This window comes from Ranitomeya variabilis, chromosome 4, assembly GCF_051348905.1.
Source record: "Ranitomeya variabilis isolate aRanVar5 chromosome 4, aRanVar5.hap1, whole genome shotgun sequence".
Lineage (NCBI taxonomy): Eukaryota > Metazoa > Chordata > Amphibia > Anura > Dendrobatidae > Ranitomeya > Ranitomeya variabilis.
In genome coordinates this window covers 6,818,981-6,963,159 of record NC_135235.1, presented here as the reverse complement: position 1 = coordinate 6,963,159, position 144,179 = coordinate 6,818,981, and the positions used below count along the sequence as shown (strand labels likewise).

Genomic DNA, 144,179 nt, shown 5'->3' with positions numbered 1-144,179 from the left:
GCCTTCCAGTCCAGGACTGGATTATGGGTCTGTAACCATGGCAGCCCTAAAACAACCAAATCATGCATTTTATGTAAAACCAGGAAACGTATCACCTCGCGGTGTTCAGGAGTCATGCACATGGTAACCTGTGTCCAATACTGCGGTTTATTTGCTGCCAATGGTGTAGCATCAATACCCCTAAGAGGAATAGGATTTTCTAATGGTTCAAGAGTAAAACCACAGCGCTTAGCAAATGAGAGATCCATGAGACTCAGGGCAGCACCTGAATCTACAAACGCCATGACAGGATAAGATGACAGTGAGCAAATCAAAGTTACAGACAGAATAAATTTAGGTTGCAAATTACCAACGGTGACAGGACTAACAACCTTAGCTATACGTTTAGAGCATGCTGAGATAACATGTGTAGAATCACCACAGTAGTAGCACAAGCCATTCCGGCGTCTATGAATTTTCCGCTCATTTCTAGTCAGGATTCTATCACATTGCATTAAATCAGGTGTCTGTTCAGACAACACCATGAGGGAATTTGCGGTTTTTCTATCACATTGCACCGAATTAGGTGTCTGTTCAGACAACACCATGAGGGAATTTGCGGTTTTGCGCTCCCGCAACCGCCGGTCAATTTGAATAGCCAGTGCCATAGTATCATTCAGACCTGTGGGAATGGGAAAACCCACCATAACATTCTTAATGGCTTCAGAAAGGCCATTTCTAAAATTAGCGGCCAGTGCACACTCGTTCCAATGTGTCAGCACGGACCATTTCCGAAATTTTTGGCAATACACTTCAGCCTCGTCCTGCCCCTGAGACATAGCCAGCAAGGCCTTTTCTGCCTGAATCTCAAGATTGGGTTCCTCATAAAGTAAACCGAGCGCCAGAAAAAACGCATCAAGATCAGCCAATGCCGGATCTCCTGGCGCCAGCGAAAAAGCCCAATCCTGAGGGTCGCCCCGTAAGAACGAAATAACAATTTTTACTTGCTGAGCAGAATCTCCAGATGAACAGGGTCTCAGGGACAAAAACAATTTACAATTATTCACGAAATTCCTAAACTTAAACCTGTCTCCGGAAAACAGTTCAGGAATCGGTATTTTAGGTTCTGACCTAGGATTTCTGATAACATAGTCTTGTATGCCCTGCACACGAGTAGCCAGCTGGTCCACACTTGTAATCAAGGTCTGGACATTCATGTCTGCAGCAAGCATAGCCACTCTGAGGTAAAGGGGAAGAAGAAAAAAAAAAAAAAAAAACTCAGAATCTTCTTTCTTATAATCCCTCTTCTGCAATGCATTAAACATTTAATACTGGCCTGGCAAACTGTTATGACCCCAATGGCGAGGGTCTCAGAGGAACGTGGAAGTCTGCAGAATACAAAAATCCAGCTCATAGGGCAGTGGTAACTGGGTTGACCATATATCTACTCCTAACGCCAACACTAGAAGTAGCCGGGGATCATTCCTACGTTGATTCTAGATGACACGCGCCAGCCGGAGAATCTAGCTACCCCTAGTAGAGGAAAACAAAGACCTTTCTTGCCTCCAGAGAAGGGGACCCCAAAGCTGGATAGAAGCCCCCCACAAATAATGACGGTGAGGTAAGAGGAAATGACAAACACAGAAATGAATCAGGTTTAGCACAGAGAGGCCCGCTTACTGATAGCAGAATAAAGAAAGGTAACTTATATGGTCAACAAAAACCCTATCAAAATCCACACTGGAAATTCAAGAACCCCCGAACCGTCTAACGGTCCGGGGGGAGAACACCAGCCCCCCTAGAGCTTCCAGCAAAGGTCAGGATATAGATTTGGAACAAGCTGGACAAAAATACAAAACCAAAACAAATAGCAAAAAGCAAAAGGCAGACTTAGCTGATATAACTGGAACCAGGATCAGTAGACAAGAGCACAGCAGACTAGCTCTGATAACTACGTTGCCAGGCATAGAACTGAAGGTCCAGGGAGCTTATATAGCAACACCCCTAACTAACGACCCAGGTGCGGATAAAAGGAATGACAGAAAAACCAGAGTCAAAAAACTAGTAACCACTAGAGGGAGCAAAAAGCAAATTCACAACAGCAACGGTACCGGTAAGGTACATTCGCATTATAAGACACACCCCCATTTTCCCCCCAAATTTTTGGGGAAAAAAGTGTGTCTTATAATCCGAAAAATACGGTGGGTGTGGAGGCACAGCATTGTATCTTAATTAACCATACAACTGTTTTTAGCAAACAAAGAATGGTTGGTTAAGAAAGCAGACTTGCTTGTGTAAGGCTGTAATATTGACACTTCATTTAACATATTGTGCTAATATATGCTTATTATACATTGTGTAGGCCAGATAGTTTGGTGACTTCGAAAACAGAGTTCGAAAAACTATGCAAATAGATTAAATAATCAAGTAATGCTACTTCATATCATCTCCATTCTTACCCTTTATGTCAATACTGAATGGACACTTATTAACCCTGCTGTTCTGTTAGGTCAAAAATGACCGTTTTTGAAATTCTATAATGTTATAAAAATTCAGCGTGTGATTCTGAGACTTGAGGCTCCCTGACTTTTCGTCATTAGGGGGGTACTCTCTGTGGGAATTTTTTTTTTTTTAAATTTTTGTTTACTTTATTTGGTACAATTTTACAGTACAAGTGTATGTGAAATCTAAACAGAACAGCAGGGTTAAGTATAGAGAAAGACAGAGAGCTAGAGATTCAGCCAAGGCATTCACACATCCAGGGGACTCTATAGGACTGCTGCCCATACATCATAGCTCCATCACGAGGGACCTGGATCTATCATTCTACAGGAAACAATGTAGGTGACCTTGGCCCCAGTTGGAAGAATACAGATCTGCTCCATTGACCATCGTTGAACCATGGATACGTTTGGAGAAAGCCAGGCTTGGGACCCACCAGATGCCTGGCTCCATGGAGATGTTCGGAGAAGCCAGGTTGTGACTCTCCGGTCAACTGGCCTTGTACCTGAATGGACTGTCATCTCCCTAAGCTTGTCGATACCTCCTCTCTGTGTGCGTGCAACAAGTGGGGTAGTCGACCCTGGGAACTCTGAAGTAACAGCTTCCATTATCCTAGGGAGTCAGCAGAAGGGTGAGACTCTGTAATGTGCACCATTTTGGGGTATTTTACTGGGACTGTTCTACGTGTTATCTGCCTGTTTTGTGGTTCAATAAAGCATTGTCAGACTGCTTTACCCTCACCCTTTGTTGTCTGACTAGTGTTATGCCCACGTTAAAGAGAGAGCGGGCATTCAGCGGGACGATCCCTGGTCCATGCGGTTTCAGCTAGCGGACTGGGTTGCCCGCTGACCCCTGTGTCTCCACAATAGGTGATATTGCAAATGCTGTATATACAATATATAGGTGCTCTTTTGATATTGACCCCGAAATGTCTGACTTCGCTAACTCACAGCCTGTCCGTGGGTTGTGACTAGAGTCACAGTATACATCAGTTGCATCAGTTGTATAATATATAGGTGATACTGCAACTGATGTGTATAGGCACAGTGTCACCTATATAATGTATATATAGCAGTTTCAATGTGATATATATTCAGCAGTTGTGGTGTCTCCTATGTGATGTATGTACATCAGCCTCAGTGTCTCCTATGTGATATATGCATCATAATATAGTATGTAGCATAATGCTGTCTTAATTATCATGTAGAGTTGTGTGTATATAGTATATAGTGTAGAGATGTTTCTATAGTATGGTGCCGTATATATAGTGTGTAATCCACACTATACGCACTGGTACATCTCTACAATATATAGTATATACACCGCTGCACTCTATATTCATTACCACGGTATATAATATGGAGTTGTGTATTTAATTGATTGTAGCATATATTGTGGAGCTGTGTATACGTCTCCTGTCCTGTATACATACGGTAATGTCATTCTCTGTATTTATATATTTGTATATTATATACAACTCTGGCAAAAATTAAGAGACCACTGCAAAATGTCCAGTTTGTCTGATATTTCCCTTTATAAGTATATTTTTGAGTAAAATGTAAATTGTTCTTTTATTCTATAAACTTCTGACAACATGTCTCCGAAGTTCCAAGCAATACATTTTGTATTTTTTTTCTGAAAATGAAAAATGGTCAAATTAAAAAAACAGAAAACAGTGCTTGCAGACCTAAAATAATGCACAGAAAACAAGTTCCTAATCATTTAGAAAAAACAATACTAATGTTTTAGCTCAGGAAGAGTTCAGAAATCCATATTTGGTGGAATAACCATGATTGTCAATCCCAGCTTTCCTGCGTCTTGGCAGCTTTCCACCAGTCTCTCACACGGCTCCTAGGTGACCTTATGCCACTCCTGGTACAATAATGTCAGCAGCTCTTCTTTGTTTGACGGCTTGTGACTATCCATCAACCTACTGATTACATTCCAGAGGTTTTCAGTGGGGTTCAGGTCTGGAGATTGGGCGGCCATGACAGGGATTTGATGTGGTGGTCTCACAAAGAATTTGAATGATAACACCAAAACTTTTTCTCCACTCATGGTTAGTGGTTGGGTGAAGCCATTTATTGTCACACTCCTGTGTTTTCTCTTTTTACATCATAATAACAACCCAAAACATCCAAATGACCCTGATCTAAAGTTCGCATACCCCATGTCTCAATCACGTGTATTGCCCCCTCTAACATCAATGACAGCTTGAAGTCTTTTGTGGTAGTTGTGGATGAGGTTCTTTATTTTCTCAAATGGTAAAGCTGCCCACTCTTCTTGGCATAAAGCCTCCAGTTTCTGTAAATTCCGGGGCTGTCTAGCATGAACTGCGCTTGAGATCTCCCCAGAGTGGCTCAATGATATTGAGGTCAGGAGACTGAGATGGCCACTCCAGAAACTTCACTTTATTCTGCTGTAGCCAATGGCAGGTTGACTTGGCCTTGTGTTTTGGATCATTGTCATGTTGGAACGACCAAGTACGTCCTATGTGCAGCTTCCGGGCAGATGACTGCAAATTTGCCTCCGGTATTTGCTGATAACGTTCTGCATTCATCTTTCCTTCAAGTTTGACCAAGTTTCCTGTGCCTTTGTATCTCACACATCTTCACATCAGAGATCCACCTCCGTGCTTTACAGTAGGAATGGTGTTCCTTTCATCATAGGCGTTGTTGACCTCTCTCCAAATGTAACTCCAGATTACCCTGTTCCAGAAGTTTTGAGGCTTGTCTCTGTGCTGTTTTGCATATTGTAGGTGAGATACTTTGTGGCATTTGCGCAGTAATGGCTTTCTTCTGGCGACTCGACCATGCAGCCCATTTTTCTTCACATGCCTCCTTATTGTGCATTTTGAAACAGCCACAACACTAGTTTTCATAGAGTCCAGTATTTCAGCTGACGTTATTTGTGGGTTTTTCTTTGCATCATGAACAATTTTCCTGGCAGTTGTGGATTACATTTTTGTTGGTCTACCTGACCGTGGTTTTATTTTTACAGAGCCCCTGATTTTCCATTTGTTAATCACAGTGTGAACTCTGCTGACTGGCATTATCCATTCCTTTGATATCTTTTTGTATCCCTTTCCTGTTTTATACAGTTCAACTACCTTTTCCCATAGATCCATTGACAATTCTTTTGCTTTCCCCAAGACTCACAATCCAGAAATATCAGTGGCTGGATGAAAGATGCAAGAGTCTGTCTGGATCCCAGAAACTCACTCAGCTTTTATGCACACACTGATTACAAGCAAACAGGTCACAGGTGAGGATGTTACCTTTAGTAGCCATTCAAACCCATTTGTGTCAACTTCTGTACATGTTATCAGCCAAAATCACCAGGGTATGTGAACTTTTGATCAGGGTCATTTGGGTATTTTTGGTTGTCATTATGATTTAAAAAGAGAAAACACAGGAGTCTGACAATAAATGGCTTCACCCAACCACTGACCATGAGTGGAGGAAAAGGTTTGGTGTCATCATTCATATTCTCTGAAGAATGGCCAAGAAAGCAAAAATTCTGCCGGGGTATGGAAACGTTTGAGCACAACTGTGTGTATATATACGGTATATACATAATATATATATTGCAGTAGTTCAACTCATGGCGGTATACGGAGGTAGAAAATAGGAACACAGTCTTTTTATATCTCCAGTTGGTTTATTATTATGCGGCATAAACCAACAAGAGGAGAAAACAAACAGCCCTTCCAGCTGAAACAGGGCAAACAACAAAGAAAAACAAAACACTGCAACACAGTCCATATTTATGCGAGTAACATCCCGCTGTGGAGCAACATGGGTTCAGTCTTTCCTCCACAAGACACAAACCACTGGAGTATCCTCCCTTCAGTCTTGCTGACCACGGACTGCCTCTAGAGCCCGGTTATTTAAACTCCAGACCATGTGACTCCTCCATCATGTGACTGACCACATGATCCTGACATCACACAGGTCCTGTCAGGACTCTGCATGCGAAGATATGATGGACCTCGTCCCTCACACTCTATGGAGGTCCACTAAAACCAGCTCATAACAGAACTTAACCTAATCACAACACGTAGTGTGCTGGAGGAAAACACTCTGGTTTCACATCACTGAAGCCATTAAGCACAGTGACACATATCTCCCCCTATTACTTTGTCACATATCCCCCCTCTCTACCCAAAGCCGGGGGTTTGTACCTTCACTCGCTAGGCAGGGGAGCCTGGACAGGGCATCTGCGTTCCAGTGAAACTTTCCTGGCCTATGTTCGACGTGAAGAGTGAAATCTTGGAGGCCTAAAAACCACCTAGTTACCCTAGCATTTTTACCCTTCTCTTCCCTAAACCACCTCAGATGGGCATGGTCAGATACTGGAAAAAGATGAGATATTCCAGCTTCTGGCAAAATTTTCAGAGCAATCTTCATTCTATCAAAAAGCAATTAAAAATATAGTGGACAGGAACAGGAGCAAGCACTATAGCACTTTGGCCACTATATTTTTAATTGTTTTTGATGGAATAAAGATTGCTCTGAAAATCTTGAAAGAAGCTGGAACATCTCTTCTTTTTCCTGCGATTGCTATACATGAGTGGTCGGCTCGTGGTTCTGTGCACGCTGGACTCCTATAAACTTCAACCGTGAGCTGGCTACTATCCTTTTCTGTTTTCTGCATGGTCAGATACCAGATTAAACCTACGGCCTATCAGGTAGTACCTCAGGGTATCCACGGCCCATTTTATGGCTAAGCACTCTTTCCCAACTATGGCACAGTTTCTCTCGCATGAAGAGAGCTTCCGGCTCAGATACGGGATGGGATGCTCCTCCCCACTCACTTCATGAGATAGCACGGCTCCCAAGCCGATTTCTGAAGCATCTGTCTGGACCACTAACTCCTTGCTAAAGTCTGGTACGACCAGAACCGGATGACTACACAGAACCCGCTTCAGCTCTTGGAAGGCATCTCAGTCTCAGCAGACCATTTAATCAATGATGATCTTGTGCCTTAAAGGAGGTCAGTTAACGGCATGACAATCATGGCCAACCTTGGGATAAACCGCCGGCAGTAACTCGCAATTCCAAGAAACGCCCTCACTTGCTTTTTGGAAAGTGGTTGTGGCCATTTCTGGATCACCTCAATTTTTTTTTATCTGGGATTTGATTTCGCCCCTCCAGACTACATAACCTAGGTATTTGGCCTCTTCCTTTCCTATGGCACATTTTTTGGGGTCTATGGTGAACCCCGCATTCCTCAACACATCCAGGACTGCCTGTACCTTTGGTAGATGACTACTCCAGTCAGGGCTGAAGACCACAATGTCATCTAGGTAGGTGGCGGCATACTACTTATGCGGAGCCAGGACCCGATCCATAGCCTTCTGGAAGGTTGCTGGATCCCCCTGTAGTCCGAAGGGCATTCTAGTGTATAGGAAACACCCATCAGAGGTCGAGAAGGCCGTCTTCTCCTTAGCACTCCAGGACATGGGGATCTGTGAGTAGGCATTTGTCAGATCGAAGGTGGTAATGTACCTCGTGGTTCCCAGTCTCTCAATGATTTCATCCACACGGGGCATCGGATATGCATCACATTTGGAGACCTCATTCAGTTTCCGGTAATCATTGCAAAACTGCCACTCACCGTCGGGCTTCAGCACAAGGATGATGGGACTCGACCATCCACTTTTTGACTCCTCAATCAACCCAATCTCTAACATCCTCTTCACCTCATGGGCTATTACCTTCAACGTGTTTCGGGAATTCTATGGGCCTGAGGTTCACCCTTATGTCTGGCTTTGTCAACACGTCATGCTCGACCACCTACGTCCAGGCAACTCCAAGAACAGGTCACAGTTCTGTTGCAACAGTTCCCGACACTGTTGTCTCTGGGCCGGCGTTAGAGACGCTGCAACGGAAACATCGTCCGCTGTGGCTTTAGGATTGGCTCCCAGGCAAGGGGTTTCCAGCAACTCCCAATGTCACCATGGCTTGAGCAAGTTCACATGGTATATTTGGTGCGGCTTCCTTCGGCCTGGCTGGTGTACCTTGTAATTTACCTCGCTCAGTTTCTTCACCACCACGTATGGGCCTTGCCCATACCTCCCAACCATCCCTGATCCAGCGGCACTGTCCCGATTTTGACAGTCAGCCCCGCGATCCCGGGCGGGACATTAGTTGTCCCGCACTGGTTGGAAGGTTTATATATCACCCGGTCAGCTCCCTGAGCCCCTGCACCCGCACACCACATATTGGCTGCTCTGTGCACACAGGACCTGTGATGAAGTCACAGGATGGGAGGAGTCAGGGGGTCACATGATCGGGAGGACCTCCGTGTACAGGACTCTGCTGGTTGTCATGGCACTGGAGGAAGGTATTGGTAAGCGTATGTGTGAGGTCAGGAGGTGTTTACAGTGTGGATGTAGCAGAGCCGTGTGTGTACGAGGTGTATGGATCGGAGCAGCATGTGAAAGGTGTATGGAGCGGAGTCGTGTGTGTAAGAGGTGTACAGAGCGGAGCCATGTGTGTACGAGGTGTGCGGAGCAGAGCCATGTGTGTACAAGGTATACGGAGTGGAGCAGCGTGTGCAATGTGTATGGAGCGGAGCCGTGTGTGTACGAGGTGTATGGAGCGGAGCCGTGTGTGTACAAGGTGTATGGAGCAGAGCCGTGTGTGTATAAGGTGTATGGAGCAGAGCCGTGTGTGTGCGAGGTGTACGGAGTGGAGCCGTGTGTGTACGAGATGTATGGAGCGGAGTCGTGTGTGTATAAGGTGTATGGAGCAGAGCCGTGTGTGTACGAAGTGTACGGAGCGGAGCCGTGTGTGTGCAAGGTATACTGAGCGGAGCAGCATGTGCAATGTGTATGGAGCAGAGCCGTGAGTGTACGAGGTGTACGGAGTGGTGCCGTGTGTGTTCGAGATGTATGGAGCGGAGCCGTGTGTGTATGAGGTGTACGGAGTGGAGCCGTGTGTGTACGAGGTGTATGGAGCGGAGCCGTGTGTGTACGAGGTGTATGGAGCGGAGCCGTGTGTGTACGAGGTGTATGGAATGGTGCCGTGTGTGTACGAGATGTATGGAGAGGAGCCGTATGTGTATGAGGTGTACGGAACGGAGCCGTGTGTGTGCAAGGTATACTGAGCGGAGCAGCGTGTGCAATGTGTATGGAGTGGAGCCGTGAGTGTACGAGGTGTACTGAGTGGTGCTGTGTGTGTTCAAGGTCTATGGAGCGGAGCCATGTGTGTATGAAGTGTACGGAGCGGAGCCATGTGTGCAAGGTATACGAAGCGGAGCAGCGTGTGCAATGTGTACGGAGTGGAGCAGTGTGTGTACGAGATGTATGGAGCGGAGCCGTATGTGTATGAGGTGTACGGAGAAGAGCCGTGTGTGTGCAAGGTATACATAGCGGAGCAGCGTGTGCAATGTGTACGGAGTGGAGCCGTGTGTGTGTGAGGTGTACGGAGTGGAGCCGTGTGTGCAATGTGTACGGAGCGGAGCCGTGTGTGTACGAGGTGTATGGAGTGGAGCCGTGTGTGTGCGAGGTGTACGGAGTGGAGCCATGTGTGTATGAGGTGTATGGAGTGGAGCAGTGTGTGTACGAGATGTATGGAGCGGAGCCGTGTGTGTGCGAGGTGTATGGAGCGGAGCCGTGTGTGTACGAAGTGTATGGAGCGGAGCCGTGTGTGTACGAGGTGTACGGAGCGGAGCCGCATCTGCAAGATGTATGGAGCGGAGTCGTGTGTGTACGAGGTGTATTGTTGTGAATTTGGATTCTGGGCTCCCCCGGTGGCTACTGGTGGAATTGAACTGGTGTCTTCATCTTCTCTGTTCACCTGTTCCCATCAAGATGTGGGAGTCGCTATATAACCTTGCTGCTCTGTTAGTTGCTTGCCGGTCAACAATGTTATCAGAAGCCTCTCTGTGCTTGTTCCTGCTCCTAGACAACTACTAGATAAGTTGGACTCTTGTCCATGTTTGTTTTTGCATTTTTGTTCCAGTTCACAGCTGTAGTTTCGTTACTGTGTCTGGAAAGCTCTTGTGTACAGGAATTGCCACTCTGGTGTTATGAGTTAATGCCAGAGTTTTAAAGTAATTTCTGGATGGTGTTTTTGATAGTGTTTTCAGCTGACCATGAAAGTGTCCTTTCTGTCTTCTGCTATGTAGTAAGTGGACCTCAAATTTGCTAAACCTATTTTCATACTACGTTTGTTATTTCATCTCAACTCACCGCCAATACATGTGGGGGGCCTCTGTCTCCTTTCGGGGTATTTCTCTAGAGGTGAGCTAGGACTAATATTTTCCTCTGCTAGCTTTATTTAGTCCTCCGGCTGGTGCTGGGCATCTAGAATCAACGTAGGCATGCTACCCGGCCACTGCTAGTTGTGCGTTAGGTTTAGTTCATGGTCAGCTCAGTTCCCATCTTCCAAGAGCTAGTTCCTATATCTGCTTATGCTATGTTCTCTTGCCATTGAGATCATGACAGTTTGACCGGCCCTCAAAGTGTTAATTGTTTGGGCTGAAGCAGGAGAAAAAGAAGTGTTGAAGGGAAATTTTTTTTTTTTTTTTTTCCCCTCAGAGTTTTGCTGCCTAGCCCTTAATTGCTGTCTAGCTGCTTCTTACCTCCTCTTAACCCTTGAATGGCTCTGTGTCCACCTGTTTGTAATGGATCTTCAGAGTGTAACTGCAGGTTTGAATAATCTCGCCACGAAGGTACAAAATTTGCAAGATTTTGTTTGTCATGCACCTGTATCTGAGCCGAGAATTCCTTTGCCGGAATTTTTCTCGGGGAATAGATCCGGGTTTCAGAATTTTCGAAATAATTGCAAATTATTTTTGTCCCTGAAATCTCGCTCTGCCGGAGACCCTGCACAGCAGGTCAGGATTGTGATTTCCTTGCTCCGGGGCGACCCTCAAGACTGGGCTTTTTCATTGACACCAGGGGATCCTGCGTTGCTCAATGTGGATGCGTTTTTTCTGGCCTTGGGGTTGCTTTATGACGAACCTCATTTGGAGCTTCAGGCAGAAAAAACTTTGATGTCCCTATCTCAGGGGCAAGATGAAGCGGAAATTTACTGCCAAAGATTCCGTAAATGGTCTGTGCTTACTCAGTGGAATGAGTGCGCCCTGGCGGCGACTTTCAGAGAGGGTCTCTCTGATGCCATTAAGGATGTTATGGTGGGGTTCCCTGTGCCTGCGGGTCTGAATGAGTCCATGACAATGGCTATTCAGATCGATAGGCGTTTGCGGGAGCGCAAACCAGTGCACCATCTGGCGGTGTCCACTGAGAAGTCGCCAGAGAGTATGCAGTGTGATAGAATTCTGTCCCGAAGCGAGCGGCAGAATTTTAGACGGAAAAATGGGTTGTGTTTCTATTGTGGTGATTCTACTCATGTTATATCAGCATGCTCTAAGCGCACTAAAAAGCTTGGTAAATCTGTTTCCATTTGCACCTTACCGTCTAAATTTATTCTATCTGTGACCCTGATTTGCTCTTTGTCATCTATTACCACGGACGCCTATGTCGACTCTGGCGCCGCTTTGAGTCTTATGGATTGGTCCTTTGCCAAACGCTGTGGGTATGATTTAGAGCCTTTGGAGACTCTTATTCCTCTGAAGGGGATTGACTCCACCCCATTGGCTAATAATAAACCACAATACTGGACACAAGTAACTATGCGTATTAATCCGGGTCACCAGGAGATTATTCGCTTTCTGGTGCTGTATGATCTACATGATGATTTGGTGCTAGGATTGCCTTGGCTGCAATCTCACAACCCAGTCCTCGACTGGAGAGCTATGTCTGTGTTGAGCTGGGGATGTAAGGGGGCTCATGGGGATGTACCTGTGGTTTCCATTTCATCATCTATTCCCTCTGAAATTCCTGAGTTCCTGTCTGACTATCGTGACGTCTTTGAAGAATCCAAGCTTGGTTCATTACCTCCGCACCGAGAGTGCGATTGTGCCATAGATTTAATCCCGGGTAGTAAATACCCAAAGGGTCGTTTATTTAATCTGTCTGTGCCTGAACATGCTGCTATGCGAGAATATATAAAGGAGTCCTTGGAAAAGGGACATATTCGTCCATCGTCATCTCCCTTAGGAGCCGGTTTTTTCTTTGTGTCAAAAAAAGACGGCTCTTTGAGACCATGTATTGATTATCGGCTTTTGAATAAAATCACTGTTAAATATCAATACCCATTGCCGTTGCTGACTGATTTGTTTGCTCGCATAAAGGGGGCCAAGTGGTTCTCTAAGATTGACCTTCGTGGGGCGTATAATTTGGTGCGAATCAGGCAGGGGGATGAGTGGAAAACCGCATTTAATACGCCCGAGGGCCACTTTGAGTATTTGGTGATGCCTTTTGGTCTTTCTAATGCTCCGTCAGTTTTCCAGTCCTTTATGCATGATATTTTTCGCGATTATTTGGATAAATTTATGATTGTGTATCTGGATGATATTCTGATTTTTTCGGATGACTGGGACTCTCATGTCCAGCAAGTCAGGAGGGGTTTTCAGGTTTTGCGGTCTAATTCTTTGTGTGTGAAGGGTTCTAAGTGTGTTTTTGGGGTACAGAGGATTTCCTTTTTGGGATATATTTTTTCCCCCTCTTCCATTGAAATGGATCCTGTCAAGGTTCAAGCTATTTGTGATTGGACGCAGCCCTCTTCTCTTAAGAGTCTTCAGAAATTTTTGGGCTTTGCTAACTTTTATCGTCGATTTATTGCTGGTTTTTCGGATATTGCTAAGCCATTGACCGATTTGACTAAGAAGGGTGCTGATGTTGCTGATTGGTCCCCTGATGCTGTGGAGGCCTTTCGGGAGCTTAAGCGCCGTTTTTCCTCTGCCCCTGTGTTGCGTCAGCCTGATGTTGCTCTACCTTTTCAGGTTGAGGTCGACGCTTCTGAGATCGGAGCTGGGGCAGTGTTGTCGCAGAAAAGTTCTGACTGCTCCGTGATGAGGCCTTGTGCCTTCTTTTCCCGTAAATTTTCGCCCGCTGAGCGGAATTATGATGTTGGGAATCGGGAGCTTTTGGCCATGAAGTGGGCTTTTGAGGAGTGGCGCCATTGGCTTGAGGGGGCCAGACATCAGGTGGTGGTATTGACTGACCACAAAAATTTGATTTATCTTGAGACCGCCAGGCGCCTGAATCCTAGACAGGCGCGCTGGTCATTATTTTTCTCTCGGTTTAATTTTGTGGTGTCATACCTACCGGGTTCTAAGAATGTTAAGGCGGATGCCCTTTCTAGGAGTTTTGAGCCTGACTCGCCTGGTAACTCTGAGCCCACAGGTATCCTTAAGGATGGAGTGGTATTGTCAGCCGTTTCTCCAGACCTGCGGCGGGCCTTGCAGGAGTTTCAGGCGGATAGACCTGATCGTTGCCCACCTGATAAACTGTTTGTTCCTGATGATTGGACCAGTAGAGTCATCTCTGAGGTTCATTCTTCTGCGTTGGCAGGTCATCCTGGCATTTTTGGTACCAGGGATTTGGTGGCAAGGTCCTTCTGGTGGCCTTCCCTGTCACGAGATGTGCGAGGCTTTGTGCAGTCTTGTGACGTTTGTGCTCGGGCCAAGCCTTGTTGTTCTCGGGCTAGTGGATTGTTGTTGCCCTTGCCTATTCCTAAGAGGCCTTGGACGCACATCTCGATGGATTTTATTTCAGATCTGCCTGTTTCTCAGAAGATGTCTGTCATCTGGGTGGTGTGTGACCGTTTTTCTAAGATGGTCCATTTGGTTCCTCTGCCCAAGTTGCCTTCTTCTTCCGAGTTGGTTCCTCTGTTTTTTCAAAATGTTGTTCGTTTGCATGGTATTCCTGAGAATATCGTTTCTGACAGAGGGACCCAATTCGTGTCTAGATTTTGGCGGGCATTCTGTGCTAGGATGGGCATAGATTTATCTTTTTCGTCCGCTTTCCATCCTCAGACGAATGGCCAGACCGAGCGGATTAATCAGACCCTGGAGACATATCTGAGGTGTTTTGTGTCTGCTGACCAGGATGATTGGGTTGCTTTTTTGCCATTGGCGGAGTTCGCTCTCAATAATCGGGCCAGCTCTGCCACTTTGGTGTCCCCGTTTTTCTGTAATTCGGGGTTTCATCCTCGATTTTCCTCTGGTCAGGTGGAATCTTCGGATTGTCCTGGAGTGGATGCTGTGGTGGAGAGATTGCATCAGATCTGGGGGCAGGTGGTGGACAATTTGAGGTTGTCCCAGGAGAAGACTCAGCTTTTTGCCAACCGCCACCGTCGTGTTGGTCCTCGGCTTTCTGTTGGGGATTTGGTGTGGTTGTCTTCTCGTTTTGTCCCTATGAGGGTCTCTTCTCCTAAGTTTAAGCCTCGGTTTATCGGCCCGTATAAGATATTGGAGATTCTTAACCCTGTTTCCTTCCGTTTGGACCTCCCTGCATCCTTTTCTATTCATAACGTTTTTCATCGGTCATTATTGCGCAGGTATGAGGTACCGGTTGTGCCTTCCGTTGAGCCTCCTGCTCCGGTGTTGGTTGAGGGTGAGTTGGAGTACGTTGTGGAGAAAATCTTAGACTCTCGTGTTTCCAGACGGAGACTCCAGTATCTGGTCAAGTGGAAGGGATACGGCCAGGAGGATAATTCTTGGGTGAATGCATCTGATGTTCATGCCTCCGATCTGGTTCGTGCCTTTCATAGGGCCCGTCCTGATCGCCCTGGTGGTTCTGGTGAGGGTTCGGTGCCCCCTCCTTGAGGGGGGGGTACTGTTGTGAATTTGGATTCTGGGCTCCCCCGGTGGCTACTGGTGGAATTGAACTGGTGTCTTCATCTTCTCTGTTCACCTGTTCCCATCAAGATGTGGGAGTCGCTATATAACCTTGCTGCTCTGTTAGTTGCTTGCCGGTCAACAATGTTATCAGAAGCCTCTCTGTGCTTGTTCCTGCTCCTAGACAACTACTAGATAAGTTGGACTCTTGTCCATGTTTGTTTTTGCATTTTTGTTCCAGTTCACAGCTGTAGTTTCGTTACTGTGTCTGGAAAGCTCTTGTGTACAGGAATTGCCACTCTGGTGTTATGAGTTAATGCCAGAGTTTTAAAGTAATTTCTGGATGGTGTTTTTGATAGTGTTTTCAGCTGACCATGAAAGTGTCCTTTCTGTCTTCTGCTATGTAGTAAGTGGACCTCAAATTTGCTAAACCTATTTTCATACTACGTTTGTTATTTCATCTCAACTCACCGCCAATACATGTGGGGGGCCTCTGTCTCCTTTCGGGGTATTTCTCTAGAGGTGAGCTAGGACTAATATTTTCCTCTGCTAGCTTTATTTAGTCCTCCGGCTGGTGCTGGGCATCTAGAATCAACGTAGGCATGCTACCCGGCCACTGCTAGTTGTGCGTTAGGTTTAGTTCATGGTCAGCTCAGTTCCCATCTTCCAAGAGCTAGTTCCTATATCTGCTTATGCTATGTTCTCTTGCCATTGAGATCATGACAGTGTATGGAGCGGAGTCACATGTGTACGAGGTGTACGGAGTGGACACTGGCTGTGTCGGATCGGAGCAGATATTGCTCCTCGCCCTGACACTGACTGGCACAGGAGACACAGGAGGTCTTTATCAGTGGCGTATCACAGCTGCAGCGACGTGAGCAGTCAGCGGCGCAGCAGGATGACACCATTCAGCGCCGTGGGAGTGGAAACTGCTGGCTGCTGCGAGGGAGCGCGGTGAAAGGTGTGTGTGTGTAGTGATGGAGAAGGCAATGATGGGGGTGGGGTAACCATGTGTGGCCATTATACTGCACCCAGCATTGTGTGGGGCCATTATACTGTACCCAGCATTATGTGTGGCCATTATACTGTACCCAGCATCACGTGGGGCAAGTATACTGTACGCAGCATCATGTGGGGCCATTATACAGTATGGAGCATAATGTGGCCATTATACAGTATGGAGCATCATGTGTGGCCATTATACAGTATGGAGCGTCATGTGTGGCCATCTTTTTTTTTTGTTTAGAATTATTGTTTATGAAACATTGTGATCAGAAGTGCTAAATTGGTGTGGTTGGGGCGTGACTAGTTGTGAAATGGGTGTGGTCAGAGGTGCGGCCTAAAATTTGCCGCGGTGCGCCGCACGCGCCGCTGACTTTGTCCCTCTTTCCCTTCCTCGAAAGTTGGGAGGTATGGCCTTGCCACTTGGGTAGGAACTTGCTCTCCACCATGAGGATAACCACTAGCATGCGGTCCCCGGGCCGGAACTGCCTCACTCTCACTGAACGGTTATACACCCTTGCCTGTGCCTGGAGAAGATGCTCTATCACGATAGGCATCACTTTTACCATCCTCTCCTGTAACTGGGTAACATGCTCTATGATGCTCCAGTGTGGCGTGATCTCAGCTTCCCAGGTTATCTTGGCAATGTCCAGGCGCCCTCGCGAACGTTGACCATACAGGGGCTCGAACGGCGAGAAGCCAGTAGAGGCCTGGGGAACTTCTCTGATGAAGAGCAGAAATGGAAGCAAATAGTCCCAGTCTCGACCGTCCTTCTCAATTACCTTCTTGAGCATCCCCTTCAATATCTTATTGAAGCGCTCTACTAGTCTTTCTGCAGATGGTAGGCTGAGGTTCGCAGCTGGGCAATCTGAAGGACCTTACACAGCTCCCTCAATTCCTTGCTCATGAAAGGGGTTCCCTGGTCTGTCAAAATCTCCTTCGACAGACCTGTCCGTGCAAAAATATGAACTAGTCCCCGAGAAACACTCTTGGCCGAGGAGTTTCTTAGTGGTGCTGCTTTAGGGTATTGCTGCCCTCTAGAGGACCCATTAGATCCATGGCAATCATCTCAAATGGGACCTCTATCACCGGTAACGGTTCTAGGGGACTTTGGAAGTGAGTAGAGGGAGCGGTTATCTGGCAAGTGGGGCCAGACCTACAATAATTTAGGATCTTCTGGAAACACCCCAGCCAATAGAACCTCTGCATTATTCTCGTTTGTTTTCTCTACCCCCAGATGTCCCCCCAAAACATGTGAATGTGCCAAGTCTAACCAGGAACCAAGATCTGCTCCACTATTTCTCCTCCCTCAGTGTGGTCACCCAATACATCAGCCTCTTATGCCATTTCTAAAAGGGTGAGGTCTCAAAGAAAAATGTAAAATAAATAAGACATGTCCGGATGTCACCATCACATAGAACACCTGGGAGAAGAGCTTACATTTAAAACTTTTTTAAGCAGACCTCACACTGAACATATAGAAAAGAAGGGGAAACTAAGTATAGCTAGGAAGTGAAAGTAATTAAAACAAGGGAAATAGGCAGACAGATAAAGCTTTAACCTCTTCTGAAGCAGATGATCCCTGCAGTGTACAGGTAATTAAACAGGAAAGGTCTTCTCTGGGAAAATAACTAGGTTGAAATGTGTTTATTGTAGGAGGAGAACTGCCCTTCATCCCAGTTGGAAGCTTCATATGATGAAAGGAAAGAATCTGGTGTAGACAGCCTGGCTCCAGGGTCCAGAATGGAATATTGGGGTTTGCATCAATCCAATATTTATGAGATATAGATTTTTGGCATTGTAGCGAAGGAACGGACATGACGCATTCACTGACATCACCGTAGAGCCACTAGAATCCCTCCAACTGAATAACCATCTGGTAGATGAAGTCATACTTGTCATATTTGGTCTCTATGTAATGGCAAACTCATGGTAATAAAATATGACATCAATATCTAACACCTGGGACCTGCAGAGGCGAAGGCATTTTGTAAGTTGGGGATCTCAAAATTCTAACAGACCCAGCACATCCCACAATCAGCCCACATGAGATCATCAAGGCGTTAAAAAAAATCAGAAACTGTCTGTGTTAAATGTCAGTACTTGGAAGGCATAGTTCGCTGTAGGTTCTACCTGTTTTCTAATCGGAGTGCGTCCCTCAGCCAAGTTCCGTGTTCCCTTGACAAATAGGCAGCGGGTGGATCTGCATCCTTAACACTGTAACATCGGGTTTTATTTCCCAGTTACCTCCAGAGCTGCACTCACAATTCTGCTAGTACACTGATTAGGTCCAGTCATATGCCTCATGATAGCCAAATGCTGGAGGAGGTGATGCTGAGTGGACGCTCATAGATGTGTCCAAGGTGCGGTGGCTGTTGGACACACAGATACAGCTAGAGACCCAGTAGAGGCTGCAGTAGCATGCGGGGAGTAACAGGACATCAGGGCGCAGTGACGGGCACGGTGCTGAAAAAAGTGAAGCCAGATGGAGCCTTTAACCAGATGGAGACATTTCAGTTTATTTCAGATGTAGACGTCCAGGAGTCGCTCGGATCCATCTCCTCCTTTACAAATAAGAATCTGCCGTTTAAATAGAATGTGAAAAATACAGAACTCTGCTCTCATATATATACGGCCTCCTATATATACAGACACATCATATATATACATATAAGGCCTCCTATATATACAGACACATCATATATATACATATAAGGCCTCCTATATATACAGACACATCACATATATATATATATATATATATATATATATATATATATATATATATATATATATATACAGTGCCTACAAGTAGTATTCAACCCCCTGCAGATTTAGCAGGTTTACACATTTGGAATTATCTTGGCATTGTGACATTTGGACTGTAGATCAGCCTGGAAGTGTGAAATGCACTGCAGCAAAAAAGAATGTTATTTCTTTGTTTATTTTTTTTTTAAATTGTGAAAAGTTTTATCGGAGGGTCATTTATTATTCAACCCCTCAACCCCCCATAATTCTGTTTGGTTCCCCTAAAGTATTAAGAAGTAGTTCAGGCACAAAGAACAATGAGCTTCACATGTTTGGATTAATTATCTCTTTTTCCAGCCTTTTCTGACTATTTAAGACCCTCCCCAAACTTGTGAACAGCACTCAAACATGGTCAACATGGGAAAGACAAAGGAGCATTCCAAGGCCATCAGAGACAAAATCGTGGAGGGTCACAAGGCTGGCAAGTGGTACAAAACCCTTTCCAAGGAGTTGGGCCTACCTGTCTCCACTGTTGGGAGCTTCATCCGGAAGTGGAAGGCTTATGGAACTACTGTTAGCCTTCCACGGCCTGGACAGCCTTTGAAAGTTTCCTCCCGTGCCGAGGCCAGGCTTGTCCGAAGAGTCAAGGCTAACCCAAGGACAACAAGGAAGGAGCTCCGGGAAGATCTCATGGCAGTGGGGACATTGGTTTCAGTCAATACCATAAGTAACATACTCCACCGCAATGGTCTCCGTTCCAGACGAGCCCGTAAGGTACCTTTACTTTCAAAGCGTCATGTCAAGGCTCGTCTACAGTTTGCTCATGATCACTTGGAGGACTCTGAGACTGACTGGTTCAAGGTTCTCTGGTCTGATGAGACCAAGATCGAGATCTTTGGTGCCAACCACACACGTGACGTTTGGAGACTGGATGGCACTGCATACGACCCCAAGAATACCATCCCTACAGTCAAGCATGGTGGTGGCAGCATCATGCTGTGGGGCTGTTTCTCAGCCAAGGGGCCTGGCCATCTGGTCCGCATCCATGGGAAGATAAATAGCACGGCCTACCTGGAGATTTTGGCCAAGAACCTCCGCTCCTCCATCAAGGATCTTAAGATGGGTCGTCATTTCATCTTCCAACAAGACAACGACCCAAAGCACACAGCCAAGAAAACCAAGGCCTGGTTCAAGAGGCAAAAAATCAAGGTGTTGCAGTGGCCTAGTCAGTCTCCTGACCTTAACCCAATTGAAAACTTGTGGAAGGAGCTCAAGATTAGAGTCCACATGAGACACCCAAAGAACCTAGATAACTTGGAGAAGATCTGCATGGAGGAGTGGGCCAAGATAACTCCAGAAGACCTGTGCCGGCCTGATCAGGTCTTATAAAAGATGATTATTAGCTGTAATTGCAAACAAAGGTTATTCCACAAAATATTAAACCTAGGGGTTGAAGAATAATTGACCCACACTTTTATGTTTAAAATTTATAAAAATTTAACTGAGCAACAAAACTTTTTGGTTTGTAAGATTTATGCATCTGTTAATAAATCCTGCTCTTGTTTGAAGTTTGAAGGCTCTAACTTATTTGCATCTTATTAAACCTGCTAAATCTGCAGGGGGTTGAATACTACTTGTAGGCACTGTATATATATATATATATATATACACGGCCCCCTATATATAAAGACACAGGTTATATATACTGTATATATATATATATATATATATATATATACATATACGGCCGCCTATATATACAGACACATCATATATATACATATACGGCCTCCTATATATACAGATACGGCTCATATATATACATACAGTGGGTGCGGAAAGTATTCAGACACCTTTAAAATTTTCACTCTTTGCTTCATTGCAGCCATTTGATAAATTCAAAAAAGTTCATTTTCTTCTCATTAATGTACACTCTGCTCTCCATCTTCACTGAAAAAAACAGGAATGTAGACATTTTTGCAAATTTATTAAAAAAGAAAAACTGAAATGTCCCATGGTCATAAGTCTTCAGCTCCTTTGCTCAGACACTCATATGCAAGTCCCGTGCTGTCCATTTCCTTGTGATCCTCCCTGAGATGGTTCTACTCCTTCATTGGAGGCCAGCTGTGTTTAATTAAACTGATAGGACTTGATTTGGAGAGGCGCACACCTGTCTATATAAGACCTCACAGCTCACAATGCATGTCAGACCAAAGGAGAATCATGAGGTCAAAGAAACTGGCCAAGGAGCTCAGAGACAGAATTGTGGCAAGGCACAGATCTGGCCAAGGGTACAACAGAATTTCTGCAGCACTCAAGGTTCCTAAGAGCACAGTGGCCTTCATAATCCTTAAATGGAAGAAGTTTGGGACCACCAGAAGTCTTCCTAGACCTGGCCATCCAGAAAACTGAGCAATCGTGGGAGAAGCGCCTTGGTGAGAGAGGTAAAGAAGAACCTCAAGATCACTGTGGCTGAGCTCCAGAGATGCAGTAGGGAGATGGGAGAAAGTTCCACAAAGTCAACTATCACTGCAGCCATCCACCAGTCAAGTCTTTATGGCAGAGTGGCCACATGGAAGCCTCTCCTCAGTGCAAGACATATGAAAGCCCGCATAGAGTTTACTAAAAAACACATGAAGGACTCCCAGACTATGAGAAATAAGATTCTCTGGTCTGATGAGATGAAGATAGACCTTTTTGGTGATAATTCTAAGCGGTATGTGTGGAGAAAACCAGGCACTGCTCATCACCTGCCCAATACAATCCCCACAGTGAAACATGGTGGAGGCAGCATCATGCTATGGGGGTGTTGTTCAGCTGCAGGGACAGGAAGACTGGTTGTCATTGAAGGAAACATGAATGTGGCCAAGTACAGAGATATCCTGGATGACAACCTCTTCCAGAGTGCTCTGGACCTCAGACTTGGCCGAAGGTTCACCTTCCAACAAGACAATGACCCTAAGCACACAGCTAAAATAACAAAGGAGTGGCCTCAGAACAACTCTGTGACCATTCCTGACCGGCCCAGCCAGAGCCCTGACCTAAACCCAACTGAGCATCTCTGGAGAGGCCTGAAAACGGCGTCCACCAATGTTCACCATCCAACCTGACGGAACTGGAGAGGATCTGCAAGGAAGAATGGCCGAGGATCCCAAAATCCAGGGGTCAAGAACTGGTTGTATCATTCCCAGGAAGACTCATGGCTGTACTAGCTCAAAAGGGGCTTCTCCTCAATACTGAGCAAAGGGTCTGAAGACTTATGACCATGGGATATTTCAGGTTTTATTTTTTAATAAATTCGCAACAATTTCTACATTTCTGTTTTTTTTTTCAGACAAGATGGAGTGCAGAGTGTACCGTATTTTCCGGCGCATAAGATGACTTTTTAACCCCTGAAAATCATCTCAAAAGTCGGGGGACGTCTTATACGCCGGGTACGGCATGTGCGGAGCTCTGAGGTCGCCGCATATGGTGCAGGGAGCGGTCCCGGATGGTTCCCAGGGTCTGGGGTAGAGGAGACTCTCCTTCAGGCCCTGGGATCCATATTTGTGTAAAAAAAAAAGAATAAAAGTAAAAAATATACATATACTTACCTTCCGATGGCCCCCGGAGTTCTCCCGGCTCTCAGCAGTGCATGCGGTGGCTTCCGTTCCCAGGGATGCATTGCGCGCCACGAAGGACCTTTGTGACTCCGCTGCTTGCACCGCTGAGAACCGGGACAACTCTGGGGGGCCATCGGAAGGTAAGTATATCTATATATTTTTTTCAATTCTTTTTTTTTTACACAAATATGGATCCCAGGGCATGAAGGAGAGTCTCCTCTCCTCCAGACCCTGGGAACCATCCGGGACCGCTCCCTGCACACGCCGTATAAGACGACACCCGGTGTATAAGATGACCCCCGAAAAGTTGGGTGTCTTATATGCCAAAAAATATGGTACATTAATGAGAAAAAAATGAACCTTACTGAATTTACCAAATGGCTGCAATGAAACAAAGAGTGAAAAATGTACAGGGGTCTGAATACTTTCCGTACCCGCTGTATATACACTGCCCCTATACTGTATATACAGACAAGTCTTCTATATATATATATATATATATACGGCTCTATATATACACTGTGTTCCAAATTATTATGCAAATTGGATTTAAGTGTCTTAAAGATTTAATTGTTTTGTTTTTCAAATAAACTCGTGGATGGTATTGTGTCTCAGGGCTCAATGGATCACTGAAATCAATCTTAAACACATGTGATAATTAGTTTTCCAGGTGATTATAATTAAAGGAAAACTACTCAAAAATGATGTTCCACATTGTTATGCAGGTCACAGGTTTCAAGCAATATGGGAAATAAAAAGGATCTCTCTGCTGCTGAAAAGCGTTAAATAGTGCAATGCCTTGGACAAGGTATGAAAAAATTAGATATTTCACGAAAACTTAAGAGTGATCATCATACTCTGATGAGATTTGTGACTGAAACAGAGCACAGACAGAGTTCATGCAAATAAAGGCATAATGAGGAAGTTTTCTGGCAGACAAATTCATTGGATTAAGAGAGCAGTTGCCAAAGTACCATTACAAAGCAGCAAACAGTTATTTGAAGCTGCTGGTGCCTCTGGAGTCCCTCGAACCTCAAGGTGTAGGATCCTTCAAAGGCTTGCTGTGGTGCATAAACCTACTATTCGGCCACTCCTAAACAGTGTTCACAAGCAGAAAAGTGCCTTCAGGAGCAAAACCATCTTCATGCTGACAATGCCCCATCTCATGCTGCAAAGAAAACCTCTAAGTCATTGGCTGCTATGAGCATAAAAGGAGATAAACTCATGGTGTGGCCACCATCTTCCCCTGACCTCAACCCTGTAGAGAACCTTTGGAGAATCATCAAGCAAAAGATCTATGAGGGTGGGAGGCCGATCACATCACAACAGCAGCTCTGGGAGGGAAGAAATACAAGCAGAAACTCTCCAAAAACTCACAAGTTCAATGGATGCAAGAATTGTGAAGGTGATATCAAAGAAGGCTCCTATGTTAACATGTAACTTGGCCTGTTAGGAGGTTTTGGAGTTAAATAGCTTTTTTGTTCGGTGAATGTGACCTCCGAATGCTGCAAATTCCACAAATGAGACTTTTCAGTTCTTTATATCAAATGTTTAGAAATTCTACTGTGCCTAATAATTTGGAACAGTGCATTGTGGGGTTTTATTCATTGTGGAGATTATACTGTTATCATTGGGAGGTTTATTCAATAAAATTCGATGTATAATCTAACGGGTGATGACTTTTATTAGACTGACTGCCATTTACACCGACCATTTAGGAAAATCCGAGAAAAATGTCATTTGCATAATAATTTGGAACATAGAGTACATACACGGCTTCTATATATATATATATATTTATATATATACGGCCCCTATATAGAGACACGTCTTATATATATACGGCCCCTATATACAGATACGGCTTATATATATACGGCCCCTATATACAGACGCGGCTTATATATATATACACGGCCCCTATATACAGACACGGCTTATATATATATACGGCCCCTATATACAGACACGGCTTATATATATATACGGCCCCTATATACAGACACGGCTTATATACATACGGCCCCTATATACAGACGTGGCTTCTATATATATATATACACGGCCCCTATATACAGACACGGCTTATATATATACACGGCCCCTATATACAGACACGGCTTATATATACGGCCCCTATATACAGACACGGTTTCTATATATATACGGCCCCTATATACAGACACGGCTTATATATATATATATACGGCCCCTATATACAGACACGGCTTCTATATATATACACGGCCCCTATATACAGACACGGCTTATATATATACGGCCCCTATATACAGACACGGCTTATATATACGGCCCCTATATACAGACATGGCTTCTATATATATACGGCCCCTATATACAGACGCGGCTTATATATATATACGGCCCCTATATACAGACGCGGCTTCTATATATATATAAATGTATACACGGCCCCTATATACAGACACGGCTTATATATATATATACGGCCACTATATACAGACACGGCTTATATATATATACGGCCCCTATATACAGACACGGCATATATATATACGGCCCCTATATACAGACACGGCTTATATATACGGCCCCTATATACAGACACGGCTTTTATATATACGGCCCCTATATACAGACACGGCATATATATATACGGCCCCTATATACAGGCACGGCTTATATATATACGGCCCCTATATACAGACACGGCATATATATATACGGCCCCTATATACAGACACGGCTTATATATATACGGCCCCTATATACAGACACGGCTTATATATATATACGGCCCCTATATACAGACACGGCATATATATACGGCCCCTATATACAGGCACGGCTTATATATATACGGCCCCTATATACAGGCACGGCTTATATATATACGGCCCCTATATACAGGCACGGCTTATATATATATATACGGCCCCTATATACAGACACGGCTTATATATATACGGCCCCTATATACAGACACGGCTTATATATATATACGGCCCCTATATACAGACACGGCATATATATATATATACGGCCCCTATATACAGACGCGGCTTATATATATATACGGCCCCTATATACAGACAAGTCTTCTATATATATATATATACGGCCCCTATATACAGACGCAGCTTATATATATACGGCCCCTATATACAGACGCGGCTTATATATATACGGCCCCTATATACAGGCACGGCTTATATATATACGGCCCCTATATACAGGCACGGCTTATATATATATACGGCCCCTATATACAGACACGGCTTATATATATGGCCCCTATATACAGACACGGCTTATATATATATACGGCCCCTATATACAGACACGGCTTATATATATATACGGCCCCTATATACAGACACGGCATATATATATACGGCCCCTATATACAGACGCGGCTTATATATATATACGGCCCCTATATACAGACACGGCTTATATATATATACGGCCCCTATATACAGACACGGCTTATATATATATATACGGCCCCTATATACAGACACGGCATATATATATGGCCCCTATATACAGACGCGGCTTATATATATATATATACGGCCCCTATATACAGACACGGCTTATATATATATACGGCCCCTATATACAGACACGGCTTATATATATATACGGCCCCTATATACAGACGCGGCTTATATATATATACGGCCCCTATATACAGACAAGTCTTCTATATATATATTGTATATATCGGCCAAGTCACTCGCACGACACCAACACAAGACGCCACTGAACGACACCTCGCAGGAAGTCTCGCTCCCATTTTTCCCGCTTTCCCTTCATTAAATAATTTACAATTAAATGACTATAATTACACTGAGGCGTCGAGCGCGGCTCCTGATTGGTCGGTCACATGGCGTGATCTCCGCATCAGCCAATCAGGAGGCGCCAAAACCTGCAACACATTCAAGTACAACTGACAAATCGCTGGTGGTATAATCATCCAAACAGGCCACAAATAACGTGAGCGCTGCGCGGCACTGATGACGGGGGCACAGGACGCGTCTGATGCCGGGGTCTGCCCCACCGGTAAGTGTCTGAGAGCGGCATACACTGCGGGACTATCCAGACCTGCACAACTCTGTGAGCAATTCCCTGACGTAAGGGGCCCAGCTCCGGGGCCCCTGGGGTCAGTGCCGGGACATTGAGCAATTGCTATACTAGTAATTTCCCGCCGTGTGTGGGCGTCACAGGGGAGCAGTTCCGGGGCCCCTGGGGTCAGTGCCGGGACATTGAGCAATTGCTATACTAGTAATTTCCCGCCGTGTGTGGGCGTCACAGGGGAGCAGCTCCGGGGCCCCTGGGGTCAGTGCAGGGACTTTGAGCAATTGCTATACTAGTAATTTCCCGCCGTGTGTGGGCGTCACAGGGGAGCAGCTCCGGGGCCCCTGGGGTCAGTGCAGGGACATTGAGCAATTGCTATACTAGTAATTTCCCGCCGTGTGTGGGCGTCACAGGGGAGCAGTTCCGGGGCCCCTGGGGTCAGTGCAGGGACATTGAGCAATTGCTATACTAGTAATTTCCCGCTGTGTGTGGGCGTCACAGGGGAGCAGCTCCGGGGCCCCTGGGGTCAGTGCAGGGACATTGAGCAATTGCTATACTAGTAATTTCCCGCTGTGTGTGGGCGTCACAGGGGAGCAGCTCCGGGGCCACTGGGGTCAGTGCAGGGACATTGAGTAATTGCTATACTAGTAATTTCCCGCCTCCACGGCCACATTCATCACATCAGAATGCAGCAGTTTGGAGTTAAAAAAAACCAGGAAAGTGGGTGTGGTTTACTTGTGAGGGGCGGAGTCAGCAACTTTTCAAGTGTTACGCCCATCTCTGCCTTTCATGGCGACTTCCCACAGAAATAACAGGAGCTGTGGATACAACACCATGAAGTGAGCAATGCTGCGGCTCCTCAGAGGCGGATCCCCCGCACTGCAGTTATCTGTAGCCCCGCCTCTAGTGGGAGGGACCTACAGTCACAACTCACCAATCAAAGGTAGCCATGGAACGACACTTGAAAAAGAGAAAATGGCACAAAATTTACAACAAAGCTCTACCTCCTCATAGCGCTGAAACCAGGAGAGGATTTCATTTTCTGACTTTAGGAAAACACCAAATTTATTAGGAGTTCGCTGCTAAGTAATTATGCGAAATTGTAAGTCTGAGTCACCGTGTAACCAACAGAAATAACTGATCTAGTGTTATGCTCCAGAGCTGCAATCAGAATTCTGCTATCATCATATCTTATCCTCCAGAACTGCACTCACTATTCTGCTGTTACATTGTCTTATCCTCCAGTCACCTCCAGAGCTGCAGTCACTATTCTGCTGTTACATCATGTCTTATCCTCCAGTCACTTCCAGAGCTGCACTCACTATTCTGCTGTTATATCATGTCTTATCCTCCACTCACCTCCAGAGCTGCAAATTTCAAAAAACTGACCGTCACATCCAAACATAGACTAAGGGTGAACAGGTGCTGAACCTAGAGTCACCAACTCGTATACAGTCAAATAAATAAGGCAGCACACTGCGGCACTAAAACCTGCAAACATGAAACATGAAAATTGAACTGCATTACTGCACTAGAAATATGAGAGCGTTTAGCACATAAATTGGCCAATTCATGTGTACCTGGTAGCCACATTAAGGCATCTCTCGTATACCAGGTCCTACGCTTTCCTTTCCTCGCTGAGAATAAACGTCTTCATCTGAATGGGAACCTGTGACTCCTCTTCTTAGGCCGGGGTCACACTGGCGTTTTAAACGGCTGAGTGCAATGCGATAAAAAATCGCATTGCACTCGGACCAATGTTACGCTATGGGGCAGCTCCCAGAAGAATTTTTTGTCGGCCGTTATCCTCAGTCCGAGACAATTGCAGCATGGTCACTCGGCCGACTGTCGGCTCACTCACTCCCATATAAGCCTATGGGTGCGAGTGAGACAGCGCACATCACTTGGATATCATCCGAGTGCTGTGCGTTATAAGCGGACCCCAGCAATGGAGGAGATGGAGAAATTAATTTCTCCGCCTCCTCCGCAGTTGTGCTCCGATCCTCCCTGTGCGAGAGAACACTCGGCTCCTGCTGACAGCACAGCAGGAGCCGAGGGTCATTAGCATATCGCATCGGATGCAATACGCCAGTGTGACGCCGGCCTTAGACTAAGTTTCTCGCTCTCTGTGGAGCGCGCCGCAGTGTGCTGCCTTATTTATTTGACTGTATACGAGTTGGTGACTCTAGGTTCAGCACCGGTTCACACTAAAGCTATGTGCACACGTTGCAGATTTGACTGTGGAATTTTCTGTGCAGATTCTGAATTTCTTGGCAGAAACCGCAGGTCAGAATCTGCGCCTTTTGTGACGGTCAGTTTTTTAAATTTGTATTCATTAGCCTTCTGACTGAGCACTCCGCCTCTTAGCCGCAGGTGTTTTAATCGCAGCAGGTCCATTACCCCTCCACAAAGAGAGAGAGAAATTTAGTCTAAGAAGAGGAGTCACAGGTTCCCATTCAGATGAAGACGTTTATTCTCAGCGAGTAAAGGAAAGTGTAGGACCTGGTATACGAGAGATGCCTTAATGTGGCTACCAGGTACACATGAATTGGCCATTTTATACGCTAAACGCTCTCATTTTTCATATTTCTAGTGCAGTAATGCAGTTCAATTTTCATGTTTCATGTTTGCATGCTTTAGCGCCGCAGTGTGCTGCCTTATTTATTTGACCTCCAGAGCTGCAGTCACTGTTCTGCTGTTACATTGTCTTATCCTCCATTCACCTCCAGAGCTGCAGTCACTATTCTGCTGTTACATCGTTTCTTATCCTGTAGCAGCATAGTGAGTGCGGCTCTAGATGTCACTGGAGGATAAAACGTGATGTAACAGCAGGATAGTGAGTGCAGTTCTGGAGGTGACTGGAGGATAAGACATGATGTAACAGCAGAATACTGAGTGCAGCTCTGGAGGTGACTGGAGGATAAGACACGATGTAACAGCAGAATAGTGAGTGCAGCTCTGGAGGTGACTGGAGGATAAGACACGATGTAACAGCAGAATAGTGAGTGCAGCTCTGGAGCAGCTGTGGAGGTGACTGGAGGATAGGACAGGACTCGGTGAGTACAGGGTTACACGCTGACTCCTCACTCCTGCAGTGTTCTGGGTCAGCACATATCGGAGGCAGCAGTCTGCATTCTGCAGATCAGTGGGTGCAGAGGGCTGTGGATGATTGATGACTCCGCGCCGGCTGCTACTTGCTGCCTCCCCATTATGTGGGACAGTAGGGCCAGCAGCACCTTTCCCTCTGGGGCGCCAGGTGCAGGGCAGCACTGAGCGGGTTGTTGGACTCTACCTGTCACTATTCATATGCTCTAGGTCTTGCTTTCTGTTTGTGGCCCCTTGGGCTCCTCAGCACCCCATTGGCGCTCTAGCTGTACCCTGCTGCTTTCAGGGATGTGGGACACCGGGCAGCAGCTGCAGGTGACTATTGGGAGGCAGGAGGGTCCGGTCCAGTGGAATCCCGGAGCCGGGCAGAGATGTGCGGGAATGTGTGGAGCCATCTATGATGTCAGTGGATACTTTGACTCCCTTACTGACCCTGGATCGGACGCCTGGCTCCTGCATTCTGTCCCCTCCTCCCCGGCCGCTGTGGTTTGGGGTGCAGTAAGGTCCGGGTACAGGTACACCTATCACACAGACACACACAAGCTGCAGGTCAGTCCAGAGACTTCTTGTCTAACGTCTCCTTGGAGGAGCTTCTAGAATACGGCTCAAAAGCGGAGGAGCTGAGGTAGCGGGCGGACAGTTCCTGCAGGTTTCCCGCCATTGTCAGGGGGTTGGATGTGAGCCGGTTGGCGACTGTGCCCAGGAGAGATGGCACTGGCATGCTGAAGATGCTGTGTCCAGTGGGAGAGGTGTGGAGTCCAGACTGGTGAGCAGGGGAGCTGGTAACATCAGGATGGGAGGGGGCCCCAGGACCAGAACTGCTTGGGGTCCTTAAAGCACTGGTAGCACAAGCAGGTATTAGTCCAGGCAAGCCAGGAGGCGACAGGAGGCGGCCTTGTTCTAAAAGTCTGAGGACACTGCAGGTGGCGGCCGTCTCTGACACCACTGACCGCAGCTCAGAGTCCTTTCCCTGGTCCTTCTTCTGCTTAGTCCTACGGTTCTGAAACCAAACCTTCACCTGAAAGAGAAGAGAACAGGCCATGAGCTTGTGAAAGGGAGAGATGGATGCAAGATCACGGCCGACCTGCCCATCCGCGAGATGGGCCAATCCGGAGGTGGCTTGTCTGGCCGACAGCACATATAACAGTATCCGCACCCTCAGGATGCAGATGTATGACTTCTGGACATGGGATGGACCCTCACTTATTAGCACATGACCCAAACTTCATGGCACAAGAAAATAAAACACACAACACGATATTTTTGGTGTAAAAAAAGGCCACAGCTTTTATTAAAGACCACTTGAGTATCGCAAGAGTCAGGAGATGCATTGGGCAAGTCTTTATTTCACTCAGTTATACAGCGCCATTAATTCCACAGCACTGTACAGGAATCATCATCGCTGTCCCCATTGGAGCTCACAATCTAAATTCCTTATCAATCTGTGGAAGGAATCTAGAGAACCTGGAGGAAACCCACACAAGCACGGGGAGAACATACAAACTCCTACCAGATTTTGTCCTTCGTGGGATCAAGTATATTCTGTGATTCACAGATACTATGCAACCCCTAAACTGCCTGCCATACGGCAATTGGCAAGCAGCAATCCAGGTGCGGCACGATCTGATTTGCCACAGAAGCAAAGCCAGTCCACCACAAGGGCTCCAATCACCCAAGGGCCCTAATTCCTGTAGGTAACAACTGAGCCACCCCTGGATGATGTTACCATGATCACATCCTCCAGGCTGTACAACAAAGCTCAACCTATCCACCACCGTTGTGTAACAGCTGAGCTGCCCCTGGATTGAGGTCACCATGATCACATCCTCCAGGCTGTACAACAAAGCTCAGCCTATCCACCACCGTTGTGTAACAGCTGAGCTGCCCCTGGATTGAGATCACCATGATCACATCCTCCAGGCTGGACACCGAATCTCGGCCCATCCACCACCGTTGTGTAACAGCTGAGCGACCCCTGGATTGAGGTTACCATGATCACATCCTCCAGGCTGGACCCCAAAGCTCGACCTATCCACCACCATTGTGCAACAGCTGAGCTGCCCCTGGATGATGTCACCATGATCACATCCTCCAGGCTGGACACCGAATCTCGGCCCATCCACCATCATTGTGTAACAGCTGAGCTGCCCCTGGATTGAGGTTACCATGATCACATCCTCCAGGCTGGACACCGAATCTCGGCCCATCCACCATCATTGTGTAACAGCTGAGCTGCCCCTGGATTGAGGTTACCATGATCACATCCTCCAGGCTGGACCCCAAAGCTTGGCTTATCCACCACCATTGTGCAACAGCTGAGCTGCCCCTGGATGATGTCACCATAATCACATCCTCCAGGCTGGACACCGAATCTCGGCCCATCCACCATCATTGTGTAACAGCTGAGCGACCCCTGGATTGAGGTTACCATGATCACATCCTCCAGGCTGGACACCGAATCTCGGCCCATCCACCACCGTTGTGCAACAGCTGAGCTGCCCCTGGATGATGTCACCATGATCACATCCTCCAGGCTGGACACCGAATCTCGGCCCATCCACCATCATTGTGTAACAGCTGAGCTGCCCCTGGATTGAGGTTACCATGATCACATCCTCCAGGCTGGACACCGAATCTCGGCCCATCCACCACCGTTGTGCAACAGCTGAGCTGCCCCTGGATGATGTCACCATGATCACATCCTCCAGGCTGGACACCGAATCTCGGCCCATCTACCATCATTGTGTAACAGCTGAGCTGCCCCTGGATTGAGGTTACCATGACCACATCCTCCAGGCTGGACACCGAATCTCGGCCCATCCACCATCATTGTGTAACAGCTGAGCTGCCCCTGGATTGAGGTTACCATGATCACATCCTCCAGGCTGGACCCCAAAGCTTGGCCTATCCACCACCATTGTGCAACAGCTGAGCGACCCCTGGATTGAGGTTACCATGATCACATCCTCCAGGCTGGACACCGAATCTCGGCCCATCCACCACCATTGTGCAACAGCTGAGCGACCCCTGGATTGAGGTTACCATGATCACATCCTCCAGGCTGGACACCGAATCTCGGCCCATCCACCACCATTGTGCAACAGCTGAGCGACCCCTGGATTGAGGTTACCATGATCACATCCTCCAGGCTGGACACCGAATCTCGGCCCATCTACCATCATTGTGTAACAGCTGAGCGACCCCTGGATTATTATTGTATACTGTATGTTGCAGCAACTCCTATTTACTACTGTTTAATGGTACATGAGTGTCTGTCTTCAGTAATAGTGTTATATTGTCAATGATGCATTGTTAATAAAAGAAACCATGAAGTTCCTGCTCACACTGTGTGTAGCTGGAGCACATTTTACTTTCACTTTACAAGCTGACAGACAAGATGCTAAGATCCTAAGCTAAGAAATACCAGTTGTAAGCTGTTATCTCTGTTCCCGAATAAATATATATTCACTGTGAACGTCTGGGCAGTACACAGATTAATCTGCTGCCAGTAGGTTATGGGCCCAGAGATCTAAAGAACAGCCCAGAGGAGAGTGAATAACCATGTACTAAGAAGAAGAAGGTGCAAACATGGCCGCCAGCAGCAACTCTGGGAAGTTCACAGTGCCAAATCTGACTAATCAGAAATGCCAATCCTGGAAATTCAAGGGAAAGATGCTGCTGATAAGAGAAGATAAGTGGAAATACACACAGGAGTCTATACCTGATGCACTACCAGGAGACTGCATAGAGAAGGATCTTAAAGCACACAGCACCATCTCCCTCTATATACAGTACAGAGCAAAAGTTTGGACACACCTTCTCATTTAAATATTTTTTTGTATTTTCATGACTATGAAAATTGTACATTCACACTGGAGGCATCAAAACGATGAATTAACACATGTGGAATTATATACTTAACAAAAAAGTGTGAAACCACTGAAATTATGTCTTATATTCTAGGTTCTTCACAGTAACCACCTTTTGCTTTGATGACTGCTTTGCACACTCTTGGCATTCTCTTGAGGAGCTTCAAGAGGTAGTCACTGGGAATGGTTTTCACTTCACAGGTGTGCCCTGTCAGGTTTAATAAGTGGGATTTCTTGCCTTATAAATGGGGTTGGGACCATCAGTTGTGTTGTGCAGAAGTCAGTTGCAAAAACCATCAAGCGCTACAAAGAAACTGGCTCACATGAGGACCGCCCCAGGAAAGGAAGACCAAGAGTCATCTCTGCTTCTGAGGATAAGTTTATCCGAGTCACCAGCCTCAGAAATCGCAGGTTAACAGCAGCTCAGATTAGAGACCAGGTCAATGCCACACAGAGTTCTAGCAGCAGACACATCTCTACAACAACTGTTAAGAGGAGACTTTGTGCAGCAGGCCTTCATGGTAAAATAGCTGCTAGGAAACCACTGCTAAGGACAGGCAACAAGCAGAAGAGACTTGTTTGGGCTAAAGAACACAAGGAATGGACATTAGACCAGTGGAAATCTGTGCTTTGGTCTGATGAGTCCAAATTTGAGACCTTTGGTTCCAACCACCGTGTCTTTGTGCGAAGCAGAAAAGGTGAATGGATGGACTCTACATGCCTGGTTCCCACCGTGAAGCATGGAGGAGGAGGTGTGATGGTGTGTGGGGGGGGGGGCTTTGCTGGTGACACCTTTGAAGGCATACTGAACCAGCATGGCTACCACAGCATCTTGCAGAGGCATGCTATTCCATCCGGTTTGTGTTTAGTTGGACCATCATTTATTTTTCAACAGGACAATGACCCCAAACACACCTCCAGGCTGTGTAAGGGCTATTTGACCAAGAAGGAGAGTGATGGGGTGCTACGCCAGATGACCTGGCCTCCACAGTCACCAGACCTGAACCCAATCGAGATGGTTTGGGGTGAGCTGGACCGCAGAGTGAAGGCAAAAGGGCCAACAAGTGCTAAGCATCTCTGGGAACCCCTTCAAGATTGTTGGAAGACCATTCCCGGTGACTACCTCTTGATGCTCATCAAGAGAATGCCAAGAGTGTGCAAAGCAGTCATCAAAGCAAAAGGTGGCTACTTTGAAGAACCTAGAATATAAGACATAATTTCAGTTGTTTCACACTTTTTTTGTTAAGTATATAATTCCACACGTGTTAATTCATAGTTTTGATGCCTTCAGTGTGAATTTACAATTTTCATAGTCATGAAAACACAGAAAAACCTTTAAATGAGAAGGTGTGTCCAAACTTTTGGTCTTTACTGTATGTGATGATCAGATTCTGCATGTATTTAAATGTGAAACTGCAAAAGAAATGTGGGAACAGCTGCAGAAAGTGCATGAAAGGATAAATCTCAGCAATTAACTCTATTTAATGTGAAAGCTGTATCAGTCTAAGATAAATAAGGGCCAGGATATGCAGGATTACATAAGACACACTCTAGAAATTGTGGAGCACCTGTGGGGCATTGGGGACGATCTACATTATTTCCATGTTTTTGAACTAATACTAAGCGGTCTACAAGAAAGCTATGACACACTTGTAACTGCACTGAATACACACCCAGATATGAGTTTACCATGGAGTATGTCAGAGGAAAGCTTGTAGATGAGAATAAGGGAAAGACAGAAAGCGTAAGTAGCAGTGGTGTATTCAAAGCAGAATCTGCTTTAAAAACCCAAGATCTACCCCAAAAATAAGTCATTTGAAGAAAACAAGTTAGTGTTTTGTCTGCAAGAAATCAGGGCATCTAAAGGCTGACTGCACAGTTTGTAGAGATAGAATGAAATACCTGAAAAAGCAAAATAATGATCAAAGTGTTAAAAGTGGAATTACTGAGGAATATGACAATTCAAGTACTGAAGCTGTGTTTAATACAAGTATATCAAACATGAAAAGTAGTATGGATATCGCGCTACAGCTATGACCTAGAAAATGCCTAATACCAAAAGAACCGTCCTGAGTAGAATGTCTAATTGGTACTACTGCATAATGCTGTACAAGATAATATTGGCCCTGACGCTGTGCACAAAATGGATGTTAGTCCCACTGCACTCGCCAGAGAGTGTGCGTGGTATCTGATACCAGGTATCAATTCCACCTTGCACACACTAAAGAATATAGGTGTCTGGTGCTAAATCGTGCCTGATGGTGTGTAGTGAACGAGTGTAAGTACCACTACTGTATACACACTAAAGGCTGTGAGTAACGAGCACCAGTGTTTTATGATGCAGGAGTGATGTTTACTCCAAATAGTGCTATAAACGTACCGGATAGGATAGCATAAAATGTATGTGCAGCGCCCCAGAGTCCTGGTCGTTGCAGTAATGTCGCTCTGCCACTAAGGGGAGTGATGTTACGTCTGATGGCACTTAAGGAGTTCACCTGAGCAGGTATCACAGTCACACACTACACTTCACACTCCGGCCACCGGGGGGAGCAAAGGGTTCTATGTATTAGGCCACTCCTCACACTCTGGTAAAACTGGGGGTTGGATAGGAAGTTAGAGAGAAGCTGACTGGGTTTTGCCCAGGTAACATCCAGTGAGAGGAGAGCTTTACTTGGGAAGATTCAGGGGGGTCCCTGTCAGGGGTGGGATCCTGACAGAGGCCTAGCGAAAGGACAGATTGTTACAGAGCCGTGCCTGCACCTCATTGTGGCGGCATCTTAAGAAAGGACACGAAGCGAAGTATATTGTGGAGAAGTGAGAAACGAGATCACAGCACTAAGGCGATAGAACCAGTAGGAGTCGTGCCCCAAGATCGGCAACATCCTACTGAGGCGCGTAGCCGGCGGCCGGAACGCTGAGGAAGTAATAGACTCTATGCATTACTTTGAACCAACGGCAGGACAGTTAACTTTAGGTTGGCTGTCTCACCTTTTTCACCTAATGAAGACAACGGAGGCAATTGTGGGAGAGGGGCGTCTCTAGGGTCCCTATAAAATAGCTCCAGGCCTACCCCGTCATACGGGTGCGTCCTATCCATACCAACTGGGGGACGGAGAGAAAGAACAGAAACATACACGACAGTTGTGAGGATTATCCCGTGGTGCTCAGCAGGGAAGTACTACAACACCCAGGCGCTAGAAGGTAGGCTACTGATTTCCACCTGCAAAGGGAGCTCTGGATGTGCCTTCGGACCGGCCGGTCTCAGCCAGCCCTGTTAGCAGTGTTCTGGATTGCGGATGCCGAAGCCTACAGTAAAGAGGTAAAGAGACTGCAACCCTGTGTCCTCGTCATTTACTGCGACCTACACCGTCACCTACTTGGACGCCCCTTAGCAGGGCCACGGACCGGGTCAGGCCACCGTGACATCCCCAGAACCTAGAGAGAGAGACCCGGTACCGAGTACCCCGCTGCCCTGCGTCTGGGGGCGCTCCAAACTTGGCGTCACGAACAGGATTTACTTAAGCCTGAAGAATCAGGTCAAGTGTGCCTTCGAACTGTGACTAAATTGTGCTTGAATCGTGATTTATTGCAAAGACTGTATTGCTATTTGCTGCCAAAAATTCCCGCCAAAACCGCCGCCATTACAGCGCCACGAGGAGCGCAAGAGAAGAAGGGCGTGGATTTGTGGGCGTGGACTGACTGAAGAGCGCGAAGAACCATGGCCGCCCAGTCTAAATATTTCTGTATCCTGAGGACGTGTCCGTCAGCAGCCGAGGTCCGCCTCCTAATTCTCTATGGCGGGCGGAGTCCGAAGAAACAAAACTATGACTCAGAAGGAGCGGAGCCGGCGACCAGAGGGAACCTCCGACAAAGAATGGCCCCGCACAGACCCCCGTCACCAGAGGACTACTCCGACATGCCACCACTGGAGAGCCTGGACCCCTGGGAGCTGCCGATGGAGGGTCCGCTGCCTGTGTCGACACCAGTCCTGGCGCCTTCCTCAGAAGAGTGGAGTGGCGCGGAAGGAGCCGCCTTAAGCTCCAGTACCCGTTGCCGCGGCTATCCGGAGGACCATCCCCCCTCCGCACCTGATCCGGTTATCGCCGCGACTGCTGGAGCCCCGGCGTTCCCGTCGCCTTACCCCAGACCACTGGGGGGGCCTGACCTTGGGCCCTTCCCTTGGGGAGAGTACCGGAATCACCTGATTGCGGAGTTCCAGCGGGAAATGGAGCGGGAAGCACGAGGCGAGCTGCGGGACGGCTCCCTGCCGAAATGGGGTGTTGTAATCATCTACCAACCCCAGGAAGGAAAAGGCTTTGTTCAGGAGATTGGGACGACAATAAGGGTTCGCATTACCCGGGACGAAGTAGAGCCTTGCCTGTGCGGAGACCGTGCCGGATCCATCCTGAAGCCTGGAGACGTGGTGACTTATCGCCGATATCTCAAGGGGAGTCGCTGGTGGGCCCGAGATATGCAGAGATGTACGGCCGTCCTGGCGGTATCTAGAGCCGAAGGAGAAGAGCTCGCCGCTGAAGCGGCTGCAGCAGCTGCCGCCGCCGGCGTTATCCACCGGCCCACTCAGACACACATTGCAGCGCACGACCTGGTCGTGCAGAAAGGACAAACTCATGGAGTGCATCTGGCGCCGGGAGTGGACTTGGAGTCAAGCCTTCTTAAACCGCTGAGGGCCACCTGTCAGGTAAGGCCCTGGTGGAGGCCACCTCCTGATTTACCGAAGTAAGCCATGGAGCAACGAAACTGTAAATAGTTCTTTAAAACTGTTTTTCCTGTTTTTTTTGCTGCTAAAACCCGACCAGGGTTAGTTCTTAAAGGGATCCCTTCGTTTACCCGGGATCCCTATTGTTTTATGTTTGTTTTTGCACAAGTTGTCTACGTTTATCAAAGACTGCCGAATCATGGACGGTGAATGATTCACAAACTGTTGCTGTATATAGTTGCACCTTCTTAAAGGTGCCCCCTACTGGTTTTACAAAGAAAAGAGCTTTTTGAAGAGACTGTTCCTGGATACAGCGCAGAAGTTCTTGTTTACCGCAGACTTGCAAATTGATAGTTTGCACTACCTCAAAGAGACTTGAGATGTCCCTTTTAAAGGGAATGTTCACTGTTGCAATTAACCGAAATATAATGTTGCCTTAAGAAAGTTAAATGGTAACAATGTTTTACATAGTAGTAGTATGTACTGTTATGACCCCAATGGCGAGGGTCTCAGAGGAACGTGGAAGTCTGCAGAATACAAAAAACCAGCTCATAGGGCAGTGGTAACTGGGTTGACCATATATCTACTCCTAACGCCAACACTAGAAGTAGCCGGGGATCATTCCTACGATGATTGTAGATGACACGCTCCAGCCGGAGAATCTAACTACCCCTAGTAGAGGAAAAACAAAGACCTTTCTTGCCTCCAGAGAAGGGGACCCCAAAGCTGGATAGAAGCCCCCCACAAATAATAACGGTGAGGTAAGAGGAAATGACAAACACAGAAATGAACCAGGTTTAGCACAGAGAGGCCCGCTTACTGATAGCAGAATAAAGAAAGGTAACTTATATGGTCAACAAAAACCCTATCAAAATCCACACTGGAAATTCAAGAACCCCCGAACCGTCTAACGGTCCGGGGGGAGAACACCAGCCCCTTAGAGCTTCCAGCAAAGATCAGGATATAGATTTGGAACAAGCTGGACAAAAATACAAAACCAAAACAAATAGCAAAAGCAAAAAGGCAGACTTAGCTGATATAACTGGAACCAGGATCAGTAGACAAGAGCACAGCAGACTAGCTCTGATAACTACGTTGCCAGGCATTGAACTGAAGGTCCAGGGAGCTTATATAGCAACACCCCTAACTAACGACCCAGGTGCGGATAAAAGGAATGACAGAAAAACCAGAGTCAAAAAACTAGTAACCACTAGAGGGAGCAAAAAGCGAATTCACAACAGTACCCCCCCCTTAGTGAGGGGTCACCGAACCCTCACCACGACCACCAGGGCGATCAGGATGAGCGGCATGAAAGGCACGAACTAAATCGGCCGCATGAACATCAGAGGCGACCACCCAGGAATTATCCTCCTGACCATAGCCCTTCCACTTGACCAGGTACTGAAGCCTCCGCCTGGAGAGGCGAGAATCCAAGATCTTCTCCACCACGTACTCCAACTCGCCCTCAACCAACACCGGAGCAGGAGGCTCAGCAGAAGGAACTACAGGCACAATGTACCGCCGCAACAAGGACCTATGAAATACATTGTGAATGGCAAACGACACAGGAAGATCCAGACGAAAAGATACAGGATTAAGGATTTCCAATATCTTGTAAGGCCCAATAAAACGAGGTTTAAATTTGGGAGAGGAGACCTTCATAGGAACAAAGCGGGAAGAACCCCCGAACCGTCTAACGGTCCGGGGGGAGAACACCAGCCCCTTAGAGCTTCCAGCAAAGATCAGGATATAGATTTGGAACAAGCTGGACAAAAATACAAAACCAAAACAAATAGCAAAAGCAAAAAGGCAGACTTAGCTGATATAACTGGAACCAGGATCAGTAGACAAGAGCACAGCAGACTAGCTCTGATAACTACGTTGCCAGGCATTGAACTGAAGGTCCAGGGAGCTTATATAGCAACACCCCTAACTAACGACCCAGGTGCGGATAAAAGGAATGACAGAAAAACCAGAGTCAAAAAACTAGTAACCACTAGAGGGAGCAAAAAGCGAATTCACAACAATGTACATAGAAAGATAGTGATAAGGAATAGAAATGTTGATAATAATATGTGAACAAAATTGAAGTTAAACTGATTATCGGAACTAATGATAGAGAGCCAAGGAAAGATGCAGTAGGCCCGTGGGGGTAGACGAGAGAGTCCTGCATAAGAGAAAGAGAGTTCAGGAAAATGTTGATTTGCACTTTTAGTCTTGTAGTATGCCTTTAGTTGGTACCTGCCTTACGCCCTTAAAGGAAAAGTTAAATCATTGTTCAGAATTTGCACTTAGTAGATAGAATGCCCGGCTGGGTAATAATAGTTATTTATAGTCAGTTCTTTAATGAGTGTTATTTAAAATCTTAAGCACCATGTAAATATGTTTTTGTTTGTAACGTTCAAGTGTCCTCACCTCCTATAAAGGGAAGCACTGTTAAAATTTACTTGTTTACAGCATTTTCAAAATTTTGTATGTCTTTTGCTAACATGTATTGTTGTTCTTTCCCAGTTCGGGAGTACTGGATTTAACCGGGGGGGGGGAGTGCAGCGCCCCAGACTCCTGGTCGTTGCAGTAATGTCGCTCTGCCACTAAGGGGAGTGATGTTACGTCTGATTGCACTAAAGGAGTTCACCTGACCAGGTATCACAGTCACACATTACACTTCACACTCCGGCCACCGGGGGGAGCAAAGGGTTCTATCTATTAGGCCACTCCTCACACTCTGGTAAAACTGGGGGTTGGATAGGAAGTTAGAGAGAAGCTGACTGGGTTTTGCCCAGGTAACATCTAGTGAGAGGAGAGCGTTGCTTGGGAAGATTCAGGGGGGTCCCTGTCAGGGGTGGGATCCTGACAGAGGCCTAGCGAAAGGACAGATTGTTACGGAGCCGTGCCTGCACCTCATTGCGGCGGCATCTTAAGAAAGGACACGAAGCGAAGTATATTGTGGAGAAGTGAGAAACGAGATCACAGCACAAAGGAGATAGAACCAGTAGGAGTCGTGCCCCGAGATCAGCAACATCCTACTGAGGCGCATAGCCGGTGGCCGGAACGCCGAGAAAGTAACAGACTCTACGCATTACTTTGAACCAACGGCAGGACAGTTAACTTTAGGTTGGCTGTCTCACCTTTTTCACCTAATGAAGACAACGGAGGCAATTGTGGGAGAGGGGCATCTCTAGGGTTCCTATAAAATAACTCCAGGCCTACCCTGTCATACGGGTGCATCCTATCCATATCATCTGGGGGACGGAGAGAAAGAACAAAAACATACATGACAGTTGTGAGGACTATCCCGTGGTGCTCAGCAGGGAAGTACTACAACACCCAGGCGATAGTAGGTAGGCTACTGATTTCCACCTGCAAAGGGAACTCTGGATGTGCCTTCGGACCGGCCAGTCTCAGCCAGCCCTGTTAGCAGTGCTCTGGATTGTGGATGCCGAAGCCTTCAGTAAAGAGGTAAAGAGACTGCAACCCTGTGTCCTCGTTATTTACTGCGACCTACACCGTCACCTACATCTTTAATTGGACGCCCCTTAGCAGGGCCATGGACCGGGTCAGGCCACCGTGACATCCCCAGAACCTAGAGAGAGAGACCCGGTACCGAGTACCCCACTGCCCTGCGTCTGGGGGCGCTCCATATACGCTTATTAGCATTGGCAATGTATGTTGGTCAGTAAATGAGGTATCCAGACCAAAGCTGATTTCTTACCTACATGGCATTAATCAGCTGTTTGATTCATAAGCGCAGGTGGTGGGCGAATACTACCGCTTGGTGCTCCGGTCCCAATGTGACCAGTATCTGCCGTGCAGAGCCAGAAGATGCCCCGGCCGGCGGCGTGACTGGATGCGCGGGAAAAACAAGAGAAAAAAGCGGTCGCTAGTGGTCGCTGCAGCGTGAGACGTCACTAGGCTAAGGAGCCTCGCTGGGACCAAAAGAGTCAAGTATATCAAAGCTTGCATGGTGTATAGACTCTGGGGCAACTAGTCACATGACTAATGACAAAAGCTTCTCTATCCTAGACCAGAGTAAGTCAAAGTACTTGGCTAATGGTCAGTATATGAATATGGTTACATTAATTGTCAAGTCTCCCCAACCCAAGGCAGAAAGATCCCAGTAAAGGACGTGCTCTATGCCCCTTGAAAGCAATCTGTTATCTGTGGAGAAACTCAAAAGACCAAGAAATTAAGTTACATTTAAAGATGACAGCTGTATCATCTCAAAAGAAAGTCACACATTAGCAGAAGGAAAAATCAAAGATGAGTTGTACCAGCTAAAATGCAAGGAAAGTGTATACACTGCTAAACATGAACAGCACAAGAACTGCATCCATGTGTGGCACAGGGGTCTTGCACAGAGAGACCCAGAAGCAATAATAAAGTTACTCAAAACCAAATTACTGATGATATAGTCGATCTGTGTAATCAGACAATGAAATGTACTAGCTGTCTTAAAAGGAAAATGTCAAGAAAATACTTTCCTAAGGATAGTACTACAAAATCAGAACAGCTACTCAAACTCCTGGAAAGAAGAAATATTTTATTACATTTATTGATGATTATTAAAGATATACAGTTGTCTATTTGCTTCACAGTAAAGATGAAATTCCAGAGAAACGTGAAATATATCTCGCTGAATTATATAACAAATTTTGGAGAATGAAAACAATTCTGCGCATAGATAATGGTGCTGAATATACAAGTAATGAGACACAAAGCGTTTTAAGGAAAAATGGAATCATGTTTCAGACCACTGTACCGTACAACCCTGAACAAAATGGTGTAGCGGAAGGAAGGAACTGGACAGTTTGTGAAAGCGGAAGATTTAGGCTATGTGATGCCGATTTGCCAACAACAAAATATTGGGGTCAAGCAAACATGACAGCTTGTCTCATCAAAACAGACTACCAGGTAAAGCTACGGAGATAACTCAATATGAGCAAAGGAACAGTAAGAAGTCGAACTACAGAACTACAAGGCATAAGAATATTTGGAAGTAAAGTATTTGTACATATTCCCAAAGAAAACTGTACTAAGTGGGAGGCTCATGCCAAAAGAGGTATCCTGGTGGGCTACAGGGAATCCAAGAAAGGATGTAGAATCATGCACCCAAAAACCAACAAGGTCATAATAATGCAATGATTGATGAGAACTTTGTGTTGCTCAAATGTCACGACATCATACCATTAGTCCAGCTAAAGCAACAATAATCTCAGTCACAACTTCAAAATAACAAGGAAAAGGATGTAGAAGTTTGGTTAGGTTCTTCAACCACTGAAGAAGCAACAGAAAAATCAGGTGAACCTGAAGTCAGGAGATCGTGGAGATCAAACAAGGGTATACCAGATAAGCGTCTATCCTACCACCTGAGTCAGAGCTGCAGTCATGGGATGAGATGCAACAACTAACTGGCCATGAAAATCTGAAGAGGATTAATGCTGCTAATCTGGAAATGAAGTCCCTTCATCAACTTCAAACTTGGTAAGTCACCAAACTACCACAAGGCAAGAAAGCCATCAAATGTAAATTGGTTTTCAAGACCAAATGTGACTGTGAAAGCAAGTTTAATAGATTTAAGGCAAGATTAGTCACAAAAGTCTAGTCTCAGAAATATCGTGAACATTATGATGCCACATTTTCTCCAGTCACTAAGCAGACCACACTCAGGACTCTAATGGCTACATCTGCTGTGCAAAATATGTTTGTCAGACATTTGGACACCAAAACTGCCTTTTTAAATAGTGACATTGAAGAGGACTTGTACACAACTTGACCTGAGGATTATATCAAAAAGGGTGAAGAGAATCTTGTTTGCAAACTACAAAAATCTCTCTATGGTCTTAAGCAGTTGGCAAGAGCGTGGAACACTGAAATGATCAAAGTCTTATTGGAAAAAGGAGTTAACAGAGGTCAAGCAGATCCGTGTTTATACACAAAATTTAGACAGAAAGTGGATGTATATTCTCGTGCATGTGGACGATGTGGTTCCGATTCATCAAAAGGAAACAGAAATTGCAAAGATTAGGGTTGAGCGAAACGGATCGGTCATTTTCATAAGTCGCCGACTTTTGGCAAAGTCGGGTTTCATGAAACCCGACCCGATCCCAGCATGGGATCGGCCATGCGGTACACGATCTTCGCGCCAAAGTCGCGTTTCATATGATGCTTAAAGCGCCATTTCTCAGCCAATGAAGGTGCACGCAGAGTGTGGGCAGCGTGATGACATAGGTCCTGGTCCCCACCATCTTGGAGAAGGGCATGGCTAAAAAGGGGCTGATCTGAACATAGGGAGAGGTTGCTGCCGCTTCGTCAGAAGCAGGGATAGCGTTAGGCAGGGTAAATTAACCCCCAAACCGCTTGTGCTGTAGCGATTTCCACTGTCCAACACCACCTTTTCTTTGCAGGGACAGTGGAGGCTAGATTTCTGTGCAACAGCTCTGTAGCTTATAAGGCTCCCTGATCGCTGCGTTGCTGTGTGTACGCCGCTGTGCAAACCAACTGCTTTTTTAAAAGCAAAAATCCTGTTGCTCCTTCCTTTCTGCACAGCTATCTTGTTTGTCCTCATTTTTTGTGTGCAGCAGTCCTTTTTATTGCTGCCTGCCATACTTTTCAGAGACTATTGTAGGGAGATAGTAATTGTAGTGCAGTCCCTTTTTTTTTTAATATCTTCCAGCCACTTTCAGCCCCTGAAACTGTGTAGTGTAAACAGTGGGCCTGTATTTTTCTGCACTGTCCCATACCTAAGAAGGGAGATTTATATTACCAATCTGTGCATCTGCGCCAGTCGTGTCTGTGGTATCTGTCATTCATTTTGTGCCACAGAAACTATACTGTGATACAGTGGGCCTGATTAAATCACTTGTCTCCCATAAAAAAAAAAAATAAAGGGAGAATAATCTTGCCAAATCTGTGCATCTGTGCCAGTGCTGTCTGTGGTATCTGTCATTCATTTTGTGCCACAGAAACTATACTGTGATACAGTGGGCCTGATTAAATCACTTGTCTCCCATATCACAAAAAAAAAATTAAAATAAAGGGAGAATAATCTTGCCAAATCTGTGCATCTGTGCCAGTGCTGTCTGTGGTATCTGGCAGTCATTTTGTGCCACAGAAACTATACTGTGATATAGTGGGCCTGATTTTTCCCTGCATTCTCCCACATATAAAGAGGGAGATTTCTATTGCTAGTGTGTGCATCTGCGTCACTCCTGTTCGTGGCATATCTGCCAGCCTCTTTCTGCCAATCAAACTGTGTAGTGTAATCCAGTGGGCCTGATTTTTCCCTGCATTCTCCCACACATAAAGAGGGAGATTTCTATTGCCAGTGTGTGCATCTGCGTGCGTCAGTCCTGTTCGTGGCATATCTGCCAGCCTCTTTCTGCCAATCAAACTGTGTAGTGTAATACAGTGGGCCTGATTTTTTCCTGCATTCTCCCACACATAAAAAAGGGAGATTTAAATTCACAACAAGTTTACGTACACCTTCTACCTGGTTGTACAGGACCACATAACGGTTGTTAGTTTGGTTTCATTTTTCCAAGAATGAGGAAGTCTGGTGGAAGAGGTCGTGGCCGTGGGCGGTCATTGCCAGCTGGTAATGATGGTAGTGGTGGTGGTCAGCGTGGCCATCCGGTTAAAGTAGCACAGTGTGCAATGCCTGAAAAGGTATTCGATAGTAGGAAGAGTGCAGTCTGGCAATTTTTTAACCAAGATCCGAATGATCAGTGCAAAGTGATCTGTAAGAAATGCTCAAGGACCTTTAGCAGAGGTCAGAATGCCAAAAATTTAAATACAACTTGCATGCGTAGACTAGACATTTAATCACCATGCACTTGCAAGCCTGGACTAACTACCAAACGTCCCGTAACGTTGTTGCACCCACTCACAATGAAGCTAGTCAGCAACGCTACATTCCTTCTCTCACTGTAAGCCCACCATTTACGACACCACCTGCAGCAAATGTGGAGGTATCGTCGCAAAGGCCAAAGCAGTCAGGGAATCACCAGGTTCTTGGTAGGAAACACTGTATGTAGGCCAACATCAAGAATACCATCACCAACCCTCTCAGTCTGCCATGTCCACCACCACCCCTGCAAGTTCCACCATATGCAGCTCTCCAGTCCAGCTCACCCTACAAGAGACTCTCGTTAGGAAAAGGAAGTACTCATCCGCTTACACAGGGTTTGAACGCCCACATTGCTAGACTAATCTTGTTAGAGATGATGCCCTACCGGTTGGTTGAAAGTGAAGCTTTCAAAGCCCTGATGGCCTACTCAGTGCCACGCTATGACCTACCCAGTCGACACTTCTTTGCGAGAAAAGCCATCCCAGCCCACCACCAGCATGTCAAAGACCGCATTGTCCATGCACTCAGGCAATCTGTCAGTAGAAAGGTGCACCTCACAACAGATGCATGGACCAGTAGGCATGGCCAGGGACGTTACGTGTCCATCACGGCACACTGGGTTAATGTGCTGGATGCAGGGTCCACAGGGGACAGCCATATTGGGACAGTTCTGCATAGCCCACGGTCTAGGAAACAGTTCGCTGTAGGCGTTCGCCACCCCTCCTCCTCGTCCTCCAGCAGAAGCGAGAGCTCGTCCACAGAGCGCAGTCGCACGACCACTCCATCCGCAGCTGCCAGTGTTGCACACGAGGTGTCCCATTATGGAACAGCTAGTGGTAAGCGTCAGTGGAAATGAAGTGTTTGGGCGACAACAGACACACCGCAGCAAGAAACTCAGTCATGGCTGGGCAGTGTACATCTTGAGGCGGGCAGTGTACATCTTGAGGCAGGCAAGGTAGTCAGTGAAAACGGAAGGAATTTTATGGCTGCCATAGCCCTTTCACAACTGAAACACATTCATTGCCTGGCTCACACCTTGAACCTGGTGGTGCAGTGCTTCCTGAAAAGTTATCTGGGGTTACCCGCCCTTCTCCTGAAAGTGCGAAGACTTTGCTCGCACATCCGCCGTTCGCCCGTACACTCCAACCGTATGCAGAACCATCAGCGATCTTTGAAGCTTCCCCAGCACCACCTAATAATCGACGTTGCAATAAGGTGGAACTCCACACTGCACATGCTTCAGAGGCTGTGCGAACAGAGGCGTGCTGTTATGTATTTGTGGGAGGATACACATACACGGGCAGGCAGTTGGATGGCAGACATGGAGTTGTCAGGTGGGCAGTGGTCGAAGATACAAGACCTGTGTCAAGTTCTTCAGTGTTTTGAGGAATGCATACGCCTGGTTAGTGCAGACGACGCCATCATAAGCATGAGCATCCCCCTAATGCGTCTGCTGATGCAAAGTTTGACGCACATAAAGGAGCAGACGTCTGCAGCCGAGGACGAGGGAAGCCTTGATGACAGTCAGCCATTGTCTGCTCAGGGAAGTCTCCTGGACGAGGTGGCGGACGAAGAGGAGGATGATGGGGATGAATATTTATGGGAGGATGAAGCTTCTCAGGGGGCAATAGAAACTGGTGGCGTTGCAAGGTCAGGTACAGGGTTTTTGATCAAGTGATGTTGATTTGCCAGAAAGTGCTCCTCAACCCAGCACAAGCAGTGAATTGACACCTGGAACATTGGCCCACATGGCGGATTATGCCTTGCATATCCTAAAAAGGGACCTCCGCATTATCAAAATGATGACCGATGACGATTACTGGTTGGCCTGCCTCCTGGATCCACGCTATAAAGGGAAATTGCAAAATATCATGCCACATGAGAACCTCGAACAGATATTGGCTACCAAACAAGCAACTCTTGTAGACCGTTTGGTTCAGGCATTCCCAGCACACAGCGCCGGTGATGGTTCTCACACGAGCTGCAGGGGGCTACAGGGCAGAGGTGTTAGAGGTGCACAAATCAGAAGTGGCGTTGGACAGAGGGGTTTTATGACCAGGTTGTGGAGTGATTTCGCAATGACCGCAGACACGACAGGTACTGCTGCATCAATTCAAAGTGACAGGAGACAACATTTGTCCAGTATGGTTACTATTTTTCCTCCCTTATCGATGTTCTCCCTCGCACGTCATTCCCCTTTGTTTACTGGGCATCTAAAATAGACACCTGGCCTGAATTGGCGGAATATGCATTACAGGAGCTTGCTTGCCCAGCTGCTAGTGTGCTATCAGAAAGAGTATTCAGTGCTGCTGGTTCAATACTGACCGAAAAAAGGACACGTCTGGCTACCCAAAATGTGGATGATCTCACCTTCATTAAAATGAACCACTCATGGATTTCTAATTATTTTGCCCCACCTTCCCCTGCTGACACATAGCTTTCCTGTAAAAAGATCTTGCTTTTGGACTCGTCTTACTGACTTCTCCAATTCCTCCATTTGCAGCTGCTGTATGTCCATCATAGGCCATTTTTACACCTCCCTAAATGGGCTGACTCCCCCCAAGGGGCCGTGGTCACCACTTGGCGCAAGCACCCGTGCGAGTGCCGTTTGGCTGAACAGGTGGGTGTGCCCACTTTTGGGCGACGGCACAGGGTCCCTCATAGTACAATGAAGTGTCTCTGGCGGTGGTGGTGCACAACCAACGTCAGACACACCGTCGTAACATGAGGGGCCCTGGGCCAGTACTGCCGCCCATGAGAGAGTGTCCCCCCCCCCAGCTCAAACAGTGCTCTACCACTTGCAAAATTACCTCTCACTGCTCCACCACTGTTTAGTCTGTGCTGTTAAATCCTTCAATGGCACTGCCAATACCAATTTGTTGACATGATTGATGCTAGTAAAAATATTCAGGGGCCCTGTCCTACATTTACACCAGTTAATACTTTGCGCCTACTACCACTGTCTGCAAGTCAGCAGAGGAGCCCTCCCCTGTACCTAGGTATGCCACCTGTTTATTTGTTAATTTTTTTTTTTGCCAGACATTAACCTCACTTTATTATTTTGGCCTACTAACTGTGTCAGACACTCCTTACAGTTGTCCTCCACTGAACAAAGCTAGGCCACCTGCGTACTCCTGTAACCTATTTTTAACTGCATTTTGCCTATTACTTTTTTGGCCCTACTAACTGTGTCTGCCCCTCAGTGCAATCGTCCTCCGCTGACCACACCAATGCTGCCTCTGTACCCCTGTAACCTATTTAAACCTGCATAGAGCCTACTTTTTTATTTTAGGCCTAGTAAGTCTGTCTGCGGTCCCTCCTTCCAATCGTCCTCCGCTGACCACACCAATGCTGCCTGTGTACCCCTGTAACCTTTTTAAACCTGCATAGAGCCTACTTTTTTGTTTAAGACCTACTACCTGTGTCTGTCTGCGCCACTCAATACAGCTGTCCTCCTCTGAAAAAAGCTGAGCTTCAATTGTCAGGTTTTCAGCCTATAGGAATTTGAAAACTGCATTTGGCCTACTAGTTTGGTTGGGGCCTACTAACGGTGTCTGACACTCCTTGCTTTTCTCCTCGTCTGAACAAAGCTGAGCTTCAATCTTCAGGCTTTCGGCCTATATTTTTAATATGAAACTGCATTAGGAATAATAGTGTCTGCCGCTCCTTGGTGTTCTCCTGTTTTTTTTTCCTGAGCTTCAATTGTCAGGTTTTCAGCCTATAGGAATTTGAAAACTGCATTTGGCCTACTAGTTTGGTTGGGGCCTACTAACGGTGTCTGCCGCTCCGTGTTGTTCTCCAGGTTTTTTTTCCTGAGCTTCAATCTTCAGGCTTTCGGCCTTTATTTTTAAGATGAAACTGCATTTGGGATACTAGTTTGGTTGGGGCCTACTAACGGTGTCTGCCACTCCTTGGTGTTCTCCTCCACTGAACAAAGCAGTGCCGCCTGTTTACTCCTGTTACCAATTTTGAACTTTATTTGGCCCACTTTATTATTCGGGCCTACTAACTGTGTCTGCCTCTCATTACAGTTGTCCTCCACTGAACAAAGCAATGCCGCCTGGTTAGTCCTGTTACCAATTTTGAACTGCATTTAGCCCACTTTATTATTTGGGCCTATATCTGTGTTTCCTCCTCATCCTGCCCATTGCCCAGCCAGTGCTAGATGAGTCTGCTGGTACACTGACCCAGACCACTACATTCCCCTTGCACTCTACACAGCCAGAATCTAACCCTGCTGAAATTCAGGTTCCCCTTCCCGCATACTATACCACCTTACACGGGGACAAAGAGGAAGGTGCAGATGAAAGTGCAGGTTCCTTCATCAGGTGGGGAGGGCATACTCGTTGGCGACGTCACTGTCACAGGGCCCTCATAGTATGCAAAAGTGTCTCTGCCAGTGGGAGGCCCCCCGCCGTCAAACACAACGCCGTACTTTTAGGGGCCCTGTGCCAGTGCCAATGCGAACGAGTGAGCCCCCCCTGCTTGCTCAGGATCACAGCACTTGCAAAGTTGAAATACTGACCTCTCCCTGCTCCACCGCCATGACGTAGTCCGCGTTTCCTGGGCCCACGAAAAACTTGAGCCAGCCCTACCCCCCCACAACTTTAGCCAAATGACCCCCAATTTTCAATGCCTAACTATTATTATAAGGTAAATTAAGATTCACAAGCTTAAGTGACACGAATTGATGCTTTTGATATTAAAATGGGCACTGTAGGTGTTTTCCTGTCCTCCACTCACTGCCGACTTTGCTCCCCCATTGACTTACATTGGGTTTCGTGTTTCGGTCGATCCCCGACTTTGCGCGATAATTGGACGATTTCACTCGACTCGACTTTTGACAAAGTCGGGTTTCACGAAACCCGACTCGATCCTACAAAAGTCAAAGTCGCTCAACCCTAGTCCCGACTCCCGTATGAAGCCCCAACCCCTTTTCAGGTGAGAGGCTAACACAGTTCCTTGTTTCACCAAGTTCTTATTACTGCGCTCAGTCTTTGGCTTTTGTACTTTCGGTGGGTCATTTTGTTCTGTCTCCTTTCTTTCTCTCCAATGTGAAATTAGGCATTGTTTGTATTGCTCCCAGGTGAGCATGGCAATATAGGTACCTTCTTGTTTGGACCCGTCTGGTCTAGTCTTTGGAGCGTCCCATTTGAAGATCACTCCCTCGGAGCTCACGTCTAACGGTTTGCCCATAGCTGTCGGTAACGGGGGCAGTATCCCTTCTATCTTGCCCAGAGCCGTCACGACTATTTCGGCAGCAGGTGGTTGGTCACAGTCGGGTCAGGGAGTGGTCACCAGAGCAGGATCGGTCGGGTGGGCAGGAACGTTTCCCATACCTGCGTCTGATGTGGTTCCACCGGTGTCGATCTGCTCCGCTGATGAGGACACTGGAGTCGGCGGCGGCTCGGGCCACGGTTCTTCCAATGCGACCTTCTTGCACAGCTCCGACTTCCATTTCTTCATTGTGGTCGATTCTACATCCAGGAGCTGATGGCTTGGCCCCTCCACCGGCGGATCCTGGGAATCTGGATCCTCCCGTAGCAGCAACCTCTGTTTCACCTCCGGTCGGCTGAGACAGTCATGGATCACTCCGTCGTCGTTCAGGCATTCACTGGTCACCCTCACTGCCTCGAGGTCAGCGGCCGCACATGCACGTTGCTCCTCCATTTTCTAGGGGTGGAGCTCCTTCGCTTCAGGGCACGATGTCTTCTCGCAGCAGTAGTCGGAGGGGTGGTCGTCGCTTCTGGCGCCACTTTGGTGTCTCCTCCCATGGCACGCACTTCTTCTCCTGTGCTCCTCGTGGCGCGGTAATGGCGGTGGTTTTGGCGGGAATTTTTGGAGGCAAATGGCAATGCACAGTCTTTAGGCAAATCACAGTTCCAATACAATTCTGGCACAGTTCTTAGGCACACGTGACCCGATTTTTCAGGCTTAAGTAGATCCAGTTCGTGACGCCAAAAAGATGGAGCGCCCCCATGTGTAAGGGCAATGGGGTACTCGGTATCGGGTCTATCTCTCTCGGTTCTGGGGATGTCACGGTGGCCCGACCCGGTCCGTGGCCCTTCTGAGGGGCGTCCACTTAAAGGTGTAGTTGTTTGTACGGTGTTCGTGACGCCACCTGTGGTATTCGGTCAGGGTGACCGACGCTGCTAGGGGTCCGCTAGGGTGATGGAATGGCAGCTAGATGGTATACCTTCCCACAGGTGAAGTATGTCCCCAGGGCTTCCTAGTTGTATAGGTGGTGATGGTGGATGTCGTGAGGCGCAATGAATAATGAGGACACAAAGGTTGCAGTCTCTTTACCTTTTACTCAAGACTTCAGCGTCCACAGTCCAGAGTACGGTTCTCAGGATCCTCAATCCGAAGTACGGTTAACAGGGCAGGCAGAGTCCGGCCGGTCCGAAGGCACATCCAGAGTTCCCTTATCCAGGTGGAAATCAGTAGCCATCCTACTAGCGCCTGTGTGTTGTAGTACCTCCCTGCTGAGCACCACGGAATAGTCCTCACAACTTTCGTGGATGTTTTCTGATGTTCTCTCTCTCTCTGTCCCCCAGATGATATGGATAGGACAACCCGTATGACGGGGTAGGCCTGGAGCTATTTTATAGGGACCCTAGAGACGCCCCTCTCCCACAATTTGCCTCTGTGTCTTCATAGGTATTAAGGTCGGGCAGCCGACTTGGAATCGACTGTCCTGCCGGTCTCTGAAGTAATGCGTAGAGCCTATTACTCCCTCGGTGTTCCGGCCACCGGCTACGCGCCTCAGAAGGAGGCTGCCGATCTTGGGGCAGAACTCCTCCCGGTGTTATCTCCTTGTGCTGTGACTTCGTTTCTCACTCTCCACAATATACTTCGCTTCGTGTCCTTTCTTAGGATGCTGCCGCAATGAAGTGCAGGTGCAGTTCCGTAACGTTCTATCTCGTGCTTGGCCACTGTCAGGATCCCACCCCTGACAGGGACCCTCTGTCTGTAGCTCAGATGTTCCTCCTTCTCCCCCTGTCTGCCTGACAGGTCCTCTCTGGGTCAAACCCAGGTAGCTTCTGACTAACTTCCTATCCAACCCACCAGTTTTACCCGTGTGTGAGGAGTGGCCTAGTAAATAGAACCTTTGCTCCCCCTGGTGGACTGGAGTGTGAAGTGTAATGTGTGACTGTGATACCTGGTCAGGTGAACTCCTTTAGTACCATCCGATGCAACATCACTCCCCCTGGTGGAAGAGCGACATTACTGCAACGACCAGGACTCTGGGGCGCTGCATATATATCACAGGCAGGAGGTGATGTATATAATATCTATATATATAGATATAACACAGGCAGGAGGTGAAGTATATAATATATATATACACTGTGTTCAAAATTATTATGCACAAAGAGTTTAGGAGTGATAAGGATAGAATTTTTCTGTTTGTCATGTAAACTCATTGATGGTGATGTGTGTCAGGGCTCTTTATATCACTGAAAGCAATGGCAGATACCTGTGCACATTAGTTTGGCCGGTGTGTCCAAATAAAGACAAGACTACTTAAGAAGGCTGTTCCACATTATTAAGCAGCCTACATTTTTTGCCAAAATGGGAAAGAAAAAGGATGTGTCGTCTGCTGAGAAGCAACAAATTGTGGAGTATTTAGGTCAAGGCATGACTACAATCAACATTGCCAAGACACTTCATCGTGATCATCGCACAATCAAGAAGTATGTAGCTGATTCCCAGCACACACGTGTGCGTGCTGATAAGGACAAATTGAGGACTCTTTCCAACAGGCAATTGCGTAAGGTTAAAAGAGCAGCTGCAAAAATGCCTGGTCATAGCAGCAGACAAGTTTTTGAAGCTGCTGGTGCCTCCAACGTCCCCAGAACAACAAGATGCAGGGTCCTTCAGAGGTTTGCAGCTGTGCGTAAGCCATCCTGTCGACCACCTCTATCTACTGCACACAAGCAGAAACGGCTCCAGTGGGCCAAACGATACATGAAGACTGACTTCCAAACTGTTTTGTTCACCGATGAGTGCCGTGCAACGCTCGATGGTCCAGGTGGATGGAGTGGAGGATGGCTGGTTGATGGACACCCCATGAAAACACGGCTAAGGTGCCAACAAGGAGGAGGTGGAGTAATGTTTTGGGCTGGAATCATGGGGAGAGAGATTGTCGGCCCCTTTATGATCCCTGAGGGGATAAAGATGAACTCCATAATCTATGTTGAGCTTCTAAAACAACACTTCCTGCCATGGTTCAAGAGGAAGAACCGTGCTTTCCGCAGCAAGATCATTTTCATGCATAATAATGCACCGTCTCAGGCTGCAAAAAACACATCTGCATCTCTGGCTGCTATGGACATAAAAGAGGACAAACTTATGGTGTGGCCACCATCTTCCCCTGACCTCAACCCCATTGAGAACCTCTGGAGCATCATCAAAAGGAGCGTCTATGATGGCGGGAGGCAGTTCACATCTAAGCAACAGCTCTGGGAGGGTATTCTGTCCACATGCAAAACAATTGAAGCAGAAACCATCCAAAAACTGACAAATCCAATGGACGAGAGAATTCAGAAGCTTCTTTCGAACAAGGGGTCCTATGTGCAAATGTAACATCTCCTAGAATAAAGGTTTCACTTGAAAACTGTTTGATTTCATTTTGTAATAAGCTGATAATGCTTAGAACTTCACAATTGACCATTTTTTTGTTCAAAATAAAAAAAAGGTTGAAAACTCTGCTGTGCATAATAATTTGGAACATGCATTTTGAGTGTTTATTTTTTTTTTAAAGATTCTGTTTTCATAGGCAGTTTGTTCCAAAACATTGCAATTATACTAGAATAGTAGATGACTGGAAAATAACAATGACTGCAATTCAGATAGGTAATTTAGAGAAAATATGAGGAAATATTATTTGCATAATAATTTGGAACACAGTGTATATAACACAGGCAGGAGGTGATGTGCAGCGCCCCAGAGTCCTGGTCGTTGCAGTACTGATGCTCCGCCACTAAGGGGAGCTATGGTACGTCTGATGGCACTGAAGGAGTTCACCTGATCAGGTATCACAGACACCAATACACTTCACACTCCGGCCACCAGGGGGAGCTAAGGGTGCTATGTATTAGGCCACTCCTCACAATCTGGTAAAACTGGGGGTTAGATAGAAAGTTAGACAGAAGCTGACTGGGTTGGAACCAGGCAACATCCTGTGGCAGAGGGTGTTGCAGGGGAAGATTCAGGGGGGTCCCTGTCAGGGGTAGGATCCTGACAGAGGCCTAGCGAACAGGAAAGATTGTTAAGGAACCGCGCCTGCACTACATCACGGCGGTATCTCAAGAAAGGACAAGAAGCGAGGTTTATTGTGGAGAAGTGAGAAACGAGATCATAGCAAAAAGGAGAAAACACCAGTAGGAGTCGTGCTGTAAGACCGAGGCAACATCCTACTGAGGCGCGTAGCCGGTGGCCGGAACGCCAAGGAAGTATCTGGCTCCAAGCCCTACTTCAAACCAATGGCAGGACAGTTAATTATAGGTTGGCTGTCTCACCTAAATCACCTAAGCAGACATAGGGGGCAATTGTGGGAGAGGGGCGTCACTAGGGTCCCGGAAGAACTCCAGGCCTACCCGTCATACGGGTGCGTCCTAGCCATATCATCTGGGGGACGGAGAAGAACATCAGAACAGACAGAAGTTGTGGGAAAGAACATCAGAAACAGACACGACAGTTGTGAGGACTATCCCGTGGTGCTCAGCAGGGAAGTACTACAACACACAGGCGCTAGAAGGTAGGCACAGATTTCCACCTGCAAAGGGAACTCTGGATGTGCCTTCGGACCGGCCGGTCTCAGCCAGCCCTGTTAACCGTACTCTGGATTGAGGACCTTGAAGCCTTCAGTAAAGAGGTAAAGAGACTGCAACCCTGTGTCCTCGTTATTCATCGCGACCTGCACCACGCACCACCATCACATCTTTTATTGGATGCCCCTTAGCAGGGTCACGGACCGGGTCTAGCCACCGTGACAACCCCAGGACCGAGACAGAGAGGCCCGGTACCGAGTACCCCGCGGCCCTGCGTCTGGGGGCGCTCCAGATGTATATTATATATATATATAATACAGGCAGGAGGTGATGTATATATATAATATATATAACTCAGGCAGGAGGTGATGTATATAATATATATATAATACAGGCAGGAGGTAATGTGTATATATAATATATATAACTCAGGCAGGAGGTGATGTATATAATATATATATAGATATATACAGGCAGGAGGTGATGTATATAGTATATATATAACACAGGCAGGAGGTGATGTATATAATATATATATATAACACAGGCAGGAGGTGATGTATATAATATATATATAGATATAACACAGGCAGGAGGTGATGTATATAATATATATATAACACAGGCAGGAGGTAATGTGTATATATAATATATATAACTCAGGCAGGAGGTGATGTATATAATATATACTGTATATATATAATACAGGCAGGATGTAATGTGTATATATATATATATATATATATATATATATATATATATATAACACAGGCAGGAGGTGATGTATATACTGTAATATATATAACACAGGCAGGAGGTGATGTATATAATAGATAGATAGATAGATATAATACAGGCAGGAGGTGATGTATATAATATATATATATATATATAACACAGGCGGGAGGTGATGTATATACTGTAATATATATATATATAACACAGGCAGGAGGTGATGTATATAATATCTAATATATAAAGCTGAATGTGTATGTGTGTATGTGTGTATGTCCAGGATTGGCATCTGCACCGTCGCAGCTACAGCCACAAAATTTTGCACAGTCACACGTCTGGACCCTGAGAGCGTCATAGGCTATGTTGTGAGGCGAAATTTTAACCCCGCGCGTTCCAATTCACCAAACAATTTGGCCCCTATCGACATAATGGGGAAAAAGTGAAGGGAAAAGTGTTGGAGGCAAATTGACAGCCAGGAGGAGATGGCATACAGGTATATACTATATACAGGGGAGATGATATACAGCTATATATTATATACCGGAGGAGATGACATACAGGTAAATACTATATACAGGGGAGATGACATACAGGTACGGTATATACTATATACAGGGGAGATGACACACCGGTATATACTATATACAGGAGAAGATGACACACAGGTATATACTATATACAGGAGATGACATACAGTTACATACTATATACAGGAGGAGATGACATACAGGTACATACTATATACAGGGGAGATGACACACAGATAGCCACACACTACCACGTGCTTGAACACATATACCACCCTCAGCACACATTTCACCACACATACACAACCTCGCCACATAAAAGTCGAAACACTAAAGTCGCCGCTCAAAACTCGCCACGTGCAAAACTCGCCACATGCAAAACTAGGCTCACACAATACTAGGCTCAAGCAAAACTCGCCACACGTGCAAAACTCACCTCATGGAAAACTTGCACACGCGGAAAAATTGCCACATGCACAAAAGTTGCAACACATGCAAAAGTTGGCTCACACAAAACTTGCACAAACTCAAAACACACCACACATAAAACTCGCCATGCGCAAAACTTGCTACACTAACCTGTCACATGCAACTCGACACACAAAAAGTTGCTACACGCATGTCGCCACACGCAACTCAACACACACAACTTGACACACGAAACTCGCCCCAAAACACACACAAGTCTGGTATTATGCTTCAAAAATAAAAATCTGATTAATAAGCAGACAAACTACAAGAGCAACAAATGTACCATATTGGAAATATGGCAGCTGTCAGTCACATGACCAGTCTATTATGTGTATGTGTGAGCTAATATATACTGCCAGGGGGTGGGCTTCCTGTTGGCTGGGGATTTATCAGGCTGCCAATTTAGCTTACAAATACTGAGGTAAAAATACTGAGCAAATAACGTGTGAACGCGGTTTAATACAGGAGGAGATGACACACAGATATATACTATATACAGGAGGAGATGACACACTGGTATATGTCATGGTTCTCAATAGCAAGAGACCGTAGTAAAGCATACAAAAGGACTAGCTCTTGGAAGATGGGAACTCGAGCTGACTGTGAGCTAAACCTACCGCACAAATAACAGTGGCCGGGTAGCGTGCCTACGTTTTATCCCTAGACGCCCAGCGCCAGCCGGAGAACTGACTGACCCTAGCAGAGGAAAATACAGACCTGGCTTACCTCTAGAGAAATTTTCCCCAAAAGGCAGACAGTAGCCCCCACATATATTGTCGGTGATTTCAGAGGAAATTGACATACGAAGTATGAAGATAGGTTTAGCAAATTGAGGTCCGCTTACTAGATAGTAGGAAGAAGAAAAGGGAACTTCACAGTCAGCTGAAAACCCTTTCAAAACACCATCCTGGAATTACTTTAAGACTCTAATATCAACTCATGACACCAGAGTGGCAATTCCAGCTCACAAGAGCTTCCAGCCTCAGAAATAAACAATCACAGAGAACTAGAACAAAAATGCAAAACAAACTTAGGACTACAAGTCCAACTTAGCTGATAGTAGTCTAGGAGCAGGAACATGCAACAGAAAGGCTTCTGGTAACATTGTTGGCCGGCATAGAAATGACTGAGGAGCAAGGCTAAATAGACAACTCCCACATCCTGATGGAAACAGGTGAACAGAGGCGATGAAGCACACAAGTTCAGTACCACCAGTGACCACCGGGGGAGCCCAGAAACCAAATTCACAACAGTACCCCCCCCTCAAGGAGGGGGCACCGAACCCTCACCAGAACCACCAGGGCGATCAGGATGAGCCCTATGAAAGGCACGGACCAAATCGGAGGCATGAACATCAGAGGCTGTCACCCAAGAATTATCCTCCTGACCGTAGCCCTTCCACTTGACCAGATACTGAAGTCTCCGTCTGGAAACACGGGAGTCCAAGATCTTCTCGACAACGTACTCCAACTCACCCTCAACCAACACCGGAGCAGGAGGCTCAACGGAAGGCACAACCGGTACCTCATACCTGCGCAACAATGACCGATGGAAGACATTATGAATGGAAAAAGATGCAGGGAGGTCCAAACGAAAGGACACAGGGTTAAGAATCTCCAATATCTTGTACGGGCCGATAAACCGAGGCTTAAACTTAGGAGAAGAAACCTTCATAGGGACAAAACGAGAAGACAACCACACCAAGTCCCCAACACAAAGACGAGGACCAACACGACGACGGCGGTTGGCAAAATGCTGAGTCTTCTCCTGGGACAACTTCAAATTGTCCACCACATGCCCCCAAATCTGATGCAACCTCTCCACCACAGCATCCACTCCAGGACAATCCGAAGACTCCACCTGACCGGAAGAGAAACGAGGATGAAACCCCGAATTACAGAAGAAAGGAGAAACCAAGGTGGCAGAACTAGCCCGATTATTGAGGGCAAACTCCGCCAAGGGCAAAAAGGCAACCCAATCATCCTGATCCGCAGACACAAAACACCTCAAATAAGTCTCCAAGGTCTGATTAGTTCGCTCGGTCAGGCCATTAGTCTGAGGATGGAAAGCAGACGAAAAAGACAAATCAATGCCCATCCTAGCACAGAACGCTCGCCAAAATCTAGACACGAATTGGGTTCCCCTGTCAGAAACGATATTCTCCGGAATACCATGCAAGCGAACCACATTTTGGAAAAACAGAGGAACCAGCTCGGATGAGGAAGGCAATTTAGGCAAGGGGACCAAATGGACCATCTTAGAGAAACGGTCACACACCACCCAGATGACAGACATCTTCTGAGAAATAGGGAGATCAGAAATAAAATCCATGGAGATGTGAGTCCAAGGCCTCTTCGGAATAGGCAAAGATAGCAACAATCCACTAGCCCGAGAACAACAAGGCTTGGCCCGAGCACAAACATCACAAGACTGCACAAAACCTCGCACATCTCGCGACAGGGAAGGCCACCAGAAGGACCTAGCCACCAAATCCCTGGTACCAAAGATTCCAGGATGACCAGCTAACGCAGAAGAATGGACCTCCGAGATGACTCTACTGGTCCAATCATCAGGAACAAACATTCTACCAGGCGGGCAACGATCAGGTCTATCCGCCTGAAACTCCTGCAAGACCCGTCGCAAGTCTGGGGAAACAGCAGATAATATCACTCCATCCTTAAGGATACCTGTCGGTTCAGAATTACCAGGGGAATCAGGCTCAAAACTCCTAGAAAGGGCATCCGCCTTCACATTTTTAGAACCCGGTAGGTAAGAAACCACAAAATTAAACCGAGAGAAAAATAACGACCAGCGCGCCTGTCTAGGATTCAGACGCCTGGCAGACTCAAGATAAATCAAATTCTTGTGGTCGGTCAATACCACCACCTGATGTCTAGCCCCCTCAAGCCAATGACGCCACTCCTCAAAAGCCCACTTCATAGCCAAGAGCTCCCGATTACCAATATCATAATTTCGCTCAGCGGGCGAAAATTTACGAGAAAAGAACGCGCAAGGTCTCATCACGGAGCAGTCGGAACTTTTCTGCGACAAAACCGCCCCAGCTCCGATTTCTGAAGCGTCGACCTCAACCTGAAAAGGAAGAGTAACATCAGGCTGACGCAATACAGGGGCGGAAGAAAAGCGGCGCTTAAGCTCCCGAAAGGCCTCCACAGCAGCAGGGGACCAATCAGCAACATCAGCACCCTTCTTAGTCAAATCAGTCAACGGTTTAGCAACATCAGAAAAACCAGTTATAAATCGACGATAAAAATTAGCAAAGCCCAAAAACTTCTGAAGGCTCTTAAGAGAAGAGGGTTGCGTCCAATCACAAATAGCCTGAACCTTGACAGGGTCCATCTCAATGGAAGAGGGGGAAAAAATGTACCCCAAAAACGAAATTTTTTGAACCCCAAAAACGCACTTAGAACCCTTTACACACAAGGAATTAGAGCGCAAAACCTGAAAAACCCTCCTGACCTGTTGGACATGAGAGTCCCAGTCGTCCGAAAAAATCAAAATATCATCCAGATACACAATCATAAATTTATCCAAATATTCACGGAAAATGTCATGCATAAAAGACTGAAAGACTGAAGGGGCATTTGAAAGACCAAAAGGCATTACTAAATACTCAAAATGGCCCTCGGGCGTATTAAATGCGGTTTTCCACTCATCCCCCTGCTTAATTCGCACTAAATTATACGCCCCACGAAGATCAATCTTAGAGAACCACTTGGCCCCCTTTATTCGAGCAAACAAATCAGTAAGCAGTGGCAAAGGATACTATATTTAACCGTGATTTTATTCAAAAGCCGATAATCAATACACGGCCTCAAAGAGCCATCTTTTTTAGATACAAAGAAAAAACCGGCTCCTAAGGGAGATGACGAAGGACGAATATGTCCCTTTTCCAAGGACTCCTTAATATATTCCCGCATAGCAGCATGTTCAGGCACAGATAGATTAAATAAACGACCCTTTGGAAACTTACTGCCCGGAATCAGATCTATTGTACAATCGCAATCTCTGTGCGGAGGTAGTGAACCAAGTTTAGGCTCCTCAAAAACGTCACGATAATCAGATAAAAATTCCGGAATCTCAGAGGGAATAGATGACGAAATGGAAACCAAAGGTACGTCCCCCTGAGTCCCCTGACATCCCCAGCTTAACACAGACATTGCTTTCCAGTCGAGGACTGGGTTATGAGATTGCAGCCATGGCAATCCAAGCACCAACACATCATGCAGATTATACAACACAAGGAAGCGAATAATCTCCTGGTGATCCGGATTAATACGCATAGTTACTTGTGTCCAGTATTGTGGTTTATTACTAGCCAATGGCGTGGAGTCAATACCCTTCAGAGGTATAGGAACTTCCAGAGGCTCTAAATTAAACCCACAGCGTTTGGCAAAGGACCAATCCATAAGACTCAAAGCGGCGCCAGAGTCGACATAGGCGTCCGTGGTAATAGACGATAAAGAGCAAATCAGGGTCACAGATAGAATAAACTTGGACTGTAAAGTACCAATTGAAACAGACTTATCAACCTTCTTAGTACGTTTAGAGCATGCTGATATAACATGAGTTGAATCGCCACAATAGAAGCACAACCCATTTTTTCGCCTAAAATTCTGTCGTTCGCTTCTGGACAGAATTCTATCACATTGCATAATCTCTGGCGCCTTCTCAGTAGACACCGCCAAATGGTGCACAGGTTTGCGCTCCCGCAAACGCCGATCAATCTGAATAGCCATTGTCATGGACTCATTCAGACCTGCAGGCACAGGGAACCCCACCATAACATCTTTAATGGCATCAGAGAGACCCTCTCTGAAATTCGCCGCCAGGGCGCACTCATTCCACTGAGTAAGCACAGACCACTTACGAAATTTTTGGCAGTATATTTCAGCCTCATCTTGCCCTTGAGACAGGGCCATCAAGGCTTTTTCAGCCTGAATCTCTAAATGAGGTTCCTCATAAAGCAACCCCAAAGCCAGGAAAAACGCATCCACACTGAGCAACGCAGGATCCCCTGGTGCCAAAGCAAATGCCCAATCCTGAGGGTCGCCCCGGAGCAAGGATATTACAATCCTGACCTGCTGTGCAGGATCTCCAGCGGAGCGAGATCTCAGAGACAAAAATAATTTACAATTATGTTTGAAATTCTGGAAGCGAGATCTATCCCCGGAGAAAAATTCAGGCAAAGGTACTCTAGGTTCAGATATAGGAGCATGAATTACAAAATCCTGTAAACTTTGAACCTTCATAGCGAGATTATTCAAACCTGTAGCTAAACTCTGAGGATCCATTTTCATCAGGTGAAATCAGAACCATTCAAGGATTAGAAGGAGAGAGAGACGAAGGCTGCAGTAAGCAGAGATGCTAGTGAATCAACTAATGAGCAAACTCAGGAAAAAAAAAAAAAAATTTCTCTGCAGACTTCTTTTCTCTCCTTTCTTCTGCCAATTATTTTAACCCTTGGCCGGCCAAACTGTCATGGTTCTCAATAGCAAGAGACCGTAGTAAAGCATACAAAAGGACTAGCTCTTGGAAGATGGGAACTCGAGCTGACTGTGAGCTAAACCTACCGCACAAATAACAGTGGCCGGGTAGCGTGCCTACGTTTTATCCCTAGACGCCCAGCGCCAGCCGGAGAACTGACTGACCCTAGCAGAGGAAAATACAGACCTTGCTTACCTCTAGAGAAATTTTCCCCAAAAGGCAGACAGTAGCCCCCACATATAATGTCGGTGATTTAAGAGGAAATTGACATACGAAGTATGAAGATAGGTTTAGCAAATTGAGGTCCGCTTACTAGATAGTAGGAAGACAGAAAAGGGAACTACACAGTCAGCTGAAAACCCTTTCAAAACACCATCCTGAAATTACTTTAAGACTCTAATATCAACTCATGACACCAGAGTGGCAATTTCAGCTCACAAGAGCTTCCAGCCTCAGAAATATTCAAACACAGAGAACTGGAACAAAAATGCAAAACAAACTTAGGACTACAAGTCCAACTTAGCTGATAGTAGTCTAGGAGCAGGAACATGCAACAGAAAGGCTTCTGGTAACATTGTTGGCCGGCATAGAAATGACTGAGGAGCAAGGCTAAATAGACAACTCCCACATCCTGATGGAAACAGGTGAACAGAGGCGATGAAGCACACAAGTTCAGTACCACCAGTGACCACCGGGGGAGCCCAGAAACCAAATTCACAACAGGTATATACTATATACAGGGGAGATGACACAGGTATATACTATATACAGGGGAGATGACACACAGGTATATACTATATACAGGAGAAGATGACACACAGGTATATACTATATACAGGAGGAGATGACATACAGTTACATACTATATACAGGGGAGATGACACACAGGTACATACTATATACAGGGGAGATGACACACAGGTATATACTATATACAGGAGGAGATGACATTCAGGTACATACTATATACAGGAGGAGATGACACACAGATATATACTATATACAGGAGGAGATGACACACAGATATATACTATATACAGGAGGAGATGACACACAGGTATATACTATATACAGGAGAAGATGACACAGGTATATACTATATACAGGAGAAGATGAAACACAGGTATATACTATATACAGGGGAGATGACACACAGGTATATACTATATACAGGAGGAGATGACATACAGATATATACTATATACAGGAGGAGATGACACACAGGTATATACTATTTACAGGGGAGATGACACAGGTATATACTATATACAGGAGGAGATGACACACAGGTATATACTATATACAGGGGAGATGACACACACATATATACTATATACAGGGGAGATGACACACAGGTATATACTATATACAGGAGGAGAAGACACACACATATATACTATATACAGGGGAGATGACACACAGGTATATACTATATACAGGAGGAGATGACACACTGGTATATACTATATACAGGGGAGATGACACACAGGTATATACTATATACAGGGGAGATGACACACAGGTATATACTATATACAGGAGAAGATGACACACAGGTATATACTATATACAGGAGGAGATGACATACAGGTATATACTATATACAGGAGGAGATGACACACACATATATACTATATACAGGGGAGATGACACACAGGTATATACTATATACAGGAGAAGACGACACACAGGTATATACTATATACAGGAGATGACATACAGTTACATACTATATACAGGAGGAGATGACATACAGGTACATACTATATACAGGGGAGATGACACACAGATATATACTATATACAGGAGATGACACACAGGTATATACTATATACAGGAGAAGATGACACAGGTATATACTATATACAGGAGAAGATGAAACACAGGTATATACTATATACAGGGGAGATGACACACAGGTATATACTATATACAGGAGAAGATGACACACAAGGTATATACTATATACAGGAGGAGATGACATACAGTTACATACTATATACAGGAAGAGATGACATACAGGTACATACTATATACAGGGGAGATGACACACAGATATATACTATATACAGGAGGAGATGACACACAGGTATATACTATATACAGGAGAAGATGACACAGGTATATGCTATATACAGGAGAATATGACACACAGGTATATACTATATTGTTATGACCCCAATGGCAGAGGGTCTCAGAAATAATAACTAAGTCTGCAAACACAAAAAACCAGCTCATAGGGCAGTGGTAACTGAGCTGACCATATATCTAATCCTAGCACCACAAATAGCAGCAGCCGGGGAACGTGCCTACGTTGGTTCTAGACGTCTCGCGCCAGCCGGAGAACTAACTAACCCTAGAAGGGAAAAGAAAGACCTTTCTTGCCTCCAGAGAAAAGACCCCAAAAGTTGGATACAAGCCCCCAACAAATAATAACGGTGAGGTAAGAGGAAAAGACAAACGTAAGAATGAGCTAGGTATTTAGCAAAGAGAGGCCCACTAGCTAATAGCAGAATATAGTAAGATGACTTATATGGTCAGCAAAAACCCTATCAAAAAATCCACGCTGGATATTCAAGAACCCCCGAACTGTCTAACGGCCCGGGGGGAGAACACCAGCCCCCTAGAGCTTCCAGCAAGGTCAGGAATCACATTTAGTACAAGCTGGACAAAAATGAGAGCAAGCAAATAACCAAAAAACAAAGAAGCAGGACTTATTTATGGCGCAGTCACAGTCCCTATGAGGAGGCAGAGCACTGGACCTGGACTCGCTGAATACATCCTGATAATCAGACAAATACTCAGGAACTTCCGAAGGAGTAGAGGAAGCAATAGACACCGGCGGGGAATCAGCATGAATTCCCTGACAGCCCCAACTTGACACAGACATTGCCTTCCAATCCAAGACTGGATTGTGGGTCTGTAACCATGGCAGACCCAAAACGACCAAATCATGCATTTTATGCAGAACAAGAAAACGAATCACCTCCCGATGTTCAGGAGTCATGCACATGGTTACCTGCGTCCAAAACTGCGGTTTATTTTCCGCCAATGGCGTAGCATCAATACCTCTAAGAGGAATAGGATTTACCAACGGTTCAAGAACAAAACCACAGCGCTTGGCAAATGACAGATCCATAAGACTCAGGGCAGCACCTGAATCCACAAACGCCATAACAGGGTAAGAAGACAATGAGCAAATTAAAGTCACAGACAAAATAAATTTAGGTTGCAAATTACCAATGGCGACAGGACTAACAACCCTTGTAAGGCGTTTAGAGCATGCTGATATAACATGTGTAGAATCACCACAGTAAAAACACAACCCATTCTGACGTCTATGATTTTTCCGCTCATTTCTAGTCTGAATTCTATCACATTGCATTAAATCAGGTGTTTGTTCAGACAACACCACCAGAGGATTAGCGGTTTTGCGCTCCCGCAAACGCCGGTCAATTTGAATAGCCAGCGCCATGGAATCATTCAGACTTGTAGGAATGGGGAAACCCACCATCACATTCTTAATGGCTTCAGAAAGGCCATTTCTGAAATTTGCGGCCAAAGCACACTCATTCCACTGAGTAAGCACGGACCATTTCCGAAATTTTTGGCAATACACTTCAGCTTCATCCTGGCCCTGAGAAATAGCCAGCAAGGCTTTTTCTGCCTGAACTTCAAGATTGGGTTCCTCGTAAAGCAATCCGAGCGCCAGAAAAAACGCATCAATATTTGCCAATGCCGGATCTCCTGGCGCTACCGAGAAAGCCCAATCCTGAGGGTCGCCCCGTAAAAAAGAGATAACAATTTTAACTTGCTGAGCTGAATCTCCAGATGAACGGGGTCTCAGAGATAGAAACAATTTACAATTATTCCTGAAATTCCTAAACTTAAATCGGCCTCCAGAAAACAGTTCAGGAATAGGTATTTTAGGTTCAGACATTGGACTACTGGTAACAAAATCTTGTATGCCCTGCACACGAGCAGCAAGCTGGTCTACACTTGTAATCAAGGTCTGGACATTCATGTCTGCAGCAAGCACAAGCCACTCAGAGGTAAAGGGGAGGAAGAGAGGAAAAAAAACAAAAACAAAAAAAACTCAGAATTTCCTTTCTTATTATCCCACTTCTGCAATGCATTAAACATTCAATGTTGGCCTGGCATACTGTTATGACCCCAATGGCAGAGGGTCTCAGAAATAATAACTAAGTCTGCAAACACAAAAAACCAGCTCATAGGGCAGTGGTAACTGAGCTGACCATATATCTAATCCTAGCACCACAAATAGCAGCAGCCGGGGAACGTGCCTACGTTGGTTCTAGACGTCTCGCGCCAGCCGGAGAACTAACTAACCCTAGAAGGGAAAAGAAAGACCTTTCTTGCCTCCAGAGAAAAGACCCCAAAAGTTGGATACAAGCCCCCAACAAATAATAACGGTGAGGTAAGAGGAAAAGACAAACGTAAGAATGAGCTAGGTATTTAGCAAAGAGAGGCCCACTAGCTAATAGCAGAATATAGTAAGATGACTTATATGGTCAGCAAAAACCCTATCAAAAAATCCACGCTGGATATTCAAGAACCCCCGAACCGTCTAACGGCCCGGGGGGAGAACACCAGCCCCCTAGAGCTTCCAGCAAGGTCAGGAATCACATTTAGTACAAGCTGGACAAAAATGAGAGCAAGCAAATAACCAAAAAACAAAGAAGCAGGACTTAGCTTAATTTTGCACGAACCCGGACCAGCAGACAGGAGCAAACAGAAAGGATCTGATTACAACGATGCCAGGCACTGGACTAAGGATCCAGGAAGCTTATATAGCAACTCCCCTGGACTAACGACCCAGGTGGGTGCCAAACTGAGGAAAGACAATCCCAGAGTAATATCACTAGTAACCACAAGAGGGAGCCAAAAAGTCTAATTCACAACAGTACCCCCCCCTTAAGGAGGGGTCACCGAACCCTCACCAAGACCACCAGGGCGATCAGGATGAGCAGCGTGAAAGGCACGAACTAAATCGGCCGCATGCACATCAGAGGCAACCACCCAGGAATTATCCTCCTGACCATAGCCCTTCCACTTGACCAGATACTGAAGCCTCCGTCTGGAGAGACGAGAATCCAAGATCTTCTCCACCACGTACTCCAACTCGCCCTCAACCAACACCGGAGCAGGAGGCTCAACAGAAGGAACCACAGGTACAACGTACCGCCGCAACAAAGACCTATGGAACACGTTGTGAATGGCAAACGACACCGGAAGATCCAAGCGAAAGGACACAGGATTAAGGATTTCCAATATCTTGTAAGGACCGATGAAGCGAGGCTTAAATTTAGGAGAGGAGACCTTCATCGGAACAAATCGAGAAGACAGCCATACCAAATCCCCAACACGTAGTCGGGGACCCACACCGCGGCGGCGGTTGGCAAAACGCTGAGCCTTCTCCTGTGACAACTTTAAGTTGTCCACCACATGATTCCAGATCTGCTGCAACCTATCCACCACAGAATCTACCCCAGGACAGTCAGAAGGCTCTACATGTCCCGAGGAAAAACGCGGGTGGAAACCAGAGTTGCAGAAAAATGGCGAAACCAAAGTAGCGGAACTAGCCCGATTATTAAGGGCAAACTCAGCCAACGGCAAGAAGGTCACCCAATCATCCTGATCTGCCGAAAAAAAACACCTCAAATAAGCCTCCAGAGTCTGATTAGTTCGCTCCGTTTGTCCATTAGTCTGAGGATGAAAGGCAGACGAAAACGACAAATCAATGCCCATCCTAGCACAAAAGGATCGCCAGAACCTGGAAACAAACTGGGATCCTCTGTCAGACACAATATTCTCAGGAATGCCATGTAAACGAACCACATTCTGAAAGAACACAGGAACCAGATCGGAAGAGGAAGGCAGCTTAGGCAAAGGCACCAAATGGACCATTTTAGAAAAGCGATCACACACCACCCAGATGACAGACATGCCCTGAGACACCGGGAGATCTGAACTGAAATCCATGGAAATGTGTGTCCAAGGCCTCTTCGGGACAGGCAAGGGCAAGAGCAACCCGCTGGCACGAGAACAGCAAGGCTTAGCTCGAGCACAAGTCCCACAGGACTGCACAAATGACCGCACATCCCGTGACAAGGAAGGCCACCAAAAGGACCTAGCCACCAGATCTCTGGTGCCAAAAATTCCCGGATGCCCTGCCAACACCGAGGAATGAACCTCGGAAATGACTCTGCTGGTCCACTTATCAGGAACAAACAGTCTGTCAGGTGGACAAGAGTCAGGTCTACCAGCCTGAAATCTCTGCAACACACGTCGCAAATCGGGAGAAATGGCCGACAAGATAACTCCCTCTTTAAGAATACCAACTGGTTCTGCGACTCCAGGAGAGTCAGGCACAAAGCTCCTTGAAAGAGCATCAGCCTTCACATTCTTTGAACCTGGTAAATACGAGACCACAAAGTCAAAACGGGAGAAAAACAATGACCAGCGGGCCTGTCTAGGATTCAGGCGTTTAGCAGACTCGAGATACATCAAATTTTTGTGATCAGTCAAGACCACCACACGATGCTTAGCACCCTCGAGCCAATGACGCCACTCCTCAAATGCCCACTTCATGGCCAGCAACTCCCGATTGCCAACATCATAATTCCGCTCAGCAGGCGAAAACTTCCTAGAGAAGAAAGCACATGGTCTCATTACCGAGCAACCAGGGCCTCTCTGCGACAAAACGGCCCCTGCCCCAATCTCAGAAGCATCCACTTCGACCTGAAAGGGAAGTGAGACATCAGGCTGGCACAAAACAGGCGCCGAAGTAAACCGGCGCTTCAACTCTTGAAAAGCTTCCACGGCTGCAGGAGCCCAGTTAGCAACATCAGAACCTTTCTTGGTCATATCCGTCAAAGGTTTAACAACGCTAGAAAAATTAGCGATAAAACGACGGTAGAAGTTAGCAAAACCCAAGAACTTCTGAAGACTCTTAACTGACGTGGGTTGAGTCCAATCATGAATAGCTCGGACCTTGACTGGGTCCATCTCCACAGCAGAAGGGGAAAAAATAAACCCCAAAAAGGGAACCTTCTGTACTCCAAAGAGACACTTTGAGCCCTTAACAAACAAAGCATGCTCACGCAAAACCTGAAATACCATCCTGACCTGCTCCACATGTGAGTCCCAATCTTCAGAGAAAACCAGAATATCATCCAGATAAACAATCATAAATTTATCCAGATACTTCCGGAAAATATCATGCATAAAGGACTGAAACACTGAGGGAGCATTAGAGAGCCCAAAAGGCATCACCAAGTACTCAAAATGACCTTCGGGCGTATTAAATGCTGTCTTCCATTCATCTCCTTGCTTAATGCGCACAAGGTTGTACGCACCACGAAGATCTATCTTGGTGAACCACTTGGCCCCTTTAATCCGGGCAAACAAGTCCGACAACAGAGGCAAAGGATACTGAAATTTAACAGTGATTTTATTCAGAAGCCGATAGTCAATACAAGGTCTCAAAGATCCATCCTTCTTGGCCACAAAAAAGAATCCCGCACCAAGAGGGGAAGAGGATGGACGGATATGCCCCTTCTCCAGAGACTCCTTGATATACGAACGCATTGCGGCATGCTCAGGTACAGACAGATTAAATAGTCTTCCCTTAGGAAATTTACTACCTGGAATCAAATTTATGGCGCAGTCACAGTTCCTATGAGGAGGCAGAGCACTGGACCTGGACTCGCTGAATACATCCTGATAATCAGACAAATACTCAGGAACTTCCGAAGGAGTAGAGGAAGCAATAGACACCGGCGGGGAATCACCATGAATTCCCTGACAGCCCCAACTTGACACAGACATTGCCTTCCAATCCAAGACTGGATTGTGGGTCTGTAACCATGGCAGACCCAAAACGACCAAATCATGCATTTTATGCAGAACAAGAAAACGAATCACCTCCCGATGTTCAGGAGTCATGCACATGGTTACCTGCGTCCAAAACTGCGGTTTATTTTCCGCCAATGGCGTAGCATCAATACCTCTAAGAGGAATAGGATTTACCAACGGTTCAAGAACAAAACCACAGCGCTTGGCAAATGACAGATCCATAAGACTCAGGGCAGCACCTGAATCCACAAACGCCATAACAGGGTAAGAAGACAATGAGCAAATTAAAGTCACAGACAAAATAAATTTAGGTTGCAAATTACCAATGGCGACAGGACTAACAACCCTTGTAAGGCGTTTAGAGCATGCTGATATAACATGTGTAGAATCACCACAGTAAAAACACAACCCATTCTGACGTCTATGATTTTTCCGCTCATTTCTAGTCTGAATTCTATCACATTGCATTAAATCAGGTGTTTGTTCAGACAACACCACCAGAGGATTAGCGGTTTTGCGCTCCCGCAAACGCCGGTCAATTTGAATAGCCAGCGCCATGGAATCATTCAGACTTGTAGGAATGGGGAAACCCACCATCACATTCTTAATGGCTTCAGAAAGGCCATTTCTGAAATTTGCGGCCAAAGCACACTCATTCCACTGAGTAAGCACGGACCATTTCCGAAATTTTTGGCAATACACTTCAGCTTCATCCTGGCCCTGAGAAATAGCCAGCAAGGCTTTTTCTGCCTGAACTTCAAGATTGGGTTCCTCGTAAAGCAATCCGAGCGCCAGAAAAAACGCATCAATATTTGCCAATGCCGGATCTCCTGGCGCTACCGAGAAAGCCCAATCCTGAGGGTCGCCCCGTAAAAAAGAGATAACAATTTTAACTTGCTGAGCTGAATCTCCAGATGAACGGGGTCTCAGAGATAGAAACAATTTACAATTATTCCTGAAATTCCTAAACTTAAATCGGTCTCCAGAAAACAGTTCAGGAATAGGTATTTTAGGTTCAGACATTGGACTACTGGTAACAAAATCTTGTATGCCCTGCACACGAGCAGCAAGCTGGTCTACACTTGTAATCAAGGTCTGGACATTCATGTCTGCAGCAAGCACAAGCCACTCAGAGGTAAAGGGGAGGAAGAGAGGAAAAAAAAAAAAAAAACTCAGAATTTCCTTTCTTATTATCCCACTTCTGCAATGCATTAAACATTCAATGTTGGCCTGGCATACTGTTATGACCCCAATGGCAGAGGGTCTCAGAAATAATAACTAAGTCTGCAAACACAAAAAACCAGCTCATAGGGCAGTGGTAACTGAGCTGACCATATATCTAATCCTAGCACCACAAATAGCAGCAGCCGGGGAACGTGCCTACGTTGGTTCTAGACGTCTCGCGCCAGCCGGAGAACTAACTAACCCTAGAAGGGAAAAGAAAGACCTTTCTTGCCTCCAGAGAAAAGACCCCAAAAGTTGGATACAAGCCCCCAACAAATAATAACGGTGAGGTAAGAGGAAAAGACAAACGTAAGAATGAGCTAGGTATTTAGCAAAGAGAGGCCCACTAGCTAATAGCAGAATATAGTAAGATGACTTATATGGTCAGCAAAAACCCTATCAAAAAATCCACGCTGGATATTCAAGAACCCCCGAACCGTCTAACGGCCCGGGGGGAGAACACCAGCCCCCTAGAGCTTCCAGCAAGGTCAGGAATCACATTTAGTACAAGCTGGACAAAAATGAGAGCAAGCAAATAACCAAAAAACAAAGAAGCAGGACTTAGCTTAATTTTGCACGAACCCGGACCAGCAGACAGGAGCAAACAGAAAGGATCTGATTACAACGATGCCAGGCACTGGACTAAGGATCCAGGAAGCTTATATAGCAACTCCCCTGGACTAACGACCCAGGTGGGTGCCAAACTGAGGAAAGACAATCCCAGAGTAATATCACTAGTAACCACAAGAGGGAGCCAAAAAGTCTAATTCACAACACTATATACAGGAGGAGATGACATACAGTTACATACTATATACAGGAGGAGATGACATACAGGTACATACTATATACAGGGGAGATGACACACAGATATATACTATATACAGGAGGAGATGACACACAGGTATATACTATATACAGGAGGAGATGACACACAGGTATATACTATATACAGGGGAGATGACACATGTATATACTATATACAGGAGGAGATGACACACAGATATATACTATATACAGTAGCAGATGACACACAGGTATGTACTATATACAGGAGGAGATGACATACAGGTATATACTATATACAGGAGGAGATGACAGGTATATACTATATACAGGAGCAGATGACACACAGGTATATACTATATACAGGAGGAGATGACATACAGGTACATACTATATACAGGAGGAGATGACAGGTATATACTATAGACAGGAGCAGATGACACACAGGTATATACTATATACAGGAGGAGATGACTTACAGGTATATACTATATAAAAGAGGAAATGACACATAGGTATATAGAGGAGATGACATACAGCAGGTATATACTATAGACAGGGGAGATGACATACAGGTATATAATATATACAGGAGATGACATACAGGTATTACTATATATAGGAGGAGATGACATACAGGTATATAGTATATACAGAAGAGATGACATACAGGTATATACTATATACAGGAGGAGATGACACATAGGTATATACAATATACAGGAGGAGATGACATACAGCATGTATATACTATTTACAGGGGAGATGACATACAGGTATATACTATATACAGGAGATGACATACAGGTGTATACTATATATAAGGGAGATGACACACATGTATATACTGAGGGGAAAATGAGAGGTGTGAGGTGAAAATGAGGGGTGTGAGGTGAAAATGAAAAGGTGTGAGTGCAAAATTAGAGGAGTGAGGGAAAATAGTGGCGTGATCGGAAAATGACAGATGTGAGGTCAAAATGACAAGTGTTAGGGGGGAATGAGAGGAGTGAGGGGGAATGAGAGGAGTGAGGGGGAAAATAAGAGGAGTGAGGGGGAAAATGAGAGGTGTAAGGGAGAAAATTAGAGATGTGAGGGGGAAAATGAGAGGCGTGATGGGAAAATAAGAGAAGTGAGGTGCTATAACTAACCACAGATATTTACTATGCCCAGTCAACGCCGGTCTCTTCAGCTAGTATATATATATAATACAGGCAGGAGGTGATGTATATAATATATATATATCTATAACACAGGCATGAGGTGATGTATATACTGTAATATATATATAACACAGGCAGGGGGTGATGTATAGAATATATATATAACACAGGCAGGAGGTGATGTATATAATATATATATATATATATATATATATATATATATATATAGATATAATACAGGCAGGAGGTGATGTATATAATATATATATATCTATAACACAGGCATGAGGTGATGTATATACTGTAATATATATATAACACAGGCAGGAGGTGATGTATAGAATATATATATAACACAGGCAGGAGGTGATGTATATAATATATATATATATATATATATATATATATAGATATAATACAGGCAGGAGGTGATGTATATAATATATATATATATAGATATAATACAGGCTGGAGGTGATGTAACTTTAGTCTTTCATGAGTTATTTACAAGTTTATGACCACTTATAAAATGTGTTCACAGTGCTGCCCATTGTGTTGGATTGTCAATGCAGCCCTCTTCTCCCACTCTTGACACACTGATAGCAGCACCGCAGAAGAAATGCCAGCACAGGCTGCCAGTATCGGTTGTTTCAGATGCTGCACATCTCCTATCTCCACAGCACAGACAATTGCCTTCAGAGGGCCCCAAAGATAAAAGTCTAAAGGTCCCATCACACTCAGCGACGCTGCGGCGATATAGACAACGAGCCGACCTAAACTAGATCGCTGGAGCGTCGCTGTAGAGACGTCAAACACAGCAGCTCCAGAACGATGCAGGAACGATCCAGTGACGTAACGGCGACTCACTTCTCGTTCTCACAGGTTGTTAGCTCCATGTCAAACAGCTGGAGTGTACCGACTGGCTAGAAGGAGACGCTGCGACGCCCCCTATGCTCGTTGCTGGCGTCGTTGCTTTTGATGTCAAACATGACGATACACGCCGACCTGGCGACGAAATAAAGTTCTGGACTTCTAGCTCCGACCAGCGATGGCACAGCGAGATCCAGATCGCTGCTGCGTGTCAAACACAACGAGATCGCTATCCAGGATGCTGCAACGTCACGGATTGTTGTCGTTCTCTTTGCAAAGTTGCTGAGTGTGACGGTACCTTAAGGGGGTCAGATCGGGAGACCTTGGTGGCCATTCAACTGGCCCACGACGACCAATCCACTTTCCAGGAAACACAAAAATTGGAACACAAAAATTGATGGTATGGTGTGGTATATGGGGTACAAAGATAGTGGGGCCATTCTTCATCAATGGAAACCTCAGTTCCCTTGGATATCTGAAATTGATACATGATGATGTGTTGCCCTCTTTAAGCACTGAAGATTAGGGTTGAGCGAAACGGATTGGACAAATTCCAAACTCGCCGACTTTCGGCAAAGTCGGGTTTCATGAAACCTAACCCGATCCTAGTGTGGGATCGGCCATGAGGTCGGCGATCTTCGCGCCAAAGTCGCGTTTCGTATGACGCGTTCAGCGCCATTTTTCATCCAATGAAGGAGGACGCAGAGTGTGGGCAGCGTTTTTACATAGGTCTCGGTCCCCACCATCTTAGAGAAGGGCATGACACTGATTGGCTTGCTTTCTGCGGCGTCACAGGGGCTATAAAGGGGCGTGCACGCCGACCGCCATCTTACTTCTGCCGATCTTAGCATAGGGAGAGATTGCTGCAGCTTCGTCAGAAGAAGGGATATAGTTAGGGAGGGAAGATTAACCCCCAAACCGCTTGTGCTGTAGCGATTTCCACTGTCCAACACCACCTTTTTTTGCAGGGACAGTGGAGGCTAGATTTCTGTGCATCAGCTCTGTAGCTTATTAGGCTGCCTTATAAGGCTCCCTGATAGCTGCATTGCTGTTTGTACGCTGCTGTGCAAACCAACAGCAAAAATCCTGTTGCTCCTTCCTGCAGTTATCTTGTTTATTTGTCCACACTTTTGTGTGCAACAGTCCTTTTTATTGCTGCCATACTTGTCCTGAGATCATTGTAGGGAGATTGAAATTGTACTACAGTCCTTGGATTTTTTCATATATCTTCCAGCCACGTTCTGCCACGTACATTGCGTTGTTTTATACACTGGGCCTGAGTTTTGGTGCAGTCTCCCCCCCCAAAAAAGGGAGATTCAAATTGTTACAAAGTGGATATACATCAGTTCTGTTAGTTTGTCGTATATCAGCCAGCCACATTCTGCCACTTACCGTACATTATGTTGTGTTACACACTGGGCCTGAGTTGCGGTGCAGTCTCTCCCCAAAAAAAGGGAGATTCAAATTGTCACAAAGTGGATATACGTCAGTTCTGTTAGTTTGCCGTATATCAGCCAGCCACGTTCTGCCACTTACATTGTGTTGTGTTATACACTGGGCCTGAGTTGCGGTGCAGTCTCCCCCCCAAAAAAAGGGAGATTTAAATTCTCAACAAGTTTATGTACACCTTCTACCTTGTTTTACAGTACCATATAACGGTTGTTATTTTGGTTAGATTTTCCCAAAAATGAGGAAGTCTGCTGGAAGAGGCCGCGGGCGGTCATTGCCAGCTGGTACTGATGGTGGTGGTGGAGCATCTGGTGGTAGTGGGAAAAGCACAATAGCACCTAAGGCTGGAGGTGTTGAGCCAGCGTCATCGTCTGGCTACACAAGGCCTCGAAGGCTCCCTTATCTGGGAGTAGGAAAACCGCTTTTAAAGCCGGAGCAGCAGGAAAAAGTTTTGGCTTTCCTTGCTGACTCAGCCTCTAGGTCTTTCACCTCCTCTTCAGAAAGTTCAAAATATAAAAGCAGCGAGTCGTCAGTGGATGCTCCCAGTCAGGAACAAGACATTTCCTTGTGTCCTTCACCCAAACCAAAAGTGAAGGATGCGGCAGGCGACACTACAGGTTACTCCATGTAGCTCTTTACACATGCTGTGCCTGGGTTAGAAAGGGAAATAGTTAACAGCCCATTACAAGATGAATTGGACATGGAGTGCACAGATGCACAGCCACAGCTAGATTATTATGCTGTTCCATTGACTCAGATCACTACATTGACCTCGCAGTGTACTGAGCCAGAACCAGACCTTGATGAGACTATGGTGCCCCGTCCCGAATGCTATAGCACCTTACATGGTGACACAGAGGAAGGTGCACATGACATTGAAGAGGAGGTGATAGATGACCCAGTTGTTGACCCAGATTGGCAGCCATTGGGGGAACAGGGTGCCGCTGCCACTAGCTCACAAGCGGAGGAGGGTTATCCGCAGCAGCCATCTACATCGCAACAGCTGTCATCTGGCAGGCCCGTATCTGGCCAAAAACGTGTGTCAAAAACAAAAACAGTTGTAGGACAGCGTGGCCATCCGGTGAAAGTAGCACAGCGTGCAATGCCTGAAAAGGTATTCGATAGTAGGAAGAGTGCAGTGTGGCAATTTTTTAACCAAGATCCGAATGATCAGTGCAAAGTTATCTGTAAGAAATGCTCAAAGACCTTTAGCAGAATGAAGAATCTTCAAAATGTAAATACGACGTGCATGCGTAGACATTTAACCAACATGCACTTGCAAGCCTGGACTAACTACCAAACGTTACGTACCGTTGGTGCACCTGCTCAGAATGAAGGTAGTCAGCAACACTACATTGCTTCCCTCACTGAAAGCCCACCGGTTAGGACACCACCAGCAGCAAATGTGGAGGTATCGTCGCAAGGCCAAAGCAGTCAGGGAATCACAAGGTTATTGGTAGGAAACACTGTATGTAGGCCAACATCAAGAATACCATCACCAACCCTCTCTCAATCTGCCATGTCTATCACCACCACTGCTAGTTCCACCATATGCAGCTCTCCAGTCCAGCTCACCCTACAAGAGACTCTCGTTAGGAAAAGGAAGTACTCATCCTCTCATCCGCATACACAGGGTTTGAACGCCCACATTGCTAGACTAATCTCGTTAGAGATGATGCCCTACCGGTTGGTTGAAAGCGAAGCTTTCAAAGCCCTGATGGCCTACGCAGTACCACGCTATGACCTACCCAGTCGGCACTTCTTTGCGAGAAAAGCCATCCCAGCCCTCCACCAGCATGTCAAAGACCGCATTGTCCATGCACTGAGGCAATCAGTCAGTGGAAAGGTGCACCTCACAACAGATGCATGGACCAGTAGGCATGGCCAGGGACGTTATGTGTCCATCACGGCGCACTGGGTTAATGTGGTGGATGCAGGGTCCACAGGGGACCGCCATAGTGGCACAGTTCTGCCTAGCCCAAGGTCTAGGAAACAGTTGGCTGTAGGCGTTCGCCACCCCTCCTCCTCCTCCTCCTCCTCCAGAAGCGAGAGCTCGTCCACAGAGCGCAGTCGCACGACCACTCCATCCGCAGCTGCCAGTATTGCACACGAGTTGTCCCATTATCGAACAGCTACTGGTAAGCGTCAGCAGGCTGTGTTACAAATGAAGTGTTTGGGTGACAACAGACACACCGCGGAAGTACTGGCCGAGTACTTGCAGCAAGAAACTCAGTCATGGCTGGGCAGTATACATCTTGAGGCAGGCAAGGTAGTCAGTGATAACGGAAGGAATTTTATGGCTTCCATAGCCCTTTCAGAACTGAAATACATACCTTGCCTGGCTCACACCTTGAACCTGGTGGTGCAGTGCTTCCTCAAAAATTATCCGGAGTTACCAACCCTGCTCCTGAAGGTGCGAAGACTTTGCTCGCACATCCGCCGGTCGCCCGTACAATCCAGCCGTATGCAGAACCATCAGCGATCGCTGAATCTTCCCCAGCACCGCCTAATAATCGACGTTGCAACAAGGTGGAACTCCACACTGCACATGGTTCAGAGGCTGTGCGAACAGAGGCATGCTGTAATTTATTTGTGGGAGGATACACATACACGGGCAGGGCCTGGAAGGCAGAAATGGAGTTGTCAGGTGTGCAGTGGTCGAAGCTACAAGACCTCTGTCAATTCCTTCAGTGTTTTGAGGAATGCACACGGCTGGTAAGTGCAGACGACGCCATCGTAAGCATGAGCATCCCACTAACGCGTCTGCTAATGCAAAGTTTGACGCACATTAAGGAGCAGGCGTCTGCAGCTGAGGAGGAGGGAAGCCTTGATGACAGTCAGCCATTGTCTACTCAGGGAACTCTCCTGGATGAGGTGGCGGACAAAGAGCAGGAGGAGGACGAGGAGAATGATGGGGATGAATATTTATGGGAGGAGGATGCTTCTCAGGGGGCAATAGAAACTGGTGGCGTTGCAAGGTCAGGTACAGGGTTTTTGCGGGACACAAGTGATGTTGATTTGCAAGAAAGTGCTCCTCAACCCAGCACAAGCAGTGAATTGACACCGGGAACATTGGCCCACATGGCTGAGTATGCCTTGTGTATCCTAAAAAGGGACGCCTGCATTATCAAAATGATGACGATTACTGGTTGGCCTGCCTCCTGGATCCATGATATAAAGGAAAATTACAAAATATCATGCCACATGAGAACCTTGAGCAAATATTGGCTACCAAACAAGCAACTCTTGTAGACCGTTTGGTTCAGGCATTCCCAGCACACAGCGGCGGTGATGGTTCTCACACGAGCTGCAGGGGGCTACAGGGCAGAGGTGTTAGAGGTGCACAGATCAGAAGTGGCGTTGGACAGAGGGGTTTTATAACCAGGTTGTGGAGTGATTTCACAATGACCGCAGACAGGACAGGTACTGCTGCATCGATTCAAAGTGACAGGAGACATCATTTGTCCAGTATGGTTACAAACTACTTTTCCGCCCTTATCGATGTTCTCCCTCACAGGTCATTCCCCTTTGATTACTAGGCATCTAAAATAGACACCTGGCCTGAATTGGCAGAATATGCATTACAGGAGCTCGCTTGCCCAGCTGCTAGTGTGCTATCAGAAAGAGTCTTCAGTGCTGCTGGTTCAATACTGACCGAAAAAAGGACTCGTCTGGCTACCCGAAATGTCGATGATCTAACCTTCATTAAAATGAACCAATCATGGATTTCTAATTATTTTGCCCCACCTTTCCCTGCTGACACCCAGCTTTCCTGTAAAAAGGTCTTGCTTTTGGCTTCCTCTTACTGACTGCTCCAATTCCTCCATTTGCAGCTGCTGAATGTCCACCATAGGCCATTTTTACACCTCCCTAAATGGGCTGACTCCCCCCAAGGGGCCGTGGTCACCACTTGGTGCAAGCACCCGTGCGAGTGCCGTTTGCCTGGACAGGTGGGTGTGCCCGCTCTTGGGCGACGGCACTGGCACAGGGTCCCTCATAGTACAATGAAGTGTCTCTGACAGTGGTGGTGTACACCCAACGTCAGACACACCGTCGTAATATGAGGGGCCCTGGGCCAGTACCGCCGCCCACGAGAGAGTGTCCCCCCCCCCAGCTCAAACAGTGCTCTACCACTTGCAAAATTACCTCTCCCTGCCCCACCACTGTGTAGTCTGTGCTGTTAAATCCTTCAATGGCACTGCCAATACAAATTTGTTGAAATTATAGATGATAGTTAAAATATACAGGGGCCCTGGCCTCCATTTAGACCAGTTAACAGTTTGCGCCTACTACCACTGTCTGCTACTCAGAAGAGGAGCCCATCCCTGTACCTAGCTATGCCACCTGTTTATTTATGAACAATTTTTGGCAGACATTTAGCCTACTTACTTATTTGGGCCTACTAACTGTGTCTGCCACTCATTACAGTTGTCCTCCACTGAACAAAGCAATGCCGCCTGGTTAGTCCTGTTACCAATTTTGAACTGCATTTAGCCCACTTTATTATTTGGGCCTATATCTGTTTTTCCTCCTCATCCTGCCCATTGCCCAGCCAGTGCTAGATGACTCTGCTGGTACATTGACCCAGACCACTACATTCCCCTTGCACTCTACGCAGCCAGAATCTGACCCTGCTGAAAGTTAGGTTCCCCTTCCCGCATACTATACCACCTTACACGGGGACAAAGAGGAAGGTGCAGATGAAAGTGCAGGTTCCTTCATCAGGTGGGAGGGCATACTCGTTGGCAACGTCACTGACACAGGACCCCTCATAGTACGCAAAAGTGTCTCTGCCGGTGGGAGGCGCCACCCGCCGTCAAACACACCGCCGTACTATGAGGGGCCCTGTGCCAGTGCCAATGCCAACGAGTGGGCCCCCCCTGCTTGCTCAGGATCACAGCACTTGCAAAGTTGAAATACTTACCTGTCACGGGGAGACTAGGTGAGCGAGAGCTAATAACCCGGGCCCCTGCAGTTTCCCTCAGACTAGGGAAAACCTGACTGACCCTCTACCTGGAGCTTACACTGATGGTGTGCATGTCCAGGCCTCGAACCTCACCCTGTCTCCTGTTTTAACCCTAAGCTGATACCTCCGCCCTCCACCCAGTGAAGAGGTAATATTCCAATACCCACAGTTAGCACAGACAAGGATAAAGGAAAATATACACCACGCCGAAGTCACTCAGGAATACACTATAAATGTGCAGGGCAAAATAAATACAAATATAGGAAGGAGTAAATAAGACAGAGGAAAATACACCACCAGCAATGAATCTCCAACAACCAGCTCTCCACTACAGACCGAGATAACAACGCACAAGACAGAAGCTATAATCGGCGATGCCCAATGATCAGGAGAACTATTTAAAGGCAATGGGAATGGCCCAGCTTCCAATCCGAGGATTAGGTAAATTAACCCCGGAACAGCTAGATAAAATCTAGCAGACACCAATGAGCAAATAGTGGTCAAAAGCGGAATTACTGCTGTCTGTTGGACGACTTGGTCTGAACAGCGTCCGACATGACAATACCCCGCCTTCTACGAGGGACCCCAGGGCACTCACGGCTTATAGGACCCGGCTTGTCTGGATGGCGACGATGAAAAAACCTGACCAGCCGATCCGCATGAATGTCCGAGGCTGGTACCCAGGATCTCTCCTCAGGCCCATAACCACGCCAGTGTACCAAGTACTGTAAAGTGCGACAGACTACACGAGAGTCAACCACCTTGGAGACTTCAAACTCCAAATTACCATCCACCAAGACTGGAGGTGGCATAGGCGCCGCGTCCACAGAACCCACCACCTTCTTTAGAAGAGACCTGTGGAACACGTTGTGTATCTTATACACCATAGGGAGCTCCAATCGGTACGCTACTGGGTTAATGACGGCGGTGACCCTAAATGGACCAATAAACCCTGGACCCAATTTAAGGGACGGTATTTTGAGTCTTATGTTTTTTGTGGATAACCACACCCAGTCATCCACACTCAGGTCCGGACCTGGCACACGCCTACTGTCAGCCACACTGTCACGATATGGTATGAAATATCATATAAGTTTAGTTCTCTTGCTAGCCTGCTGTGGGCTAAGCCCCCCTTCTTGGAGTGATTCTGCGGCAGCTTGTGGCTGCAAATACCGGACTTTCAGCTCACAAGCCCTCATCCCCCGCACCAAGGTATTTACGACCGGCATTTCCTGTAGTGGAAAGTGCCCAGCTTTAACTGGATTAGAAACTTCTAGAATCTTGAAAGTCTTTTGTTCTGTTTTTGGAAGATATATATAGGCAAATCGTTTAAGTTAAGACCACGAAAACATATATTTGTAATCTCCATCGAAGGATCTACCCATCACTCTAAACATGAGCTTTTAACTCCATCAGGTGAAGAAGTAGGGATTTCTCTGTAAATATGTATCCCAGATAGGACATATTTGATCTCATTAGAATGCTCACGTTAATCCGAGATGAATGCTGGGTTTGATATGACTATGACATGTTCTGGAGCGAAGTTACGGGCATCAGATATATTTAATGCACAGTGAGTAACACTGACGAGGTAGGAGGGGTTGGAAAAGCCAGCCCTTTCTGTGAGGTCACAGACTGTAGGTTTTAAGTTGCTAGCAGACTTTCAGGAGGCAGATTTGAGTTTTTACCTGTAGAGCCCAGAGTGCACGCCCTGATGCACTGGGATAGATGGAAAGTTCCCCTAGCCTGTTGCCTGCAATGCTTTGAACAACTGTAAGTGTTATTTCTCATGTTATTCCCTGTTTTTTTTTATAATTACCTTGTACATATTTGCAATTGTCTCTTTTGTAACATCTTTGTAAAATATTTTGATAAAGCACTGCCTACATTTTGTGGGGTATATTATTTCATGCCAGTTCTTTCTCCATGCTCTAAAAACGTACCCTAAGTCTCTGAAGGGAATTACGCTACTGTTTTGGGTTAGCTTCGGACCCGTGTAATCGAAGCTGGTGGCGGCACTACCGTGTGCAGGCCTTTGGGTGTTGTAGCGATTGCGGCTTGATAATTATTGTTCCTGCCTGAGCGGGAGTAGTTTATCGCGTCGCTGCAGCGTGCCCAATAGCCAGTACATAGCAGGCAGCCTTTCTGGCGACTAATTACCCTAGGTGCAGTACCTAACCTGACCTGATAAAAAGGGGGGCGCCAGAGGTTTAAGTGGAACTGTAAGCGGGATACACAAAAATCCCTGCAGTTCGTGGTATATTGAAGAGCAGTGGGATACCTAAAATAAGCCATTGCTGTAAACTAAGAGGTCCCTAGCCTTGTGTGTGTTTTTTCATCACATTGTGGCAGTGGAGGGATAACTAAGATTAGCCCCCCTGCACATGTGATAGCCGTCTGTTGGTCTAAAGTCACCCCAATCCGTGACATATTGGTGACAGTGGTCAGGAATCCCTGTGGATTTCGTGACCAATTGGTGGCAGCGGCTAAGGGATCGTGACAACTGGTGACAGTCACGGTGTGAGTCGTGACACACACGTTTATACCTAACACCAACACTCAACAGGCGCTGTTTAACTCTCCTCCAGACTGATGACAATTGTGTTTCTAACTGGTCCTCCTCCGGAACGCCGGAAGAGCCCCTCTGACTCAAGGTACAAAATTGAGGATGTAGCCCGTAAACACAAAAAAACGGAGACTCTCCAGACGACTCCTGGCAGTGATTATTGATAGCAAACTCAGCCAAAGGAAGAAAGGTAGACCACTCCTCCTGGTTATCAGAGACAAAGCAGCGCAAGTACTGTTCCAAATTTTGGTTCATACGCTCAGTCTGACCATTTGACTGAGGATGAAACGCCGAAGAATGAGATAACTTGATCCCCAGCCGTGAGCAAAATGCTCTCCAAAATTTTGCCACAAACTGAGACCCCCTATCAGACACGATATCAGACGGAACCCCATGAAGTCTGACCACCTCCTGCACAAATACCTGAGCCAGAGTCTTAGCGTTAGGCAACGAAGGCAAAGACACAAAGTGCGACATTTTAGAAAACCGATCAACAATCACCAAGATGACCGTGTTCCCAGCTGCTAAAGGCAAATCAGTGATGAAATCCATGGAGATTTCCGTCCAAGGTTTACTAGGTACCTCAAGAGGAAGTAGTGTGCCAACAGGACGGGGGCGAGGCGTCTTAGCCCTAGCACACGTGGTACAAGCTGACACGTATGAGACCACGTCCTGTTGGATCTTGGGCCACCAAAACCGACGTGACACAAACTCCAAGGTACCTCTAACCCCTGGGTGGCCAGCCAGGACAGCATCGTGATGCTCCGCCAAAACCTTTAGGCGGAGATGAAGCGGTACAAAAGATTTGTAGACGGGAAGCTCAGATGGTACCTCCTCCTGAGCCTCGGCAATCTCAGCTTCAACCTCGGTAGTGAGAGCCGAAACCACAACACCCTTTTGGAGGATGGGTACTGGATCCTCCCGAGGTTCTCCCCCTGGAAAACACCTGGACAGAGCATCCGCCTTAGTGTTTTTAGACCCCGGTCTGTAAGTGACCACAAAATTGAACCGCGTGAAAAACAATGCCCAGCGAGCCTGCCTGGGGGACAGACGCTTGGCTGACTCCAAATACAGCAGATTCTTATGATCGGTAATAACAGTGACCTGATGTACCGACCCCTCCAAGAAGTGTCGCCATTCCTCAAAAGCCAACTTATTTGCCAACAACTCCTTGTTGCCGATATCGTAGTTACGTTCGGCGGACTACAGTTTCTTGGAGAAATAGGCGCATGGACGCAAATCACTCAAAGATGAGCCTTGAGATAGTACCGCCCCCACACCAACCTCAGATGCATCGACTTCCACAACAAAGGGTTTAGATACGTCTGGCTGCACAAGAATGGGGGCTGAAACAAAACTGTTCTTAAGAAACTCAAATGCGCGCACAGCAGCCTCAGGCCAAACGGAGAAATTGGTACCCTTTTTAGTCATGTCAGCGGTTTAGCAATGATGGAAAAATCCTTGATAAATTTCCTATAGTAGTTAGAAAACCCAAGGAACCACTGAAGTGCTTTTAGGTTATCAAGCCGTTCCCAATGCAGCACCGCCTGCACCTTAGCGGCGTCCATTTTAAACCCAGAAGCAGACACAATATAACCCAAGAAAGGCAACTCTTGAACAGAAAATACACATTTCTCAAGTTTAGCATACAGCTTATTCTCTCTGAGAAGCTGTAACACCTGCCTGACATGATCTAAATGAGCATCACGGTCGCAAGAATATATGAGAATGTCATCTAGGTACACGATAACGAATTTCCCCAAAACATGCGAGAACACATCATTGATGAAATGTTGGAACACTGCAGGTGCGTTTGTCAACCCAAACGGCATCACCAAATTTTCAAAATGACCCTCAGGGGTATTAAAAGCCGTCTTTCACTCATCACCTTGACGGACTCTTATGAGGTTGTACGCCCCCCTGAGGTCAAGCTTGGTAAACCACTTAGCACCTGCCACCTGGTTGAACAAATCTGGTATCAGTGGCATAGGGTATGGATCACGAACCATAATCTGGTTCAACTCCCTGAAATCCAAACACGGGCGTAATCCGCCATCTTTCTTCACGAAGAAGAACCCTGCTGCCACCGGTGAGGATGATGGCCTGATGTGCCCTTTGCTCAAGCTTTCAGCAATGTAATCTTTTAACGCTTGTCTCTCCGGACCGGAGATGTTAAACATCCTTGCTTTAGGCAATTTGGCCCCTGGTTTAAACCTGATAGAACAGTCATAAGGACGATGTGGCGGCAACTCTGAACAACCCTTCTCAGAGAACACATCCACAAAATCCAGAAGTGACTCCGGAACGCTTGAAGTCACCGCAGCCACACATGTGGCCAGGCAATTCTCCTGGCAGAACTCGCTCCACCGAATTATGTCCTGAGTTTTCCAGTCAATTACCGGGTTGTGCATAGACAACCAAGGAAAACCCAAAACCACCTGAGCAGGAAGATTCCTGAGCACGTTACATGTAACCCGCTCGGAATGTAGAACTCCTATGTGGAGTTTCACCTCAGCCACAAATTCAGTAATCTCCCCCTGAGAGAGAGGAGCAGCATTGATGGTGACCACGCGGATAGGATGAGACAGTTTTTCAATCCTAAAACCTGCTGTGCGCGCAAACTCCTCATCAATGAGATTTGTGGCTGAACCACTATCCACAAAAACAGTAATTGGCAGCTCACTGCCAGCAATAAAAACCTTAGCAGGGAGCATGCATTGAGAAACCACTATGGAGGATATACATAAGCTCAGATTGGTCTCCTCCACACCCTCTGAGCTTAGAAGTTTTCCGCCGTTGCATTTTTCTTAGACAGCAGAGGACAGATGTTAATAAAATGACCAGTTTTACCACAGTAAAAACAGGCTCCCTGCTTCCTGAGCTCAGGGGCTCGACGCTTGACATGTGACACCCCTGCGATTTGCATAGGCTCCGTGGGCTCACCTGCAGCAACCTCACGTGAACCTAAACCCTCTCCCATAGGTGGTGTCTCATGCTCCCCCTGACGCAAACGGCGATCTATGCGGACAACCAGACTCATGGCGGAATCTAGAGAAACTGGAGTCTCGTACATCAGAAGGTCTTTTTTAACCCTTCCAGAAATCCCATGTATAAACTGACTCGGCAATGCTGGATCATTCCATTGTGTATCGATCGCCCAGCGACGAAATTCAGAACAGTAATCCTCTGCAACTCGCTCCCTCTGGCGAATAGTGCGTATCTTAGATTCTGCTAGAGCCATTCTGTCAGGTTCATCGTAGATTTTCCCAAGAGAGGAAAAAGAACTCTCCACAGAGTCAAATGCAGCAGAATCAGATGGCAAAGAAAACGCCCACGCTTGGGGATCCCCACTTAACAATGACAACACCAGGCCCACACACTGAGCCTCATTACCCGAGGAGATCGGGCGCATGCGGAAATATAGTTTGCAAGCTTCACGAAAAGAAACAGATTTACTGCGTTCCCCAGTAAATCTTTCAGGCAAAGGAAATTTAGGCTCAGCAACTCTTCCTGTCGCTCCAGCCTGCATATTAGATACTGCTAGTCCCTGTTGCTGCACTGCCCCCCTCAACTCAGTGACCTGTAGGGACAGCGCCCTCAACTGGCGGGTTATTGAAGTCATGGGATCCATGACAAAACACACAAAAAAAAGAAACCCCTTTTTTTTTTTGTTGGGCCGATTATAATGTCACGGGGAGACTAGGTGAGTGAGAGCTAATAACCCGGGCCCCTGCAGTTTCCCTCAGACTAGGGAAAACCTGACTGACCCTCTACCTGGAGTTTACACTGATGGTGTGCATGTCCAGGCCTCGAACCTCACCCTGTCTCCTGTTTTAACCCTGGGCTGATACCTCCGCCCTCCACCCTGTGAATGCAATAGACCAATACCCACAATTATAACAAACAAGGATAAAGGAAAATATACACCACGCCGCAGTCACTCAGGAATACACTATAAAGGTGCAGGGCAAAATAAATACAAATATAGGAAGGAGTAAATAAGACAAAGGGAAATACACCACCAGCAACGAATCTCCAACAACCAGCTCTCCACTCCGGACCGCGATAACAACGCACAAGACAGAAGCTATAATCGGCGACGCCCAATGATCAGGAGAACTATTTAAAGGCAATGGGAATGGCCCAGCTTCCAATCCGAGGATTAGGTAAATTAACCCCGGAACAGCTAGACAAAATCTAGCAGACACCAATGAGCAAATAGTGGTCAAAAGCGGAATTACCGCTGTCTGTTGGACGACCTGGTCTGAACAGCGTCCGACATGACATTACCTCTCCCTGCTCCACCGCCGTGACGTAGTCCGCGTTTCCTGGGCCCACGAAAAACTTGAGCCAGCCCTACCCCCCCACAACTTTAGCCAAATGACCCCCAGTTTTCAATGCCTAACTATTATTATAAAGTAAATTAAGATTGACAAGCTTCAGTAATAAGAATTGATGTTTTTGGCATTAAAATGGGCACTGTAGGTGTTTTCCTGTCCTCCACTCACTGCTGACTTTGATTCCCAATTGACTTGCATTGGGTTTCGTGTTTCAGTTGGCCCCCGACTTTACGCAATAATCGACCGATTTCACCAGACCCGACTTTTGACAAAGTCGGGTTTCGCGAAACCCAACTCTATCCGAGAAAAGGAAAAGTCGCTCAACTCTACTGAAGATGTCACATTCCCTGAGTTTTTCCAGCAAGATGGTGCACCACCACATTATGGGTGTCAGGTCCAAGTATTCCTACATGAACAGTTTCCTGGAAAGTGGATTGGTCATCGTAGGCCAGTTGAGTGGCCACCAAGGTCTCCCGATCTGGTCATAAACTTGTAAATAACTCATGAAAGAATAACGTTACATTAAAACCAAGCACACCATTGTTTTTCTTGTGAAACTCTCAATAAGTTTGATGTGTCACATGACCCTCTTCCCATTAGAAAAAATAAAGATGGATCCAAAATGGCCGCCATGGTCACCACCCATCTTGAAATGATTTCTCCCTCCCATATACTAATGTGCCACAAACAGGAAGTTGATATCACCAACCGTTCCCATTTTATTTAGGTGTATCCATGTAAATGACCCAACCTGTGTAAATATAGTATAGGCAGGAGGTGATGTATATAAAATATAAAATACAGGCAGTAGGAAATGTATATAATATATATAATACAGGCAGGAGGTGAGGTAAACTAGATGGAGGCCCGATGCTATTGGTTTGGGAGGGCGGTAATGTCAGGCCGGGATCAGTCGGATGATTCACTGCGCCTGGGCGGATTTCGTGCAGGCGCAGTAAATCAGACCGCTGCCATCTTTGTGCAGACAGATAGCGGTGGTCACATTAAAACTGCGCATGCGCTCCTCCTGTACAAAGATGGCGGCGGTCAGTGAATCATTTGGCTGATTCCGGCAGCGGTGTATTCACGATGGTGTTCCCCTGGTGGTACCGCACAAGAGGCTGCGTACGGCGTATACGGTGTGTGTGTGTGTGTGTGTGGGGTGCATACGGCGTATACAGTGTGTGTGTCAGTAGTGTGTACGCCTTATACAGTGTGTGTGTGGTGCGACGGTGTTCTGCTGGTGGTACCGCGCAAGAGGCTGGTACCACCAGCAGTTTCCATACTGAGGCACCCATCACTTGGGTGTCCCAATATGGCGGTCGGTGAACTTCCGCCACCTGGAATTCTGGGATCTGGACACATCTGGACGGAACAAGATCTGAAGACATTACAAGGTATATATTAAGATATATAATTGTCATGATCTTAGTCACTTTGGTCATGATCTTGCAGCTCTCTGGCGCCCTCCTACCCTGCTGACCAATAAGGGTATTGAAAGAGGATAAGAAAGTGAGCGCAGCTGCTCTAATTTATGTTGAATATTGCGGCACGTGATTCCTGATAGGAACATACATATACCTCGATTCAGTCACCATCAAGTCCCCAACACCACATAAATATGAAAACTATGCTGCCACCACCGACCTCTTATAGGGGGATCAGACACCCGTTGGTAACGTGAATTTACGTGGAGTACATGGCGGATCGCTTATAGAGCAAGAAGAGCGAAGCTAGCAAATTTATAAGTTTACTCCAGAAAAAATCAGCAGAGTTTGCAAAAGATACAAATGATATTACAAAAAGAGACAAAATACAAATATGTACAAATAAGTTATAAAATAAAAGGGATGAAAATACAAAAGTTACTAAATCTCAGTCACAGGTATGATGTGTCGATAAAGGGGAGGAGAGATCCCAAAGAAATGATCTGGTACCACAGCAAAATGTCTAGCTGTCTCTCTGGCTCTGAATGAATGCCAAAGATGAACGTTCCTGTTTTATGCTTTGGCCACAAAACTAAGGACTCCCACTTTGCTGACCTCACATATGGGCTGTTTTCTGGGAGGTACACATAGCTTTGAAAGTTATCAATAACTAATTTTCTTCATATCTTTGGCCTGGAAGCTCACAGGCCAACGATATTGGCATTATTTCCCCCCTGCGATTTTACCATTCTTTGGAGTCCAAACACGGTATTTATGAGATTTTCTGGAGGGCAGAAATTCATTTCCCAGGTTTCTGATGGCCCTAAATGCTGGAAAATGCTGCCATGCGTAACCCCAAGTGCCCAGATCCTGGAAACCTAATTTTCATGTGTCTGGGATTAATGTGTATTATTGAATTTGACTTTGAGTGCTTGACTTATAGGACAAAGAGATTTTTTGGGGGAAACACATTCAGCTCTGCTAGTCCTAGCAGGCAATGAAAATTGCATTCCAAAGCTTGACCATATGCCTGAAGGGAGTGGAGGTGGGAATTCACAGAGGGGGAGAGGGACTGCATGAAGGATTTGGTCCTACAGAATCCCATGATCGGAGCAGTAGTAGGCCAGCTCTGCTTGTGTCTCCAGAACAATTATTATTATTATTTATTTATATAGCACCATTAATTCCATGGTGCTGTACATGAGAAGGGGTTATATCAAAATACAGATATCACTTACGGTAAACAAACTAACAATGACAGACTGATACAGAGGGGCGAGGACCCTGCCCTTGCGGGCTTACATTCCACAGGATGGTGGGGAAGGAGACAGTAGGTCGAGGGTTGCGGTAGCTCCGATGGTGTTGAGGTGACCGGATAAAACTTGCATGAATACGCCAAATGTTGCAAAACTATTTTACCCAATGTGGCGAAAATACTTTGATGAATTAGTGCCCAAATATTTGTCAGGACCATTAATTGTCATAAAGTTGGACGACAACCACTTAGAAGCCAATGGAAGATAATTCATGTTTTCCTGACAATAATATAGGCAAGGGTGATATATATAATATACTGTATATTATGAGACAGACAGGAGGTGATGTATATAATATATATATAATAGCGACAGGAGGTGATGTATATAATATATATATATATATATATATATATATACACTCACCGGCCACTTTATTAGGTACACCATGCTAGTAACGGGTTGGACCCCCTTTTGCCTTCAGAACTGCCTCAATTCTTCGTGGCATAGATTCAACAAGGTGCTGGAAGCATTCCTCAGAGATTTTGGTCCATATTGACATGATGGCATCACACAGTTGCCGCAGATTTGTCGGCTGCACATCCCAAAGATGCTCCATACAAGGCAGGATGGATCCATGCTTTCATGTTGTTTACGCCAAATTCTGACCCTACCATCCGAATGTCGCAGCAGAAATCGAGACTCATCAGACCAAGCAACGTTTTTCCAATCTTCTACTGTCCAATTTCGATGAGCTTGTGCAAATTGTAGCCTCAGTTTCCTGTTCTTAGCTGAAAGGAGTGGTACCCGGTGTGGTCTTCTGCTGCTGTAGCCCATCTGCCTCAAAGTTCGACGCACTGTGCGTTCAGAGATGCTCTTAGGCCTACCTTGGTTGTAACGGGTGGCGATTTGAGTCACTGTTGCCTTTCTATCAGCTCGAACCAGTCTGCCCATTCTCCTCTGACCTCTGGCATCAACAAGGCATTTCCGCCCACAGAACTGCCGCTCACTGGATTTTTTTTCTTTTTCGGACCATTCTCTGTAAACCCTAGAGATGGTTGGGCGTGAAAATCCCAGTAGATCAGCAGTTTCTGAAATACTCAGACCAGCCCTTCTGGCACCAACAACCATGCCACGTTCAAAGGCACTCAAATCACCTTTCTTCCCCATACTGATGCTCGGTTTGAACTGCAGGAGATTGTCTTGACCATGTCTACATGCCTAAATGCACTGAGTTGCCGCCATGTGATTGGCTGATTAGAAATTAAGTGTTAACAAGAAGTTGGACAGGTGTACCTAATAAAGTGGCCAGTGAGTGTATATATATATATATATATATATACAGCTCTGGCAAATATTAAGAGACCACCACATCAATTCCCTGTCATGGCCGCCCAATCTCCAGACCTGAACCCCGCTGAAAACCTCTGGAATGTAATTAGGAGGAAGCTGGATAGTCACAAGCCATCAAACAAAGAAGAACGGCTGACATTATTGTACCAGGAGTGGCATAAGGTCACCCAGGAGCAGTGTGAGAGACTGGTGGAAAGCTGCCAAGACGAAGGAAAGCTGGGATTAACAATCATGGTTATTCCACCAAATATTAATTTCAGAATTCTTCCTGAGTTACAACATTAGTACTGTTCTTTCTAAATGATTATGAACTTGTTTTTTTCATTATTTGAGGTCTGCAAGCAATGTATTTTTTTATTATTTTGACCAGTGTGAAGATTACTGTAGAATTAAAACCAGAATTGAACCAGAAGGGAACTGAAGGTAACTGGACACAGTCACTGTAAACAATGTTTCTGTTTGTTTTCACTCTCACCCCTATAATCCTTCACTTTCTGCAAACTCCCCTAATTCCTACTCCTAGTAAGAAACTGTTCATCTCTTCTTCAATCCTCCCCATCCATCTCACCTCCTCCTCAGAACTGTTCCTCAACATACAATCCTCTATCTCCAAGCACAGACAGCCACCTCATGCCCTCTCCTGCTCCCACCTGCTAACACTTTCTCTGCTCCTACTCACTGCCGGTGATATTGCTTCAGATCCTGGCCCTCCTCACCAGATCTCCACAGTCATTTCTACCTCCCATCCATGCTCTATCACAACTTTCCGTAACCTCTCTAATCTTATACCCGTCCACCCAGCCCCCACTTCCCCAGTCCCACTAACAGGAGCTCCATGGAACGCTTGCTCTGTCTGCAACAAGCTTTCCTACATCCATGATCTTTTTGTTACTCCCAAACTTTCCTTCCTCACCATCACCGAAACCTGGCTCACCCCTTCTGACACAGCCTCTCCCGCTGCACTTTCGTATGGCGGCTTCCACCTTTCTCACACACCCCGCCCCAGCAGCAAGCATGGTGGAGGAGTTGGTTTTCTGTCAAATAACTGCTCCTTCACCCCAATCCCACTGCCACCCTCTGTTACCCTCCCTTCCTTTGAGGTGCACTCTGTGCGCATCTACTCCCCCTCCAACCTCCAACTGGCTGTCATTTACCGCCCCCCAGGGCCAGCCACCACCTTCTTTGACCACTTCACCACCTGGCTACTTCATTTCCTTTCTGTGGACATCCCCACTATCATCATGGGTGACTTCAACATCCCCATTGACACTTCCCTCTCAGCTGCCACTAAATTTCTATCTCTCACTTCCTTCTTCGGCCTCATTCAATGGTCTTCTACAGCCACTCACAAAGATGGTCACACATTGGACCTCATCTTCACCCGCCTCTGCTCCCTATCTAACCTCTCTAGCTCACCTCTTCCTCTTTCTGACCGCAACCTACTCACATTCTCTTCCCTCTCCACTCCATGTCTACAATCCCCACCCCACAAACTATCACCCTCACAGAAATCTTAAACACCTTGATCTACACTCACTCTCTGAATCCCTCCTCCCTCTCACAGACATAAGTTCTCTACACAATGAGGATGATGCTGCCACTCTATATAACACCACAATAGCTGTAGCTTTGGAATCTGCTGCCCCTCTTACACATACCAAAGCTCGTAAAATCAACAGACAGCCCTGGCACACCAGCCTGACCAAAGAACTGAGTTGAGTGTCCAGGGCTGCTGAGCGGAGATGGAAAATATCCCACTCCAATGGGCACTTCATCGCATTCAAACAGTCTCTCACTACTTTCAAGACCAAACTCGCCACAGCTAAACAAACCTACTTCTCATCTCTCATATCCTCCCTGTCTCACAACCCTAAACAGTTATTCAACACTTCAATTCTCTCCTCCGTCCCCAGCACCTCCTCCCTCTGCACTCATCTCAGCTGAAGACTTTGCCCCATTTTTCAAGCCGAAGATTGATAACATCAGAGACAGTTTTGCTCAACAACCTCCAGAGCCCTTCCTCCCAACTTCCCAGCCCTCCACCTCCAAAACCAACTTCTCCACCATTACAGAATATCGACTCTCCACTCTACTCTCAAGATCGCATCTCACCACCTGTGCACTTGACCCGATCCCTTCCCACTTCATCCCAAACCTCGCCACAGTCTTCATCCCAACCCTAACACATCTCTTCAACCTATTGCTAACAACTGTTTTTTCCCCTCAAGCTTTAAACATGCCTCAATCACGCCTATCCTCCAAAAGCCCTCTCTTGACCCATCCTCTCTATCTAGCTATCGCCCTATATCACTTCTCCCCTATGCCTCCAAACTACTGGAACAACACGTCTTTCTTGAACTGTCCTCCCATCTCTCTTCTTGCTCCCTCTTTGACCGCTTACAATCAGGCTTCCGGTCACACCACTCCACTGAAACTGCCCTAACTAAAGTCACCAATGACCTATGAACCGCAAAGAGTAAGCGACACTACTCTGTCCTCCTCCTCCTGGACCTGTCCTCTGCCTTTGACACAGTGGACCATTCCCTATTACTACAGACCATCTCATCCCTTGGCATCACAGACTTGGCCCTATCCTGGATCTCGTCATACCTAACTGACCGGACATTCAGCGTCTCCCACTCACACACCACCTCCTCACCTAGCCCCCTATCTGTCGGAGTCCCGCAAGGTTCAGTCCTAGGGCCCCTGCTCTTCTCCATTTACACCATTGTCCTGGGACAGCTCATAGAATCTCATGGCTTTCAGTATCACCTCTATGCTGATGACACACAGATCTACATCTCTGGACCAGATATCACCTCCCTACTAACCAGAATCCCTCAATGTCTGTCCACTATTTCATCCTTCTTCTCCTCTAGATTTCTGAGACTTAACATGGACAAAACAGAATTCATCATCTTTCCCCCATCTCACGCGACCCCCCCAACGAACCTATCCATTACAGTAAATGGCTGCCCACTCTTCCCAGTCCCACAAGCTCGCTGTCTTGGGGTAATCCTTGACACTGATCTCTCCTTCAAACCACATATCCAAGCCATTTCCACTTCCTGCCGACTTCAACTAAAAAATATTTCACGGATCCGTACATTCCTAAACCAAGAATCTACAAAAACCCTAGTCCATGCCCTCATCATCTCCCGCTTCGACTACTGTAACCTACTGCTCTGTGACCTCCCCTCGAACACTCTCGCACCCCTCCAATCTATTCTAAACTCAGCTGCCCGACTAATCCACTGTCCCCCCGCTATTCCCCATCCTCTCCCCTCTGTCAATCCCTTCACTGGCTCCCCATTGCCCAGAGACTCCAGTACAAAACCCTAACCATGATATACAAAGCCATCCACAACCTGTCTCCTCCATACATCTGTGACCTCGTCTCCCGGTACTTTCCTGCACGCAACCTCCGATCCTCACAAGATCTCCTTCTCTACTCCCCTCTTATCTCCTCTTCCCACAATCGTATACAAGATTTCTCTCGCGTATCACCTCTACTCTGGAACCCTCTACCACAACACATCAGACTCTCGCCTACCATCGAAATCTTCAAAAAGAGCCTGAAGACCCACCTCTTCCGACAAGCCTACAACCTGCAGTAACCACCGATTGACCAAACCACTGCACGACCAGCTCTATCCTCACCTACTGTATTCTCACCCATCCCTTGTAGATTGTGAGCCCTCGCGGGCAGGGTCCTCACTCCTCCTGTACCAGTTATGACTTGTATTGTTTAAGATTATTATACTTGTTTTTATTATGTATACCCCTCCTCACATATAAAGTGCCATGGAATAAATGGCGCTATAATAATAAATAATAATAATAATTTCTCATTTTCAGAAAATAAAAACAAAATGCATTGCTTGGAACTTTGGAGACATGTTGTCAGTAGTTTATAGAATAAAAGAGCAATTTACATTTTACTCAAAAATACCAATAAAGAGAAAAATCAGACAAACTGAACATTTTGCAGTGGTCGCTTAATTTTTGACGGAGCTGTATATAATAAAGGCAGGAGTTGATGAATATAATATATAGAGTGGGTACAGAAAGTATTCAGACCCCTTTAAATCTTTCACTCTTTATTTCATTGCAGCCATTTGATAAATTCAAAAAAGTTCATTTTTTTCTCATTAATGTTCACTCTGCTCTCCATCTTGACTGAAAAAAAACCCAGAAATGTAGAAATTTTTGCAAATTTAATAAAAAAGAGAAACTGAAATATCACATGGTCATAATTATTCAGACTCTTTGCTCAGACACTCACATGCAAGTCCCGTGCTGTCCATTTCCTTGTGATCCTCCTTGTGATGGTTCCACTCCTTCATTGGAGTCCAGCTGTGTGTAATTAAACTGATAGGACTTGATTTGGAAAGGCGCACACCTGTCTATATAAGACCTCACAGCTCACAGTGCAAGTCAGACCCAATGAGAATCATGAGGTCAAAGGAACTGGACAAGGAGCTCAGAGACAGAATTGTGGCAAGGCACAGATCTGGCCAAGGTTACAACAGAAGTTTTGCAGTACTCAAGGTTCCTAAGAGCACAGTGGCCTCCATAATCCTTAAATGGAAGAAGTTTGGGACCACCAGAAGTCTTCCTAGACCTGGCCGTCCAGCCAAACTGAGCAATCGTGGGAGAAGCGCCTTGGTGAGAGAGGTAAAGAAGAACCCCAAGATCACTGTGACTGAGCTCCAGAGATGCAGTAGGGAGATGGGAGAAAGTTCCACAAAGTCAACTATCACTGCAGCCCTCCACCAGTCGGGTCTATCTGGCAGAGTCGCCCGACGGAAGCCTCTCCTCAGTGCAAGACATATGAAAGCCGCATAGAGTTTGCTAAAAAACACATGAAGGACTCCCAGACTATGAGAAATAAGATTCTCTGGTCTGATGAGATGAAGATAGACCTTTATGCTGATAATTATAAGTGGTATGTGTGGAGAAAACCAGGCACTGCTCATCACCTGCCCAATACAATCCCCACAGTGAAACATGGTGGTGGCAGCATCATGCTATGGGGGTGTTTTTCAACTACAGGGACGGGACGACTGGTTGTCATTGAAGGAAAAATGAATGCGGCCAAGTACAGAGATATCCTGGATGAAAACCTCTTCCCGAGTGCTCTGGACCTCAGGCCGAAGGTTCACCTTCCAACAAGACACTGACCCTAAGCACACAGCTAAAATAACAAAGGAGCGGCTTCTTCTGTGATCATTCTTGACCGGCCCAGCCAGAGCCCTGACCTAAACCCAATGGAGCATCTCTAGAGAGACCTGAAAATGGCGTCCACCAACGTTCACCATCCAACCTGACAGAACTGGAGAGGATCTCCAAGGAAGGATGGCCGAGGATCCCCAAATCCAGGGGTGAAAAACTTGTGGCATCATTCCCAAGAAGACTCATGGCTGTACTAGCTCAAAAGGTGCTTCTCCTCAATACTTAGCAAAGGGGCTGAAGACTTAAGACCATGGGATAGTTCAGTTTTTATTTTTTAATAAATTTACAAAAATTTCTACATTTCTGTTTTGTTCAGTCAAGATGGGGTGCAGAGTGCACTTTTATGTGAAAACAATGAACTTTACTGAATTTACCAAATGGCTGCAATGAAACAAAGAGTGAAAAATGTAAAGGGGTCTGAATACTTTCCGTACCCGCTGTATATAACACAGGCAGGAGGTGATGCATATAATAAAATGAAGGGAATAAGTATTTGATCCCTTGCGGATTTTGTAACTTTGCCCACTGACAAAGACATGAACAGTCTATAATTTTAAGGGTAGGTTAATTTTAACATTGAGAGATGGAATATCAAAAATAAAATCCAGAAAATCACATTTTATAAATTATATACATTTATTTGCATTTTGCTGTGAGAAATAAGTATTTGATCCCCTACCAACCATTAAGAGTTCTGGCTCCTACAGACCAGTTAGACTCCTAATCAACTCGTTACCTGCATTAAAGACAGTTGTCTTTCATAGTCACCTTTAGGGTATGTGTCCACGTTCAGGATTGCATCAGGATTTGGTCAGGATTTTCCATCAGTATTTGTAAGCCAAAACCAGGAGTGGGTGATAAATGCAGAAGTGGAGCATATGTTTCTATTATACTTTTCCTCTAATTGTTCCACTCCTGGTTTTGGCTACAAATACTGATGAAAAATCCTGACCAAATCCTGATGCAATCCTGACCGTGGACACATACCCTAATAAAAGACTCCTGTCCACAGACTCCATTAATCAGTCAGACTCTGACCTGTACAACATGGGCAAGACCAAACAGCTTTATAAGGATGCCAGGGACAAGATCATAGACCTGCACAAAGCTGAAATGGGCTACAAAACCATAAGTAAGACGCTGGGTGAGAAGGAGACAACTGTTGGTGCAATAGTAAGAAAATGGAAGAAATACAAAATGACTGTCATTCGACATCGATCTGGGCACCATGCAAAATCTCACCTCGTGGGGTATCCTTGATCATGAGGAAGGTGAAAGATAAGATAAAACTACTGGGGGAACTTGGCAGCTGGGACCACATTCACTAAGAAAACAATTGATAACACATTACACAATAAAGGTTTACAATCCTGCAGTGCCGCAAGGTTCCCCTGCTCAAGAAGGCACATTTGCGGCCCGTCTGAAGTTTAACAATGAACACCTGGATGATTCTGTGAGTGATTGGAGAAGGTGCTGTGGTCAGATGAGTCAAATATTGAGGTCTTTGGCATTAACTCAACTCACCGTATTTGGAGGAAGAGAAAGGCTGCCTATGACCCAAAGAACACCATCCCCACTGTCAAGCATGGAGGTGGAAACATTATGTTTTGGGGGTGTTTCTCTGATAAAGGCACAGGACTACTTCACCGCATCAATGGCAGAATGGATGGAGCCATGTACTGTAAAATCCTGAGTGACAACCTCCTTCCCTCCGTCAGGACATTAAAAATGGGTCGTGGCTGGGTCTTCCAGCAAGACAATGACCCAAAACATACAGCCAAGGCAACAAAGGAGTGGCTCAAAAAGGAGCACATTAAGGTCAAGGAGTGGCCTAGCCAGTCTCCAGACCTTAATCCCATAGAAACTTATGGAGGGAGTTGAAGCTCGGAGTTGCCAAACCGCAGCCTCAAAATACTAATGATTTAGAGATGATCTGCAAAGAGGAGTGGAGCAAAATTCCTCCTGACATGTGCGCAAACCTCATCATCAACTACAACAAACGTCTGACTGCTGTGCTTGCCAACAAGGGTTTTACCACCAAGTATTAAGTCTTGTTTGCCAGAGGGATCAAATACTTATTTTACTTATTTCTCACTGCAAAATGCAAATTAATTTATATAATTTATACAATGTGATTTTCTGGATTTTATTTTTGATATTCTATCTCTCAATGTTAAAATTAACCGACCCTTAAAATTATAGACTGTTCACGTCTTTGTTAGTGGCAAACTTACAACGTCAGCAAGGGATCAAATGCTTTTTTCCTTCACTGTATATATTTATGCATATAATACTGGTAGGATGTAATGAATATAATATATTACAGGCCGTAGGTGATGCACATAATATATATTTATACATATAATACAGGCAGGGGGTATCTAGCACTATAATGTATACCGGTGTTTTCGGTACCTGGGTTTCAGAGAGGTTCAGCTGCCGGGCCAGTTCTGTCCGCTCACGGCCAACCACATACTGACACCTTTGGAACTCCATCTCCAGCCTATATAGCTGCTCCGCTGTGAACGATGTTCGGGTCCGTTTGGGTCGGTCCAGGTCCAGCCCCTTTGGCAGAATGATCTCCCGGATAGAGCCTTTGGCATCTGGAGGGGTAAATCCAGTTGATCAGCAATGGCATCACATACCCAAGATGTACCCCATCTGCCGGCCATAGTGACATGTGGACCCCTCACTACTGGTGGAACAGCAACACCAACTGCAGAGCTGGGGACGCTATCCTGAACCATTAATATCTACACATCTCGGACCCCAATATCTACACATCCCGCACCGCTAATACCTACACATCCCGCACCCCAATATCTACACATCCCGCACCCCAATATCTACACATCCTGCACCCCAATATCTACACATCCCGCACCCCAATATCTACACATCCTGCACCCCAATATCTACACATCCCAGACCCCTTATACCTACACATCCCAGACCCCAATATCTACACATCCTGCACCCCAATATCTACACACCCCGCACCGTTAATACCTACACATCCCGCACCATTAATATCTACACATCTCGGACCCCAATATCTACACATCCTGCACCCCAATATCTACACATCCCGCATCCCTTATACCTACACATCCCGCACCCCTTATACCTACACATCCTACACCCCAATATCTACACATCCCGCACCCCAATATCTACACATCCTGCACCCCAATATCTACACATCCCACACCCCTTATACCTACACATCCCGCACCTCAATATCTACACATCCCACACCCCAATATCTACACATCCTGAACCCCAATATCTACACATCCCGCACCCCTAATACCTACACATCCAGCACCCCTTATACCTACACATCCCGCACCCCTAATACCTACACAGTCCGCACCCCAATATCTACACATCCCGCACCCAATAACTACACATCCCGCACCCCTTATACCTACACATCCCGCACCCCTTATACCTACACATCCCGCACCCCTTATACCTACACATCCCGCACCCCAATATCTACACATCCCGCACCCCAATATCTACACATCCCGCACCCCTTATACCTACACATCCCGCACCCCTTATACCTACACATCCTGCACCCCAATATCTACACATCCCTCACCCCTTATATCTACACATCCCGCACCCCAATATCTACACATCCCGCACCCCTAATACCTACACATCCTGCACCCCAATATCTACACATCCCGCACCCCTTATACCTACACATCCCGCACCCCTAATACCTACACATCCTGCACCCCAATATCTACACATCCCGCACCCCTTATACCTACACATCCCGCACCCCTAATACCTACACATCCCGCACCCCAATATCTACACATCCCGCACCCAATACCTACACATCCCGCACCCCTTATACCTACACATCCCGCACCCCTTATACCTACACATCCCGCACCCCTTATACCTACACATCCTGCACCCCAATATCTACACATCCCGCACCCCAATATCTACACATCCTGCACCCAATACCTACACATCCCGCACCCCTTATACCTACACATCCCGCACCCCTTATACCTACACATCCCGCACCCCTTATACCTACACATCCTGCACCCCAATATCTACACATCCCACACCCCTTATATCTACACATCCCGCACCCCAATATCTACACATCCCGCACCCCTTATACCTACACATCCCGCACCCCAATATCTACACATCCTGCACCCCAATATCTACACATCCCGCACCCCTTATACCTACACATCCTGCACCCCTAATATCTACACATCCCGCACCCCAATATCTACACATCCTGCACCCCAATATCTACACATCCCGCACCCCTTATACCTACACATCCTGCACCCCTAATATCTACACATCCCGCACCCCAATATCTACACATCCTGCACCCCAATATCTACACATCCCGCACCCCTTATACCTACACATCCCACACCCCTTATACCTACACATCCCGCACCCCTAATACCTACACATCCTACACCCCAATATCTACACATCCCGCACCCCTTATACCTACACATCCTACACCCCAATATCTACACATCCCGCACCCCTTATACCTACACATCCTACACCCCAATATCTACACATCCTGCACCCCAATATCTACACATCCCGCACCCCTTATACCTACACATCCTGCACCCCTAATATCTACACATCCCGCACCCCTTATACCTACACATCCCGCACCCCTTATACCTACACATCCCGCACCCCTTATACCTACACATCCTACACCCCAATATCTACACATCCCGCACCCCTTATACCTACACATCCCGCACCCCTTATACCTACACATCCCGCACCTCAATATCTACACATCCTGCACCCCAATATCTACACATCCCGCACCCCTAATACCTACACATCCTGCACCCCAATATCTGCACATCCCGCACCCCTAATACCTACACATCCCGCACCCCTTATACCTACACATCCTACACCCCAATATCTACACATCCCGAACCCCTTATACTTACACATCCTGCACCCCAATATCTACACATCCTGCACCCCAATATCTACACATCCCGCACCCCTAATACCTACACATCCTGCACCCCAATATCTACACATCCCGCACCCCAATAACTACACATCCTGCACCCCAATATCTACACATCCCGCACCCCTTATACCTACACATCCCGCACCCCTTATACCTACACATCCTACACCCCAATATCTACACATCCCGCACCCCAATATCTACACATCCTGCACCCCAATATCTACACATCCCGCACCCCTAATACCTACACATCCAGCACCCCTTATACCTACACATCCCGCACCCCTAATACCTACACAGTCCGCACCCCAATATCTACACATCCCGCACCCAATAACTACACATCCCGCACCCCTTATACCTACACATCCCGCACCCCTTATACCTACACATCCCGCACCCCAATATCTACACATCCCGCACCCCAATATCTACACATCCCGCACCCCAATATCTACACATCCCGCACCCCAATATCTACACATCCCGCACCCCTTATACCTACACATCCCGCACCCCTTATACCTACACATCCCGCACCCCTTATACCTACACATCCCGCACCCCAATATCTACACATCCCGCACCCCAATATCTACACATCCCGCACCCCAATATCTACACACCCCGCACCCCTTATACCTACACATCCCGCACCCCTAATACCTACACATCCTGCACCCCAATATCTACACATCCCGCACCCCTAATACCTACACATCCAGCACCCCAATATCTACACATCCCGCACCCCTTATACCTACACATCCCGCACCCCTAATACCTACACATCCCGCACCCCAATATCTACACATCCCGCACCCCTTATACCTACACATCCCGCACCCCTAATACCTACACATCCCGCACCCCAATATCTACACATCCCGCACCCAATACCTACACATCCCGCACCCCTTATACCTACACATCCCGCACCCCTTATACCTACACATCCCGCACCCCAATATCTACACATCCCGCACCCAATACCTACACATCCCGCACCCCTTATACCTACACATCCCGCACCCCTTATACCTACACATCCTGCACCCCAATATCTACACATCCCGCAACCCAATATCTACACATCCCGCACCCCAATATCTACACATCCCGCACCCCAATATCTACACATCCCGCACCCCTAATACCTACACATCCTGCACCCCAATATCTACACATCCCGCACCCCTTATACCTACACATCCCGCACCCCAATATCTACACATCCTGCACCCCAATATCTACACATCCCGCACCCCAATATCTACACATCCCGCACCCCTTATACCTACACATCCTGCACCCCTAATATCTACACATCCCGCACCCCAATATCTACACATCCTGCACCCCAATATCTACACATCCCGCACCCCTTATACCTACACATCCTGCACCCCTAATATCTACACATCCTGCACCCCAATATCTACACATCCCGCACCCCTTATACCTACACATCCTGCACCCCTAATATCTACACATCCCGCACCCCTTATACCTACACATCCCGCACCCCTTATACCTACACATCCCGCACCCCTAATACCTACACATCCTACACCCCAATATCTACACATCCCGCACCCCTTATACCTACACATCCTACACCCCAATATCTACACATCCCGCACCCCAATATCTACACATCCTGCACCCCAATATCTACACATCCCAGACCCCTTATACCTACACATCCCAGACCCCAATATCTACACATCCTGCACCCCAATATCTACACATCCCGCACCGTTAATACCTACACATCCCGCACCATTAATATCTACACATCTCGGACCCCAATATCTACACATCCTGCACCCCAATATCTACACATCCCGCATCCCTTATACCTACACATCCCGCACCCCTTATACCTACACATCCTACACCCCAATATCTACACATCCCGCACCCCAATATCTACACATCCTGCACCCCAATATCTACACATCCCACACCCCTAATACCTACACATCCAGCACCCCTTATACCTACACATCCCGCACCTCAATATCTACACATCCCGCACCCCAATATCTACACATCCTGCACCCCAATATCTACACATCCCGCACCCCTAATACCTACACATCCAGCACCCCTTATACCTACACATCCCGCACCCCTAATACCTACACAGTCCGCACCCCAATATCTACACATCCCGCACCCAATAACTACACATCCCGCACCCCTTATACCTACACATCCCGCACCCCTTATACCTACACATCCCGCACCCCTAATACCTACACATCCCGCACCTCAATATCTACACATCCCGCACCCCAATATCTACACATCCTGCACCTCAATATCTACACATCCCGCACCCCTAATACCTACACATCCAGCACCCCTTATACCTACACATCCCGCACCCCTAATACCTACACAGTCCGCACCCCAATATCTACACATCCCGCACCCAATAACTACACATCCCGCACCCCAATATCTACACACCCCGCACCCCTTATACCTACACATCCCGCACCCCTTATACCTACACATCCCGCACCTCAATATCTACACATCCCGCACCCCAATATCTACACATCCTGCACCTCAATATCTACACATCCCGCACCCCTAATACCTACACATCCTGCACCCCTTATACCTACACATCCCGCACCCCTAATACCTACACAGTCCGCACCCCAATATCTACACATCCCGCACCCAATAACTACACATCCCGCACCCCTTATACCTACACATCCCGCACCCCTTATACCTACACATCCCGCACCCCTAATACCTACACATCCCGCACCTCAATATCTACACATCCCGCACCCCAATATCTACACATCCTGCACCTCAATATCTACACATCCCGCACCCCTAATACCTACACATCCAGCACCCCTTATACCTACACATCCCGCACCCCTAATACCTACACAGTCCGCACCCCAATATCTACACATCCCGCACCCAATAACTACACATCCCGCACCCCAATATCTACACACCCCGCACCCCTTATACCTACACATCCCGCACCCCTTATACCTACACATCCCGCACCTCAATATCTACACATCCCGCACCCCAATATCTACACATCCTGCACCTCAATATCTACACATCCCGCACCCCTTATACCTACACATCCTGCACCCCTAATATCTACACATCCCGCACCCCAATATCTACACATCCTGCACCCCAATATCTACACATCCCGCACCCCTTATACCTACACATCCTGCACCCCTAATATCTACACATCCCGCACCCCTTATACCTACACATCCTGCACCCCAATATCTACACATCCCGCACCCCTTATACCTACACATCCTGCACCCCTAATATCTACACATCCCGCACCCCTTATACCTACACATCCCGCACCCCTTATACCTACACATCCCGCACCTCAATATCTACACATCCCACACCCCTAATACCTACACATCCAGCACCCCTTATACCTACACATCCCGCACCTCAATATCTACACATCCCGCACCCCAATATCTACACATCCCGCACCCCAATATCTACACATCCCGCACCCCTTATACCTACACATCCCGCACCCCTTATACCTACACATCCTGCACCCCAATATCTACACATCCCACACCCCAATATCTACACATCCCGCACCCCTAATACCTACACATCCTGCACCCCAATATCTACACATCCCGCACCCCTTATACCTACACATCCCGCACCCCTTATACCTACACATCCTGCACCCCAATATCTACACATCCCGCACCCCAATATCTACACATCCCGCACCCCTTATACCTACACATCCCGCACCCCTAATACCTACACATCCTGCACCCCAATATCTACACATCCCGCACCCCTAATACCTACACATCCAGCACCCCAATATCTACACATCCCGCACCCCTTATACCTACACATCCCGCACCCCTAATACCTACACATCCCGCACCCCAATATCTACACATCCCGCACCCCTTATACCTACACATCCCGCACCCCTAATACCTACACATCCCGCACCCCAATATCTACACATCCCGCACCCAATACCTACACATCCCGCACCCCTTATACCTACACATCCCGCACCCCTTATACCTACACATCCCGCACCCCTTATACCTACACATCCTGCACCCCAATATCTACACATCCCGCACCCCAATATCTACACATCCTGCACCCAATACCTACACATCCCGCACCCCTTATACCTACACATCCCGCACCCCTTATACCTACACATCCCGCACCCCTTATACCTACACATCCTGCACCCCAATATCTACACATCCCACACCCCTTATATCTACACATCCCGCACCCCAATATCTACACATCCCGCACCCCTAATACCTACACATCCTGCACCCCAATATCTACACATCCCGAACCCCTTATACTTACACATCCTGCACCCCAATATCTACACATCCTGCACCCCAATATCTACACATCCCGCACCCCTAATACCTACACATCCTGCACCCCAATATCTACACATCCCGCACCCCAATATCTACACATCCTGCATCCCAATATCTACACATCCCGCACCCCTTATACCTACACATCCCGCACCCCTTATACCTACACATCCTACACCCCAATATCTACACATCCCGCACCCCAATATCTACACATCCTGCACCCCAATATCTACACATCCCGCACCCCTAATACCTACACATCCAGCACCCCTTATACCTACACATTCCGCACCCCAATATCTACACATCCCGCACCCCAATATCTACACATCCTGCACCCCAATATCTACACATCCTGCACCCCAATATCTACACATCCCGCACCCCTTATACCTACACATCCCGCACCCCTTATACCTACACATCCCGCACCCCAATATCTACACATCCCGCACCCCAATATCTACACATCCTGCACCCCAATATCTACACATCCCACACCCCTTATACCTACACATCCCGCACCCCTAATACCTACACATCCTGCACCCCAATATCTACACATCCCGCACCCCTAATACCTACACATCCAGCACCCCAATATCTACACATCCCGCACCCCTTATACCTACACATCCCGCACCCCTAATACCTACACATCCCGCACCCCAATATCTACACATCCCGCACCCCTTATACCTACACATCCCGCACCCCTAATACCTACACATCCCGCACCCCAATATCTACACATCCCGCACCCAATACCTACACATCCCGCACCCCTTATACCTACACATCCCGCACCCCTTATACCTACACATCCCGCACCCCTTATACCTATACATCCTGCACCCCAATATCTACACATCCCGCACCCCAATATCTACACATCCCGCACCCCAATATCTACACATCCCACACCCCTTATATCTACACATCCCGCACCCCAATATCTACACATCCCGCACCCCTAATACCTACACATCCTGCACCCCAATATCTACACATCCCGCACCCCTTATACCTACACATCCCGCACCCCAATATCTACACATCCTGCACCCCAATATCTACACATCCCGCACCCCTTATACCTACACATCCTGCACCCCTAATATCTACACATCCCGCACCCCAATATCTACACATCCTGCACCCCAATATCTACACATCCCGCACCCCTTATACCTACACATCCTGCACCCCTAATATCTACACATCCCGCACCCCAATATCTACACATCCTGCACCCCAATATCTACACATCCCGCACCCCTTATACCTACACATCCCGCACCCCTTATACCTACACATCCCGCACCCCTAATACCTACACATCCTACACCCCAATATCTACACATCCCGCACCCCTTATACCTACACATCCTACACCCCTTATACCTACACATCCCGCACCCCAATATCTACACATCCCACACCCCTTATATCTACACATCCTGCACCCCTAATACCTACACATCCCGCACCCCTTATAACTACACATCCTACACCCCAATATCTACACATCCCGAACCCCTTATACTTACACATCCTGCACCCCAATATCTACACATCCTGCACCCCAATATCTACACATCCCGCACCCCTAATACCTACACATCCTGCACCCCAATATCTACACATCCCGCACCCCAATATCTACACATCCTGCACCCCAATATCTACACATCTCGCACCCCTTATACCTACACATCCCGCACCCCTTATACCTACACATCCTACACCCCAATATCTACACATCCCGCACCCCAATATCTACACATCCTGAACCCCTTATACTTACACATCCTGCACCCCAATATCTACACATCCCGCACCCCTAATACCTACACATCCTGCACCCCAATATCTACACATCCCGCACCCCTAATACCTGCACATCCTGCACCCCAATATCTACACATCCCGCACCCCTTATACCTACACATCCCGCACCCCTAATACCTACACATCCCGCACCCCAATATCTACACATCCCGCACCCTAATATCTACACATCCTGCACCCCAATATCTACACATCCCGCACCCCTTATACCTACACATCCCGCACCCCTAATACCTACACATCCCGCACCCCAATATCTACACATCCCGCACCCCAATATCTACACATCCCGCACCCTAATATCTACACATCCCGCACCCCAATATCTACACATCCCGCACCCTTAATACCTACACATCCCGCACCTCTTATACCTACACATCCCGCACCCCAATATCTACACATCCCGCACCCCTAATACCTGCACATCCCGCACCCCTAATATCTACACATCCCGCACCCCAATAACTACACATCCCGCACCCCAATATCTACACATCCCGCACCCCTAATATCTACACATCCCGCACCCCAATATCTACACATCCCGCACCCTTAATACCTACACATCCCGCACCCCAATATCTACACATCCCGCACCCTTAATACCTACACATCCCGCACCTCTTATACCTACACATCCCGCACCCCTAATACCTGCACATCCCGCACCCCTAATATCTACACATCCCGCACCCCTAATACCTGCACATCCCGCACCCCTAATATCTACACATCCCGCACCCCAATATCTACACATCCCGCACCCCTTATACCTACACATCCCGCACCCTAATATCTACACATCCCGCACCCCAATATCTACACATCCCGCACCCCTAATACCTACACATCCCGCACCCCAATATCTACACATCCCGCACCCTTAATACCTACACATCCCGCACCTCTTATACCTACACATCCCGCACCCCTAATACCTACACATCCCGCACCCCTAATACCTACACATCCCGCACCCCTAATATCTACACATCCCGCACCCCAATAACTACACATCCCGCACCCCAATATCTACACATCCCGCACCCCTTATACCTACACATCCCACACCCCAATATCTACACATCCCGCACCCCAATAACTACACATCCCGCACCCCAATATCTACACATCCCGCACCCCTAATACCTACACATCCCGCACCCCTAATATCTACACATCCCGCACCCCAATAACTACACATCCCGCACCCCAATATCTACACATCCCGCACCCCTTATACCTACACATCCCACACCCCAATATCTACACATCCTGCACCCCTTATACCTACACATCCCGCACCCCAATATCTACACATCCTGCACCCCAATATCTACACATCCCGCACCCCAATAACTACACATCCCGCACCCCTAATATCTACACATCCCGCACCCCTTATACCTACACATCCCGCACCCCAATATCTACACATCCCGCACCCCAATATCTACACATCCCGCACCCCAATATCTACACATCCCGCACCCCAATATCTACACATCCCGCACCCCAATATCTATACACTAAGGCCCAGTGCTGGTGAGAAAGAACTGAACCCCCAGATAATCATCATCATATACAATGTAACAGAATACATATCAAATATAACATGGTATAAATGTAAGATATAATATATAGGACGTGTAGCAAATGTAAGACATAATATACCGTAATATATGTAAATATAATATACAAAGAGAATAACAAATATACCCTGGAGGTGTAATAAATGTAAAACATAATATATGTGACATGAAATAACTGTGAGATATAATATACAGGACCTGTAAACAATATACGATATAATAGACAGGACGTGTAAAAAATATAAGATATAATATATAGGATGTGTAATATACTTAAGATATAATATACAAAGACTGTAATAAATGTAAAATATAATATAAAAAAACTGTAGTAAATGTAATATGTAATATACAGGACCTGTAATAAATATAAGATATAATATACAGAACTGTAATAAATGTAAGATATAATATACAGAGCTGTAATAAATATAAGATATAATATACAGAACTGTAATAAATGTAAGATATAATATACAGAGCTGTAATAAATGTAAGATATAATATACAGAACTGTAATAAATGTAAGATATAATATACAGAACTGTAATAAATGTAAGATATAATATACAGAGCTGTAATAAATGTAAGATATAATATACAGAACTGTAATAAATATAAGATATAATATACAGAGCTGTAATAAATGTAAGATATAATATACAGAGCTGTAATAAATGTAAGATATAATATACAGAACTGTAATAAATATAAGATATAATATACAGAACTATAACAAATATAAGATATAATATACAGAGCTGTAATAAATGTAAGATATAATATACAGAGCTGTAATAAATGTAAGATATAATATACAGAACTGTAATAAATATAAGATATAATATACAGAGCTGTAATAAATATAAGATATAATATACAGAACTGTAATAAATGTAAGATATAATATACAGAGCTGTAATAAATATAAGATATAATATACAGAGCTGTAATAAATGTAAGATATAATATACAGAGCTGTAATAAATATAAGATATAATATACAGAGCTGTAATAAATGTAAGATATAATATACAGAGCTGTAATAAATGTAAGATATAATATACAGAGCTGTAATAAATGTAAGATATAATATACAGAACTGTAATAAATATAAGATATAATATACAGAGCTGTAATAAATGTAAGATATAATATACAGAACTGTAACAAATGTAAGATATAATATACAGAACTGTAATAAATATAAGATATAATATACAGAACTGTAATAAATGTAAGATATAATATACTTAGCTGTAATAAATATAAGATATAATATACAGAACTGTAATAAATGTAAGATATAATATACAGAGCTGTAATAAATATAAGATATAATATACAGAGCTGTAATAAATGTAAGATATAATATACAGAGCTGTAATAAATATAAGATATAATATACAGAACTGTAATAAATGTAAGATATAATATACAGAACTGTAACAAATATAAGATATAATATACAGAACTGTAATAAATGTAAGATATAATATACAGAACTGTAACAAATATAAGATATAATATACAGAACTGTAATAAATGTAAGATATAATATACAGAACTGTAATAAATGTAAGATATAATATACAGAGCTGTAATAAATGTAAGATATAATATACAGAACTGTAATAAATATAAGATATAATATACTTAGCTGTAATAAATGTAAGATATAATATACAGAACTGTAATAAATGTAAGATATAATATACAGAACTGTAACAAATATAAGATATAATATACAGAACTGTAATAAATGTAAGATATAATATACAGAACTGTAATAAATGTAAGATATAATATACAGAGCTGTAATAAATGTAAGATATAATATACAGAACTGTAACAAATGTAAGATATAATATACAGAACTGTAACAAATATAAGATATAATATACAGAACTGTAATAAATGTAAGATATAATATACTTAGCTGTAATAAATATAAGATATAATATACAGAACTGTAATAAATGTAAGATATAATATACAGAGCTGTAATAAATGTAAGATATAATATACAGAGCTGTAATAAATATAAGATATAATATACAGAACTGTAATAAATGTAAGATATAATATACAGAACTGTAACAAATATAAGATATAATATACAGAACTGTAATAAATGTAAGATATAATATACAGAACTGTAATAAATGTAAGATATAATATACAGAGCTGTAATAAATATAAGATATAATATACAGAACTGTAATAAATATAAGATATAATATACAGAACTGTAATAAATGTAAGATATAATATACAGAACTGTAATAAATGTAAGATATAATATACTTAGCTGTAATAAATGTAAGATATAATATACAGAACTGTAATAAATGTAAGATATAATATACAGAGCTGTAACAAATATAAGATATAATATACAGAACTGTAATAAATGTAAGATATAATATACAGAACTGTAACAAATATAAGATATAATATACAGAACTGTAACAAATATAAGATATAATATACAGAACTGTAATAAATATAAGATATAATATACAGAACTGTAATAAATATAAGATATAATATACAGAACTGTAATAAATGTAAGATATAATATACAGAACTGTAATAAATATAAGATATAATATACAGAGCTGTAATAAATGTAAGATATAATATACAGAGCTGTAATAAATATAAGATATAATATACAGAGCTGTAATAAATGTAAGATATAATATACAGAACTGTAATAAATATAAGATATAATATACTTAGCTGTAATAAATGTAAGATATAATATACAGAACTGTAATAAATGTAAGATATAATATACAGAACTGTAATAAATATAAGATATAATATACAGAACTGTAATAAATATAAGATATAATATACTTAGCTGTAATAAATGTAAGATATAATATACAGAACTATAATAAATGTAAGATATAATATACAGAACTGTAATAAATATAAGATATAATATACTTAGCTGTAATAAATGTAAGATATAATATACAGAACTGTAATAAATGTAAGATATAATATACAGAACTGTAATAAATATAAGATATAATATACAGAACTGTAATAAATATAAGATATAATATACTTAGCTGTAATAAATGTAAGATATAATATACAGAACTGTAATAAATGTAAGATATAATATACAGAACTGTAATAAATATAAGATATAATATACTTAGCTGTAATAAATGTAAGATATAATATACAGAGCTGTAATAAATGTAAGATATAATATACAGAACTGTAATAAATATAAGATATAATATACAGAGCTGTAACAAATATAAGATATAATATACAGAACTGTAATAAATGTAAGATATAATATACAGAACTGTAATAAATATAAGATATAATATACAGAACTGTAATAAATGTAAGATATAATATACAGAACTGTAATAAATATAAGATATAATATACAGAGCTGTAACAAATATAAGATATAATATACAGACATGTAATAAATGTAAGATATAATATACAGAACTGTAACAAATATAAGATAATATACAGAACTGTAATAAATATAAGATATAATATACAGAACTGTAATAAATGTAAGATATAATATACAGAACTGTAATAAATGTAAGATATAAAATATAGAAGTGTAATAAATGTAAGATATAATATACAGAACTGTAACAAATATAAGATAATATACAGAACTGTAATAAATATAAGATATAATATACAGAGCTGTAACAAATATAAGATATAATATACAGACATGTAATAAATGTAAGATATAATATACAGAACTGTAACAAATATAAGATAATATACAGAACTGTAATAAATATAAGATATAATATACAGAACTGTAATAAATGTAAGATATAATATACAGAACTGTAATAAATGTAAGATATAAAATATAGAAGTGTAATAAATGTAAGATATAATATACAGAACTGTAACAAATATAAGATAATATACAGAACTGTAATAAATATAAGATATAATATACAGAGCTGTAACAAATATAAGATATAATATACAGAACTGTAATAAATATAAGATATAATATACAGAACTGTAATAAATATAAGATATAATATACAGAGCTGTAACAAATATAAGATATAATATACAGACATGTAATAAATGTAAGATATAATATACAGAACTGTAACAAATATAAGATAATATACAGAACTGTAATAAATATAAGATATAATATACAGAACTGTAATAAATGTAAGATATAATATACAGAACTGTAATAAATGTAAGATATAAAATATAGAAGTGTAATAAATGTAAGATATAATATACAGAACTGTAACAAATATAAGATAATATACAGAACTGTAATAAATGTAAGATATAATATACAGAACTGTAGTAAATATAAGATATAAAATATAGAAGTGTAATAAATATAAGATATAATATACAGAACTGTAATAAATGTAAGATATAATATACAGAACTGTAATAAATGTAAGATATAAAATATAGAAGTGTAATAAATGTAAGATATAATATACAGAACTGTAACAAATATAAGATAATATACAGAACTGTAATAAATATAAGATATAAAATATAGAAGTGTAATAAATATAAGATATAATATACAGAACTGTAATAAATGCAAGAGATAATATACAGAACTGTAATAAATATAAGATATAATATACAGAACTGTAATAAATATAAGATATAATATACAGAACTGTAATAAATGCAAGAGATAATATACAGGTATTTATTACAACGGATATCTTACATTTTTTACATGTTTTGTATATTTTTGTACATTACACGTATAAGATATAATATACAGAACCTGTAATAAATGTAATTCTGAACGCTTCGGTGTTTCCCCCTCATTGTAACTAATGAACATTTATAGGATTATTATTCTCAGTATGTATATGATAATCATTATAGTAATGTGTTTCATTAATTAGAAGATTATTATAGACTCAGTATTACATTATTATTATGTGTTCTGATATTATACAATTCTGAGGGTTATTAATGTATAATAATACAGTTACAGTCAGCACATGGTGTGATGGTATCCTCTTATACTAATAATAATCTGTATACAATGTAATATTCCCCAATATATACTAATATAGACTTCCAGGACTGTCTGATATATGGCAATATAATAATAATCAGCAGTGTGATCACACCCTGATATATAATAGTGATGACTATATTATATATATTATATAATCTGTGTATAATAAGAAGACATTATCTCACCGTGTACGAAGTATTATTATTAATAAAGTCAATACCTCTAATATTGCAGTAATCTAGTGTTAATCGAGTCATCAGTATTTAATGTGATCCTCTCTAATACACCGGTAATACAATGCCTGCAGTCTGTGCACAATGCGACATCCACTTTTTCATCGCTTTATCATTAATTGCACAAACTTCCACCCGGTGTGATTCTCAGAAAGAGAAGTGACCAAGAATACAGATACTCGGGTGTGATACTCGGGCGTAATACTCAGCTGTGATACTAGGGTGTGATACTAGGGTGTGATACTAGGTTGTGATACTAGGATGTAATACTAATGTGTGATACTAATGTGTGATACTCGGGTGTGATACTAGGGTGTGATACTAGGGTGTGATACTAGGGTGTGATACTAGGATGTGATACTAGGGTGTGATACTCGGGTGTGATACTAATGTGTGATACTCGGGTGTGATACTAGGATGTGATACTAATGTGTGATACTCGGGTGTGATACTAGGGTGTGATACTAGGGTGTGATACTAGGGTGTGATACTAATGTGTGATACTAGGGTGTGATACTAGGGTGTGATACTAGGATGTGATACTCATGTATGATACTCGGGTGTGATGCTAGGGTGTGATGCTAGGGTGTGATACTAGGATGTGATACTAGGGTGTGATACTAGGGTGTGATACTCATGTATGATACTAAGGTGTGATACTCGGGTGTGATACTAGGGTGTGATACTAGGGTGTGATACTCAACTGTGATACTCGGGTGTGATACTCAGGTGTGATACTCAGCTGTGATACTCGGGTGTGATACTAGGATGTGATACTAATGTGTGATACTCGTGTGTGATGCTAGGGTGTGATACTAGGATGTGATAATCTGATGTGATACTAGGATGTGATACTCGGGTGTGATATTAATGTGTGATACTCGGGTGTGATACTAGGGTGTGATACTAGGTTGTGATACTAGGATGTAATACTAGGGTGTGATACTAGGATGTGATACTAATGTGTGATACTCGGGTGTGATACTAGGATGTGATACTCGGGTGTGATACTAGGGTGTGATACTAGGGTGTGATACTCATGTATTATACTAAGGTGTGATACTCGGGTGTGATACTAGGCTGTGATACTCGAGTGTGATACTCGGGTGTGATACTAGGATGTGATACTAATGTGTGATACTCGTGTGTGATGCTAGGGTGTGATACTAGGATGTGATAATCTGATGTGATACTAGGGTGTGATACTCATGTGTGATACTAAGGTGTGATACTCGGGTGTGATATTAATGTGTGATACTCGGGTGTGATACTAGGGTGTGATACTAGGTTGTGATACTAGGGTGTGATACTAGGGTGTGATACTAGGGTGTGATACTAGGATGTGATACTCGGGTGTGATACTAGGATGTGATACTAGGGTGTGATACTAGGGTGTGATACTAGGGTGTGATACTCATGTATGATACTAAGGTGTGATACTCGGGTGTGATACTAGGATGTGATACTCAGCTGTGATACTCGGGTGTGATACTAGGATGTGATACTAATGTGTGATACTCGTGTGTGATACTAGGATGTGATAATCTGATGTGATACTAGGGTGTGATACTCATGTGTGATACTAAGGTGTGATACTCGGGTGTGATATTAATGTGTGATACTCGGGTGTAATACTAGGGTGTGATACTAGGTTGTGATACTAGGATTTAATACTAGGGTGTGATACTAGGGTGTGATACTAGGGTGTGATACTAATGTGTGATACTCGGGTGTGATACTAGGATGTGATACTAGGGTGTGATACTAGGGTGTGATACTCATGTATGATACTAAGGTGTGATACTCGGGTGTGATACTAGGGTGTGATACTCAGCTGTGATACTCGGGTGTGATACTCGGGTGTGATACTCAGCTGTGATACTCGAGTGTGATACTCAGGGTGATACTCGGGTGTGATACTAGGATGTGATACTAATGTGTGATACTCGTGTGTGATGCTAGGGTGTGATACTAGGATGTGATAATCTGATGTGATACTGGGGTGTGATACTCATGTGTGATACTAAGGTGTGATACTCGGGTGTGATATTAATGTGTGATACTCGGGTGTGATACTAGGGTGTGATACTAGGTTGTGATACTAGGATGTAATACTAGGGTGTGATACTAGGGTGTGATACTAGGGTGTGATACTAGGATGTGATACTAATGTGTGATACTCGGGTGTGATACTAGGATGTGATACTAGGGTGTGATACTAGGGTGTGATACTCATGTGTGATACTAAGGTGTGATACTAAGGTGTGATACTCGGGTGTGATACTAGGGTGTGATACTCAGCTGCGATACTCGGGTGTGATACTCGGGTGTAATACTCAGCTGTGATACTTGGGTGTGATACTCGGGGTGATACTCGGTTTTGATACTAGGATGTGATACTAATGTGTGATACTCGGATGTGATGCTAGGGTGTGATACTAGGATGTGATAATCTGGTGTGATACTAGGGTATGATACTCAAGTGTGATACTAAGGTGTGATACTCGGGTGTGATACTAGGGTGTGATACTAGGTTGTGATACTAGGATGTAATACTAGGGTGTGATACTAGGGTGTGATACTAGGGTGTGATACTCTGGTGTGATACTAGGGTGTGATACTCATGTGTGATACTAATGTGTGATACTCGGGTGTGATACTAGGATGTGATACTAGGGTGTGATACTAGGGTGTGATATTCATGTGTGATACTAATGTGTGATACTCGGGTATGATACTAATGTGTGACACTCAGCTGTGATACTTGGGTGTGATGAGATTATCGACTTATTTCTTTGTTAAAATTGCTATTTCATTCATTATTTGGCACTAATTATCAGCTGGAGAGAACCTCAGACAGAACTAGAATGTATTACGTGATGGGTGTAACATGGTGCTCAGGAAAGACTTAGACAAAAGTTAAGATACGGAGGTGAGAATCCAGGTGTAACGATATGGAGGTGAGTGTCCAGGGGTGAAGATATGGAGGCGAGTGTCCAGGGGTGAGGATACGGAGGTGAGTGCCTAGGGGTGAAGATACGGAGGTGAGTGCCTTGGGGTGAAGATATGGAGGTGAGAGTCCAGGTGTGACGATATGGAGGTGAGTGCGCAGGGGTGAAGCTATGGAGGTGAGTGCCCTGGGGTGAAGATATGGAGGTGAGTGTCCAGGGGTAAAGATATGGAGGTGAGTGTCCAGGGGTGAAGATATGGAAGTGAATGCCCTAGGGTAAAGATATGGAGATGAGAATCCAGGTGTGAAGCTATGGAGGTGAGTGCCCAGGGCTGAAGCTATGGAGGTGAGTGCCCAGGGGTGAAACTATGGAGGTGAGTGCCCAGGGGTGAAACTATGGAGATGAGTGCCCAGGAGTGAAGATATGTAGGTGAGTGTCCAGGGGTCAAGCTATGGAGATGAGTGCCCAGGGGTGAAGCTATGCAGGTGAGTGCCCATGGGTGAAGCTATGGAGGTGAGTGCCCAGGGGTGAAGCTATGGAGGTGAGTTTCCAGGAGAAGCTGGAGAGAACCTCAGACAGAACTAGAATGTATTACGTGATGGGTGTAACATGGTGCTCAGGAAAGACTTAGACAAAAGTTAAGATACGGAGGTGAGAATCCAGGTGTAACGATATGGAGGTGAGTGTCCAGGGGTGAAGATATGGAGGTGAGTGCCCAGGAGTGAAGATAAGGAGGTGAGTGCCCAGGTGTAACGATATGGAGGTGAGTGTCCAGGGGTGAAGATATGGAGGCGAGTTTCCAGGTGTAACGATATGGTGGTGAGTGTCCAGGGGTGAAGATATGGAGGTGAGTGCCCAGGGGTGAAGATATAGATGTGAGAGTCCAGGTGTAATGATATGGAGGTGAGTGTCCAGGGGTAAAGATATGGAGGTGAGTGCCCAGGTGTGACGATATGGAGGTGAGTGTCCAGGGGTGAAGATATGGAGATGAGTGCCCAGGGGTGAAGATATGGAGGTGAATGCCCAGGTGTAACGATATGGAGGTGAGTGTCCAGAGGTGAAGATATGGAGGTGAGTGCCCAGGTGTAAAGATATAGAGGTGAGTGTCCAGGGGTGAAGATATGGAGGTGAGTGTCCAGGGGTGAAGATATGGAGGTGAGTGCCCAGGGGTGAAGATATGGACGTGAGAGTCCAGGTGTAATGATATGGAGGTGAGTGTCCAGGGGTAAAGATATGGAGGTGAGTGCCCAGGGGTGAAGATATGGAGGTGAATGCCCAGGTGTAACGATATGGAGGTGAGTGTCCAGGGGTGAAGAAATGGAGGTGAGTGCCCAGGGGTGAAGATATGGAGGTGAGTGCCCAGGTGTAACGGTATGGAGGTGAGAGTCCAGGTGTAATGATATGGAGGTGAGTGTCCAGGGGTAAAGATATGGAAGTGAGTGCCCAGGGGTGAAGATATGGAGGTGAGTGCCCAGGTGTAACGACATGGAGGTGAGTGTCCAGGGGTGAAGATATGGAGGTGAGTGCCCAGGGATGAAGATATGGAGGTGAGTGCCCAGGAGTGAAAATAAGGAGATGAGTGTCCTAGGGTGAAGATATGGAGGTGAGTGCCCAGGGGTGAAGATATGGATGTGAGAGTACAGGTGTAACAATATGGAGGTGAGTGTCCAGGGGTGAAGATATGGAGGTGAATGTCCAGAGGTGAGGATACGGAGGTGAGTGCCCAGGAGTGAAGATATGGAAGTGAGGGCCCAGGGGTGAAGATAAGGAGGTGAGTGTCCAGGGGTGAAGATATGGAGGTGAGTGCCCTGGGGTGAAGATATGGAGGTGAATGTCTAGGGGTGAAGATATGGAGGTGAGTGTCCAGGTGTGAGGATACGGAGGTGAGTGCCCAGAAGTGAAGATATGGAGGTGAGTGTCCAGGGGAGAAGATATGGAGGTGAGTGCCCTGGGGTGAAGATATGAAGGAGAATGTCTAGGGGTGAAGATATGGAGGTGAGTGTCCAGGCATGAGGATACGGAGGTGAGTGTCCAGGGGAGAAGATATGGAGGTAAGTGTTCAGGGGTAAAGATATGGAGGTGAGTGCCCAGGGGTGAAGCTATGGAGGTGAGTGCCCTGGGGTGAAGATATGGAGGTGAATGTCCAGGGGTGAAGATATGGAGGCGAGTGTCCAGGGGTGAGGATACGGAGGTGAGTGCCTAGGGGTGAAGATACGGAGGTGAGTGCCTTGGGGTGAAGATATGGAGGTGAGAGTCCAGGTGTGACGATATGGAGGTGAGTGCGCAGGGGTGAAGCTATGGAGGTGAGTGCCCTGGGGTGAAGATATGGAGGTGAGTGTCCAGGGGTAAAGATATGGAGGTGAGTGTCCAGGGGTGAAGATATGGAAGTGAATGCCCTAGGGTAAAGATATGGAGATGAGAATCCAGGTGTGAAGCTATGGAGGTGAGTGCCCAGGGCTGAAGCTATGGAGGTGAGTGCCCAGGGGTGAAACTATGGAGGTGAGTGCCCAGGGGTGAAACTATGGAGATGAGTGCCCAGGAGTGAAGATATGTAGGTGAGTGTCCAGGGGTCAAGCTATGGAGATGAGTGCCCAGGGGTGAAGCTATGCAGGTGAGTGCCCATGGGTGAAGCTATGGAGGTGAGTGCCCAGGGGTGAAGCTATGGAGGTGAGTTTCCAGGAGTGAAGCTATGGAGGTGAGTGCCCAGGGGTGAAGCTATGGAGGTGAGTGTCCAGGGGTGAAGATATGGAGGTGAGTGCTCTGGAGTGGTGACCAGGCATAGTTATAGAAGTGAGCACCTGGGGGTAAGTGTATGAGGATGGGTAAGGAGTTGGTGTAGAGATGGCTGACTGTATATAAGCCCATTTATATGGCTGAGTGTATGCTTCTGTATATATGGATGAATGGCTATAAGAATAAGAGTATAGGACTGACTTTATATAGGTGTATGAAATATATAAATATTACTATTATTATGCTCTGCTTATACCACGCCATTACTTCCACAGCTTTACAGGCATCAGCATTGTCCCCATTGGGGCTCACAGTCTACATCCCCTATCAGTCTTTGGAGTGTGGGAGGAAACTGGAGGAAACCCATGAAACACGGGGAGAACATACAAACTCCTTGCAGATACCGTTCTTGATGGAATTTGAACCCAGGACCCCAGCATTGCCGTCCTAACCACTGAGCCACCGTACAGTGTTAACCACTGAGCCACTGTACAGTGATAACTACTGAGTCACTGTACAGAGCTAACCACTGATCCACCGTACAATGCCAACTACTGAGCCACCATACAGTGCTAACCACTGAGCCACCGTACAATGCCAACTACTGAGCCACCATACAGTGCTAACCACTGAGCCACCGTACAGTGCTAACCACTGAGCCACTTTACAGTGCTAACCACTGATCCACCGTACAGTGCTAACTACTGAGCCACCATACAGTGCTAACCACTTAGCCACCGTACAATGCCAACTACTGAGCCACCATACAGTGCTAACCACTGAGCCACTGTACAGTGCTAACCACTGAGCCACTGTACAGTGCTAACTACTGATCCACCGTACAGTGCTAACTACTGAGCCACCATACACTGCTAACCACTGATCCACCGTACAATGCCAACTACTGAGCCACCATACAGTGCTAACCACTGATCCACCGTACTGTGCTAACTACTGAGCCACCATACAGTGCTAACCACTGAGCCACCGTACAATGCCAACTACTGAGCCACCGTACAGTGCTAACCACTGAGCCACTGTACAGTGCTAACTACTGATCCACCGTACAGTGCTAACTACTGAGCCACCATACACTGCTAACCACTGATCCACCGTACAATGCCAACTACTGAGCCACCATACAGTGCTAACCACTGAGCCATCATACAGTGCTAACCACTGAGCCACCGTACAGTGCTAACCACTGATCCATCATACAGCGCTAACCACTTAGCCACTGCACCGTGCTAACCACTGAGCCACTGTACAATGCCAACCACTGATCCACCATACAGTGGTAACCACTGAGCCACCATACACTGCTAACCACTGAGCCACTGTACAATGCCAACCACTGATCCACCATACAGTGGTAACCACTGAGCCACCGAGTTGCCCACAAATAATACAATCTGTGTGTGGGAATCTGAGTGAATGTTCAGGGTGATCACATGTAGTAGGCCGATGTAGGAGGGACTGTCGGTCATTGTGCAGATGTGATATAGGTGGATGTATACGTGGATGTATAGGTGGTGGTGAAGGTATATGGGTAAATGTACAGCTGTGGATGTGAGGAGTATAGGGCCCTATAGGTGTGATGATGCAGGGCATGGCTATAGAAGGAAGGTGAATATACTGTATGGGATGTATATATACAAGGCGCTGGTATGGGGCGTATACAGGGGTGCGTGCAGTAAAGGTAAGTCTATACTGGGAGGTTTGGGGCAGGGAACAGCAGTGGGGGGATGCAGGAGGTGGGCATTTGGGGGCCGCTGCAGTGCAGAGATGGGCAGGTGGTGCGGTGTCTGGAAGCAGCAGGAGATTCAGGCTCTGTGCACACGCTGCGGATTTGATGCTTCGGATTCGCAGCAGTTTTCCCTGAGTGTACAGGAAAAAAAAATCTGCAGTGCACATGCTGCAGAAAATACCACCCGGAAACGCTGCAGTTTATTTTCCGCAGCATGTCAATTCTTTGTGCAGATTCCGCAGCGTTTTACACCTGCTCCATAATAGGAATCCGCAGGTGTAAAACCGCAGATGGAATCCGCACAAAAAATGCAGTAAATCCGCAGGTAGTCCGCAGGTAATCAGCAGGGTGTTTTACCTGCGGTTTTTACAAAAACTGAGCGGAAAAATTTGCACAGAAATCCGCAACGTGGGCACATAGCCTTAGAGAAGTATGTGACGGGTGGAGCGTTGGGGGTTTGGACGCGTGTCCGCACCGTGGCTCGGTCATAGATATTGCAGATGAGTGTAAGGACTTAGCTTTATGTACAGGGGACATTATGGAGCTGCCTATATACAAGATGGTCATCATGGAGATCTGCAAAATAAGGAAGTATGTGTATAATGGCTAATATATAAGCCAAATGTGTATGCGAAGGGAAGTGGGAGTATATAGGGTGTGCAGGAAAGTCTGTGTCTGTACAGGTGTGTACATAGAAGATGGCATATAGGAGTGTACAGCAGTCTATATAGAGCGAGTGTATGAAGTGGTGTATAGTGGATGGTATATAGGAGCGTACGGCAGTATATATAGAGCGAGTGTATGAAGGTGTGTATGGAGGATGGTATATAGGAGTGTACGGCAGTATATTTAGAGTGAGTGTATGAAGGTGTGTATAGAGGATGGTATATAGGAGTATACAGCATTTTATATAGAGCGAGTGTATGAAGGTGTGTATAGAGGATGGTATATAGGAGTGTACGACAGTCTATATAGAGCGAGTGTATGAAGGTGTGTACAGAGGATGGTATATAGGAGTATACAGCAGTCTACATAGAGCGAGTGTATGAAGGTGTGTATAGAGGATGGTATATAGGAGTGTACGGCAGTCTATATAGAGCGAGTATATGAAGGTGTGTATAGAGGATGGTATATAGGAGTGTACGGTAGTCTATATAGAGCAAGTGTATGAAGGTGTATATAGAGGATGGTATATAGGATTATACGACAGTCTATATAGAGCGACTGTATGAAGGTGTGTGTATAGAGGATGGTATATAGGAGTGTACAGCATTTTATATAGAGCGAGTGTATGAAGGTGTGTATAGAGGATGGTATATAGGAGTATACAGCATTTTATATAGAGCGAGTGTATGAAGGTGTGTACAGAGGACGGTATATAGGAGTGTACGACAGTCTATATAGAGCGAGTGTATGAAGGTGTGTACAGAGGATGGTATATAGGAGTATATGACAGTCTATATAGAGCGAGTGTATGAAGGTGTGTATAGAGGATGATATATAGGAGTGTACGACAGTCTATATAGAGAGAGTATATGAAGGTGTGTATAGAGGATGGTATATAGGAATGTACGGCAGTCTATATAGAGCGAGTATATGAAGGTGTGTATAGAGGATGGTATATAGGAATGTACGGCAGTCTATATAGAGCGAGTATATGAAGGTGTGTATAGAGGATGGTATATAGGAGTGTACGGTAGTCTATATAGAGCGAGTGTATGAAGGTGTATATAGAGGATGGTATATAGGATTATACGACAGTCTATATAGAGCGACTGTATGAAGGTGTGTATAGAGGATGGTATATAGGATTATACGACAGTCTATATAGAGCGAGTGTATGAAGGTGTGTATAGAGCACGGTATATAGGAGTGTACGACAGTCTATATAGAGCGAGTGTATGAAGGTGTGTACAGAGGATGGTATATAGGAGTGTACAACAGTCTATATAGAGCGAGTGTATGAAGGTGTGTATAGAGGATGGTATAAAGGAGTATACGACAGTCTATATAGAGCGAGTGTATGAAGGTGTGTATAGAGGACGGTATATAGGAGTATACAGCAGTCTATATAGAGCAAGTGTATGAAGGTGTGTATAGAGGAAGGTATATAGGAGTGTATGACAGTCTATATAGAGCGAGGTGTGTATAGAGGATGGTATATAGGAGTGTACGGCAGTCTATATAGAGCGAGTGTATGAAGATGTGTATAGAGGATGGTATATAGGAATATACGACAGTCTATATAGAGCGAGTGTATGAAGGTGTGTATAGAGGATGGTATATAGGAGTGTACAGCAGTCTATATAGAGCGAGTGTATGAAGGTGTGTATAGAGGATGGTATATAGGAGTGTACGACAGTCTACATAGAGCGACTGTATGAAGGTGTGTATAGAGGATAGTATATAGGAGTGTACTGCATTTTATATAGAGTGAGTGTATGAAGGTGTGTATAGAGGATGGTATATAGGAGTGTACAGCAGTCTATATAGAGTGAGTGTATGAAGGTGTGTATAGAGGATGGTATATAGGAGTATACGACAGTCTATATAGAGTGAGTGTATGAAGGTGTGTATAGAGGATGGTATATAGGAGTATACGACAGTCTATATAGAGTGAGTGTATGAAGGTGTGTATAGAGGATGGTATATAGGAGTATACGGCAGTCTATATAGAGCGAGTGTATGAAGGTGTGTATAGAGGATGGTATATAGGAGTGTACGACAGTCTATATAGAGTGAGTGTATGAAGGTGTGTATAGAGGATGGTATATAGGAGTATACGACAGTCTATATAGAGTGAGTGTATGAAGGTGTGTATAGAGGATGGTATATAGGAGTATACGACAGTCTATATAGAGTGAGTGTATGAAGGTGTGTATAGAGGATGGTATATAGGAGTATACAACAGTCTATATAGAGCGAGTGTATGAAGGTGTGTATAGAGGATGGTATATAGGAGTGTACAACAGTCTATATAGAGTATCTGTATGAAGGTGTGTATAGAGGAAGGTATATAGGAATGTACGACAGTCTATATAGAGAGAGTGTATGAAGGTGTGTATAGAGGATGGTATATAGGAGTGTACGACAGTCTATATAGAGCGAGTGTATGAAGGTGTGTACAGAGGATGGTATATAGGAGTATACAGCAGTCTATATAGAGAGAGTGTATGAAGGTGTGTATAGAGGATGGTATATAGGAGTATACAGCAGTCTATATAGAGAGAGTGTATGAAGGTGTGTATAGAGGATGGTATATAGGAGTGTACAACAGTCTATACTGAGCGAGTGTATGAAGGTGTGTATAGAGGATGGTACATAGGAGTGTACGGCAGTCTACATAGAGCGAGTGTATGAAGGTGTGTATAGAGGATGGTATATAGGAGTATATAGGATTTTATATAGAGCGAGTGTATGAAGGTGTGTATAGAGGATGGTATATAGGAGTGTACGGCAATCTATATAGAGCGAGTGTATGAAGGTGTGTATAGAGGATGGTATATAGGAGTGTACGGTAGTCTTTATAGAGCCAGTATATGAAGGTGTGTATAGAGGATGGTATAAAGGAGTGTTCGGCAGTATATATACAGCGAGTGTATGAAGGTGTGTATAGTGGATGGTATATAGAAGTGTACGGCAGTCTACATAGAGCGAGTGTATGAAGGTGTGTATAGAGGATGGTATATAGGAGTGTACGGTAGTCTTTATAGAGCCAGTATATGAAGGTGTGTATAGAGGATGGTATAAAGGAGTGTTCGGCAGTATATATACAGCGAGTGTATGAAGGTGTGTATAGTGGATGGTATATAGGAGTGTACAGCATTTTATATAGAGCGAGTGTATGAAGGTGTGTATAGAGGATGGTATATAGGAGTGTACGGTAGTCTTTATAGAGCGAGTGTATGAAGGTGTGTATAGAGGATGGTATATAGGAGTGTACAGCAGTCTATATAGAGCGAGTGTATGAAGGTGTGTATAGAGGATGGTATATAGGAGTGTACGGTAGTCTTTATAGAGCGAGTGTATGAAGGTGTGTATAGAGGATGGTATATAGGAGTGTACGGCAGTCTACATAGAGCGAGTGTATGAAGGTGTGTATAGAGGATGGTATATAGGAGTGTACAACAGTCTATATAGAGCGAGTGTATGAAGGTGTGTATAGAGGATGGTATATAGGAGTGTACAGCAGTCTATATAGAGCCAGTGTATGAAGGTGTGTATAGAGGATGATATATAGGAGTATACGACAGTCTATATAGAGCGAGTGTATGAAGGTGTGTATAGAGGATGGTATATAGGAGTATACGACAGTCTATATAGAGCCAGTGTATGAAGGTGTGTATAGAGGATGATATATAGGAGTATACGACAGTCTATATAGAGAGAGTGTATGAAGGTGTGTATAGAGGATGGTATATAGGAGTGTACGGCAGTCTATATAGAGCGAGTGTATGAAGATGTGTATAGAGGAAGGTATATAGGAGTGTACGACAGTCTACATAGAGCGAGTGTATGAAGGTGTGTATAGAGGATGGTATATAGGAGTGTACGGCAGTCTATATAGAGCGAGTGTATGAAGATGTGTATAGAGGAAGGTATATAGGAGTGTACGACAGTCTATATAGAGAGAGTGTATGAAGGTGTGTATAGAGGATGGTATATAGGAGTATACAACAGTCTATATAGAGAGAGTGTATGAAGGTGTGTATAGAGGATGGTATATAGGAGTGTATGACAGTCTATATAGAGCCAGTGTATGAAGGTGTGTATAGAGGATGGTATATAGGAGTATACGACAGTCTATATAGAGAGAGTGTATGAAGGTGTGTATAGAGGATGGTGTATAGGAGTGTACGGCAGTCTACATAGAGAGAGTGTATGAAGGTGTGTATAGAGGATGGTATATAGGAGTATACAACAGTCTATATAGAGTGAGTGTATGAAGGTGTGTATAGAGGATGGTATATAGGAGTGTATGACAGTCTATATAGAGCCAGTGTATGAAGGTGTGTATAGAGGATGGTATATAGGAGTATACAACAGTCTATATAGAGTGAGTGTATGAAGGTGTGTATAGAGGATGGTATATAGGAGTGTATGACAGTCTATATAGAGCCAGTGTATGAAGGTGTGTATAGAGGATGGTATATAGGAGTATACAACAGTCTATATAGAGCGAGTGTATGAAGGTGTATATAGAGGATGGTATATAGGAGTGTACTGCATTTTATATAAAGCAGGTGTATGAAGGTGTGTATAGAGGATGGTATATAGGAGTGTATGACAGTCTATATAGAGCGAGTGTATGAAGGTGTGTATAGAGGATGGTATATAGGAGTATACGACAGTCTATATAGAGAGAGTGTATGAAGGTGTGTATAGAGGATGGTATATAGGAGTATACAACAGTCTATATAGAGTGAGTGTATGAAGGTGTGTATAGAGGATGGTATATAGGAGTGTATGACAGTCTATATAGAGCCAGTGTATGAAGGTGTGTATAGAGGATGGTATATAGGAGTATACAACAGTCTATATAGAGCGAGTGTATGAAGGTGTATATAGAGGATGGTATATAGGAGTGTACTGCATTTTATATAAAGCAGGTGTATGAAGGTGTGTATAGAGGATGGTATATAGGAGTGTATGACAGTCTATATAGAGCGAGTGTATGAAGGTGTGTATAGAGGATGGTATATAGGAGTGTACGGTAGTCTATATAGAGAGAGTGTATGAAGTGGTGTATAGAGGATGGTATATAGGAGTGTACGACAGTCTTTATAGAGCGAGGTGTGTATAGAGGATGGTATATAGGAGTGTACGGCAGTCTATATAGAGAGAGTGTATGAAGGTGTGTATAGAGGATGGTATATAGGAGTGTATGACAGTCTATATAGAGCCAGTGTATGAAGGTGTGTACAGAGGATGGTATATAGGAGTGTACGGTAGTCTATATAGAGAGAGTGTATGAACTGGTGTATAGAGGATGGTATATAGGAGTGTACGACAGTCTTTATAGAGCGAGTGTATGAAGGTGTGTATAGAGGATGGTATATAGGAGTATATGGCAGTCTATATAGAGAGAGTGTATGAAGGTGTGTATAGAGGATGGTATATAGGAGTGTACGACAGTCTTTATAGAGCGAGTGTATGAAGGTGTGTATAGAGGATGGTATATAGGAGTATACGACAATGTATGGAGTTATGTATGTAATAGTTAATATATAGAGCAAGTGAATGGAGGTATGTGTATATTGGGAGCATGTATATGGCATACATAGGCATGTCGGAGTTATGTATATACAAGTTAATGTGCATGAAGGTGTATATACAGCAGCGTGTATCAGGATGGATGTAAGTTATGCATATAGGGCTAGGAATACAGAGGTGTGTGAGTGTAAGGGTTAATATACAGGGTGAGTATATGGATTTATATACTGTGTATACGCTTTACTTCAGTGAGTATATGACGGTCTGTATAGGGATAGGTAAATGTAACGGGTCATAGAGGTGGGCACGGTGCATGTATGATTGGTATACGGAGCCATATAGAAGAGGCTTAAAGGGATTTGACGACATAGCGTCTTCTACACAATGTATAGAGAACGAGGGTTTGAAGGTGCGAATGGGGATGTGTAGATGGGCAGTATGGAGGCATGAATAGCGGCTTTATACAAGGGCGTTGTATGACGGTCTGCACATGAAGAGTTATGCAGCCGTGTGCAGAGTAAAGGGTCATTCAGGGTTAATGTAGAGCACTCACATGAAGGTAGGTATATAGGTATATAGGGTTCATATATACTGTGAGTATGACGGAGAGTATACAGGTCCCGGCACACAGATATTAAGGGTCACTGAAGTATAAAGCACTATGGAAGTGTGTCTGTCACCTAGATATAAGGGCCCCTGGATGAGTGAGGCATGAAGGTGTGTAAGGGTGATGGAGGCGCGTACTGTATATAAGGGTATATATAGGGTGCGTGTGGGGTAGCTATGTGGAGGTGTACAGAGGGTTAGGGAGGAATGCATATGAGGAAGGTGGAAGGAGTAAAGTTTACATGGGACAGATCTCTAATGCTCGGAGTCGCCTCTATAGTGGTAAGGTCGTACATGGGAACATGTGGGTGCACTGTGTGGTTGGGTGTATGTGGTACACATGGGGGACATTGAGGTTACCTCGCACCAGGATCCTCCTGCAGTAGTCCGGGTCTGTGCTCTTGCTTTTGGCGCAGGGGTCGGAGGCTCCCGGGGCCGAGGAGTAGATGCCCTGTGTTTGATCCTTGAGATATGGACTGGGGATGCCTGACTGAGAGTCCCTGTGGTCCTTGCCCTCCTTGTGCCCGGGCTTTGAGCTGCAGATGTTCTCCTCCCTCAGGTCCATGCTGCGCACCCTCCCAAACATAGATTGGTGATGGGGCGCTAATCGGGCGCAGTGCAGCTGCTTCCTGAACGCGTCCAGCACTGAGCACACGAGCTGTCTGCGCTACATGAGCTGGAGGATGCGCGGAGTGCGAGGAGTCTGCAGCCTCCACACTGAGGTCTCCTCATCAATGCACCAGACCATCTGCAGATGGAGGAGATGTCAAGTGGCCCCAATCAATGACAAGAGATGATGAGGGACCCTAATTATTAAGGAAGGGAGATGAGGGGCCCAAATCACTGACACCAGAGGATGGAGGGCCACAATGATGAGCGGGGTGAGGGGCTCTAATTATCAAGGGGAGGGTGCAAACAATCAGATCAATTAAAGAGAGACCCCAATGACAGGAAAATGAATGAAGGGACCCAAATCATTGATGAAGTGGCCCCAGTCACCAAGAAGAGTTTGAGGAGACCCACATAGCAGAGGAGATGAGGGGCCTCAGTGATGGAGAAAAGGATATAAGGGCTCCAGTGACCTGCGAGAGAATGAAGGGCTACAAGGGATGAAGGGCCCCAGCAACTAAACAGACGTCATTATGGACTCCAGGGACCGGGGAGAGGATGTGAGGGTCAGAGTGACCGAGGAGGTGAGGGGTCCCAATGATGACCGAGGAGAGGAGGCGAGGGTTCCCAATGACCAAGGAGAGGAAGTGAGGGGTCCCAGTGACTGAGGAGAGGAGTTAAAGGGTCCCAGTGACTGAGGAGAGGAGCCGAGGAATCCCAGTGGCCGAGTAGAGGAGGCAAGGGGTCCCAGTGACTGAGCAGAGGAGATGCGGTAACTCAGAAACTATGCAGTGGTCATCAGGGAACCCAGCGACTAAGCACAGGGAATGAATGGTCCCAGTGACTGAGAGGAGATGAAGGGTCCCTAGAACAGCGGAAACAGTACGAGGGGTCCTAACGAGATAGAGAGAAGAGGGTAGGGGTCCCAATGAGTGAGAAAAGATGTGAGGGGTCCCATCGACTGAGCAGAGGGAAAGAGGTTGCACTCAGCCAACAGTGGTCAGACAAGTCCTCATTGCAGGGTGTCAGCCCCGTGCCTGGTATTTATTCCTGCCCTCCAGCCCTCTGATGACACCAAATTATCCTCTTTTGTTGGAATGTGTGGTCTCGGAGGAGATCAGCGGCTCATTGAAGGATCTCTGGAATGGTCCCAGCGACTGTGGCTGCCTCCGGTTCCCGTACCCAACTTCTCATGTCCGGAGATGGGGGTCTGAGTCGCTCGGCTCATCTGACCATCCAGAAGGCGGCTGAGGTGCTGGTATGGGCACACAGTCCTCTGGGGAACAGCAGAAAGTTTCTCCGGGCAGAAGCCACCTATTGTCCTAGCCCCACATCTCTGAGAGGCGCAGCCAGTAATCCAATAAAGCATTGATTAGGCCACAATGGCTCAATTCAAATCATTGGCCTTGTGAAGGGCGGCTGGAGCGCTCCTCGTCACCTTGCACTGGACCCCTCCTCGCAGACCTGCTCATTCAACTGCTTTATGAATTAAGGAGAATGGGCTGAGAGACGGCAATTATCTAATGGGGCCGGGTGTTAACTATCCGGCCTGTCAGGGGAAAGGAGGCAAACTCCACCACGCAGAATGAGGATTTGAGTTCTGGGCGGAGAGGTGGAGGTGCAACAAAGTCAAGTCAGCTCTTACCAAGGGCCACATATTAACCCCTGGAGGGCCACGCCACTCGCAGACCACTTCACTTGGAAGCCTCGTTCAGGACACAAGTTCTGCAGGGATGAAACAGACGGGATGAGATTTATTTTTAGCAGACATATTCCAAGGTTGAGTTATACTGGGAGGGACGGGATCCCATCATTACTGGGATCTGGCCATATAAAAATGGTAAAAATGTGTCAGAAGGGGAAATTGTTACATTTCCAGGAGAGCAAAAGATATTCTGTTATTACACAGCCGGAGGTGTGGGCAGGAGGGGTCCGCAGGGTGCAAATGACACGGGAGTTGTGAACGGACCAGCTGCTTACACCCACAAATAATCAGAGGATAACACATCGGGGAGCAGATGTACGGTCTGCTCTAATGACCTCAAATATTACACCAGCAGCGGTAAGGGAGTGACTTCATCTGCGGGGAGAATCAATGAGTCCCATCTACAGCAGGAAATTGTACCACAGTGAAAGCAGCAGTGGGAGCTGATGTTGTCGGAAGCACAGACTGGTATCAGCAGCAAAAGAAGGAGCTGATGTCTGCAGCAGGGAATGATATCAGCAGCACTAGAAGGAGCTGATGTCAGCAGCAGGGAATGATATCAGCAGCACTAGAAGGAGCTGATGTCAGCAGCAGGGAATGATAGCAGCACTAGGAGGAGCTGATGTCAGCAGCAGGGAATGATATCAGCAGCACTAGAAGGAGCTGATGTCAGCAGCAGGAAATGATATCAGCAGCACTAGAAGGAGCTGATGTCTGCAGCAGGGAATGATATCAGCAGCACTAGAAGGAGCTGATGTCTGCAGCAGGGAGTGATATCAGCAGCACTAGAAGGAGCTGATGTCAGCAGCAGGAAATGATATCAGCAGCACTAGAAGGAGCTGATGTCAGCAGCAGGGAATGATATCAGCAGCACTAGAAGGAGCTGATGTCTGCAGCAGGGAATGATATCAGCAGCACTAGAAGGAGCTGATGTCAGCAGCAGGGAATGATATCAGCAGCACTAGAAGGAGCTGATGTCAGCAGCAGGGAATGATAGCAGCACTAGGAGGAGCTGATGTCAGCAGCAGGGAATGATATCAGCAGCACTAGAAGGAGCTGATGTCAGCAGCAGGAAATGATATCAGCAGCACTAGAAGGAGCTGATGTCTGCAGCAGGGAATGATATCAGCAGCACTAGAAGGAGCTGATGTCTGCAGCAGGGAGTGATATCAGCAGCACTAGAAGGAGCTGATGTCAGCAGCAGGGAATGATATCAGCAGCACTAGAAGGAGCTGATGTCAGCAGCAGGGAGTGATATCAGCAGCATTAGAAGGAGCTGATGTCAGCAGCAGGGAATGATAGCAGCACTAGGAGGAGCTGATGTCAGCAGCAGGGAGTGATATCAGCAGCACTAGAAGGAGCTGATGTCTGCAGCAGGGAGTGATATCAGCAGCACTAGAAGGAGCTGATGTCAGCAGCAGGGAGTGATATCAGCAGCACTAGAAGGAGCTGATGTCAGCAGCAGGGAATGATATCAGCAGCATTAGAAGGAGCTGATGTCAGCAGCAGGGAATGATATCAGCAGCACTAGGAGGAGCTGATGTCAGCAGCAGGGAGTGATATCAGCAGCGCTATGAAGAGCTGATGTCTGCAGCAGGGAGTTATATCAGCAGCACTAGAAGGAGCTGATGTCAGCAGCAGGGAATGATATCAGCAGCACCAGAAGGAGCTGATGTCAGCAGCAGGGAATTATATCAGCAGCATTAGAAGGAGCTGATGTCAGCAGCAGGGAATGATAGCAGGAGCACTAGGAGGAGCTGATGTCAGCAGCAGGGAGTGATATCAGCAGCACTAGAAGGAGCTGATGTCTGCAGCAGGGAGTGATATCAGCAGCACTAGAAGGAGCTGATGTCAGCAGCAGGGAGTGATGTCAGCAGCACTAGAAGGAGCTGATGTCAGCAGCAAGGAATGATATCAGCAGCATTAGAAGGAGCTGATGTCAGCAGCAGGGAATGATATCAGCAGCACTAGGAGGAGCTGATGTCAGCAGCAGGGAGTGATATCAGCAGCGCTATGAAGAGCTGATGTCTGCAGCAGGGAGTTATATCAGCAGCACTAGAAGGAGCTGAAGTCTGCAGCAGGGAATGATATCAGCAGCACTAGAAGGAGCTGATGTCTGCAGCAGGGAATGATAGCAGCACTAGAAGGAGCTGATGTCTGCAGCAGGGAGTGATATCAGCAGCACTAGAAGGAGCCGATGTCAGCAGCAGGGAGTGATATCAGCAGCACTAGAAGGAGCTGATGTCAGCAGCAGGGAATGATATCAGCAGCATTAGAAGGAGCTGATGTCAGCAGCAGGGAATGATATCAGCAGCACTAGGAGGAGCTGATGTCAGCAGCAGGGAGTGATATCAGCAGCGCTATGAAGAGCTGATGTCTGCAGCAGGGAGTTATATCAGCAGCACTAGAAGGAGCTGATGTCAGCAGCAGGGAATGATATCAGCAGCACTAGGAGGAGCTGATGTCGGCAGGAGGGAGTGAGATCAGCAGAACTATGAAGAGCTGATGTCTGCAGCAGGGAGTGATATCAGCAGCACTAGAAGGAGCTGATTTAAGCAGCAGGGAATGATATCAGCAGCACTAGAAGGAGCTGATGTCAGCAGCAGGGAGTGATATCAGCAGCACTAGAAGGAGCTGATGTCGGCAGGAGGGAGAGAGATCAGCAGAACTATGAAGAGCTGATGTCTGCAGCAGGGAGTGATATCAGCAGCACTAGGAGGAGCTGATGTCGGCAGGAGGGGGTGATAGCAGCACTAGGAAGAGCTGATGTCGGCATCAGGGAGTGATATCAGCAGCACTAGGAGGAGCTGATGTCAGCAGCAGGGTGTGATGTCATGACTCAGCAGCTATTGAAGGAGCTGATGTCAGCAGCAGGGAATGATGTCAGCAGCACTAGGAGGAGCTGATGTCAGCAGCAGGGAATGATGTCAGCCGCACTAGAAGGAGCTGATGTCAGCAGCAGGGAATGATGTCAGCAGCACTAGGAGGAGCTGATGTCAGCAGCAGGGAATGATATTAGCAGCACTAGGAGGAGCTGATGTCAGCAGCAGGGAGTGATATCAGCAGCACTAAGAGGAACTGATGTCAGCAGCAGGAAATTATGTCAGCAGCACTAGGAGGAGCTGATGTCAGCAGCAGGGAATGATGTCAGCAGCACTAAGAGATGCTGATGTCAGCAGCAGGGAATGATGTCAGCAGCACTAGGAGGAACTGATGTCAGCAGCAGGGAATGATGTCAGCAGCACTAGGAGGAGCTGATGTCAGCAGCAGGGAATTATGTCAGCAGCACTAGGAGGAGCTGACATCAGCAGCAGGGAATGATGTCAGTAGCACTAGGAGGAGCTGACATCAGCAGCAGGGAATGATGTCAGCCGCACTAGGAGGAGCTGATGTCAGCGTTACCTTTTTACAGAAGGTTCAGGCAGCCACAGTCAAGGGTACCAGATCACAGGTACAGGTATGGTCCGGCCGGCTTGGAAGCGAATCTAGAATCCCCCGTACCAGGTGGGGTTGGAAGCCTTCCTTCCAACGCTGTGGTATTGTAGTCCCCTGCTGCCCTAGACCTCACACAAGGTCCTCACGCTATCTCTCTGTCCCCCATTAGGTAGGACAATACCTGTATGACAGGTAACTCGAGCCTTTTTACAGGATCTCTATCACGACCCAGGCACTATGCGTTACTGTGTCTTCAGGTGTATGGTGGACAGATAACTTGCAATCTGCTGTCCCGCCAGTTCCTGCTGTGAGATGTAGAATACAGAATCTCAGTCTTCCGGTTACCAGTATCTGTGCTCAGCGTGGAGGAAGTCGCAGCTTCTCTCTCCAGCTCCTAACTTCGTCTTTACTTCTTTCCTCCTTCACACTCTCTACAATCATTTCTGCTTTCCTTTCTCTCTTTCCAGGAGCTGCAGTACTTCTCGTGGCTGCACAGCCCCTCCCTTGCTCTCTGCTCTGTCTCTCTGACAAACTGACCTCACTTTCCCTCCAAACCAGAATATATATAGGGGAGCCACCCACAAGCTGGACCAGAGCTCCCCCTTCTGGCCTGGAGTATGAACATGTTGCATGTTTGTGATTACCCGATAAAAGAGATCCTTCATCGCTTCCAAGCATGCCTTCACTCTCCCCGTGAGGAAAGCAATGCCACTGTAACAACCAGGAACCTAGGGTGTTACACTCCCCCATTAAATCCAGTACTCCCGGACTGGGAAAACAAAAACAACAGAAAATTGGTTAGATATACAAACATATTAAAATGCATGTAAACTGGTTAAACTAGCTTAAAACTTTATTACATTTATAATTAAAAAAAAACAACTTCATAAATTTTTTTTTGTTGGAGATGGAGACAAACCATGCAGAAATGCAAAAAGCAAAGCACTGGACAAATGATAAGCACTTAAGTCTGGAGAGAATAGATATTACCTTAAAACACATGATAAAATTATATATATATAAAACGAGTATACAGGGATTATTGCCAAAATAGCACAAATTAGTAAATAAAGTGCAAAGTGCAAAAATAATTGTGCTATGCAAAGCGATTTAAGACACAAAAAATAATAAATGAATAATGTTAGAGCTCCAGACACTGTTGGAATTTGTTCCTGATTAACTCCTTGTAAGCATAATAGAACACAAGTGTGGTTAGAGAAGAAAAGTAACAAATCACAGAGGAAACCAGGAATAAATAGTGCACACCATAGCTTTAAGACCACATAGTCTATCTATATAATGTACACGGGTGAAAGCTAGGGGCGGTCATACCTGAAATTCAGAAATAGTCCAGCGTACACCTTGATGAGCATTTTGATAATGATCTTCCTCAGAAGGGGTGCATAACATAATATAACATCATGTTATGCACGATAAAATTCTAAGCCACCCTTTCCCACCTCGCTCAGGAATGTCTTTGCTTACAGCTGTGAAACCGAAAGTAAAGAATAGCAACGCATGGCAATCCTTTTGTGTAGCCACAGTGGTCCTTTAAGACCAAATATATCAACACAGGATATTCACAGAAATAGGCAGTTCATATTTCCGGAAACCGCAGGGACAGGGCTCCAAACTACTGGGTTTTGGGAGCTCAGCGCTTAGCAGAAATTGAGAAATGCATTACTGCTGAACTGGGGCTCATAGCCAAGACGTGTTTATACTTACATTACCCCCCAGGTCTCGCTGAGCATAGTGATAACTTTGTCATTCTTCTACAAGGTTCATACGCCAAGATATATGTAAAAATGGTTTTTCACAATTTTAAGAAAGGGGAGTATTCAGCCTCTCAGTGAGGTCACCACCGGGGGAGTGCCTTGGTTCTGGGCACAGGGATAAGTGAGTGAGACCTCAGTCTTCATGAATTTTTTGTCCAGGGTCTAGCTGCGAGATACATCTGTAATGCATCTTGATGTGTCACCCTTAACCGAGACACATGGTCTGCTATTAAATGATATGAAAGAACTGTAAGTCTATTTTCTTCCGTTAATCCCTTTTTATTTCCAATCGCTCTGAACATAAATATAATTGTCTTCTTTTGTAATATCTCTTTACACTGTTGTAAACACTGCCTATCTTTTGGAGTAAAATATATAAAATAACTAGCTTCGTTTCTCCTTGCTCTATAACGTACTGTCATGTCCTCTTAAGTGAATTACGCTACTAATTTGGGTTGGCTCTGGACCTGTTATCAATTAAGAAATCGGAGCTGGTGGCAGCGGATTTGTCCTGTACCTTTGGGAAACCTGGTAGGAACGGAAGGTGTTGATAATTATTGTTCCCACCTGAGTGTGAGTAGTTATATCGCCCTCTCTGCAGTGTGCCCATTAGCCAGTACATAATAAGGCAGCCTATCTGGTGACTTATTATCCTAGGTGCAGTACCCTGTCTGACCTGAAGGTAAGGGGGCGCCAGAGAGCTGCAAGTTCCAAACCGGAAGTGGGATATAGATAAATCCCCTTCAGAAAAGAATCAGGGCAACCAAACAACCCCGGTTCATGACATATTGGTTTCAGAGGTGTGGATGATAAAGATATCCTCTCTGTGATTCATGTCAGCAGCACTAGGAGGAGCTGACGTCAGCAGCAGGGAGTGATGTCGGCAGCACCAAAAGGACATGACTTCAGCAACAGTAGGATGAGCTGATGGCAGCAGGGAATGATATCACCAACACTAGGAGGAGCTGACATCAACAGCAGGGAGTAATGTCAGCAGCAATAAGAGTATCGAACGTCAGCAGCAGGGAGTGATGTCGTCAGCACTAGGAGGAGTTGTCAGCTATAGGAGTGATGTCAGCAGCAGTGAGCATTGTCGGCTGCACTAGGAGATGATGTCAGCAGCAAGGAGTGATATCGGAAGCACTAAAAGTAGATGACATCAGCAGCAGGGGGTGATGTCAGCAGCACTAGGAGGAGATGACATCAGCAGCAGGGAGTGATGTGAGCAGAACTAGGAGGAGCTGATGTCGGAAGCAGGGAGTGATATCGGAAGCACTAAAAGTAGATGACATCAGCAGCAGGGGGGATGTCAGCAGCACTAGGAGGAGATGACATCAGCAGCAGGGGGGATGTCAGCAGCACTAGGAGGAGATGACGTCAGCAGCAGGGAGTGATCTCAGCAGCACTAAGAGTAGATGACATCAGCAGCAGGGGGGATGTCAGCAGCACTAGGAGGAGATGACATGAGCAGCAGGGAGTGATGTGAGCAGAACTAGGAGGAGCTGATGTCGGAAGCACTAAAAGTAGATGACATCAGCAGCAGGGGGGATGTCAGCAGCACTAGGAGGAGATGACGTCAGCAGCAGGGAGTGATCTCAGCATCACTAAGAGTAGATGACATCAGCAGCAGGGGGGATGTCAGCAGCACTAGGAGGAGATGACGTCAGCAGCAGGGAGTGATCTCAGCAGCACTAGGAGTAGATGACATCAGCAGCAGGGGGGATGTCAGCAGCACTAGGAGGAGATGACGTCAGCAGCAGGGAGTGATCTCAGCATCACTAAGAGTAGATGACATCAGCAGCAGGGGGGATGTCAGCAGCACTAGGAGGAGATGAGGTCAGCAGAAGGGAGTGATCTCAGCAGCACTAGGAGTAGATGACATCAGCAGCAGGGGGGATGTCAGCAGCACTAGGAGGAGATGACATGAGCAGCAGGGAGTGATGTGAGCAGAACTAGGAGGAGCTGATGTCGGAAGCAGGGAGTGATATCGGAAGCACTAAAAGTAGATGACATCAGCAGCAGGGGGGATGTCAGCAGCACTAGGAGGAGATGACGTCAGCAGCAGGGAGTGATCTCAGCAGCACTAGGAGGAGATGACGTCAGCAGCAGGGAGTGATGTCAGCAAGACTAGGAGGAGGAAATTATGTCAGGAGCAGGGAGTAATGTCAGTAGCACTAGGATTAGATGACATCAGCAGCAGGCAGTGATGTTGGCAGCACTAGGAGGAGATGACCTCAGCAGTAGGGAGTGATATTGGCAGCACTTGGAGATGACCTCAGCAGCAGGAAGTGATATCGGCAGCACTAGGAGGAGATGGTGTTTGCAGCAGGGAGTGATGTCGGCAGCACTAGGAGGAGATGACATCAGCAGCACGGAGTGAGTAACAGCCCTCCTTCTAGAGTAGGAATTTGCAACACATCCTTTACTGGTATGGCTGCATTCTATGCTTTATTACTGGGGCACATGACGACTCCATGCCCAGAACCTTCTGTCTTTATTCTATTCTTATTTAAGCCAAGTTCTCTGCAAAATCTTCTATGGCATGTCTTAGGACTTGTTGCTCCTGAGTCAATGTACCATCCTTGTAGTGTCGGAATTGTTTGTTGTTTTAAAGGTTCAGTGCCAAATATCTGACATGGAGCAAAGATTGTAGCTTCAACCTTTTGTTGAGACTCTTTGGAAAGTATGTCTATATTTCTGCTTTCCATATTGTACAGGCTTTTTCTAAGCGGCCCTGTCTGTGACAACGGAAAAACGTTCTAGTACCCTTATGTGACCTTGCATCCATTACTTTAACAGGAATTCCACCCTGACTTTCTGTGGAGTCTGAAGAAGCTCCATTTCCTCTGGTCTTTCTCTGTTTGCCTGGTCTTTACAATTTCTGGTGTGGTCTCTGCCTTGTCTCGGGTACACTAATAACTGCACCACTGCATGTGTCAGGTAAGCTGTGCAGCAATATGGCTGCAGCTTGGCCATCTTTTATATCCTCACCCAGTGGTCTCAGGTTTGTTCTCTCCTCCAGCACTGTTTTCTTTTCTGTGTTTATCTGCTCCTGTGCTGCTTTTTCTTTTCTGCATTTATCTGCTCCTGCGCATCCTTTTCTTTCCTGCACTTATCTGCTCCTGCGCAGCCTTTTCTGTTTTGCTTTTATCTGCTCCTGTGCAGCCTTTTCTTTTCTGCACTTATCTGCTCCTGCGCAGCCTTTTCTGTTTTGCTTTTATCTGCTCCTGTGCAGCTTTTCTTTTCTGCCTTTATCTGCTCCTGGCAGCCTTTTCTTTTCTGCGTTTATCTTCTCCTGCACAGCCTTTTCTATTCTGAATTTATCTGCTCCTTCACAACCTTTTCTGTTCTGAATCTATCTGCTCCTGCACTGCCTTTACTTTTTTGCATATACTGTATCTGCTACTGGGCAGCCCTTTATGCATTTATGTGCTGCTGTGCAGCCTTTTCTGCTCTTCAATTATCTGCTCCTGCACAGCCTTTTCTTTTCTGCCTTTATCTGGTCCTGCGCAGCCTTTTCTTTTCTGCCTTTATCTGGTCCTGCACAGCCTATTCTTTTCTGCATTTATCTGCTCCTGTGCAGCCTTTTCTTTTCTGCCTTATCTGGTCCTGCACAGCCATTTCAATTCTGCCTTTATCTGCTTCTGCATATCCTTGTCTTTTCTGCCTTTATCTGGTCCTGCGCAGCTGCAGCACCCCAGGTGACCGGTTGCTGCAGTGATGTTGCTTTTCCTTCAGGGAGGATAATGTCATGCTCAGAGGCAATGGAGTTCTCTTCACTAGGTAAGGCACGCACATGCAACACATTCTGAATCCAGACCAGGAGGGGGAGCTCAAGACCCGGATTCAGGGGAGTTTCCTAAGCTATATGTATCCTGACCTGGAGGAGGAGCTAGGCAGTTGGTCCAGGGAGGCCAAGCAGAGCAGACATCTAGGAGAGATGTAGAGCAGACAGAGAGGCCTGAGCAGCCACAAGGGACCTGCAGCCTCTGGAAGGAGGAAGACCTGAAGGGTTGTATTTGGAGTAGCTGGAAGGGAAAAGGGAAGGAGCAAAGGGGAGGAACAGGGCTCAGAGGGGAACTGTGACTGGGCACCCTCAGAGCCATAACGCAGAAGCCGGGTATCGGGAGCCCGAGGCCTTAGTGGAACTGTAGACACTTGGCAGAATCGGAGGGCATAAGATCATACGGACATTGCCCACACCACACCTGAGACGCAGCAGCACCTGAGGAACCCGGGGCATGATAGAGTCCCTGTAAAAAGGCTCAAGCTGCCCGTCATACAGGTACCTGTCTTAGGACAGGGGGAATAGAGGACTCTGCAGGAAACTTCAGGCAGCAGGGATCGGTGCTAGTTGGAAAGGCTCACGGACCTCTACTGCAACAAGGGAACCCTCCATTGCCTCTGAGCCGGCCGGACCACCATCATCCGTGCCTGCTACCCTGGACTGTGGCCTACCATCTGCAGTAAACCAGGTAAAGACCTACATCTTTTCTCCTACATTTATTAATCGGCACATGCCATCATCTTCGCCACACACCATAGGACCCCTGGGGACCCCACTTCACCTGTGGGAAGTGTAACACCGGTGCTGCCACAACATCCCCCAGGGGACCCCTTCAATGCAGATTCAGTCCCACTACTGACCGAACACCACAGGTGGCGTCACGACAGACTTGTAAACATTTTTCCCTTTAAAGACCATTCCCCTTTAACGTTGAGCCCCAGGGCCACGGACCGGGTCACAGCCACCGTGACATCCCCCTTGAGACCACACCCGGTACCGAGTACCCCATTGCCCTGGCTGGGCGACTCACAGCCTTTTCTTTTCTGCATTTATCTGCTCCTGCACAGCCTTTTCTATTCTGCATTTATCTGCTTCAGCATATCCTTGTCTTTTCTGCCTTTATCTGCTCCTGCGCAACCTTTTTTTGTGTATATCTGGTCCTGCGCAGCTTTTTATGCATCTATCTGCTACTGCCCAGTTTTCTTCCTTTATCTGATCCTGCATAGACTTTTCTTTTCTGCATTTATCTGCTCCTGTGCAGCCTTTACTGTTCTGCATTAATCTGCTCCTGTGCAGCCTTTACTGTTCTACATTAATCTGCTCCTGCACAGCCTTTATTGTTCTGCATTAATCTGCTCCAATCTGTCAGCAATATGTCATGAATCACAGGGGAATATTTTTTATCAGCCCCACCACTCACACCAATTTGTCATGAACCGGGGTTGTTTGATTGCCCCTGGTTCTTTCTGAAGGGGATTTATCTATATCCCACTTCCCAGTTTCGGTTTGGAACTTGCAGCTCTCTGGCGCCCCCTTTACCCTCAGGTCAGTCAGGGTACTGCACCTAGGGTAATTAGTCAGCAGAAAGGCTGCCTGCTATGTACTGGCTATTGGGCATGCTGCAGCGAGGGCAATATAACTACTCACACTCAGGTGGGAACAATAATTATCAACGCAGCCGGTTGCTGCAAAGACTCCCAATTGCACAGGACAAATTATGCTGCTACCAGCTCCGATTTCTTAATTATTAACGGATCCGGAGCCAACTTAGATTAGTAGTGTAATTCACTACAGAGGACGTGACCGTACGTTATAGAGCAAGGAGAGACAAGCTAGTAATTTTATATTTTACTCCAAAAAAGGTAGGCAGTGTTTACAGAGTTATAAAAAGATATTATAAAGAAGACAAATATCATATGTACAATACAATTACAAATAAATGGGATGAAGGTTGAAAATAAACACTTACATTTCTTTATGTCTTCTTATCTCATGGCCGACCGTGTGCTGTGGAGGAGGGGACACATCTAGATGCATAGCACATCAGTATAGCAGCTAGACCCCGGACAAAGACAGGTGAAGACTCCTGCTTCACTCAGTTATTTCCTAGCCTAAAACCAAAGCCCGCCCCTGTGGTGACCTCACTTAGAGGCTGGATACTTCCCTGTCTTAGCAGTATGAAAACCATCATCCCACATATCTTGGTGTAGGAACCTCGTTGAAAGACGACACCTGTGTTTCCATACTCAGCGTGCCATAGGGATTCGTTTAAGTATAGACATTGGGTGGCTGGGTGACCCTGTTCCGTAGTAATTCGTTTCTCAATTGTGCTGGTTCTGGAACCTAGAAAACTCACTGGCTGATAGTTCTACTGAAGCCCATGTCAAAAATGTATTTGTTCCAGTTCTATCATTACTCGGTGCTATGATTTTTACATTAGCAAAGACTAAGAAACTTGGGTTTTTTACCATGTGTTTCTACTTGTATTTTCACTTTAAAGCCATATAAATTCTTGAGGGAGGGGGAGAAATGAGGGGTTTTGGGTTACATACACAGGCAGAGTAAGAAGAGGGGGGTCGGAAAGGCCCACAGCGTGTCTGAAAAGCCAATGTACTTTTAGGTAGATACTCAAACATGGCATATTCACATTATCGTGACACATGGTTATGCTGGGAGAGGTTTTTTATAAGAAGCAGACCAAGGACTCTCTTACTGTCTTGTGCATGTCTAAGCAGATTGACTCTGCGGGCAAAAACAAAAGCCAACTGGTTGCAGATCTGGTGCAATGGGAAGCTGCCC

General features: G+C 45.6%; 1 protein-coding gene across 1 annotated transcript; it reads right to left on the bottom strand.

Annotated features, from left to right (window-relative positions):
* Positions 1-29,421: 29,421 nt before the first annotated feature.
* On the bottom strand, positions 29,422-130,861 carry VAX1 (ventral anterior homeobox 1). Its single transcript, XM_077257894.1, has 3 exons — positions 130,430-130,861; positions 100,071-100,258; positions 29,422-30,717 (listed from the first exon to the last, which is right to left on the bottom strand). Exons 1-3 carry the CDS (start codon positions 130,653-130,655, stop codon positions 30,250-30,252), a joined length of 882 nt encoding a protein of 293 aa, XP_077114009.1. The 5' UTR covers positions 130,656-130,861; the 3' UTR covers positions 29,422-30,249.
* Between the last annotated feature and the right edge of the window lie 13,318 nt (positions 130,862-144,179).

Bases quoted from the DNA above. Each gene is read 5' to 3' on its own strand.
- VAX1 (XM_077257894.1), bottom strand. From the start codon at position 130,655: ATGTTTGGGAGGGTGCGCAGCATGGACCTGAGGGAGGAGAACATCTGC. The intron at 100,259-130,429 runs GTAACCTCAATG...TTACCCCTCCAG, and splicing joins CAGGAGGATCCTGGTGCGAG to ATGCCAAAGGCTCTATCCGG. The intron at 30,718-100,070 runs GTACCGAAAACA...CTTCTCTTTCAG, and splicing joins TGAACCTCTCTGAAACCCAG to GTGAAGGTTTGGTTTCAGAA.